Genomic DNA, 128,438 nt, shown 5'->3' on the forward strand with positions numbered 1-128,438 from the left:
GCAGTTGGGCTTTTTCCAGAACCCTGCAATCGTGGATCAAGATCTAGCCACTAGGTGTCACCTTTGCACAATTAACCATGTGTCTCTCCTTTACCTCCCAGGTGCTGTGAATATTACTTCTAGCATATTCCTCCCCCCCCATGTTGTGAATACCACCTCTAAGTCAAGGGTGGGGAATGCGGGTGGAAGAAATGAGCCAGGAAGCAAACAGTCCTTTACACACAGTGCACAGCACTGCTGCCGAGGCACTGTGCTGGTTCATCTACGTCTCTAACCTCCTCTCCTTATTCTGTCTGCCTCTGCAATTTTCCAACTTTTGCCGACAGCCCCTAATGCTGCACAAGCAATAATTAAATTCCTCAGGGACGTGTGGTCTGCTGTCCGGGATAACTCCCACAGCACAAGGCTGCGAGTTTTGAAAAACACTCTCATACTTAAATGAAACAAAACTGGCATCCCAAATGTTTTTCTTTTAAATTATACCTGTACCAGTTGCCCTTCTCCCAGATGCATTTCCAACCTATATTTCTTCAGTGTGGTCTAAGATTATAAAATGCATTACCTTTCCGGGCTCTGGTGTCTCAGTGGAAAAAAATAAAACATCGTTCTACCCTTCTCTTCTTGACTGGGTTTCCTTAAAAAGCACCAACTGTTCTGTAAGGAAGCCTACCATGACCTTTTCACATAACACTTCCCTGTACAATCAGTGCTCTGTCCCTCGTGGAACGCCAGACATTTCATATGATGAAGAAGCAGAAACAACTGATGAGAAGATGATAAATTTATCACGTTCTTTTTTTTTCTCAAATGTTTACAAAAATGCATATTTCACGTGATCCAAGCAGAATTTAAAAAGTATACAGTGAAATCAGAACATGGTTTAAAGGGCTGTACAGAAACAGACTAACCCAGTTAACATCATACATGTACAGGCTGTAGTCCAGTGGTCTCAAACTCGTGGCCCAGGGTACCGCCAGGTACTATTTTGAGGCCCTCGGTCTGTTTATCATAATCACAAAAGTAAAATAAAACAGTTTCTTGAGCATATGTCTCTCTAGCTATAAATGACAATATTATTATTAAGACTTAGCCAAAAGGAAAGATTTAAGAACTAGAAAGAGTTTTACCTCATGCAAAATTGTCATTTCTTTAATAAGACATGAACCATTTTTTTTCTGAGGCCCTCCAAGGACCCACAAATCCAAAATGTGGCCCTGCAAAGGGTTGGAGTTGGAGACCACTGCTGTAGTCTGATCAGGTTTTTGGAACAAACAGAAAGTATAGACTTAGGGCTCCTTTTACTAAGGTGTGCATTTTTAGCGCATGCACAAAATTACCACGCACTACACCGTGCGGTACGCTTCTAGAATAATGCCAGCTCAATGCTGGTGTTAAAGTCTAGTTTGTAAAAGGAGCCCTTAGTGGTGAGAAATATAAAACTCTTAAAGGTCAATTGACACTAAGCCAGGTCAGATGAAGTATCCAGTTAAGATGCCAGAAACATGATTATGAAACCAAAACATAAATATCTGCTATATTACTTTACTATTCATCTCAGAAAGATAGAAAATTCACAACATTATGGCTACATTTTTTAAAAAAAGGTTAAGTGCATAAAAAAGAAATCAACTTGCACTCTAATATCTATAATCAGAGGACCCAACAAGATTAGAGAAGTAGAAACAAATTTCAAAGTTATACATTTTTTAAGTCATCGATGGCATTTAACACAAGTCATTTTTCTTGCCAGAATGAACCACCGTTTTTGCATAGTTACCCTGATTTTGTACTCGTTTAAGCCGCCCTCCAGCAGATTCTCCATGTCTGCCAGGCCTCCTCACTCCCCTCCCAGAGTCTACAGAAAGTTTTGCATTAAAACAAGGCAATAGCAGAGTACAAAGTCTTTAGTTAGAAAATCCTCTTATTGCTCCGTGTGCCGTCCCCTTTCCCTGCCAACTGGAGCATCTAAAAAAACACATTTTACACCATTTGATAAAATAAGGCACTTTTTGCATCCTGCATAGTTCTAATTTATTCTTACATTTGCTGCTTCTCAACATGGGTTTGAAACCATTACAAGAATGGTTCCAAATCAAGGCTTTTAATATGTAGAAGGCTAGACAATCTTATCTGTCTGATCTTTACAATTGCGATACTCGTATTTAAGATTTTGCTGGACAGTACACACTTCCTTCCTACATCATGCTGGGAAATAATGGCTGCTCAACAGGGATCTTCTTTACTCAAGTCCCGCATAGCTCAAAATGATTACATGGTGGCCTTGGTAGCCAGCTTCTCGCTTATCTGACCTTCTGAAGTTGTGCGGCTCCTTCCTCATCGCCTCCATCTCTTATAATGGCTGACAGTAAGCAGGTCAAAAAATGAAATCTTTCGGAGCCCTTTTGCAGCTAGACAAGGTCACTTGTATTGCACACCGTTCGCACTTTTTAAAACCCGTTTGCGGACGGGACATGGATGGAAAAATGGCCTCAGCAAAATCAAAAGTCGAGGCTTGGGGCGTGGAACAGGCCCCGCTGGGCTGTGACCGCGAAAGGGAAAAAGTTTAAAAAAAAAAAAAAAGTTATTTTTTTTTTTTTTTTTTTACTTAAAACAAAAGGAAAAAGAAAACTGACAGAAAAGTCAGGAAAAAAGCCCCGTGAGCGGGAAGGCAGCAAAAAAATATCAACGGCCGTTGATAAGCGACTTCTTAGCTCTGCGGAAACTAAAGAACGTCGGGCGGGAAGGCCCTTCCGCATGCGCAGTGCGGGCTATCGTGAACTTTCTAAACTCTTAAAGTGGCGATACACTTTTAAAGTGGTCCGGACCGGGACTCCATCAGTAAGAATATGCTGCCTGCTTGTCCTGGGATAATGTATATTCTTGCAGCTTCTTTATCCATTCTCAAGATCTGTTTCAACATACTAATCTTGTCCCATTCCAAAAATTCCTCAGCCAGCTCACAGCCTCCCCCCCCCCCCCAACCAGGTCTTACTCTCAGTTTTGTTCAGCTAAATTTTCAGCTATCTGGTGTCTGGACCACAAGGCTCCTTAAGTCCTATTACTAAACCTGGTCCGTCCGCCAACATTCAACAAGTTTAACATGTGAAGGTGGTGCAAAGAGGACCAAATATACTTAGGACATTATCCTAACCCTTCTCGTGCTCCTTTCAAGGATTAACAGCTGTGTTTGTCCTCACTTACTCACATCACAAACTAAAAAAGCAAAATGCTCGGAAGGAATACCTGGAGATTTCAGCTCCATCAGGCTTCACAGCTGCAGGTGATCCTAATTTCAGCTCTCCTAGGAGCTTATGCTCTGGGCCTCAGCTTGGCATCAAAAATGGAAAATTATTTTTACCTGGTTCAGAGAAGAGCGAAAAAGCCTGAAGTAGGAACCAGTTAGGCTAAAGATGTCCGATTACTCCCAGAGACAAGCAGTGCAGACTGGATCTTATTCAGATGCACACAATCTGTGTACTCATGAGAAATAGTGTGCATATGCCAACTAATCTTCAAATCTGGACATCTGACACTTCTAGATTGCGCTATTTTCTGGAATGTATTAGATACATATAAAGAACATTATCAAAATATTTTCAAAGTTATATAAAAGTCATAAAATAGAAAAAAGTAGCCAACTAGCTATAAAAAAGGCCTGGTGGCCTGGCCTTGGCACACAGTAGCTGTAAGTGTACATCCCAGAGTTACAGGGTGAAAAAGGATGGTTGGCCACCATTTTTGTCGCTGACCACTTCCACACCCACCAGGCAAAGAGTATGAGAAACATCTCTCTGTATGTAAGTGATATGTATATATTCATACAACGATTAATCATATTTTAAGCCCATTCCTACAACTACTACAGTGCTCGTGAAGCTCCGTCACTTCACGTGTATTCTGCATAAATTCAATAGTTAATCTAAAAAGTCTTTCCCTATCTATATGGACCAACACAAAGTAGCCCATTCTTTCATTTCACTTGTGGGAGGGAAATAATTGATTTCCATATTATCAGAATCAAAGTTTTTGATTGGTTCCTTATTAACTCGTGCACTGAATATTCCATTTGCAAGAATAGACAAGCCCAACGCATTTCCTATGGAATGAGTTCTTGCCTCATTAAATATGCTATTTTTTCAACACACACACCTGGTCCCCCTCCCCCCCCCCAAAAAAAAAGTATTGTGAAAAGATAAACCCTCAGAACTATGACAAAAAAGATAGCTGCTAACCAACTACCATAGTGCATGACAAGTTACATTTAATGCTAGAAATGCATTTCTTCCAGACATCTTCAAGAGGGTTTGATTTGGGGGGGAATAAAATCTTTTTCATGACGGAAAAGGCAAGAGGAATTTCCAGAATGCTAAGGAAACAAGTAGTCTTTGGGGCCTCACCATAATACAGCCAGACCAGGAAGTGAAAAACATGAGGATAAGACTTCTGAAGCTTCTACACAGGGATTCTTGCTAACACACTGGTGTATCCTTGGAGGTAAGTATGACAAGAGCCAAGGGGTGCTCTTTCCCTGGAATTCAGCATAACCGTGCTTAAACCTATTTCTCTATCTGCACAAGTAGAATCAAAGCTAGGAACCCCTGCTCCTAATGTGCTTCCTATGTTCGTCTGCTTTTAAGACAGTGTCCTGTGCAGGGCACTGGAGCATACAGGCAGCTGACAAAGGACGGTGTGTAACCGTGCAATGTATTGGCTCTGAGGAGAATACCAATCAATAAAATATCCCATAACAGCAACATAAAAATCAGGTTAGAACAATCCTTTTAATAGCCAGTCGCTAAATTCTTGATTCCAGGACCGCATAATGGGTAGGGGAGAATGTGCTCTAATGTGCAGCGAGGAATCTAAAGAAACCCCTCTGCAGCCCTGGCGTGTCTTCCTCTTTTCAGAGCCACACCAAGCTTTGGCACTTGGCAAGGGGAACAGAAAAACAGGGATTGGTTGCACGTAGGGCCAGTATCGGAACGCACACCTTTGCTTATCTTCCAGTGCTGATCTCTAGAGGCCAGGATATAAGAAGCAGAACAGAATTGGCTATAATATGGGATGTCCCTGAAAAAAAATCAACATTGAAGATTGTGCTTACATATGAACTGCATAGATAGCTGAAGCACATGGCAAACGATTTGCAATTTCCTTGAATCTTCCTGTGCAAACTTATTCATCCGCTGATTCTAGAGTGTGTTAGGGGAATTAGCACCTACATTATGAACGTACAAGCTTTCATCAATAATCAGTAAGGTTATAGCTGTTATGCAGTTCCTCTATCTCCCTTTCCCTCACTTCCCCAATCACATAGAACCAGCCAGTCCCATCCGCATTTAAGGGTATGTACAAAGAGCTCTCCTGAGTGAAACGCCCCAAATCTCTTCTCCTCTCAAAGCCACCTTGGGAATCTATTGGAGGTCACTAGTAAACCTTTGCTCTGTGGAGCAGTTTTGGCAATGAAAACGATTAGTTGAATCTTCCAAAAGAGGTTAGTTAGGAGATTAATCAGACCAGTCATCTTCGTCAAACTCAGAGGAGTCGTCTTCCGAGTCGCTGTACTCCACAGCAATGCGACGAGAGAGGATGGTCGCCACATCGTTTCCCCCAACGTCCCTTTTCTCATGCTCCAGCTGCTCCTCCACTTTTCGCAACTGGAATCCTGTCAAGAAAAGAGAATGGCAATAGTCACCTGAGGGAGTGAAAATGTGGAGGAGGGCAAGAAGTAGGAATTTCTCCTAAAGCAGGATTCACATTATCAGCATAATAAGCTACAAAAGTTAGCAGGTGCTAGAATCACCATCTCAGAACTGCAGTGTCATGGGTCCAAATTGTTCACAACCTAAATTTTGCACATTAAGAAGATTAACTGGTTAGAGCAAAGTGCTGAGAACTCAGGAAACCAGTACTGAAATCTCACATATGTTTGCATACCACAAATCAGTCAATTTTCATGTCGATCTAGTTAGAGGCAGGATACCCTGCAGAGAATCCAGTTTTCTCTAGGACCAATATGGCTGCCAACTTGAGCTACAAGTTGCAGTAACACTAGATTAAGACGCAAGAATCAAACAAATCATGTTATGGGCACAGATGCCATGGCAAAAAATGAAAATGGTACATATAATATGGAAATAGGAACTAAGGTAAAACTGAAAAGCAAATAATGGACAGCAAATACTAAAGCTGGTTTGAAACCCATGGCCCAAAAAGTTCAGGGAGCACCAAGAACAGGCTCCGTAGAGCACAGTCATTCAATGTTTCTCTGGAAGTTTTGAGCTTTAGAGTCCCTGGAGGATGACAACACTCCCAAGATGGGATTAGTGACAAATAGAATACAAAAAGCAGTACAGTATTCCCCCGCAAATTCACAGATTCAGTTATTTGTGGTATTTTCGGACTGCCTCTTCTGGTCAGAAAATATAGGGAATGAGTCCGCCAATCAGCCTTCTGCACAGCCGATTCCTCCTCCTCTCCCCCCCCTGGTCAGCCAATCAGCCTTCTGCACTAGCGATTCCTCCTCTCCCCCCCCTGGTCAGCCAATCAGCCTTCTGCACTAGCGATTCCTCCTCTCCCCCCCCCTGGTCAGCCAATCAGCCTTCTGCACTAGCGATTCCTCCTCTCCCCCCCCTGGTCAGCCAATCAGCCTTCTGCACAGCCGATTCCTCCTCCTCTCCCCCCCTGGTCAGCCAATCAGCCTTCTGCACTAGCGATTCCTCCTCTCCCCCCCCTGGTCAGCCAATCAGCCTTCTGCACTAGCGATTCCTCCTCTCCCCCCCCCTGGTCAGCCAATCAGCCTTCTGCACTAGCGATTCCTCCTCCCCCCCCCCTGGTCAGCCAATCAGCCTTCTGCACTAGCGATTCCTCCTCTCCCCCCCCTGGTCAGCCAATCAGCCTTCTGCACAGCCGATTCCTCCTCCTCTCCCCCCCTGGTCAGCCAATCAGCCTTCTGCACTAGCGATTCCTCCTCTCCCCCCCCTGGTCAGCCAATCAGCCTTCTGCACTAGCGATTCCTCCTCTCCCCCCCCTGGTCAGCCAATCAGCCTTCTGCACAGCCGATTCCTCCTCCTCTCCCCCCCTGGTCAGCCAATCAGCCTTCTGCACTAGCGATTCCTCCTCCCCCCCCCCTGGTCAGTCAATCAGCCTTCTGCACAGCCGATTCCTCCTCCTCTCCCCTCCCTGGTCAGCCAATCAGCCTTCTGCACTAGCGATTCCTCCTCTCCCCCCCCTGGTCAGCCAATCAGCCTTCTGCACTAGCGATTCCTCCTCTCCCCCCCCTGGTCAGCCAATCAGCCTTCTGCACTAGCGATTCCTCCTCTCCCCCCCCTGGTCAGCCAATCAGCCTTCTGCACTAGCGATTCCTCCTCTCCCCCCCCTGGTCAGCCAATCAGCCTTCTGCACTAGCGATTCCTCCTCTCCCCCCCCTGGTCAGCCAATCAGCCTTCTGCACAGCCGATTCCTCCTCCTCTCCCCCCCTGGTCAGCCAATCAGCCTTCTGCACTAGCGATTCCTCCTCTCCCCCCCCTGGTCAGCCAATCAGCCTTCTGCACAGCCGATTCCTCCTCTCCCCCCCCTGGTCAGCCAATCAGCCTTCTGCACTAGCGATTCCTCCTCTCCCCCCCCTGGTCAGCCAATCAGCCTTCTGCACAGCCGATTCCTCCTCCTCTCCCCCCCTGGTCAGCCAATCAGCCTTCTGCACTAGCGATTCCTCCTCTCCCCCCCCTGGTCAGTCAATCAGCCTTCTGCACAGCCGATTCCTCCTCCTCTCCCCTCCCTGGTCAGCCAATCAGCCTTCTGCACTAGCGATTCCTCCTCTCCCCCCCCTGGTCAGCCAATCAGCCTTCTGCACTAGCGATTCCTCCTCTCCCCCCCCTGGTCAGCCAATCAGCCTTCTGCACTAGCGATTCCTCCTCTCCCCCCCCTGGTCAGCCAATCAGCCTTCTGCACTAGCGATTCCTCCTCTCCCCCCCCTGGTCAGCCAATCAGCCTTCTGCACTAGCGATTCCTCCTCTCCCCCCCCTGGTCAGCCAATCAGCCTTCTGCACAGCCGATTCCTCCTCCTCCCCCCCCCTGGTCAGCCAATCAGCCTTCTGCACTAGCGATTCCTCCTCTCCCCCCCCTGGTCAGCCAATCAGCCTTCTGCACTAGCGATTCCTCCTCTCCCCCCCCTGGTCAGCCAATCAGCCTTCTGCACTAGCGATTCCTCCTCTCCCCCCCCTGGTCAGCCAATCAGCCTTCTGCACAGCCGATTCCTCCTCCTCTCCCCCCCTGGTCAGCCAATCAGCCTTCTGCACTAGCGATTCCTCCTCTCCCCCCCCTGGTCAGTCAATCAGCCTTCTGCACAGCCGATTCCTCCTCCTCTCCCCCCACCCGGAGAATACCAGGTATGATTTACTGCACCTGCCGGCGCCCCAGCTGTCCTCTCCTGCCTTTTTACAGACTCAAAACTCTAAATTCACGGGTGTTCCTGGAACAGAACCCCCGTGAATTTGAGGAGAGGGGGGGTAGTATATCCCAAAACATGGCAGTTAAGGAGAGGGAACCAGGAGCCGAAAACAGCAAAGCAGCCCCTACCCTGGACAACCGGCTCACTGGGATACAGGAATTTGCCGCTTACTGCATGGTGATCTAACACTGAAAGGATTCATGCACTTGTGCAGGAAGAGCACCGAGCAGCAGCAGCAGATTAGGGCTAACTCCACAGGCTCTTGTGGCATCATTAAAATGTAAGAAAGTGAGGCAGGTGGGAGAGAGGATCTGAAAGCAGACCGTCATAATGCCAGTCCCTCTGCTGCCCTGAGCAAGGAACAGAGCAGAGAAAAGGGTTCACTGGTTACTATGGCAACACACACCGGCTTCAGTGGGAAGAAGAGCAATACCAAGTTGAATTGGGGAGAGAAAATAATACAAGATAAAAGGGATTTTTACCTTGACGAATAGCAGACAGCAGATCACATCTGGCATCACTAACAGGAGGCAGCGAGGACTTTGGCTTTGCAGCGGAGTCTGATGGTGGAAAGGGCAGTGGCGGAGGACCATCCGTGTCCTGAAAAGCTAAAGGAGGGGGACCAGGTGGCGGAGGGGGAGGGGGGGCACCACCTGGCTGAGGGAAAGAAGATGGTGGCAGGGTGGAAAATTCCGGTGCGGGCGGAGGCAGCGGAGGAGGAGGAGGGGCCATAAACCCAGGGTGAGGAGGGAAGGCTGGAGGTGAGGGAGGGGGTGGAGTGGAAGGGGCCGGAAAACCCAGAGCGGGTGGAGGAGGAATAGTTCCACTAAATGGGGGCGGTGGGGGCGGAGCAGGGGGCGGAGAAAAGCCAGGTCTGGCCCCTGGTGATGCAATCGGTGGGGCAGGTGGAGGGTGGCTGGGGCTGACCAGACTCGAGCGTTTCTGGCCTCCAGGAAGAGATCCGCTTTGGCCGTCTATGGAGAAACTGGAGGGAAAACAAGAAGTTATAAGAAATGGAATCTTATGAACAAAAACTGCAGGATGGTGACTCAAGGCAATAGGGAACCCCCCCCCCAAACAAACCAACCCCCCCATAACATTCAGCCTTGTACAAAGAGAAGCTTGCTTTTAATCCCAGCATGCCATCACTTGAGTTTAATCATTTCCATTTGTGTGTTGGTTGCAATTTTGAGTCTGGTTTTCTAAACCAGCTGGAGACCAGGTATAGCTGCTGTCGGCCAGTGCTGCTAACTTTCCCGGCTTACACTACACAGGGTATTTAAATGTCTCTCTCACCTCTCTTCCATAGTAAATATGTACACTTTGAAAGAGGTGAGAGAGAGATACATTTTTAAACATCTTTGTATAAAGAGATCTTTGTCTAGCCCACAGAAGCCAATTTTCAAAATTATTGGTGGGGGGGGGGGGGTTAAACCCTATAGAATTTGCTTCTTCTTGGACATAGCCAACACGTTTGTTCAATATTGGGGGTGCTCTAACACCCTCCCCCCCCAGAGCTGGCTCCTATGGTCTATCTCCACATGCTTTATTTTGGGGCCATTCTAGCGGCTGTCCTCTAGACCAACTCCATCCTGTTTCTATCTTTTTAAAGATACGATCTCCAGAGATGTCTCCGACTTATACAGAGGCACTATCACCTCCTTTTTGCCTGCAGCTATTTCCTCTCTCTATATACCTAAGCATCCTTCTGGTTTTTGCTGTCACATTTTCTACTCGTTTGGTCGACCTTAAGATCAGAAAAGGTTACCCCCCTAAGTTTCACTTATTTTGTGCATGTATTGCTCCCAATGGTTTCTGGCTGTCAAGCATTCACAAACTGCTGTGAGAAAGTCTCTCTTTATCCTTGCTCTGCCTTCTGCCCATGTCTCAGGTAGGTGTGGTCTAGTGGTTTGCCTCAGTTTGCCCAGATGTCTCTCATTAGCAGAACCACCAACACTGCTCCCTCCCCCAATCATCCTGGTAGATGCTAATATGCAGTTTAGCCACCAGAAATGTAATGCCCCACCCCATGCGTCTCTCTATAGTACTATTCTGCATAAATATGGAGGCCACATTTGCAAAAGGATGTGGACAGATGCAGAGAAAGGATACTAAATCTATGCCAAGTCTGCACCAATGCTGGCTGAAGTATACCCAGGCTTTAAACATGCCTATGCCAAGAGGAACGAGGGGGGAAAAAGGGGTATACTCATGAGGTACTTGAATCAAAGAAAACAAGCCCAATAGTTAATTCATTTTTAGATGAGAAACTTCTAAACTAGATAGACACAGAAACAGAGAAAATTTGAAGACAGATAAAGGCCAAATAGCCCATCCAGTCTTCCCATCCACTATCTCCAACTCTTCTGTCACTATACATGAAAATCCTCTTACACTACCAAAGCTGGTGAAGAAAGGCATTAGTTGTATCTGCTCAAAAACTACAATACTTTTCAATAGTTAAGAGCAGATGCATCAAAGTCATTTTAGGGTGGGAAAGAAATATCTGAAATGTTCAGACAATGTCCCTTTACATCCTGAAGTGAGGCTGAACTAGTGAGGAATAACCCGGCGTGGAAGCTTACCTGAAATCCGCAGGAGGTGGTGGCAGAGAGTCATCCAAGAATAAGGGAGAAGATGGCAAAGCAGAGTCATACTGTGGTGGTGGTGGATAGTGTTGGATGTCCATATTCTCACCAGAGCTTATAGAACCATTTTGGTACACCATGTTGGAAGGATGGCTAAAGAAAAAAGGCTTTTCAAGAAAAAGGAAAAACACAGCCACACGTATACTGATAGAAAGCAAAAGAAGAAGTGGGGAAGGGATACAGTCACCCAACTTAAAGGACAATCAATTTACTGGCAACATATAAACAGCCAACACATATACAAAAGATGATGCAAGCTTAACAGAGAGTCTTTCCTTTTAGTATTAGACCCCAACACGGTCCGTGTTTCGGCTTAGAAAGCCTTCCTCAGGGGTGTATAAAAGAAAGCCAGTAGATGGCGACAGAGTACTGGATAAAATACCAAAAAAAGGAAAGCTCTCAATGTGTGATCAAAACGCCTGCAAATCAACGTGGTCCCACTCTAAAAATTGTTGCGAGCTATCACATGAGCCGAATGGGTGACTGTGTCCCTTCCCCACTCCTCCATTTATAAAACATAACGCAATAAGAGATTATAATCAGTGGCGTGCGGAGGAACGTGAACTCAGTTTTAGGGTTAAAAAACTAAAGTTCTATAACCTAGGTTACCATCAGTATTTTCCATGGTGTAGGTGTTTGAACAAGCATCTCTGGTCAAAACTTTCTCCTTTAATCTCACAGCTATTTTTATGGAGGTTTGGGATCCTTATATTCAGAATCTTTCCCCAAAAATAGGAAGTATGGTTATCAATGATTTATTATGAAAATTAGGTTTACTAATTACATTCTAGTTTTTTATTTTAATTCTTTATTTTTGTCAACTTTCATCCAGGGTGAGGGATTTCATTTAGGGGAAGATAGTGGGTAGGGGATGGAATTAAGGGGGGATGTAGATAAGATTGAATTAATTCATATAGAAATTAAATTTGAAAGAATGATTTCAATTTGTATGAAATATTATTGCGATTCTTACTGTATTGGCTGTATTTTTGTATTATCCTATTGCACTGATTATTTGATTCTTTCAATAAAATTTGTTATACATATATAATCTCACAGCTATTCAACTCGCCTATTAGTCTCAGCCCTGGTTATGTCAACTGCTTTGTAAAAAAAAGCAAGAGAGATGGGAACAATGGTAGCAGTTCAACAGGTACAAATGAGAAAAAGAACCACTTGGTCTACCCCAGGGCTAGGCAATTCCTGTCCTCGAGAGCCAAGAGCCAGGTCAGGTTTTCAGGATCTCCACAATGAATATGTATGAGATGGATTTGCATACACTGCCTCCTTGAGATGCAAATCTATCTCATGCATATTTATTGTGGCTATCCTGAAAACCTGGCCTGGCTCCGGCTCTCGAGGACCAGAATTGCCTACCCCTGGTCTACCCCAACACTCAATGCTCCCAAAATATATTTGCCAGAAAACAGAATGAACATTGGTTTCTCATCTCCCACAGTATCACCTGAGGGGAGATATGATTGAAATCTGCAAAATCCTGATTGATGTAGAACAGGTACAAGTGGATCGATTTTTCACTCCGTCAAAAATTACAAGGACTAGGGGACACTCGAAGTTACACGGAAATAAAACCAGTAGGAAGAAATATTTTTTCACTCAGAGAATAGTTAAGCTCTGGAACACGTTGCCAGAGGTTGTAGTAAGAGTGGATAGTGCGATCCAAGATGGCGATCTGAGAGCAGGATGCGCTGAGCTGCGTGTCCCAGGATCGTGTTTGGAAATTTTCTAGTGGTATTCACTTACCGCGATGCCGAAGAGACGGGGCCGGAGTGCCGCTTCTGCCTCGCGGCGTCCTGGAGCCCCGGGTCTCGGGAATATACATGATTTATTGCGGCGCATGCAGGAGGTCACAGCGACGTCGGACGGCGGCCCGCAGAGGACACAGGGAGGCGAACCCGTCGTGGATACTCTTGGGGCCGACACCACCCTCAGCCCCGACGTTAGGGCACCGCCCCCGCAGCCCCAGACGACCAGCTCTCCCAGGGGCGGGGAAACCCCGGATACACCGGTTTTCTCCTCTCCAGAGGCGAGGAAAGACTCGTTGGAGAGCATGGAGGTTGGGGCCCACCTTTCCAGGGCCCCCTTGGAGGTATCTGGAGGAATACCATCTCAATATGAGGGGGAAGGGCTGAAGACACCCCTCGAAGGACTCCAGGACGGTGAGCACTTTACATTTACACAAATTCCAATTGAACTGACTAAACCTGCAGAAGTGACTTTAGATTCTATTTGGGACTTAATGGCTGGTTTTGTTAAAAATATTACTCCTACATTTCAACAAATTCAAGGGAAAATTAAGGAACATGATAAGGAATTGAAGAACTTAAGAGAAGAAACGAATACTTCTAACTCATCTATTCAAAAAATAGAAAAAGAAATTGTATCATTGAAACAAATTCAAGAGACCCTAGTTAAAGACAATACTAACCTAAGGAAGAAGATTGAAATGCTTGAGAACTCACGTAGTAATAATTTAAGGTTAATTAATTTTCCAAGACTTGAGTTAGTAACACCTAGAGATATGCTTAAGAGATATCTAGTGGAGAATTTAGAGATACCCGAAGATTCATTACCACCTTTTTCAAGGGTTTATTATTTGCCTGATAAAGAACAAAATCAACAACCAAAAGTAAAATCTTCAGATCAAGAACCCTTAAACATTTCACAGATCTTAGAAACATCTGAGAAGGATTTGGCATCACCAGCCACTATGATTATTACTTTAGCTTTGACAATTGATAAAAAACATGGTTGTAAAAACTTTTCTTTAAAAATAGACAAAAAAGCTTTCTTGGTTATAAAATACAAATGTTCCCAGATTTAGCACGGGAGACGCAAAGACGCCGCCGTGAATTTCTTCTTTTGAAACCTGGGGTTTTATCTTTGGGGGCAACTTTTTATTTGAGACACCCTTGTAAATGTATTGTGTATTACCGTACTCTCAAATATGTGTTTTTTGAACCATCACAACTGACAAATTTCGTGGCTATGTCTCGCCTGAAGGTTAACAATCTCTGAGCCCTATAATTTGGATATTGTGACCCTATCTCATTGCTATAGCTCTCAGTTTCTTAATATTATTATTGTCTTTTTTATAATTTCGCCAATTTTCTTTAATTCTTGGATCTTAATTTGTGGACTTGAGCATAAATAGTATATTTGTTAACTTAGGAATTATATTACTATTGTACTTGATATCTATTCTATCCTTGCTTTCTGTACAAGTGTAATACTTGAAATTTAAGTTGAAAATAATAAAAAATTAAAAAAAATTAAAAAAAAGAGTGGATAGCGCAGCTGGTTTAATTATAATTTTGTAAACACATAATTGTCTTCTTGTATTAATAATTGGGAGGAGGGGGGAGAAAATGATTGTTTATGTATAAATTGTGTATTTAATAGTGCGCTTTGTGAAATATTTATGTTCAAGTAATTGTATTGCACTGTCAAAGTTTAAAAATCAATATTTATATTAAAAAAAAAGAAAGGTTTGGACAAGTTCCTGGAGGAAAAGTCCATAGTCTGTTATTGAGAAAGACACGGGGGAAGCCACTGCTTGCCCTGCATGGGTAGCATGGAATGTTGACACTTGTTGAGGATTCCGCAAGGAATGTTGCTCCTATTTGGGTTTCCGGAATCTTGCTTACGCCTTGAGATTCTGGAATGTTGCTACTCTTTGGGTTTTGACCTGGATTGGCCACCGTGAGAACGGGCTACTTGACATTCAAAAGCACTCCACATTGGTCATCCCCCTACTTTTTTCATATAACACCCTAGTTACTATCTAGAAATGTCCATTCCTCTAACCACAATTTGCTAATCATTCCTTCATTTCGACACATTTGCTCTGACATCATTTGTTCAAAGACTTTTACTGTGAATATACTCACACTTTGGAATTCATTACCATTTCATCTTTGTTTAGAAAACAATCGTGAAATATTTAAGATAGCGTTAGAGAAATTTTTGTTTAAAGATGGGGTTTTTTTTGGCCCAAGCTTGCCTACCCTCCTTGGTCCCTCTATGACATGGCAGAGCGAGTGCAATAGTCTGGTTCTTTTGCTGGCTTCCCCCCCCCCCCCCCCCCCCCCAATTACATCAGCTTGCATAGAGAAGTCGCTGATTCCAAGCATTTACAGAGAAAATCGCTGATTCCCGGCACTTTATTTCACCGTGTTTTGCCTCTCCTTCAGGAACAGGCCAGGTCTGCTACCATGTTATTCGCGGTTTCACCATATTCTTGATGGTTTTTAATAGAAAACAACGAATAAGATATGAAAAAAGTTATTCGCGGTTTTTCTGTATTCACGGGTCTGTTAATCCCCTATCACAGCGAATACGGTGGGAGAAGTGTAATATTAAAAAGTAAAGGAATCCACCCAGTATATCAAATGAAAATTAAACTTGAAATTTTTGATTTTGCAACTGTATAAAAACATTCAGCTGATAATGTAAATAGCACACAAATTCTAGCCAACTAATGAAGGGACCCAAGAGTGAATTCTAACAAGAGGCTATTTTTCCCCAGGATGGCTATAGCTGGAGCCTTCAGTCCATAAGGACGTCGCAAGCATTTGGGGGGAGGAGGAGGTTGCAATGGCAAACAAATGCATAACAAAAAAGTCAGTGTAGCTCCCGTTTAAATCACTTCTTCAAAAAGCCTCAAGGTATATTTAGTCATTTTAATTACAATTAATGAGGCCCAACATTCTACACCAGTGTCTCGCAAACGTTTTCGAGCCGGGGCACACTAAACCTAGTGTCCCTGGCTCGAGACAACCGGAAGTGCGCTGGCGTCAGCATGATGATGTCACACCGTCAGTGCATACACATAGGCCCTTCAAACGGGTCTTGCGCTGGAGAGACGGTCCGGCAGAGAGAAGAGATGCTGGTGTCAGGAGATTGCTTACAGGACGTGCCTCTCTTCACGAAAGGCACGTCCTGTAGACAGTCAGCCAGTGCCGGCTTCTCTAAATCTCAGGAGGCACAGTTTGCGATACACTGTTCTGCACTATAGCGTGTGGTACTTTCAACTTTCCGCTACTATGATTAACTTGCCTTTTTCTCATTTACTTTGCTTTTCTGTGTAGTATGCAGATGTGAGCATCTTGCTCTAGACAGGCAATTTTAAATTATGACAGCATATGTCCAGTTACAATTCCTGTATACTGCTTTGGGTGAATCTCTCTCAAAAGGCAGTAAATAAATCTTAATTAAAAAAAATGGCAAAAGCAAGCTTGGGAAAAAAAAAAACCACCCAGAGCAGCAGGCTCAAAGCTTCCATCGTGCATACAGCTGTCCATTCAGAGAAGGTGGAAGGAGGGGTGAGCTCGGGTGCACCTCCTTGCTGTCAGTATCAGAAAATGAGGGTAGTAAAGATAAGAGAGATGAAGTCACCTTGCCCTACAGCTCATATTACTTTCAGTACATGTCTCTGAAGTTCGAGTGCGTGCTCCAGCCTGAACTCACATTCCTCTGGGAAACAAGAGGAATAATGAGCAGACATCCGAGTCCCTTCGAGAAGACCAGAAAGCACCAAGCCTAGAGAAATCTCATACCTTTGGGGCAAGTTCTTGTCCTTCTGTTCCACAAACTCCTGCCCCATCTTTCGCTTCTCCCATTCCTCCTTTCGTGTCCGGATCTTGCGAGGATTCACATACTCACGGTTTGGATTATCTTTCTTTTCTTTCTAAATAGCATAAGGGGGGGGGGGGGGGAAGGTGGTTATTTTCAGAAACTGGAGATCTTTTTGGAGTATCTGTTATGTGCCATTTCTCACAGTTGATTTATTGAGATATTTCCCTTAAGTTTTATAATTCAATTTCACCGCCACTGATTTTGTTTCTTTCCCCACCTTTTGCATTTGTCGATACGCTAACGCTCAAGGATTGCGGTTTAATAGGATACACGGAACGCCTTTTTTATTCAGTGTTGCAGAAATTAAGATGACAAAAAAAGTTGCTAAAAATAAATAAATCCCTATAGCCCTGTAGATTTACGCCTGATCAGTCCCCGAATGGGGCCAACGAGAGGTGTGCTGGGAGGTACACTGGTGTTTCCTAAAGGCCATACCCAAAACACTGTACCCGCATATCAATACATTGAAGGACACGGTTTACTTCAGGCAACACATTAAGTCCAGGGTTGTTTTTTTTTGCAGGTCAATCCTGAGCTTATCTGGAAGCAGTGTAAGGGTTGAGGGGCTCTTGGCTGGGGTAAAGACCAGTGTCTGCATTCTAATACTCCAAACTGTTTTCCCTTTTGCTGTGAAGCAAACACATTTGTGCAATTCTGAGGAAATCAGTAACCTTTTTATAGACACACACACGCTTGCTGTACTCAAGCGTGTGTAGGAACTAATTTGAGCGCTCTCAAGTACTACAGGGCTCAAAGATGGAGAAAATTAACTGAAAGCCACCTTCATCTCCTTCACAGGCATTAACTCCTGTGGCTCTCTCCAAGCTGCTTCCTGCTTTGATCTCAATCTCCACACGGAAGGTCGTACAGGTGCTGTAACTCTGCAATGCTCAAGAATTTTCTATCCAGCAGCTTTTGGATATTAACCAGCCACCTTTATGCTTTACAGCTGGACCTACTAGAGCAACTTTTCTAAGTGAATTAAGAGAAGTAACTACCGTGTTTCCCCAAAAATAAGCCCTAGCATGATTTTTGGGGTAGGTCTTAATATAAGCCCTAGTTGCTGGCAGCAGCAGCGCTCTCCCCCCCAGCTCTCCCTCCCATCCAAACTGCGAGACTAAATATACCTTATAACAAACCGGCAGCAATCTAGACAGGCTCCTTCACGGCCTGGGCCATTCTTCTGCCGCATCACTGATGACATCATCAGCAATGCGGCAGAGAAACGGCCCAGGCCGCGAAGGAGCCTGTCTACATTGCTGCCCACGCTGCCAGTTTGTTATAAGGTACATTTAGTCTCGTGGTTCGGATGGGAGAGATGGGTCATCAGGGCGGGGTGGGGGTGCGCAGCGGTGGCGGGGATAGAAAGATGCTACACGGGAGATGGGAGGAAGGGATAGAAGTTGCAAGAGATGGAGGGAGGGATACAAACTGCAAGTGTTCTGCTGCACAAGGGATGGGAGGGAGGGATAGAAAAATACTGCACAAGGGGATGGGTGAGGAAAGATGCTGCACAAGTGGGGTGGGGGTGGGGAGAAAATTAATAGGAAGAATTGGGGTGGAGGAGAGGAAGGGAGAGATGATCATTGTACACACAAAAAAATAAGATATCCCTGAAAATAAGAACTAGTGCCTTTTTTGGGCCCAAAATTAAATATATATAAGACAGTGTCTTCTTTTTGGGGAAGTCCGGTATTTGCCAGGATGTTTGTCTTCCCTCTCACTCCTCCTGCTTGCCATGTCCCTCTCTTCATTTCTCATTTAAGAAATTCGTATGCTTTTTAGCTCGCCACCCCAGCTGTTTCTTCCTTCACATCAGTTCTATGGCATTTTCCCATGATCTTTCATAAACTTTTCTCTTTCATATGCTTAGTCGTCGCTTCTCCACAAGATTCCCCAGAACCATTTTGCAAAATCCCTGCATCCTTCCACCTCACTTACCCTGTGTTTCCTTTTCTCCTTCATGATATCCTTTGTATCCTGAAGCATCTGCTCCTTCCACAGGTCAAAGAAATATGAAGGGTCAGTATAAAACTTGAGTGCTTCTTTGCCATCCTCCCTGACAAGAGGACAGAACATGTGATTAAAGTCAGTCTTCATAAGAAACAAGCCAGCTCCAAAATGTTAAAACTCCATATTTCCTGCCCTTTGTTCTTTCACAGACAGGTATCAAATATTTCCTCCTGTATCTGTAAGCATATAGGAACAATTCTGTGACATAATAAAATCCTAACTACTAGTTCAATGCTCAGCAATCATTCTGAGGACACAACTTCAATTCACACAGCTACAGAAAGTGCACAGCCTCTGGACAGCGCTGGACAATGTCCTATGGAAAGCCTACCCAGGTTGCAACCCCAAATGCAGATTTCATAATCCCATTTAGGAAGCTCTGCTCTAGTACCAGGTTGTAAAAACTCACCTGATTCACCCAGGAACTCCCTCTAATGCAGTGTCTTGCTAACTTTCCAGCCGGCGGCATACTAAATTCAGTGCCCCGGCCGGAAGGCACCTGGAAGTGCGCGGATGTTGACATGATGTTGTCATTTGGATGCGCGAAGGCCCATCTGGCAGCACCCACTTTGGTGAAAGGATCTGGGAGGTGCGGGGATAGGAGAGACGTCCGTGCCGGCTGACTTCCTACAGGACGTGCCTCTCGCCGCAAGAGGCATGTCCTGTAGGCAGTCAGCCAATGTAGACGACTCTCCTCCTCACCAGTATGTCACAGCACACTTGAAATCTCAGGAGTCACAGTTTGCGATACACTGTTCTAATATATAGTTTTGCTCTGCAAACTGATACCTTACAGCACAGGTGTCAAACTCAAGGTCCACGGGCCAATCCAGCCCACCTGGTCATTTTATGCGGCCCGCGGTCCGATACCCCATGTGTTACCTTGTGGCTGGCTCCCTCCTCCTCACAGCCATAATGTGCATGTAGCCACGTGCAGCGGCTCCTCGCGCATCCTGCACCTCATCCAGAAGCATTCCCTCCAACGTTGCGACGTCAGAGAGAAGGCTTCCGGTTCAGGTGCAGGACGCATGCACGCGGCTTCGTGCACACTGCGGCTGTGAGAAGGGAGCCAGTCACAAGATAACACCAGGAGGGGGGGCATCAGACCGCGGGCTGCATAAAACGGCCAGGTTGGAGCCGGACAGAAGGTTAGACACCCGCCAGAGGGAGGCACAGCATGGAGGGAGGGAGATAACAAAGGTAGGGGGAATGGTTTTATTTTCAAGTTAGTGATTGAGTTGTGTCCATTTTGAGCATTTTAATCTGCTATCTTTTGCACTGCTCAGGAAGAAATACATTTGTTTCTTTTTCTCTGGGGGTTGGGGTTGTACTGCATGCAGAATCTTGAATCTTAGAGAGTTTTTGGTCCCATATTTGCATAGGGGTTATCTGTGTTTTGGTAAGAATGAATGTTGAGAAGCATACAGTGTGCTCTGTGTAGTTTAATTTTGTGGTTAACCATTACCATTATGTGTTAATAAGATTATATTGGGTGTGAATATATGAAAAATGAATTGAAAAAATGGTGTTATAATTAGTATTATTATGGGGGCGGGGTTTGGGGTGGACATTGGGTTGGGGTTTGGCCCACGTCTTAGCCTGTGTTTTGGATTTCGGCCCCTTAATGTGTTTGAGTTTGACAACCCTGTCTTACAGAGTGTTCACTCCTTCCTGCTCTGAAATGGTAAAATCTTGCTTCTACCTGTGCAAGAATATATGGCAGTCTCTAACTGGTATGTTCTATACTGATGTATGTAATATTGTAACCCATTCTGGGCTCTTTTGGGAGGATGGGCTAAAAAAAAAAAAAAAAAAAAAAATATTACATGTGGCAGCTCCATTTTTGCCCCTTCCCCTGTTTGCAGAAGTCGTTCTAAGAAAATGGCACAGTTTCAAGGGAGCCTGAACAGAAAGGGGCAGCTTTTGCCTCTCGTCGGAACCTATGGTTGGCTTTAACTTTCGCTAAACACTTTAGCATGGTCCTGCGTGGTAGGGTTGGATCCCATGCAAAATGACTGAACAAAACAGCTCTGTCCTTTCACGCACTCCCCCATTTTGGTTTTCTGCCATCTTCCCTTTCTTTCTCTAGAGAATCTCATCAGATGTGACTCCTGCTGACACAGGAAAACACCAAGGCTGTTCGGTGTATCTGAGCATGCTCACTAGCAGCAGGTAGCAGCATACTGGTCAATGCCTTCTGCATGCAGAGCGCAGACCACCGAACACCCAGAATCCTGCCATTCCCTTTGGAAAAGGCAGAAAGAGGCAAATATTTCAGCGTGACCAACTGGGACCTTACTGTAATTTTTTTTTTCCTTGGCAGGAAATGGTAACTTCTGGTCACAAGGGCCCTAAATCAGACTCCCGTCCTTGGGTTTCAGAAAGACTAACTATTCTCTTTTACCGTTAAAAAAAAAAAAAAAAAAAAGCAGATAGATGCCTCTAGCAACCTGAAATTACTTTGTTAAAAACCTTCCACAAAAGACATTTATGGACATTTAGAGGGAGGCAGAGCAACGTGAGATATTCTTATACTACTTCGGTTTCATTCGCGCTTGTGAGATTATAAAAAGCATCTCCCAAGAAGGAACTAATCAGCAGTTTGATTTTGCATCTTTTGCCCTGCTTGAGGTCAGGAACGAGCAAAGAAACGCCAATAAGGACCAGACTGCCCCAGACAGCATCTTGTATGTTCTAAGCCAGCTCTTTAGCTAGTAGTCATGAAGGAGGGCTAGCAAGCGCTGTCATTAATAAGTGACGTGGTCTTCTCTGAAAGAGATAGAAAATGCAGCGTATGTAATCAGACTGAGGCTTGAAGATTATTAAGAGCAGCTTAGCTCTTTGAATCTGGACAGTAGCAATGGTGGGAGGCGCTGGTTGGGGTTACGGATTCTCCCAGGACACATGGGTGGATTATTTTCTGTGTTAATGGAGAAACAAAATAAGCAAAGGACATGTCATTATAGGAGCTTGAAGCCACAGTCACATGGCTTCCATCAAAGAAGCCAAACAGAATAAAAGGCAGCTCGATATTAAAGGATGCGCAAGTGGTACCTATGGTATACATTTCGACTAGTTATTGGGATAAGAACCACACACACATGAACCAAAATATTAGCTGTCCTTTAAAAATGAAAAATACTATGTTTCCAAGTTTATTATTTCTTTGACATACAGTCTATCAAAAAAAGTATCTATGATTTAAAAAAAGTTTACAATGATTAAAAAAACAAAACACAAAAACCCATAAAAATAAATATCCACACGTGACATTTAAAATTTGTAGAGGGGAGGGGAATACGAGACCCCGAAGGTCTATCATGACAGGAAGGAAGGAACTAGAGGTGGAAAAAAATACATTGAGATAAAAAAAATTTTAAATATCAGAGGTGGAAAGGAAGAAACAATTTGGGAGAGTTTCGCTATATTTAACACGGGGGGGGGGGGGGAGGGGGGAACCCCCATTGTGTGTGCCAGCTAACTATTTAAGAAGAGAAATATTAAGATACTGCTTTCAGTAGTGCTATAGTCCATGGATAATCAGTCTGTATAATCAGAGTGTAGGAAGATCACTCCTGCCCCACGTCACCTCTAGACCACCAGGTAAGATCCGTGCTCCCGGGGCAGCTGCTCGCCTCCTCTGCCTCCAATGGCCCCTTCCGCCTCCCTCCTTGCCCTGATCCAAGTCCCGGGGCCATTTTTTTTTATGCGGGCTGCCAACGAGCATCTCTCCGGGGGGTGGGGGGGGGCTGGGGGAAAAACACGAATAATCGAAACCGCGAATAGGGAGGGGGAAGTGTACCTGATTGTAAACCGACTAGATAACCTTTACAAGCAGTATATAAATACCTAACTAAATAAATAAATAAATGCTGAATCTTAAAGCTCTAGCAAAACACAGACTAGTTGTACCTTACAGAATAACCCATTCAACGCAGAAGTTTCTAAGGACAACAGATACAGGTGGCAAAGTAAATTCTAGTCCTTGAAGGTCTCTCAAAGAGCCAGCAGCCTGTCAATTTTGCTACTCCAGACTAGATTTCCCTCAAGGTTCACAGCTCCACAAAATGTGGAAATACAAACCAAATGGATCGCACCCTTTGTACACCCAATGGAATAGTCCGAGGCTGGTGCTCAAAGACAGCAGAACTGACCAACAAGTACAGACATGAGGAAGCTTTTTAAATCTAAGCCGAGAAAGTCACACTGCTGACTTGAATGACTATTTCTGAATGACCTAGTCAATCTCATCTTGCCTAGTAGCGAGTATTTTGTTTATATTTATTAAAACTTGATATACCGTCGAAGCTTGAGACAGTTCTCGGCAGTTTACAAAATTGTGATACATTTCAGGAATAAAGGAACGCCATAAAATATAGAACAGGCCTAGCAAGTGCAGTCTCACAGACAGGTATGTGTTGCTGTAACACAAGTCCTCAGGTAAAAGGTACAACTGGCAGGACCGTGATAAATTAGTGCTAATATAAAACGAATGAAGCATTCTACAAGTCACCAGTGGATATTCCACGCCCATGGGCTGAAAATACAAGGAGCCTTGCTTACCTGTAGGGGGAAAGGATGTTGAGAGGTGGAGGAGTATTGCATGTGCCGTAGGTTTCAAGAACTGGAACTGGCAGGGAGTCCCGGACAAAGAGCTGCTGGTCCTGGGCTGTGGAGCTCTTGAAGGCCTTCCTTGTGTTAATGCCTTGAAGGGACACTGAGGGAGGAAAAGGTGTATTAGTGTAAACAAGTCACCTTCCCTGTATGCTCTTCTAGAGTCATAAAAGACCCTTCAAAAGGTTTTGAAGCCAATTCTGAACTTTCAGGTACTGTGTTCGTCTACTCTCGACACTACCCATTGGCATGCTTCTGGTTAAAATGACTATATCAAATACAGTCGCTGTACACAAGAAAAAAAATGTGAAATTGAAGATGCCTCCTGAATGCATTCTGAGTGGGCTGTAAAGTTCAAATCCTGCTCCTCACTTCTCCCTTCACTGTCTCAGATAGCTTTCACTCTAAATGCTCGGAGGCAGAGGAAAAAAAAACCTACTGTACCACAAATGTAACTTACCTTTGAGTCTGGATTCTGAAAGGTAAGTAGTGATTTAAACAAACCAACAAAAAAAAATCATGTTTAGCAACCAAGTGGTAGCACGAGCGTATGTTTACAGTTTTATTAAGGCGACTTAAAATAAGAGACCGAAATATCAAGCATTATGAAATGTTCAGGAACAGAATGAGTTTTGCTCCAGTAAAGGGAGAGACCAGTCTGGTTTCCTAATCTCTTTCTCTCTCTCCCAGAAGCACCTCTACTTAAGCACTACTTAAACATTTCTCCAGCAGTGAGATGTACTTTGCACTGTACATAAACAAAAATAAGAGTCCTTGCCCTATGAGACTTCTGAGATGCATGCAAGACCATTTCCAATCTAATCTTCATTTTATATACCGAATCTACTCCCTAAGGAGCTCGACTTGGTTTACAGTTGGTTAAAAAATGAAACCAACAAGTAAAAACTGTGGGATAAAAACAGAAATTGGCTAGATTGGATGGATGGAAAAAGTTAGAAAAAAGTTGAATTGCTTAAAATTACTATACGATAGCTAAAATCAAATTAACTATTGTGAAAACAACCAGGTTTTTAAACTTTTTCGAAATTGAAATAATTGGTCTACCAGTCTTAGAGAATTCTCACCAATTTAAAAGTAAAAGATTTACTAAGCTTCCCAGGGCATTTCTAATAATCAAAGTAGATTAAACATACTTAAAGCAAGAGGGCCAGATCAAAAAGTGAGCATTTTTGGGCTTAGAGAGGACCACACACTTTCTTCTTACCTTCTTCTTCTTTGGGATCCAGCTGGGTGACTTTCACTTGTAGACGGTCAATCCTTTCTCCTAATGAAGTCACTCGCACAGCAAACTTGCTTGCCTCTGTAAACAGCTCACCAAAGATATCTTCAGCATATTTACCTGGAATTATCAGAAATGAGTGAATGACAAGTCTTCATCTTCACAAAAACAGAAAGCGTATAAGTTTTCTGATGGACTTAACTCTAAAATCTGGCCAGGCAGCAACCAAAAAGGTCTGTTCACGCAGACCCAGTAGAGATCTCAAGCATACATAACCACCTCACTTCATGGAGGCCATGGGTATTTCTAAACCTCAGTTGGATGGAGGACAAATAACATAGCCTAAATCAAATATACTGAGAAAGAGTAACAAATACATTTCTCACACATCCGATGGCTCTTCCACAGTGCTGTTTTATGCATCTATAATTATCACAAAAAAGCAATTATAAGGCTTTAAGCAACATTAAACCACCACCTCAGATACAGTCCTATCAAGTCAGTCCAAAGGACCACCCCGAGTCCTCTTCAGGAGTTAGTCCAACAAGTTAACGTTCAATACTACAACCTTTGTACGGGCAGCAGCCCAGTACATCGCACCATCATCGATTCTTCCTTTGTGTGATACAAATTCAGTGAAAAAAGTGCAATAACACTCAAAATAATAATCACAAATATATATATATTCACAATGCTGCATACCACAATTTGTGAGACAAAAAGTACTGCACAGCCCTGAAAACAATAAAGAAAAAACAGGACTACTTGTCTCAGTAGGGAGTCCAGAATCCAGGATAGCGGCCCTCAAGGAGGGACTTTGAGACCCCTGTTCTATAATAACTCGGGGTTTTTCTAACTCCGAGCACAACAGGAATTTATTCTCACATATGGGTAACGTCAGTGGTGTAGCGAGGATGAGCGGTGCACCTCCCCCACCAGCTTCTCCACCCTCCACCCCCTTCTGCGCGTTTCCTCGCACCTCTTTAAAGTTCCCGACGCGTGCAACAACCCCAGTCTGCTTTTCCTCTGATGTCACTAGGTGGAGGTCCGGGAAGTGACATCAGAGGAAGAGCCGACGTTGGCACGAGCAGCAGGTTGGTATGGGGGAAAGGAAGGGCGTGCGCACACAGTACTGTAGGGGGGGGCGGGGAATGAGGACAGGTGCCAATGCCCCACCAAAACAGCGCCTGGGGCGGGGTGCCCCCTCTGTCCCCCCTTACTATGTCAATGGTGACATCATCCACCCGCGCTACACAGCTAGAACTAATGTCAGCTCAATGCTGGCGTTCGCATCTAACTCACGCTTTTAACGCATGCTGTTCCGCGCGTTAATGCCCTAACGCAGCTTAGTAAAAAGAGCCCTAAGACTTAAAAAAAAATAAAAAATCTAAACTTTCTGAAGTAATTGCTGCTTTTTATGGGGACAGGTAACTTTTAGGGGGGGACGGGCAGGGATTTCTGTCCCCGTGCAACTCTCTACTGCATATGCCTTTCAGTGCTAAAGAAATGATAGTAACTGATCCTACTGTTTTCTCCAATGTGCTGATTAACATGTGCCAAAATAAAGCTTGATCTGAAATTTAAAAAAAAAAACAACAACAAAGTACACACAGCAAGAGATAACACTGGTCTCTGCGAAATCTCAGCTGGTCTCTTGCAAAAGCAGCTATAGTCAGCAAGGTATTGCAAAGAAGTTGGTTTTAACAGGTCATGCTGACCATGGGATCAATGTCACAACTGAGGCTGAGCCAAGTCACATTCAATGAAGGGAAGAAATCTGGACTCTTCTGAAGACTGCTATGAAGTGCTCAGGAGCACGGATAAAAGATTCTACAAAAATCATGACCAATGGTGACATGTTTTAAAGCTATGATTACTGTTGGCCTGAAAGCTAGCTTTGTGGATGCTAGTGGGTGCTGAGAAACCCTCCCCTTCCCCCCCAATATTGAGAAAGCTAGAGTGGGGTAATTTGTACTGTGTTTGGCACTGCAAATTAATTTTGAAACTATGGAATGTTATATATTTTGGAAATGCTGCACAGTTATCACCTCAGAATTACACTTCCCCCTCCGTATTCGCAGGGGTTAGGGGCAGAGCCGGCCCACGAATAATATTCGGGATGATTGTGCTCCTAACCCCAGACTATTATAAGCCCTGAAAGCCCCCCCCCTTAAGCCTTACCTGGGGGTCTAGCGGGTTTTCAGGCAGGAGCGATCTTCCCACGCTCCTGCCCCGTGCAGATCGCTCACAGGAAATGGCTGCCTTGAGCTCCCGTAGTCTCTCGAGCCATTTCCTGTGAGCGATCTGCACAGGGCAAGAGCGTGGGAAGATCACTCCTGCCCCGAAAACCCGCTAGACCACCAGGTAAGGCTTAAGGGGGGGGCTTACAGGGCTTAAAATAGCCTGAAAAATGAAAATGAATTTTTTGGTTTAAAACCGCGAATAAGCAAATCCGTAGATGCGGAATTCACGAATACGGAGGGGGGGGAAGTGTAAAAGGTTCTATGTACTTACGGTTCTGCCTGCTTTACCTTCAATTTCATCAATTACAAGACTAAATTTTGTTTTTTAAAATAGTCCCTGTATGTATCAACTCCTATTTAGTCTCTCATTTTAACACACTTTGTATATTAAATGACACCTGGTGAGCTAGACTTTGCAAAAGCTGCAAAGATGCCATGGTTAACGGGAAAAGAAAAGCAAGCAAGAGTTTTATTTGCACTGGACTAGGAAAAGCAGATGGGGGAGTCCGAGCAGCACCAGCAGAGACCTGAGCTAAATAAAGATGAAACAGCACCAGAGCGGCTCCGCAGGGGAAAGCAGAGCAGAGCCTCTCGGCGGCACTCACTCAAGCTTGCCAGCTGTCGGATGACATTTGCCAGGGTGATGTTGGTCATACATTCCAGCTCGCTTCGAACACTGGGCAATGTCTGACGGCACAGGTGCCTTGGCTCGATGCTCCTCGTTACTAACGGCATGGTGCCCCAGCTTCAGGCAATGTTCTGGAAAGATCAAAACAACCTAAGGAACAAATGAGAGAAACTTCATGCACTTGGTTGGCTCGTCTCATGCTGAAATTTGTGCCTTTTTGAGCTTACCCACAATTACAAAACTGAACGCTGCAAAGATCAAGCTGCTGACCTGAGACCTAGTTTATCTAGCAGGCAGCAGCTGAGTGCATCTGCCAAAGTATGGACTGGCTGTGTTTATGGAAAACCAACAGAATGAGGTGTCTGCTCCAGCACAACAAACCAGCAACCTGCAGCCCCCCCCCCCCCCCACACACACGGTTCATAGACAACGGCGCGAAAGACAAAAGCACGTGCCGACAATTGAGCGCAGCGCGCGCCACCGCACCGCTCTAAATTACAGTTTTTAGGTTTTTAGGTTTTAGTTAAGTCGGGTTTTCAGGATTTCCCCAATGAATATGCATTGAAAGCAGTGCATGTACATAGATCACTGTTTTTAGGGAAAAAGCTCAGTTTACAGTAAAATGAGGAGGGTTACAACCCCCCAAACCCCCCAGTTTACTTAATAGACATCGCGCTGTCATTATGGGGGGTTTGGGGGGTTGTAACCCTCCTCATTTTACTGTAAACTGAGCTTTTTCCCTAAAAACAGTGATCTATGTACATGCACTGCTTTCAATGCATATTCATTGGGGAAATCCTGAAAACCCGACTGGATTGCGGCCCTCAAGGAGGGACTTTGAGACCCCTGGCTAGGGAATGTGGCACATACCAAGGAAGTTAAGTCACATCATAATAAAGTTGAAGGATAAATCATAAAAACCAGGACATGTTGAGGTTATCTACCTTTGCATGAAAGTTTCAATTTTCTAGTACCTTTGGAATTTTCTCTAAGTCTTTATTTTTCCATTTTTTGTGTCTATACCAGGGATGTCAAAGTCCCCCCTCGAGGGTCGCAATCCAGTCGGGTTTTCAGGATTTCCCCAATGAATATGCATTGAAAGCAGTGCATGCACATAGATCTCATGCATAGTCATTGGGGAAATCATGAAAACCCGACTGGATTGCGGCCCTCGAGGAGGGACTTTGAGACCCCTGGCTAGGGAATGTGGCACATACCAAGGAAGTTAAATCACATCATAACAAAGTTGAAGGATAAATCATAAAAACCAGGACATGTTGAGGTTATCTACCTTTGCATGAAAGTTTCAATTTTCTAGTACCTTTGGAATTTTCTCTAAGTCTTTATTTTTCCATTTTTTGTGTCTATACCAGGGATGTCAAAGTCCCTCCTCGAGGGCCGCAATCCAGTCAGGTTTTCAGGATTTCCCCAATGAATATGTAAGAGATCTATTAGCATACAATGAAAGCAGTGCATGCAAATAGATCTCATGCATATTCATTGGGGAAATCCTGAAAATCCGACTGGATTGCGGCCCTCGAGGAGGGACTTTGACATCCCATTATTTTAAACATTCCTACAAATGGGTCTTGATGGTTCTGATGGCAGAGAAGAGGTGGCAGGAGTTAAGTGCTACCTGCCAGGTTTTCCTGCTGACACAATGCACAGGATGTAGGTAAACTAGACATTTCACTGGGTAGTAGCTATAGGCCGAACCTACCTCCACTCTCTTCTGGCAGCATCTGACTTGCCAATGTGAAACATTTTTAAGGAGCCATTGAATTAGCATATCTGAGCAGACCCCTCCTAATCATTTGGGCCCTAGGCATAGGCCTGGTTTGCCTATGCCTTAATCCTGCCCTGCTTAAACATTTCTACGAACCCACGAGTCTTCTCAATGTATCCTAGACCAAAATTCATAACTCAAATCATGAAACTTACAATATACACTGGATTTCAAGTCAATTTCAAATGAGGTCTTACCCAGAAAAAAAGAAAGATAATTGAGAGACATCATGATAAAATTTTTAAATGATGAGTGGAAGAATAGTTAAATAGGAAATAGTTTAACCTTTCAGATACCAGAAAATCAAGATGGCACTTCTTTACACTAATGACCAGCAGACTGAATGCAAACATATTGTAATAAGTTATTTCCACACAATGCATAATTAAGCTGTGGAATCTGTTGGTGGAGAATGCAGTCAAGAGAGGCTTGAATAAGTTTCTGGGAAAAAAAAGTCAAACAAATCAGCAGCCCGGTAGATTTAGGAAAGCCATTAATTATTCTTGGAAATGAGCTATGAGAAAAAAAACCCCCAACCCAAAAAGCATATGCAGTAGCAGTCCAATAGAGCGGCAGAAATTGATCGTTGAAAGCCCTTGGGGGGATAGAAAATTATCTCCCTTACCCAAGTGTAACTTGCTTTGGGGTACAAGTAAAAACAAGGCTTAAACCAAACAAAAATCTACCGCCTCACCCCTTCCCCTCTGGGATCTACCAGGTACATACAATGTGACAGACTACTGTCAACTTGGCATGACTTTTCTTAAGTTCTGATAGCTCACGTCAGTCAAAATCTTTCATCAGTTAAGTGATCCAAATCTACTATCCCCCCTTCCTCCACCACACAATGGGGGAAAATACCTCAACTCAGGCCCTAAGCTTGAGAAAGCTCCCTGCAATTGATGCAGCGAAGTAGGAAAAATAATGGTGAACCACGAGAGGGAGTATGATGATACCATGTCCTACAAGAAACAGGCCCTAAGAAAACACATGGGGAATAGCCTAGTGGAAGAGTTGCGGGATTGAAACCTAGTGCTGCTCCTTGTGACCCTGGGCAAGTCACTTAAATCCTTCATTGTCCCAGGAACAAAATAAGTACCTGTATATATGTAAACCGCTTTGAATGTATAACCACAGAACATAAGAACATATGAATTACTGCTCCTGGGTCAGTCCATGGTGCCCAGCAGTCCGCTCATGTGGTGGCCCCCAGGTCAAAGACCAGTGCTCCCCTATAACAGACTCCAGTTTTCCCCTATAACAGCCTCCGGAAGAGCGTTCCAGCTTTCTACCACTCTCTGGGTGAAGAAGAACTTCCTTACGTTTGTACGGAATCTATCCCCTTTCAACTTTAGAGAGTGCCCTCTCGTTCTCCCTACCTTGGAGGTGGTATACAAGTCCCATGCCCTTTCCCTTATAAAACAGACAGTTAGCAATGACTTTCAAATGTGTTCTCCCCACCTATCCACACACACATCCAGAAGTGTTAGGAAAACATGGTGCTATCTAGCACCTCCTGACAGCTACACTATAACAAGAACAGGGTACACACAAAACTGAGGTCTTTAGGAAGGCTCTTCTAGTTCCCTGAAGGTTTCCAAAAACATACTTGGGAGTCTCAGGATAATTATAAATACTTAAGAATTTCCTTGGAATAACCAACATTTTCCTGCCTGGTTTTCCAAAGGATGATCAGGAAGGAAAACAAGAGGCATCCACAGTCCTTCTACCTACCAGCCTGTCCCCCTTCATCCCCTTGACTGCTTGGATAGTGTACATAAAGATCAGATACCCTGGCACCTTAAAATCCTCTCTGAATGTCCACATACTATGCAAACTGTTCTTAGATTTTGGCCATAGTGGGCTCAAAGTATGTACCACAGAAAGGTAGTATATTAAATCCATTACCCCTCCCTCCTGGGCTTTGGTCTGTCCCAGTATAGCAATTCTTATGTTCTTACGGTCTTTTGATTCCACGGAGTGGAGTGGAAAGGGTAGATGTGAATCGCCTACTCGCTCTTTCCAAAAATACTAGGGCTAGGGGGCACACAATGAAGCTACTAGGTAGTAGATTTAATATTTCTTCACACAACGTGTAATTAAACTCTGGAATTTGTTGACAGAAAAAGTGGTGAAATCAGTTAGCTTAGCGGGGTTTTAAAAAGGCTTGGGTAATTTCCTAAAAGAGAAGTCCATAGACCATTATTGAGATGGCTTGGGGAAATCTACTGCTTATTCCTAGGATAAGCAGCATAAAATCTGTTTTATTACTTGGGATCTAGCTAGGTACTTGGGATATTTGTTGGCCACCTTTGGAAACAGGATACTAGGCTTGATGTACCTTCGGTCTGTCCCAGTATGGCAATCCCTTTTCCACCCCATACCTATTGTTGCAAATATTACAGCAGCAAAGGAGTAATACAAGCATACACGAGTTCAACAGATTTACAATGCCAAATCTAAGCACAGCAGAATCTATCTCCCACCACCACAAATGGCAATACGTCAAAAGCAGCTTATATTCTATATGGCAACAAACATTAAGAGGCAAATTCTATAAACAGTGTCCTACTGCTGTCTAACCAGCTAATTGGGATGCATGTTTAAAAAAAAAAAAAACCCCAAAAAAAACACACACCCAGAGGCAGGCAGCCTACATTGTAGGCATTTTCGCAAGCCTAGGGAGATATGCAAGGCCGCCTAAGCTCGCCCAAGGCTAGGCGTGGTTTTGTCCGGAAGTGGCCTTAGGCGTCTCCCTAGGGCCGTAATAGGTGCCTGAAATGTAGGCTAGCAAAATGCTGGTCTACATTTCAAATAGAAGCAACTGCTAAGCAGATTGAAGCAAAGAAATCTCTCTGCCGCGATCAGTTTAACAGCTGCGGCAGGGAATCTTTCCTCCCTGCAAAGTTGGCCGACAGGAAGGATGCCCACTCCCTCCTGCCGGAACCCCCCGAAGCCCCCCCCTCCCGAATGTCCATGACAGGAGGAGTGCTTAATTCCTCCTGCCGCCACACAGACAGAAGGGATGCCCACTCCCTCCTGTCTCTGGCCCCATCATTCCCCCCCCAACAAGATCCCTCCTGCCTGCCCCCAAACACCCCCAAGATCCCCCCTTACAGCCCCGCCTCCCCGAACGCCCTCTGTACCTTTCTCTGATGGCCGGCAAAAGGGATACCCATTCCTCCTGCCGGCAGGCCCACCTCCACAGAATGGTGAGCCTTCCCCTTCCCAGTGCATCCTGGGTTGCAGTAGGGAGGGTCCTAAGGCCCTGATTCCTAAGACCCCTCCCATAGGAATTTAATGAGGAATTCAACTTCCTTCCTGCTAAAGCTGCCACTCAACGCAACAAGAAGTCAGCTATTTGCTATTAAGCTATTAGCTTGGCAGTCTTCTACTCTAATGTCACTCTGTCAGAAATCACTTTTTCTGCTATCTGAATGAGTGCCTGATAGTGAAGACTCAGGCTTAGCTTAATATTTGCAGGTTAGAAACCACAAATTTCTCCATGCAGTCTGTCTAAAGGTTTATGCTTAATATATACAATTATACAATGAAGATCCTTTTTCAAATATCACATATCAAGTTTGTAAGTTGCAGTATAAGGAAAAAGCCCCTGACTGGGTGAGGTGATAAAGCTTTAAAAACCCACAACCTCATCCACCCAGCTTGAAACATAAAATACTAAAAGGGACATCTATAATAATAAAACGCTAAGTGCGCATGCGCACTCGCGCCGCGTGTTCCCTGAGATCTGATCTGTCGGGATGTGGCCGGCGAGAGTGCGCATGTGCACTTACTTCGTAGGACTCCAGGACGCGCGGAGTGGCGGCTGCCCGGAGGAGGGTTGTCGGCAGAGGGCAGACGCCGAAAAGGGCTAAGAAGCCGGTGGGAGCACAGAAAGCATGTAAGGCATCAGGCCCCTCTACTCTCCACCTCGCGCCGCTCTCCCTCAGCCTGGATATAGACAAAGTTTATTTCTTAGATCAAAGCCGCCGCCGTGGCTCCTCTCTCAATCCCTGCCTGCATCGGAAGCCTTCTCCGACGCAGGTGCGGCTTGAGAGAGGAGCCGCACCAGCGGCTTTGAAATAAAAAATAAACTTTGTCCTTCAGCAAAAAACTTCCGTTGAGAGAGATGCAAGTCTTGAAAGCCTGGAGGGTGTTTTCCCCTACAACAGACTCCGAAAGAGCGTTCCAGCTCTCCACCACTCTCTGGCTGAAGAAGAACTTCCTTACGTTTGAACCAGTGGTCTCAAACTCGAGGCCCGGGGTCCACAGGCGGCCCGCCAGGTACTATTTTGAGACCCTCAGTATGCTTATCATAATCACAAATGTAAAATAAAATAGTTTCTTGATCATATGTCTCTTTAGCTATAAATGACAATATTATTATTGGAGACTTGGCCAAAAGGAAAGATTTATAAACTATGAAGAGTTTTACCTCATGCAAAATTGTCATTTCTTTAATAAGACATGAACTATTTTTTTCTGCGGCCCTCCAAGCACCTACAAATCCAAAATGTGGCCCTGCAAAGGTTTTGAGTTTGATACCACACTTTGAACGGAATCTATCCCCTTTCAACTTTAGAGAGTGCCCTCTCATTCTCCCTACCTTGGAGAGTGTGAACAGTCTGTCTTTATCTATTTGAGCAGAGTAGCGATGGGCAGCCAAAAAACATTTTTTTCTGGCTATTTTTTCCGTTCTAGATTGAATGTCGTCATCGTCGTCATCGTCATCGTCAAGCGTGCACAATGTGAAAGAGGATATTTTCCTTAAAGGGTGCATACACTCTTGACAGCGTACACTATTATCAGCAAACAACATTTCTTCACAAACAATCCAACCCTAGCAGAAAGGCTGGGTCCAATTCCACATACGCTTCAGTTATGACCACTGAATGGACCTGTTCTTGCGATTCCTTATCCTACCTGGTTTCAAAAACATCTATAATGAATACGCATGAGAGGAACTGAACGCACTGCAGATCAGTAAATGCAATTTTGTTTTACTTACTGTGGCTATTCTGAAAGCCTGACTGACCATAGGGGTCCACCAGGACAGGTTGAGAAGTCTATTTAATAATAATAATAATAATAACTTTATTTTTATATACCGCCAGCTATCTTGCGACTTCTAGGCGGTTTACAGTAAAAGAGATTGTAATACTTCTATACCCAACTGCTTTTTTGGTCTTCTAAACATTTTTTTATTCAAGGAAGAACAGTCTAAGTGCTCACCACTTGTACAGTAATTTGCACACTGGGTAGGGAGATAATTTGTAAGGAAACCAGAATGAAAACCAGCAAAGCTGGGTTAAAAACCTGCTGGTGGTCCTTGTGGTCTTGGGGAAATCTCTTAAATCTCCACTGCCTCAGATTCAAACTAGAGAGGGTAAGCACTATTTTAAGTTCTTGTAAACCGTGTCGAGCTCCATTCTCATGGAGATGATGCGGTATATAAACTTAAGGTTTAGATTAGATTAGATTAGTGGTTCCCAACCCTGTCCTGGAGGACCACCAGGCCAATCGGGTTTTCAGGCTAGCCCTCATGAATATGCATGAGAGAGATTTGCATATAATGAAAGTGAAAGGCATGCAAATCTGCTCCATGCATATTCATGAGGGCAATCCTGAAAACCCAATTGGCTTGGTGGTCCTCCAGGACAGGGTTGGGACCCACTGCTCTCGAGACAGTCACAGGTCAATACTTCATGTGCCTGACCGTAATTCTCCCTGAGCTACTGCTAAATTCAAAATCTTAAATAATTCTTTCCTCATATTTTCCATATCCATAGTATACTATAGTAAATGACAGCAGATAAAGCACAGTTACTTACCGTAACAGGTGTTATCCAGGGACAGCAGGCATATATTCTCACATGTGGGTGACGTCATCTACGGAGCCCCAGCGCGGACAGCTTTTCAAGCAAACTTGCTAGAAGTTTCAAGTTTGCACACTGCACCACGCATGTGTCTGCTTCCTCGCCCACTAGAGGGCGCGTTCCACCTCGTGGTCCTCAGTTCCATCACTAGCAAAGAAGCCATCCCCGGGGAGGCGGGTGGGTTGTGAGAATATATGCCTGCTGTCCCTGGATAACACCTGTTACGGTAAGTAACTGTGCTTTATCCCAGGACAAGCAGGCATGATATTCTCACATGTGGGTGACCTCCAAGCCAACCAAAAAAGGGTAGGTGGGAGGATGGCAAGTTATGAAAACAGATTACGTAACACCGACTGGCCAAACCGGCCATCGCTTCTGGACAAAGTGTCCAGGCAATAGTGGGAGGTGAACGTATGAACCGAAGACCAAGTGGCAGCTTTACAAATGTCCTCCATGGGAGTAGATCGAAGGAAAGCAACCGAAGCTGCCATCGCTCGGACCTTATGCCCCGTGACACGCCCCGAGAGCGGGAGACCAGCCTGAGCGTAGCAAAAAGAAATGCAAGCAGCCAACCAGTTGGACAAGGTGCGCTTGGAAACCGGATGTCCTAGACGATTAGGATCAAAGGACAAAAACAATTGAGGAACCTTCCGATGAGACTTGGTACGTTGGAGATAAAATGCCAACGCCCTCTTACAGTCAAGAGAATGGAGCGCCGTCTCGCCAGGATGGGAGTGGGGCTTAGGAAAAAACACAGGAAGGACAACGGACTGATTCAAGTGGAAATCCGATACAATCTTTGGCAAAAATTTCGGATGTGTGCGCAAAACCACCTTGTCATGATGGAACACCGTGAAAGGTGGATCCGCAACCAAAGCTTGCAACTCACTAACTCTTCGAGCCGATGTGAGAGCAATCAGAAAAACCACCTTCCAAGTAAGGAATTTGAGAAGGGATACGTCCATAGGCTCAAAAGGAGGTTTCATCAGTTGAGCCAGGACAACATTCAAATCCCAAACAACAGGAGGAGGCTTCAGAGGGGGACAAACATTGATTAGCCCCTTCATGAACCGTTGCACCATAGGGTGAAGCGAAAGAGCACGACCATCTAAGTGCCGGTGAAAAGCTGAAATGGCACTGAGATGTACTCGGACAGATGTCGTCTTCAGGCCTGATTTAGACAAATGTAACAAGTAGTCTAAAACCGAAGCCACTGGGACAGAATCAGGATTCAGATGACGCGAGGAACACCAAGATGAAAATCTGGTCCACTTCTGTGAATAACAAAGCCTGGTCGAGACCTTGCGTGAGGCTTCCAAAACCTCCCTCACTGACTGGGAAACCTGGATGGAAGTGAAGGGGAAAGGAACCAAGCAGTCAGGTGCAAAGACTGAAGATTGGGATGCAACAGCGAACCCCGACTCTGCGATAGTAGAGAGGGAAACACAGGCAGCAGCAGAGGTTCCCTGACTCTTAGTTGAAGAAGCAGGGAGAACCAATGCTGACGAGGCCACCGAGGCGCAATGAGAATCATCGTGGCCGTGGATGACTTGAGACGTACCAACGTTCTCATGATCAAGGGAAAAGGAGGAAACGCATACAGGAACCTCCCCTCCCAGTCCAGAAGGAAGGCATCCGCCTCCAGACGGTCCGGGGAGTACATCCTCGAACAATATAGGGGCAGTTTGCGAGTCTCCGAGGAAGCAAACAGGTCCACTTGCGGAGTCCCCCAGCGGTCGAAGACCTCGCGCAGGACTCTGGAGTGGAGAGACCACTCGTGCGGCTGAAGGAGCCGACTGAGCTTGTCTGCCAAGCAGTTTTGGTCTCCCTGAATATAGACCGCCTGTAGGAAGATGTTTCGGGAGATTGCCCACTCCCAAAGGCGAAGCGCCTCCCTGCAGAGGGGCCAAGAGCCCGTCCCACCTTGCTTGTTGACATAGTACATCGCTACCTGGTTGTCCGTGCGAACTAGGACTACCTGATCGCGAAGAAGGTGGTCGAACGCACGAACCGCCATGTAAATGGCTCGAAGTTCCAGCACATTGATGTGACATCGACGGTCCTCCGACGACCACAGACCCTGGGTCCGCAGCCCGTCTAGATGGGCCCCCCACGCATACTCCGAAGAGTCCGTGGTCAGGACCCTGCGAAAGGGAGGGGCCAGGAACAGCAACCCCCCGGAAAAATTGGAACAGTCGGTCCACCAACGGAGCGACCGTTTCAAAGAAGGAGTGACCGTAATGAGACGGGACACCGGATCGCAATCCTGACGCCACTGGGAGGCCAGGGTCCACTGAGAGATTCTCAGGTGCAGTCTGGCAAATGGGGTGACGTGGACCGTCGATGCCATGTGGCCCAGAAGCATCATCATGCGCTGGGCCGATACCACCTGCAGCTGCGAGACCCACCGCCCCAGCCGAACCAAGGCCGCCAAGCGAGGCTGCGGGAGGTAGGCACGTCGGCGCACAGTGTCCAGCACTGCGCCTATAAATTGAAGGGACTGGGCCGGCTGCAACTGCGACTTGGGGAAATTCACCTCGAACCCCAGTTGTTGAAGGAAGGCGATAGACTGTCGGGTCGCTGAGATAACCCCCTCCCTGGACGTGCTTTTGATCAGCCAATCGTCCAGGTAGGGGAAAACCTGAAGGCCCCGATTTCTCAGGGCCGCCGCGACCACGACCATGCACTTCGTGAAGACCCGAGGGGATGAAGCTAGGCCAAAAGGCAGGACCCTGTACTGAAGGTGCAAGTCCCCCACCTGGAACCTCAAGAACTTCCGGAAGGCAGGATGCACCGGAACATGAGTATATGCCTCCTTCAGATCGAGGGAGCACATCCAGTCCCCTTCCTCCAAGAGAGGGTATAGAACCGGGAGAGACAGCATTCGAAACTTCTCCCGGACCAGGAATTTGTTGAGCTTCCTGAGGTCCAGTATAAGGCGCAGGTCCCCGGTCTTTTTCGGGACCAGAAAGTAGCGGGAGTAAAACCCGGTCCCCCGTTGATCTGCGGGAACCGGTTCGACCGCCCGAAGCTTCAACAGGGCCCGGGCCTCGGCCAGCAAGATGGGAAGCTGGCTCCGATTGAAAGTGGAAGGTCCCGGAGGCATATCCGGTGGCACAGACAAGAAATTGAGAGAGTAGCCCTCGGAGACGGTCCGGAGCACCCAGGCGTCTGATGTAATTTCGGTCCAGGCTGGGTAAAAGGACCGAAGACGCCCCCCTATAGGCAGGGATTTCTGAGCGGTCGCGGAGGGGAGCCTGCCCCATCCGCTCAGCCCGTCAAAAAGAAGGCGCGGGCTTGGAAGGGCCCTGCGCCGGGGCTTGCGTTTGTCCCCCTCTGCCCCTCTGAGCCTGGCGTCTAGGTGGCGGTCTGGAAAAGGCGGGAGTAGATTTTTGGGGGTACCGCCTTGGGGGAGGGCGGAAGGGTTTCTGCGGCGGGGGTCTAGGCTTGGGCCGGACCAAGGAGGCCAACGAGCGCTCCTGCTCCGACAACCTCTTGGTCGCCGCCTCTAATGACTCGTCAAACAGTTCGGACCCCACACAAGGCAAATCTGCCAGGCGATCCTGCAGGTTTGGGTCCATGTCGAGGGTGCGAAGCCAGGCCAGACGGCGCATGGCCACCGCGAAGGCCGACACCCTCGAAACCAGCTCAAAAGCGTCGTACAAGGCGTGAAACAGGTACAACCGCAGTTGAGACAGGTTGGACATGAATGTATCAAAACCTGCCTTCTGGGAGTCCGGTAGGGAGTCACGAAACTGAGGGAGGTCCTTCACCATACCTCGAAGATAGGAGGAAAAAGTGAAGGCATAATTTAGCACCCTGGTGGCCATCAGGGAATTGGAATAAAGGCGACGGCCAAACTTGTCCAGGGTTCGGCCCTCCCTACCAGGTGGCACCGCCGCAGAAACCCGGGAAGGCTGAGACTTCTTAAGGGCAGATTCCACCAGCAAAGACTGGTGGGAGAGCTGCGCCCTGTCGAACCCCTTAGCCGGCACCGTCCTGTATTTGCCCTCCATCTTGGACGGGACTGACGTGACCGTAAGAGGGTTTGACAAATTTTTTAACCAAGTCTGCAGGAGGACCTTATTGTATGGGAGCCGAGGAGCCTCCCTAGGTGGAGTTGGAAGGTCCTGCTCCTCAAGGAACTCCTTAGAATATTGGGATCCGACCGAGAGGTCCAGCCCGAGGGCCTTGGCCATGTCCTGCACAAAAACCGAAAATGAGGACGGTTTAGCAGGCGGGGAAGGAGATCTCGACTTTTTCGCCGAGGAAACCGGAGAGGCCTCGTGCGAATAATACAAGGGATCTCTCCCTGACCCCGAGCCCCACGATGTCCTCTCCACAGGCCTCGAGGGGGTAGGAGAGTGAGTCCGCCTCGACGAGGCCCGGGGCGAGGACCCCGGGGTCCGGGGGACGAGAGCCCCCTCCCGCTTCCTCGGCGAGGAAGAACGGGACACCCGACGCGCCGGGGAGCGGAGAAGCTTCGGATTGTCAATGCGCAACTCCGACACCCGCAACGCCTCGCCCCCGATCGGGGAAGACCGACCGCGCCCTCGAGGCGAACCCCGTGAGCGCTTCGGCTTCCTCGGCCGGCGCCTCGACCGAGTCCGAGGCGAGGGCGAAGACCCCCGGGAGGACCTCGAGGACGACGAGGAGGAAATGCGGCGGACCCGACGCACCTTGTCCCGGGGCCGCACGCTACGCTCCGGCTGATCCCCCGCGGTCGATGGTAAGACCGAAACCGAGGCCGAGGCGGGCGGAGCCTCGACAGCCGAGACCGAAGTCGGAGGAGCCCCGGTCTCCGAGGTCGAGGGAGCCCCGGCACCCGAGGCCGAGGCCACCGAGGCCGAGGCCACCGAGGCAACAGCCGCCGGGGTCGAAGCCTGTTGCATCTGTTCCAGGGCCCCCGACAGCTCCGTTGATATGAGCGCTCTGAGGAGCTCCTGGAAAGCCGGGATCCCGACGAAGGTCGGGAGGTCCGAATCCGGGGCAAGCTCCCTGGAGGGCGACCTCGGTCTCGAGTGTTCCCTCGGGGCTTGCACGGGCGGGGCCCGAGGCGGGGCCGAGGACGACCCACCCGCCTTGGTCGAAGCAGAGGACGGCTTCTTTGCAGACCCTGTAGGGGATGGAAAGGAGGACTTACCCGAGGTAGTCTTCGTTCCCGAGGTCGACTTGGAAGTCGAAGGGCGAGGAGAGGCCGAGGGCCCCGAGGACGTCGAGGCCGAGGTCGAGGCCGGGGCCGAAGCCGAGGCCGACGTCGAGGCCTTCACCACGGGGTCCGCCTTAAACAACTCCGCCATTCTGGCCCTCCTGCGACGGAGAGCCCTGGGCTGAAATGTGGAACAGCGATCGCATGAGGTGGTAGGGTGTTCCGGGCCCAGACAAACGATGCACCACCGGTGGGGGTCTGTAATAGAGAGCAGCCTCTCGCACCGGCTGCACTTTTTGAAACCCGTTACAGGACGGGACATCAACGACGAAACTGGCCGGGAACGATCGACGTCCCGCGGCCACGGCTGCCGGGAGCCCCCGGAGCCCAACGAGAAGACAAAAATATTTTTTTTTTTTTGACAAGAAAAGAACAGAAAAGAACAGAAAATCGAAAAGCACAGCGACCGAAAAAATCAGACGCGGTGTCAGGAAGCAGCGACACAAAAAAGATTAGGAGCTCACAATCCACAGGGCTTACTGGCTCCGCGGAAAAAAATGAACTGAGGACCACGAGGTGGAACGCGCCCTCTAGTGGGCGAGGAAGCAGACACATGCGTGGTGCAGTGTGCAAACTTGAAACTTCTAGCAAGTTTGCTTGAAAAGCTGTCCGCGCTGGGGCTCCGTAGATGACGTCACCCACATGTGAGAATATCATGCCTGCTTGTCCTGGGATAAAGACCTGAACTGTCGCACACATTTTTTCAATTCAGATTAAAATTGTCTCTCTTTGACATTTCTGGAGCATAGACAATATGGGCCTGATTCTGTATAGGACGCCCGGTCTCAACAATCGCACACGGGCGTCCTATACAGAATCACCTAACCACCACGATTGTCTAACCAGCATCCATGTCACAGGCGCCGTTTAGAAAATCGCGCTGGAGGGATGCCCGCTCCCTCCTGCCAGAACCCCCCAAAACAATCCCCAGCTATCGATTTTCTTTGGAAAGGAAAGCGTCAGCCACAGAGCATTTCCACTGTGTAACATCTTCCCTGTTTTACAAAAGTTAGGAGCTACTTCATTCTCTCAAAAGCAGAAGCTGTCCACTCAAAATGTCTTCAGAGTTCTATTTTTGAAAAAAAAAAGAACAAAAGCCCCTTTTATTTTCCGCAAGCCAGAGAATCTTGGAAAAAATGACAAGTGGTTTACAGAATGCAGAAAAATTCCCCTACTCCTCTTGCAGTAAGGAGGACCGCAAACTGGCTCAATGCTGATGGAAGTGTGTCAAAAAATAAAGCAGAACAGATTTCAGCAAGTGACCAAGTGGCAACCAAGACTCCTCGAAGCCGCAGCTGCCTCCTCGCCCCATTTAGTTCAGCAAGCTTGGGCTTTCAGTTTTGCCAGCTGAGAATTTCAGTCATTTTATGACATTCAAGGCCCACCTAGTGGGAAGAGAGGGCAATATGAGGTCATCCGAGTCCAATTCCCAACCCCGTTTTCAGAGTTCCTTATCTGGCTTTCCAATTCCATTGCATCAGTACATATTTTTTTAAAAAAATCCTAACTGAAGTCAATCCAGAAATAGTTTTAATCTACATAGGAGGGAAGGAGTAGCCAATGACTAAAGCAATGGGCTGAGAACCAGGGAAAGCTAGGGTTGAAAAGCAATTGCTGCTCCTTGTGATCTTGGCCAAATCACTTAACTCTCCACGACCTTGTCTTAGAAACAGCAACAAGCCCTATGAGGACAGGAATATACACCTACAGTACCCAAATGTAAATTGCATTGAACTGCAACAGGATTTCAAACTTTTTTTTTTAGCTCCGGCACACTAAACGGAGCAGATGTTTTTTGCGGCACATTATAACTGAAAAGATAAAATTGCAAAACCAACAAAAAAAAAATTTAAATTTGAGAGTTATTTATTTAAAAGTTCTTTAAGCTATGTAGGGGGGTAAGTATAACAATGGTGAAACTAAAGTAGATAGACTAGAATTGCTAATCAATGCGATGGAAGTGCTTGCTACATTACAATGTCAACACAATATGCAATAAAACATTTTAATAGACAGCACAGGGTGATACAGCATACAGAGAAAGAAGACAGAAAATAAGGGAGGGGGTTAATTTGAGTAAAGTTGCATTTGAGGTCAGAATGGTGTTTGAAAATATCTCAGAGTGGGAGTTTGAATAAACACGCCCTCCTATTCCTCTGCCCTTTCCATTATGGGCTTCTTCTAATTATAAACCAGAAAAAAATGCACTGAATTTAGTAAAGACAACTGACAAAGCTTGGCCAAGTCAGAATTGCAGCCACAAACCTTCTTTAGGTCAGAGGCAAAAAGGGCAGCTGCCCTGGGCTCCACAACTTCAGAGAGCCCCATGCTCCGGGTATCTCCCTCCCTTCCCCTCACCTTCACAGGCACTTTTCAAAATCACTTTTCTCTCTCAGAGGGGCTATGATGCAGCAGTCATTCTCGAGTTGCATGTGGCTGCCCCAAAGCTTCTCCCCTTTGACGCAACTTCCTGTTTCCGCCAGGGCAGATTACGTCTGAGGAGAAGCTTAGGGGCAGCCACTTGCAACTTGAGAGAAAAACTTAGTTTTTTTAAAAAGCACTGCGAAGGTGAGGGGAAGGAAGGGAGATAGCCTGATCAAGTTTCAAGTTTTATTAGGATTTTATATACCGTCTATCAAGGTTATCTAAGCAGTTTTTACAATCAGGTACTTAAGCATTTTCCCTATCTGTCCCGGTGGGCTCACAATCTATCTAACATACCCGGGGTTATGGAGGACTGAGTGACTTGCCCAGGGTCACAAGGAGCAGCACGGGGTTTGAACCCACAACTCCAGGGTACTGAGGCTGTAGATCCAACCACTGTGCCACACACTCCTCCTAAGGGGAAGAGGTTGAGTGGCGCTTCAGGTTTATAGTGTGGAGGAGGGGGGGGACAGATGCTGGATGGAAATGAGGAGAGAGGGGGAAGAAGACACTGGATGGAAGTGAGGAGAGAGGGGGGATAAGATGATGGATGGAAGTGAAGAGAGAGGGGGGAGCAGACGCTGGATAGAAGTGAGGAGAGAGGGGGGAGCAGATGCTGGATGGAAGTGAGGAGAGAGGGGGGAGAAGATGCTGGATGGAAGTGAGGAGAGAGTGGGAGCAGACGCTGGATGGAAGTGAGGAGAGAGTGGGAGCAGACACTGGATGGAAGAGGGGAGTAGATGCTGAATGAAGTGGAGATAGGGTGAGCAGAAGCTGGAAGGAAGTGGGGAGGAGAGTGTTGGACTCATGGAAAGAGAGACAGAGAGATGTTGGATGAGGAAGGCAGAAAGGAGAGGAGAATGTCACACTCAGGGGATGGGAGAGAGGGGCAGAGGGTGAAAAGTTGGAATTATGGAGAGAGAGAGAGATGTTGGTTGGGGGAGAGAAGAGGAAGCATGCAAGAGGCAGAGGAAAAGAAATGTTGAACTAGTGGAGGGAAAGGAGGGAGAAATGTTACAATGGAGAGGGGAGAGATGCCAGACTGCGGGAAGGAAGGGAGAGATGCCAGACCATGGGAGAGGAAAGAGATAGATAGAAAGGAAAGTTAATGCCAAAGATGGATGCAGGGCAGAAAGTGAAGGAAAGAAAAACAGTCAATGGATAAGAAGGCCCTGGAAACACAGTTAAGAGCACAGACAGAAGAAGTGCAACCAGAGATTGGTGGAAAAATGATTAGAAAAATAAAATCACCAGATCACAAAGGTAGAGAAAATGATTTTAGTTTCAATTTTGAAATGCGTCAGTTTTGAAAATTTATAACTGCTGTGTATATTGTGTGTTTATGAAAAATGAATGGAGGAAATTGCATTACAATTAGTAATGGGGGGAGGGGAATACTTGGCTTGAAGACAACGTTGAGAAACACTGCCTTAGGATATCCAAATCAAAAATTCCCTCTAACAGCGCTTCAGCTTATAACACAGTCATGAGACTGCCACTGGCAACTTCTCTAAGTTCCAATCCCAACCCTAAAACCAGTTAGTTAATGGCAAGTTTAGCAAAGTATAAGTGTCAGAATTTGAAATATCATCACATGACCAAAGAAGCCATTTTTTTTTATACTAGTGCCATCGACGTGCTCCTTTTAAAACCCACTCAAACCCTTTTAAAACCCACTCAAAGCAGAATGACAACACGAAAAGGACATCTGCTGCCCTTTGAAAAACGAGATCTTACACTGTGTATTATTTTATTACAAAGAGAATAAGTGATTTTTTTTTAAATTAATTTCTACAGCACAACTATCCCTAGATTCACCACACAAGCAGGGAAAAGTGAGAGTCAAGAGAAATACTGGAACAATTTGTGAACCCAGGGAACCAGCACAGCAGAAGTGTCTTAATTAGCAATCAGTGCCACATCAGAAAAGCTCTGAAGCAATAGGGAGTGTAATTATTCAGCAAAGCTGCCATGCAATGGCTCCATCAAGTATTCCGTTCTTCCGGCTGCAGAAATGTTATTTGTTCCAGAAAGCGTCTCGCATGCCCTTCTGCAATCATGACCAAGTGCGCCAGTGGCTGAACAGGTCACAGGATGGGGTACAGCCTGGCTAAATCATCAGGCACCTTGTCAGATGTCAATTACGCTACACTTTCTCCCCCCCAGCCCCCAACTCCTCCCAATGCCTCTTCCCTGTAGGTTTACCACATAAGAACTGTATGCAGCTGCTTAAAAACATACCAGCTCCATTTAGCTAAAAGGCTAGTATGCAAAGTCCAGACATTTATCTGGGGAGGGAGGTAAAGAGAAAGAATCTGGTTTAGTACTGCAGCCTACAAGTGCTTTTAAAACAAAACCAGAAAAAGTGCAACTCTCTCAGGACTAAAGCAAAAATCATTCATAAATGAGAAAACTGCTTATTTGGGAGAAAAAAATGTTGAGGCACGCTTCTGCAGGCTAGACCAGCAAGAAGTAAGTTACAGAATTCAACCTTATTTCCATTCTGTAACCACCAAGGTATATTCATTATTTTAATGAAAGATATCTTAAATGTTTTAAAATACTAAAAAGAAAGATTAGATATACTTATGAAGGCCTTTATTATTCCAATTCATAGTTTATTGTCAACGGATAAGAAGGCCCTGGAAACACAGTTAAGAGCACAGACAGAAGAAGTGCAACCAGAGATTGAGGGAAAAATGATTAGACCAGTCGGGTTTTTGGGATAGCCCTAATGAATATGCATGGAGCAGATTTGTCACCTCCATTATATGCAAATCTCTCTCATGCATATTCATCAGGGCTATCCCAAAAACCCAACTGGCCTGGTGGTCCTCCGGGACAGGGTTGGCTTCCATCACTGAATGCTAGAACAAATAAACGATTCCCACGCCAAACCCCCCCAGCCTCTTGACACAAGGTTTGAAGAGACTAAAAGCGATCACCAAACTCCAGTAAAGAAAACTTAGAGGCAGAAACAAATGCCAAACACACACAGGTACTTCACAAGTGCTTTTGACTCCTAACTCCTCTCACCTTGGGTTCTGCATCCACAGCCCCATATGTCATGTCTGTCTAAGTTAGACTGTAAGCTCTTCCGAGCAGGGACAGTCTATAAATGTCAAAATGTACAGCACTGCATATGCCTTTCAGCGCTGTATAAGTGATAAGTATTAGTAGTACCAGATTCAGGGCTCCAATGCCATAAAGCAAAGATACTTACTCATAGCAGGTGCTCTCCAGTTCTCCAAGGACAGCAGGGATATTATTCTCACATGTGAGACTCCCAAGCTGCCAGGATTATGACATAAGAACATAAAAAGAGCCATAGTCCAGTATCCTGTTTCCACAGTGGAAAATCAAGGTCACAGTACCTGGGGAAAAAACACCCGAATAGTAGCAACATTCTATGCTGCTGACCCCAGGGCAAGTAGTGGCTTCCCCTCGTCTGTAAAAATAGCAGACGATGGTCCTCCAGAAACTTGTCCAACCCTTTTCTAAAACCAGTTACGTTAACCATATAACTATTCGATGACTGAAAAAATATTTCTTCTTCCTATTGGTTTTAGAAGTATTTCCCTGTAACTTCGAGTGTCCCCGAGTCTTTGTAATTTTTGATGGAGTAAAACAAAAAGCGATTTATATACCACTCAGAATTTAGTAGACTTCAATCATATCGCCCCCTCAGCCATCTCTTTTCCAAGCTGAAAAGCCCCAACCTCTTTAGTCTTTCCTCTTATGACAGGAGTTCCATCCCTTTTGTCATCTTAGTTGCTCTTCTTTGAACCTTTCCTAATTCCGCTATAGTATCCCAAAACAACTGATGCTCCCAGGTAAGAAAAAAAGACTTGATTTGGCCTGAAGGCCAAAACACGAAAAGTTGATAAAAATTAAACCAAAGTTGGGAGAAATACTGAAACACAAAAATAAAGAATTATGCCAAAAAACCATGAAAAATTAGGAAGGGAAGGAACAAAAACAGCTGAAAAGATCTGACGCACTGAAGAGAAAACTGAAGACACAGCTTCTCAGCTCCAAGGAGAACAAAGACCTGCTGTTCCCACAAGTCGGATGGGAAGGCATCAGTCGCAAAGCGGGCAGGAAGGCATCAGCATGCGCATGGTATAGGCATTGCTTAAAAAGTGTAAAGCGACGGTGTACTTGGTAGTTCCGTGCCAGGTTCCGTGGATGACAATCACCCACATGTGAGAATATTATGCCTGCTTGTCCTCTGAAAATTCTCCAGTTTTCTACAAACAACTTGCTGGCTCCGAGAACTTCAGACACAAGATCCTAGCGTTCAGGACCATTAGACACCTTGAACTAAAACTTGAAAGACATGAGGGTAATTTACATGTCAACTGGTCCAATTTCAAGGAAAGCCCCCACTCTCCATCTTCCGCAGATACAAAAAGTGGCCCCTAACTCTGGACTTAGTTGAGATCAAGTCCCAAAACTTTAGATATCTTTATTAGAGGGCCCAAAATATCCCCTGAAAATATTTTATCAATTGCTTTGTCGAGTGGGGAGCTAAATACTAAAATTAAAATAGGCACATATATCCAAAGAAAACATTTATTATTTATTTTTAGTATTTATATACCCCTTATAATTCTATTTTATTGTACACCACTCAGAAGTCTGATTGAGCGGTATAAACATTTTTTTTTAATAAACTTGGAACTTACTCAAGCATTTTTCCTATCTGTCCTGGCAGGCTCACACACTGTACCTGGGGCAATGGCGGATGACTTGCAAGTAAATTGCAAGAAGTGTCTGTTGAATTTTAAAAGAAAAAGCTGTATTTAATCGAAAGATTGAACAATTAAAGAACTATAACTGCAGATTGAATTTGAGATTTCTGAATTTCCCCAAATCTCTGACTGTGACTCCTATAGAGTTACTTAGAAAATATTTGAATGAAGTCTTAAGTTTTCCATTTGAAAATATTCCTCCTGTTATTCGTATCTATTATTTTCCAGTAAAAAAAAAAAGAACAGGAGCCACTTCGGAGAATGTACAGAAGAACTCAGATGAATCACTATTAAATATTACAGACATACTGGAATCATCTATTATAGAAAACTCGGAAAGAGCAACCTTATTGGTGTCCTTTGTATTCGAACAAGATGTTAACAATATTTTTAGGTTCTTTCGGAACTCCTTGAACATAAGAAGTTGCCTCCACTGGGTCAGACCAGAGGTCCATTGCGCCCAGCAGTCCGCACCTGCGGTGGCCCATCAGGTCCATGACCTGTCAAGTGGTCCATGACGCTACCTATAACCTATCTCAACTTCTATCCGTACCCCTCAATCCCCTTATCCTTCAGGAATTTATCCAAACCTTCTTTGAATCCCTGTAGCGTGCTCTGCCCTATCACAACCTCCGGGAGTGCGTTCCATGTGTCCACCACTCTCTGGGTGAAGAATTTCCTGGCATTGGTTCTAAACCTGTCCCCTTTCAGTTTCTCCGAGTGCCCCCTTGTACTTGTGGTTCCCCACAGTCTGAAGAATCTGTCCCTGTCTACCTTATCTATGCCTTTCAGGATTTTGAAGGTTTCTATCATGTCTCCTCTAAGTCTCCGCTTTTCCAGAGAAAACAGCCCCAGCTTTTCCAACCTGTCAGCGTATGAGAAGTTTTCCATACCTCTTATCATTTTTGTCGCTCTTCTCTGGACCCCTTCAAGTATTGCCATGTCCTTCTTGAGGTACGGCGACCAATACTGGACACAGTACTCCAGATGCGGGCGAACCATTGCATGATGACTTCCTTCGTCCTGGTCGTGATACCCTTCTTGATGATACCCAGCATTCTGTTTGCTTTCTTTGAGGCTGTCGCACACTGTGCCGAAGCTTTCATTGTTGTATCCACCAGCACACCCAGGTCTCTTTCAAGTTTACTTACTCCCAGCAATGATCCCCCCATTGTGTAGCTGAACATCAGATTCTTTTTCCCAACATGCATGACCTTGCATTTCTCTATATTAAAACGCATCTGCCACTTTTTTGCCCACTCTTCCAGTTTTGTTAGGTCCCTTTGCAGGTCTTCACAGTCTTCCATGGCTCTAACCCTGCTGCAGAGTTTGGTGTCATCTGCAAATTTGATAACCTCACATTTTGTTCCCGTCTGCAGATCGTTTATAAATATATTGAACAGGAGTGGTCCCAACACCGACCCCTGCGGGACTCTGCTCGTGACCCACAGCCAGTCTGAATATTGGCCCTTCACTCCAACCCTCTGTTTTCTGGTACAGAAAAATTTGGATTTTTCCAGAAGTGACTAGACAAACCCAAGATCGAAGAAAATTATTTCTTGCAATGAGACCAGATGCGATATCTTACCCCATATAATTCTTCTAAGACTCTAAAATCGACAGCCAATAACCTTTTCTCTATTTCGTCACTGAAGTATATAAATACAATGAGGTCTACTATCTTCTCTGTTACTGCCCCCTCTCTTTAGAATAGTATCCCAAATTACTTACGCAAAGAATCAATTCTTAATAATTTTAAGACGAAGCTAAAGACATTTCTCTTTCTTGATGCCTTCGAGACCTAACTGTCCTTTTAAAGGCAACTGAGTTCAACATTATTTATAGCAGTCCCTTTTATTGTTTTTTCCTTAATTGTTCTCTTTTACTTTGACTATTGTAGTTCTTGCCTTTTTACCTTTTGTTCCTGTTTGTCTTTGTTTTTAAAAAGTCTTCGAAAGTTATTGTTACTGTTTGGTGATGCAATGTCAGCTTAAACTTGTATTTTAGCTAAAGTATGTTTGTAGATTTTTATGATTTTGTACACTGCCTAGAAGGTTTGATTGGGCAGTATATGAAATTTTAAATAAACTTGAAACTTGGGGACTTCTTTCCTATTGTCCTATCCTTGCAAGTCTTTGGTAAAATACCTAGGTTTAAATATGTATTCTTTGCCCCAGAACAGTTTTTTGGGGGTCTAAGGAAGATGTGATGTTTTTTCATGTTGTTTTTATTCTTCTTATGATTTACTTCTGTATTTCCTTAACAGTTACTCTTGCAATTAAATTCAAAATGTTATAAATAAAGAAAAAAAAAAAAAAGTGGCTTGCCCAGGGTCACAAGGAGCAGTGTGGGATTTGAACCCACAACCTCAGGATACTGAGACTGTAGCTCTAACCACACACTCCCCATACTGCTGCAGAGACCAGATGGGCCTTTCTGATCTTCAGTTTCCATCATGAACTGTGTTAATGAAAGATTATGCCTAAGAATTACAGTTATAAACCATTAAGATTCAATTTTTTTGGTCGATTCATATTACATTAAAATATTAATGTTTCTGAAAACTCCTATTCAAACCCACTAGGACAAATTGGCATTTGGAGCCCTATAATCTTGATCCCAGTCACAATCATAGGGCTCCTTTTACAAAGCAGCGCTACCGATTAGCATGCACTGAATGCAAAGAGCACCATGGGAATTGAATGGGCTTCTGCTAATTGCTAGCGCTGCTTTTGTAAGAGGAGCTCACAGGCAGGAAGCACCAACGGAAAGCAGGACTTGCCACAGATACTGGTACAGAAAAGGGAGAATTTGTACATAAGAACATAAGAACATAAGCAATGCCTCTGCTGGGTCAGACCTGAGGTCCATCATGCCCAGCAGTCCGCTCACGCGGCGGCCCAACAGGTCCAGGACCTGTGCAGTAATCCTCTATTTATACCCCTCTATCCCCTTTTCCAGCAGGAAATTGTCCAATCCTTTCTTAAACCCCTGTACTGTACTCTGCCCTATTACTCCCTCTGGAAGCGCATTCCAGGTGTCCACCACTCGTTGGGTAAAGAAGAACTTCCTAGCATTCGTTTTAAATCTGTCCCCTTTCAACTTTTCCAAGTGTCCTCTTGTTCTTTTATTTTTTGAAAGTTTGAAGAATCTGTCCTTCTCTACTCTCTCTATGCCCTTCATGATCTTATAAGTCTCTATCATATCCCCTCTAAGTCTCCTCTTCTCCAGGGAAAAGAGACCCAGTTTCTCCAATCTCTCAGCGTATGAGAGGTTTTCCATCCCTTTTATCAAGCGTGTCGCTCTCCTCTGAACCCTCTCGAGTAACGCCATATCCTTCCTAAGGTACGGAGACCAATATTGGACGCAGTATTCCAGATGCGGGCGCACCATCGCCCGATACAATGGCAGGATAACTTCTTTTGTCCTTGTTGTAATACCCTTCTTGATTATGCCTAGCATTCTATTTGCTTTCTTAGCGGCTGTTGCGCACTGTGCCGTCGGCTTCATTGTCATGTCCACCATTACCCCCAAGTCCCTTTCTTGGTTGCTCTCATTCAATAATATCCCTCCCATCGTATAGTCACAATATAGAAATGACTGGGGTGCCGTCGAGTGAGCGGACTGCTGGTCTGACCCAGTAGTGGCAATTCTTATGTTCTTACTTAGGGAGAAAAGGGCCCCAAAAAACCTGCTGACTAAAGCTAGCAGCAAACATCTACATTGACGATTGTGGGTTTCAGCAGAGCTAATTGTGTTTCCAAAAATGGTTTCAGTTATTTTACGTAGGAAGGGGAAATCTTTGAACCTCAAAAGTCTCTAGATACTGCAAAACGAATTTCTAAGAATCTGAATAGTCGGACAAGGGCCCTCTTAAAATCTTAATAAACATCCTTCTCAGGCCTGCCCATGCTGCAACCTGAACCACACAAAAAGATTTTCTAAAAACCAATCGGTGGTAGCTGGAGTCAGCAAAGACGACACTTAAGGAGCCGCAGCCTAACAGAAGGTTGGTGGTTTGTTTGTTTTGGCTTTTTTTAATTCTCATTCAGTGGCAGAAGCATATGAAAGAAACAATGCAATTCTAACACACTTCCTACTTTAAAAGGCCTTCTATTTTTCAGCTTAAAAACAGTGGCAGTACCATCTACGTCATCCAAGGTATCAAGAAGTCTTTTTGCTTTCTTTCCTCATTCCTTTGTACCACGTCATCTACTAGTCCACCAGAAATACAGAAAGTGGGCAGGCTCTGAAGAACCTCCTCAGGCATAAGCTCGTTCACTCTTGGTTCTGGCAGCAGAAAGTTTCAAGCTTCCGTAATAGGCCACTCAAGAAGAAGCAGAAACAGCAAAGAGCTGACTTAGGTTTCCAGGTAAGCGCAAAACCAACCCATTCAGGAGACGCTACTTCTACAAAACAGATTTTCAGTTCTCAAAAGCCACTTTCCATACGACTATTCATACATTTACATATAAGTAGTCAAGAAGCATCTTAATGAGCATATTATGGATATGATAAATAAAACAAGATTTGCTATTAGCCCTAAAGGACAAACTGAGAGCCCCTGACCTAGATCCAAAATCAACAAGAGCAGCCCAAACCTGTGCTAGTGGCCCTACAACAATGGCTCCAAGCCAGTAGGGTTTTTAGACTATCCCTTGAATGTACTGCCTCCTCAAGGCTCCTTTTAGGGCTTTAACACGCGGAATAGCGCAACTGTCACCCGCGCTAGGGTTAGTTCTAGCCGCGTAGTGCGGGTTTAGCAGGTGCTAAAATGCTGCAGGTACTAAAAGCGCTAACGCGGCTTAGTAAAAGGGGCCCTTAGTAAGCAGCTGTTTCATATGCATAATCATTGTGGATATTCTGAAAACCTGGCTGGCTGGGGATCCCCTATGACAGCTTTGGGAACCACTGCTTATAGAAATCAAAACCTGCTGTAATTAGAGTTAATTGGCACATAATTGTGTGCACAGTAAACAATTAAGAATTTTGTGTGGATATCTTTAATTTTATTTGTGTTGTAGTTGACATGTGCGCACGTGTGTGTGTGTACATACGAGTGTACACGCGAGTCTGTATGTGCGTGTGTGTACATGTGAGTGTACACGCGAGTCTGTATGTGCGTGTGTGTGTACATGTGAGTGTACACGCGAGTGTGTATGTGCGTGTGTAAGTACATGTGAGTGTACAAGCGAGTGTATGTGCGTGTGTGTACATGTGTACATGTGAGTGTACATGCAAGTGTGTATGTGCTTGTGTACGTGTGTATATATGAGTGTACACACGAGTGCATATGTGCATGTGTACACGTGTGTGTGTACATGTGAGTGTACACGCGAGTGCGTATGTACACGTGAGTGTGTATGTGCGTGTGTACACGTGTGTTTGTGCGTGTGTACATGTGTGTAAGTGTAATATACACAATCTATATTCACAGCCAGTTGTTTTTTCCAGATGTCCACAGTGCATTTGCATATTATTGATTGGCATCCAGTATATCCAGATTTCTTACAGACAGTTATCGCTAGTTAGAAACATGATGGCAGATAAATGCCAAATGGCCCATCCAATCTACCCATCTACAACATCCACTCTCTCCTCTCCCTAAGCGATCCTACGCACCTGTCCCATGCTTTCTTGAATTCAGACAAAGTCTGTGTTTCTATCTCCACCACCTGTTCCATGTATCTACCACCCTTTCTGTAAAAAAGTATTTCCTTAGATTACTCCCAAGTCCATCACCACTACACCTCATTCTAGGCCCTCTCACTCTGGAATTTTCTTTCAATTGAAAGACTTGACTCCATGTGCATTTATGCCAGGGATCTCAAAGTCCCTCCTTGAGGGCCGCAATCCAGTCGGGTTTTCAGGATTTCCCCAATGAATATGCATTGAAAGCAGTGCAAACACATAGATCTCATGCATATTCATTGGGGAAATCCTGAAAACCCGACTGGATTACGGCCCTCAAGGAGGGACTTTGAGATCCCTGATTTATGCCATGCAGGTATTTAAATGTCTCTTATCTTATCTCCCTCCTCCAGCCTGTCCTCCAAAGTATACATTCGAGATCTTTAAGTCTGTCCCCATATGCCTTATGATGAAAGCTACCAACCATTTTAGTAGCCTTTCTCTGGACCGGCTTCATCTTGTTTTATTTTTTTGAATTTACAGTCTCTAGAATTGTACACAATATTCTAAACGACATCTCAACAGAGTCTTATATAGGGGCATCAATACCTCCTTTTTCCTACTGGCCATTCCTCTCCCTATGTACCCAAGCATCCTTCTAGCTTCTGCTGTCGCATTTTCAATCTGTTTTAAACCAGACGAATCCAACGTCTGCCCTTGTCCAGTCAGGTTTCATAATTTCCACAATTAATTTGCAGGAGATCTATTTGCATACAATCTGAAAACCTGACTGCGGAAGGGCCAACATTTCACACCTCTGGTTTAAACACTAATATCCAAGAAAGAGAGATGCGATATTTTTCATACAGTAGGGATTTATATTTTCTGCCTTTGTCACATTGGAGTCTTATTTGTTTGTAAACCACTGACTGGTTGCTCCAGAAAAGCAGGATAAAAACTTTTGTAAATAAATACACCTTCATTGCATCACAGTACTTACTGTGAAATGGGATCTTTGTTTCTCAATATGTCAACTCACCATAAGTCATGATTGTATTCATAACATCACAATTTTTAGAACCAATTAGCAAATCCCATGAGAAACCCTTCCAAAACCTAGACAGAGGCTTTGATATCAAAGCTTCTAAACCAAGTACGGTAGATAGAATTTCAAATGAAAACACTCTAAGCTAACCTGAAAAGTTTCTTAAGGGCATATTATATAAAAGTTACTTAAGGCAGATTATAAAACTTAAGATATTTTGCCTATAGTTTAGTAGAGAATATCAAAACTCAGTAATAAATTAGATTATGGCAGAAAAAATACCAGCTGTCTCATGCTAACTGCTCAGCACCTCTAGTTCACACTGCCAGGAACGTACTCTAGAGCTGTCCGAAAATGTCATCTTCCAAAGATTGTCATACTTTATTCAAAAACTAGTCTTTAAGCCCGTTACATTAATGGTTGCTAGAATAGATGTGTGTGTCTGTCTTTCTTTCTTTCTCTCTCTCCTTGGCCGCTGTCGGTCTTTCTTTCTGTCTCTCTCTTGCCTCGGCTGTCCACCACCATCCCTTCCCTGCTCCCCCTGTCCAGCAGTAGCCCTTCTCCCTTCCTTTTACCACCCCTTGTCCAGCAGCACCCCTTCCCTGCTCCCCCTGTCCAGCAGTAGCTCTTCTCCCTTCCTTTTACCTCCCCCTTGTCCAGCAGCACCCCTTCGCTGCTCCCCCTGTCCAGCAGCAGCCACCCTTCTCCCTTCGTTTTACCTCCCCCTATCCAGCAGTAGGCTTTCTCCCTTCCTTTTACCTCCCCCTCTGTCCAGTAGTACCCCTTCTCCTTTCCCTGCTCCCTCTGTCCAGCATCCACTAGCCCGGGCAGCCTCAGGGCTTTTGCTGGGCCGGCCCACCTCGCATTAGCGAAATGCCCCGGCCTAGGAAATGCCCCGCGGTAGCAAGATGAAACCGCAGCTGCTGCATTTGATGATCCGGGGGTGAGAAGAGGCATCCCAGCAGCACAGGAAGTCAGCTGGAATCAGAGATCGGGGCACAAGGCAGGCAGTGCACATGTGTGGCACGGAAGCACACATCATGGCAACAGGGATCACGGCATCGTAAGTACGCATGCGTGCTTAGGGTTTTATTATAGAGGATGTGTCATCTTCCACTAGGATAGCTAGATAACCAAGGTTGTCTTTTTTACCATTCACACCTCTGCTCCACGTTCCCCCAATAATCCAGATATCAACACCAGTACTGCTGTAAGCCAAACAGCCTCCTCGGCCTTTCCAAAAGGCTCTTCCACCACTAACAAACCACCTATCACACTCATCCAGTCAATAAGAGAAGCACCTAGCCTATCATACGGTCCCAGCAACTTGACCATCTGCATTTCCGTTAAGACTTCTAGCTATTCCTAGAAGCCAAAAACTTATAACCCACCTGCTTACTAATTAAATTCTCTCGCTGCTGCTTCTCTTTCTTGCAGCCAAGAATCAAGTTTTATTAAAATTTTGATTCAATCGCCAGTATCAGAATTCAAAGTGATATGTACAAATAAAAATGTAGGTCCACCATATTTGAATACATTGAAGACAGAGACACTAACAAACCTACACAAGAGGAGAGGGGGAGGAACTATACTAAGTATAGAAAAGGCAGACAAAGAAGGTCAAAACATAAAGGAGGGGTAAAAAATTGTTTATTTTAAAAAGAGTTAGATAGCCTCGTGCAAGTCATGTCTCAAAAGCGTCCTTATATAACCAGTTTCCACCACCCACTCCAGGATGTGAATCCACATCTTTCTCTGAAAAAGAAATTCTGAGACAAGGTGTAATGTGAGGGTCCAAGGAGCAATTTCAGAGGGGGGGGGAGGTTCCATAGAAATGGTGGGGAATGCCTAGTTCTTGTGTACTGTTAATTTCATGTACTATTATACAGTATTAATGTCTTATTTTCTCCCCAGTCTCATTTCTCCTTATGGTATATATTAAATTCCTCAGGGGTAGGCAATTCTGGTCCTCGAGAGCCGGAGCCAGGTCAGGTTTTCAGGATATCTACAATAAATATGCATGAGATAGATTTGCATCTCAAGGAGGCAGTGCATGCAAATCCATCTCACGCATATTCATTGTGGATATCCTGAAAACCTGACCTGGCTCCGGCTCTTGGGGACCGGAATTGCCTACCCCTGCCCTAGGTCATTCCAAATAACCACTAGTACAGACTTTGCAGTAGCTAGTAACCTCTCTAGGATGTATGAATATATATCCTTTTAGAGGCTGGCTTGCAAAACTAGCAACATTACTCAAGACAAGGCTTACTGCCAAAAGCATAATACTTGTTCTACTAGTTATGTCTTACCCGGTGTACCTTAGCATCTCTCTGGCTACCACCCTGAACTATTTCAATACCTTAATTGGATACCTAAAATCCCTCCCCTATTCTCTGGACTTCAGTAACTCAAATTCCATCCCCTGTTATCTTGCACTCCTTTAGATCTGTGCACCCAAAATACAGAAATAGAGAAGGTCTCCAAGGCCAAACTTTACCACATGATCCATATCATCCTGTCTCCTTCCTCAGAGAACCTCTGTGCTTGCTCAGGGATTTCTGAATTTTTCTCCATTCCATGCTTCCTGCATCTTTTATTTATTTATTTATGCAATTTTCTATACTGTTCTGCCAGGGGAGCTCAGAACGGTTTACATTAATTTATTCAGGTACTCAAGCATTTTCCATCTGTCCTGGTGGGCTCACAATCTATCTAATGTACCTGGGGCAAGGAGGGGATTAAATGACTTGCCCAGAGTCACAAGAAGCAGCGTGGGTTTGAACTCACAACCTCAGGGTGCTAAGGCTGTAGCTTTAACCACTGTGCCACACTCTTGTCAATGAAGAAACATTTCTCCTCTTACCCCATCATCCCATGATACATTGCTCTACAGCAATTCCACTCTATTGCTCTACCATTCCACTCAGAGGGGCATGCCTCCTCTATCTTTACTCCTTGGAATAATTTTACTTTCTCTATTATAGCTCACATGTCCCTTGAGGGTATATATTTTACATTTTTAAGCTTCCCATATGCTTTAAGATAGATAAACTGATTGACTGGTAATCTTATCTTTCTGATGAGCCACTCTCCAGAATGGTCTTGCCAATGATTTATACCAGTGGTTCCCAAACCTGTCCTTGGGGACCCCCAGCCAGTCAGGTTTTCAAGATATCCCTAATGAAAATGCATGAGAAAGATTTGCATATAATGGAAGTGATATATATGCAAATCTCTCTCATGCATATTCATTAGGGATATCTTGAAAACCTGACTGGCTGGGGGGTCCCCCAGGACAGGTTTGGGAACCACTGATTTATACAATGTCACATGTCAGTTATTCCTCTACCCTACCCATATACCCCAGCACCATCCTGGCTTTTGCCATTATATATTCAACTTGCTATGTATCGAATATGGTCACACCCAGATCCATTTTGCTTTGTGCACATAACTGGGATCTGGGTGTGACCACACTGGATGATCTTAAAACATGGCCAAGCATGTTGAAAAGGCAGCAGTAATAGACACTTCGTGCTGTTTAGCAAGTTGATAGCTAAATTTCAGTTCTACAAAATTGAGTCAAGTAGTGGATAGCTGCTTTGATTATCTTGGATTGCTTCTCATACTGCCTACCTCCTTGGTTTACACTCCTAGTCCTCAAAGGCCACTAACATGTCAGGTTTTCAAGATGCTCCTCAAATATACATAACCGATATGCATATAATGAAGGTTGTAGGCATAAAAAGTCTCATGTATGTTCATTACAGTTATACTGAAAATCTGATCTGTTGGTGGCCCTGAGGGACTGAAAATGAAGACCAAGGATCTACTTTCTCAGCTCTGTTCACTCTCTTTGCAGACCTTAGTTGTCATCTGCACCTTCCCTTTCATTACCACAGTCTGTAGACACCAGTGCAAATAGAAGTGGCATCTCCTCACTTCAAATTGATCCATTACATCTCCTCTCATTATTTATTTCTGAGCAAAGAAAAAAAAAAAAAAAGAAGAGCACACTCCTTTCCCTTTACTGCCAGCCCCGTCCTTCGTAAACAGATTATAGCTTGATATGGGCCACATCCCATTCACGGCAGGCACTGAACCATGTCTCCATCACAGCTATTAGAACTTGCAAATCTGGGATTTTATTGCCTAGACTATGGCCATTTGTGTTCACAGCCATCCAAATTTCTCTCTTTGGCTTTTTTACACTCTGTATAGACTCATCCCGGCATCCTATGCTATGGCTCAAGGGCAGCCTCATTTTCCTAGTTCTCCCCACAATTGTCATCTGTTAATGACAGCCTGAAATCGGCCAGCTTCCACCCCCACCCCTTTATCCTGTAATTTAAATACCTATCATTGAGAAAGTAAAAGAACTCCCATTCCCTGCCAAACATCACTCAAACCATGGCTTGCTGCAAGACGTGCATTTTGCCTCAGCACTGCAACACACTCTGACAGATCCAGAGCAACCAGCAATTTAAAAAAAAAAACAAAAAAACATCTAAACCACAGGAAATAAGTTTTAGTGAAAAACGTGTTGAAAAAGTGCACTGTTTATGAAGTACTTTGGCTTCAACTTTTGTGTAAGATACATTTATGTAGGGCTGACTATTAGGATTAATGGGAGGTAGGTTGTCATTTTATAAAACAATTTTCTTATTTTTGAATTTTAAATTGGTAATTTAACTATAAATTTCAGGCAGGTCCTCATTTCATATAAAACCCAAAAGGATCTGGAACTGGAATTCTCATATGAGTTTGTTTCAAAACAATGACCTAAATTTCCAGATGTCCATCATTGAAGAAGACTTCATGTTTGGAAAGATCAAAGGATCCAGGCAAAGAGGGCAACCTACAACCAGATGGCTGGACACATTGAAGACAACCATGAGTATGATGCACAAAAATGATTTCATTTTAGATCTGTAATTCATCAAGTCGCTAGGACTTGAACACAAGTCAATGGTACCTAACTAAATGATAGACGTATCTCAGGCTTCTCCATAGGCTAGTGGGCTTCATGGACCTGTAAGGCAATTCTTATGTTCTTATGTAATAAACCCATGTGATTAAATTGCACATATCTGATAGCAGATAAAGATGATACAGGCTATCCAGTTAAAGATCCTTTGTGTTTCTCCATGCTTTCTTGAATTTAGACTCAGTCTCTTGTCTCCACCACCTCTTCCGAGATTGTCCCATGCATCTACCACCCTTTCTGTAAAAGAATACTTCCTTAGATTACTCCTGAGCCTATCACCTCTTAACTTCATCTTATGCTCTCTCATTCCAGAGCTTCCTTTCAAACGAAAGAGACTCGACTCATGCACATTTATACCACATAGATATTTAAAAGTCTCTATCATAGCTCCCCTCTCCCACTTTTCTTCCATACCATCATAAGTGTCTACCCTATTGCAGATTTTGGTATCATCTGCAAATAGGCAGACCTTGTCAGACAGCCCTTCCATAATAAAACTTTTATAAAAGTAATACCCCTTCCCTCAGGGAGAATTCCATTTACCAGTTTCCTTTGTCATCTTCCACTCAACCAGTTTCGAACCCAGTCACATTAATATAAGTTGACTGTGCAGGCTTGGCTAAAATCCAAAATATCATCTCTAGTACTCTCTCTTGATCCAACAGTTTGGTCACTGTCAGATATTAATAAGATTTAGCAGACAAAGCCTATCTCTAGTAATACCATGCTGCCTCAGATCCTGCAGACCATTTGGTTTCAGAAAATACATGGTACATTTATATGTCTTAAATCAGAGTGCCACATTTGGATTATTCCCGAACTAAGATAAAATGGAAAGCAAGATAACTATAATAGTCTTATTGAGAAGGGCCACCATACATAGTGTTAACTGTGCAGGATTCTTACTGTGATAACATTGTCTTTTAGAAACTTTTCTAAGACCACCAGCTTACTTCACACAAACCAATCAACAACTTTCAAATACTAATGAATTTTGACCACTTCAACCTGAGTTATACTATGGCAGTGACCTAGAATGGAAAGGCTTCATATCCCTTTGCCAATCCACTAAGCCATCAAATCCTTGAAAGGACTCTTTTTCAGAGTGTTAAGTTAAAATACTATGGGAACAATTCCAGGAATAAAAATTAGGGTTTCCAGGAAACTTCCCACAGGACCTTTCAGATTAAAAACTAGAACAAACAACTCAACATTAGGCAGGTTATTCTGCCTCTCTCTTTTCTTGAACAGACTACAGACTCTAGGCACAAACAGGGAAGAACTCAAGTGTACACATTAGGTCTACATGCAGAGTTCACAATTTTTGTTTCTTCCTCAAAGTAACTCTCTCAGGCATCACTTCTGCACAAACCTGACATTTGATTTGATAAGCAAGCTGAGAAATTTTTAATTAGCAAATAGAAAGTAATCACCAAAATGAACTGTTTTTCAATTTTTGTGAGCCTAGATTGATGTACTCTGTTCTGCTTGTTCCTTCTCTTATGACACTCAATATTTTACCAAATTTCTAAAAATTGAATGTGTCACTTGATAGGTGTCTACTCGTATTCGACTTGATGAATGAACATCAAGTTTTCATGGTAGAATATAGGAGTCGATTGCCATGCCTTTCTTCTGTGCAGTAAAAATTTGATGTCGCCATTGTCACATCAAACGCCTCCAACACTGCCCATCTGCTACTGCAGCCCAGATGGGTGCTACATCGTTAATCTGACATTGCCACTGAAACCTGTCCACCTTGGGAGGCCCTGCTGGTAGTGACACTACCAACGGCATAACTTTCAGCTTTTCAGATACGCACAAGCCCAAAACAAAATATCTATTTCATTTTCTCTCTAGTCCAGGGCTGCTCAAGTCAGGTCTTCGAGATCTACTGGCAGGCTAGGTTTTCATGATATTCACAAATAATATGCATGAGAAAGAGATTTGCATACCAAGAAGGTAGTGCAGGCAAATCTCTCTCATTCATATTCATTGTGGATATCCTGAAACCTGGCCTACCAGTAGATCTTGAGGACCGGACTTGGGCAGCCCTGCTCTAGTTAAATATCTCAACTTCCTTTTATTCACATACCTTTCTTCTCTTTCCATGTTTAGCTTGTCTTGCCTCCTCTCTCCTCTTACTCAGAACAGTCCTTTCCAGAGTAAGCAGCAGAAAGTACTAGGGAGGGCAACAAAATGATAATTCGGACTACATTATACTATATGTAAACTGGAGGGAAGGGGATGGGAAGGCATTTTCAAATCTGATTGTGGAGAAAAAAAGTAGCCTTAACATGCCCTTACATGGGTCTTTCCCACATACTAAAGCCATTTTTTAATGCACTAATCTGCACTAGGCAGACCTCGCCAGACAGCCCTTCCTTTCGCGGGAGCCAGTCAGGAAGCTGCTCAACCCCAAGCCAGCTGCGTCAAAGTGCGCTCCTGCTCGGTGCCACTCAGCGGCTGAAGAAAAAGAACTCGCGGCAGCCACCGATAAACCGGGTTAGCAGCAGGGTAGGAGCACGGAAAGCTCGCTCCTACTTGCTGCACCTCAGGACCACCAGGGATTGGCAGAAGAGGTACAACGGACAGGGCAGGGAGGAGGGGATAGGGTGCAGAGCCTGGGAGAGAGAGGGACTGGGTGCAGAGTCTTGACAGGGGAGGGAGGGAAGGAAGGGGGCAGGGTGCAGAGCCTGACAGGGGGAATGGGGGCCGGGTGCAAGGGAGGGAGGGGGCTGGGTGCAGAGCCTGGCAGGGGAAGGAAGGGGGCAGATGCAGAGTCTGACAGAGGAGGGAGGGAAAAAAAGAAGGGGGCTAGTGCAGAGCCTGACCGGGGGGGAGAGAAGGGGGCTGGGTGCAGAGCCTGGCAGGGCACTTGAATATTAAGCCGCACGACTTATATTCGAGTCAACCTTTTTTTTTTTTTTTTTTTTCTCATCCTTTTTGAGGGGAAATAGGGGTCTCGACTTATATTTGAGTATATACAGTTACTAAAATCTTACTTAATATACCGGTGCCTACCTCTAGGACACCTAGCAATGTCAAAGAACGCCTAGGCGCTGCTAGGTGGAATTCAATAAGCATCACCTAGTCCTAGTGGTTGATTGACAACCACACCAAGTAGAGTCTAAAATGTAGGTGCATTTAAGTGCCATTTATAGAATCTGGCCCTTAATGCCTCTTTATTTTTCCTCTGAGCATTAACAGTACCCACAACTTTTTAAAAGATAAAGAAGAGGTGACTCTGCACACAGGTCTTAGCAGGAAAAACAAATTGCATCTGTACATATGCTGGAATGTTATTCTGTACATAAATGTCAGCATCACAAAAAGGTCAAGCACAAAATCTTTGTGATGCCAATATCATGCTCAGATATGCCAATACCTTTCTTTTTTTTCTGCTCAGACGTGAACAAAGCTCTAGGTGCCCCCCAGTGAAAAACCTTATGTGCACACATCCTGTGTGCATTCCTCGATTAACAGTTTAAGTTTGGAGCACATGAAACTTGCATTAGCCTTCTGCACCAATGAGCAACTATCATTAGAAGCTATGCGTTTAGCCACCAGCACACAGCTCTAATGAGCAGCTTCCTGCATCGGCCCCAGAGGTAGGAGATTGGAGCTGGTGCAACAGCAGTTATTCTGTGTTGCCCAAGAAGTAGGGCTGAAGTTTGTTTTTGGTTTTTTTACAAAATATAAATTTTATTATTTACAAAAGTGCAAAGAATACTAAACAGAAAGAACATACATGGTTCTCAACCAAGATGTTTTACTTAAAGCATCACCAATATCCTTGACAGCAAAGCCCCTCACGCCCTAGTGTAAAAATTAGCTGGTTACGCAGAGGTGGCAGATCAGGGTGGCAGAAAAGGAGGCAATACAAGCCAGGAGGATGCTTGAATGTATAGGGAGAGGAATGGGTAGTAGGAAAAAGATGGCGATAGTACCATTGTATAAGTCTCTGGTGAGGCCCCATTTGGAATGCTGTGTGCAATTCTGGAGACCATACCTTCAAAAAGATATAAATAGGATAGAATTGGTCCAGAGGGCTGCTACAAAATTGGTTAGTGATCTTTGTTATAAAGCATATGGGGACAGACTTTGACACCTCAATATGTATAGTCTGAAAGAAAGGCGAGAGAGGGGGGGGATATGATAGAAACATTTAAATATCTCTATGGCATTAATAAACAGGAGGCAGTGTTTTTCAGTGAAGAAAAATTCTGGAAGGAGAGGATGCAGGATGAAGTTCAGAGGCCAGAGGCTCAGGAGCAGTGGCGTAGCAAGGGTGGGAGGCACCCAGGCCAGTGGCACCCCCAGCCCTCTTCTCCACTCCCCAGTGTGAGCAGCATCTCCAACTTGCTGACCATGCAGGCTTTCACTTTCCCTCTGACATCACTTCATGGACCTGTGACCAGAAAGTGACACCAGAGAGCAAGCCAAGGCCAGTGTGAGCAGCAGGTTGGAGCTACTGCTTGTACCAGGGGGGTGAGGGCGAGGAGCAAGGAGAGCTTGCTGGCGTCCAGGGGAGTCCACCCCAACCTTATTATGCCGCTGCTCCAGAGTAATCTAAGGAAATACTATTTTACAGAAAGCGTGGTAGATATGTGGAACAGTCTTCCCAGCAGAGGTGGTGTTGACACAGACTTTGTCTGGATTCAAGAAAGTGTGGGACAGGCACAAGGAATCTCTTAGGGCAGGAGTAGGCAATTCCGGTCCTCAAGAGCTGGAGCCAGGTCAGGAGATGGATTTGCATGCATCGTCTCCTTGAGATGCAAATCTATCTTGTGCATATTCATTGTGGATATCCTGAAAACCTGACCTGGCTCCGGCTCTCCAGGACCGGAATTGCCTACCCCTGTCTTAGGAAGAGGAGATAGTGGATAGACTATTTGGCCTTAATCTGCCATCATGTTTCTATGTCCCCACTCCCTTACCATCAACAAAGGTGGAGGTGCAGAGGGAGGGCTTTGAAAAACTTCCAAAACCCCCATCCCTTCCTCCTCTAGGGCAGGGGTCTCAAAGTCCCTCCTCGAGGGCCGCAATCCAGTCGGGTTTTCAGGATTTCCCCAACGAATATGCATGAGAACTATGTGCATGCACTGCTTTCAATGCATATTCATTGGGGAAATCCTGAAAACCCGACTGGATTGCGACCCTCGAGGGGGGACTTTGACATCCCTGGTATAGACACAAAAAATGGAAAAATAAAGACTTAGCGAAAATTCCAAAGGTACTAGAAAATTGAAACTTTCATGCAAAGGTAGATAACCTCAACATGTCCTGGTTTTTATGATTTATCCTTCAACTTTATTATGATGTGACTTAACTTCCTTGGTATGTGCCACATTCCCTAGCCAGGGGTCTCAAAGTCCCTCCTCGAGGGCCGCAATCCAGTCGGGTTTTCAGGATTTCCCCAATGAATATGCATGAGATCTATGTGCATGCACTGCTTTCAATGCATATTCATTGGGGAAATCCTGAAAACCCGACTGGATTGCGGCCCTCAAGGGGGGACTTTGACATCCCTGGTATAGACACAAAAAATGGAAAAATAAAGACTTAGCGAAAATTCCAAAGGTACTAGAAAATTGAAACTTTCATGCAAAGGTAGATAACCTCAACATGTCCTGGTTTTTATGATTTATCCTTCAACTTTATTATGATGTGACTTAACTTCCTTGGTATGTGCCACATTCCCTAGCCAGGGGTCTCAAAGTCCCTCCTCGAGGGCCGCAATCCAGTCGGGTTTTCAGGATTTCCCCAACGAATATGCATGAGATCTATGTGCATGCACTGCTTTCAATGCATATTCATTGGGGAAATCCTGAAAACCCGACTGGATTGCGACCCTCGAGGGGGGACTTTGACATCCCTGGTATAGACACAAAAAATGGAAAAATAAAGACTTAGCGAAAATTCCAAAGGTACTAGAAAATTGAAACTTTCATGCAAAGGTAGATAACCTCAACATGTCCTGGTTTTTATGATTTATCCTTCAACTTTATTATGATGTGACTTAACTTCCTTGGTATGTGCCACATTCCCTAGCCAGGGGTCTCAAAGTCCCTCCTCGAGGGCCGCAATCCAGTCGGGTTTTCAGGATTTCCCCAATGAATATGCATGAGATCTATGTGCATGCACTGCTTTCAATGCATATTCATTGGGGAAATCCTGAAAACCCGACTGGATTGCGGCCCTCGAGGGGGGACTTTGACATCCCTGGTATAGACACAAAAAATGGAAAAATAAAGACTTAGCGAAAATTCCAAAGGTACTAGAAAATTGAAACTTTCATGCAAAGGTAGATAACCTCAACATGTCCTGGTTTTTATGATTTATCCTTCAACTTTATTATGATGTGACTTAACTTCCTTGGTATGTGCCACATTCCCTAGCCAGGGGTCTCAAAGTCCCTCCTCGAGGGCCGCAATCCAGTCGGGTTTTCAGGATTTCCCCAATGAATATGCATGAGATCTATGTGCATGCACTGCTTTCAATGCATATTCATTGGGGAAATCCTGAAAACCCGACTGGATTGCGGCCCTCGAGGGGGGACTTTGACATCCCTGGTATAGACACAAAAAATGGAAAAATAAAGACTTAGCGAAAATTCCAAAGGTACTAGAAAATTGAAACTTTCATGCAAAGGTAGATAACCTCAACATGTCCTGGTTTTTATGATTTATCCTTCAACTTTATTATGATGTGACTTAACTTCCTTGGTATGTGCCACATTCCCTAGCCAGGGGTCTCAAAGTCCCTCCTCGAGGGCCGCAATCCAGTCGGGTTTTCAGGATTTCCCCAACGAATATGCATGAGATCTATGTGCATGCACTGCTTTCAATGCATATTCATTGGGGAAATCCTGAAAACCCGACTGGATTGCGACCCTCGAGGGGGGACTTTGACATCCCTGGTATAGACACAAAAAATGGAAAAATAAAGACTTAGCGAAAATTCCAAAGGTACTAGAAAATTGAAACTTTCATGCAAAGGTAGATAACCTCAACATGTCCTGGTTTTTATGATTTATCCTTCAACTTTATTATGATGTGACTTAACTTCCTTGGTATGTGCCACATTCCCTAGCCAGGGGTCTCAAAGTCCCTCCTCGAGGGCCGCAATCCAGTCGGGTTTTCAGGATTTCCCCAACGAATATGCATGAGATCTATGTGCATGCACTGCTTTCAATGCATATTCATTGGGGAAATCCTGAAAACCCGACTGGATTGCGGCCCTCGAGGGGGGACTTTGACATCCCTGGTATAGACACAAAAAATGGAAAAATAAAGACTTAGCGAAAATTCCAAAGGTACTAGAAAATTGAAACTTTCATGCAAAGGTAGATAACCTCAACATGTCCTGGTTTTTATGATTTATCCTTCAACTTTATTATGATGTGACTTAACTTCCTTGGTATGTGCCACATTCCCTAGCCAGGGGTCTCAAAGTCCCTCCTCGAGGGCCGCAATCCAGTCGGGTTTTCAGGATTTCCCCAATGAATATGCATGAGATCTATGTGCATGCACTGCTTTCAATGCATATTCATTGGGGAAATCCTGAAAACCCGACTGGATTGCGGCCCTCGAGGGGGGACTTTGACATCCCTGGTATAGACACAAAAAATGGAAAAATAAAGACTTAGCGAAAATTCCAAAGGTACTAGAAAATTGAAACTTTCATGCAAAGGTAGATAACCTCAACATGTCCTGGTTTTTATGATTTATCCTTCAACTTTATTATGATGTGACTTAACTTCCTTGGTATGTGCCACATTCCCTAGCCAGGGGTCTCAAAGTCCCTCCTCGAGGGCCGCAATCCAGTCGGGTTTTCAGGATTTCCCCAATGAATATGCATGAGATCTATGTGCATGCACTGCTTTCAATGCATATTCATTGGGGAAATCCTGAAAACCCGACTGGATTGCGGCCCTCGAGGGGGGACTTTGCCATCCCTGGTATAGACACAAAAAATGGAAAAATAAAGACTTAGCGAAAATTCCAAAGGTACTAGAAAATTGAAACTTTCATGCAAAGGTAGATAACCTCAACATGTCCTGGTTTTTATGATTTATCCTTCAACTTTATTATGATGTGACTTAACTTCCTTGGTATGTGCCACATTCCCTAGCCAGGGGTCTCAAAGTCCCTCCTCGAGGGCCGCAATCCAGTCGGGTTTTCAGGATTTCCCCAATGAATATGCATGAGATCTATGTGCATGCACTGCTTTCAATGCATATTCATTGGGGAAATCCTGAAAACCCGACTGGATTGCGGCCCTCGAGGGGGGACTTTGACATCCCTGGTATAGACACAAAAAATGGAAAAATAAAGACTTAGCGAAAATTCCAAAGGTACTAGAAAATTGAAACTTTCATGCAAAGGTAGATAACCTCAACATGTCCTGGTTTTTATGATTTATCCTTCAACTTTATTATGATGTGACTTAACTTCCTTGGTATGTGCCACATTCCCTAGCCAGGGGTCTCAAAGTCCCTCCTCGAGGGCCGCAATCCAGTCGGGTTTTCAGGATTTCCCCAATGAATATGCATGAGATCTATGTGCATGCACTGCTTTCAATGCATATTCATTGGGGAAATCCTGAAAACCCGACTGGATTGCGGCCCTCGAGGAAGGACTTTGACACCCCCTGCTCTAAAGCCCCCTCCCCCCCACGCTAAATCCTTATTATTGCCTTCAAAAACCTAGCCTCTCTTCCTGCCCAGCTCCAGCACTAGACCAGGCTGCCCCCACCAGCGGCCACCCAGCTCAGCTGAAAAAAAACTTAAAAGTTCTCTGTCGCGAGCGCCTCCTCCTCCTCCCCGGAAATGCGGGGCTCGCGCTGAGATTCTAAGCAGGAAGTTGTTCTGAGAACGTTCTAAAGAGGCCGTTTCTGGGCCCGAGGCCGACGGGCACCTTCTGCGTGGCAGGGGACCGTTCCCTCCTTACCGGCAGCTGCTCCGGGACCTCCGTCTGCGCTTCGCTCCCCGCCCGGGGGACCGCTGCTCCGGCCCTCTCACCGGCCACAACGACCCACCCAACCCCAGTCGACCGCCATCCACACCGGAAACCCCGCCCTGCCCGTTCTCCCTCGACTAAGAAACTTAGTTGGCCCGAGGCAAGTCCCGCCGCTCCCTGGTTGCAGCGTCTGAAAGCCGGTTGGGCAGCTGCCGGCTCCTGCCTCCTGCTGATTGGTTCTGCCGAGCTGCCTCTCAAACCGCACGCAAGGCGCGTACGCTCGGAAGCGCAAAATGCGAAGCCGCAGCTACAGAGAGCTCCGTAAAAGGAGTAAACAATGTGGAGCTTACCAAGAGGGACAGGGGTAGAGGGGAAAGTTTTAAAAAGTTAACAAAAGCGAAAGCTTCAGAAGAACATGTTATTCCGTGAAGAAAAGCCTACTAAGAAGAGTTGCTGAGGTATGGGCTATGGTTTTTAACCCCATCTTTTCAGCGTCTGTCTCGGAATATTGTGCTCTCTCTTATGAAGAGCCCCCAGAATAGGGGTTGGTCCTGTCCTCTGATCTTGCCGGGAACCCGCAGAGACTGCGCCTTCCTTGCTCTTGCACTGGGGTCACGCCCGAGATGCACCACTTTATTGCATGCGATCCTTCATTGTGTCTACATTAGAAGGTGGTGCTTTGTATTGAATTAATATCCCAACCCCAATCATTAAAAAAAAAGTTATTTATTTCACTTATGACCATTGTTTTAAAGTGATTTCTGTGTAAATTACATATTGATACAAGCTGATTGCATTTATTCTCTTTTTTACTTGATATAAGATTAATTCATTTTTTTCTGTCATATTCAGTGTTAATTTAGTAAACCAGTGGTTCCCAACCCTATCCTGGAGGACCACCAGCCAGTCAGGTTTTCAGGATAGCCCCAATGAATATGAATGGAGGAGATTTGCATGCCTTTCACCTCCATTATATGCAAATCTCTCTCATGCATATTCATTAGGATTATCCCAAAAACCCGACTGGCTGGTGGTCCTCCAGGACAGGATTGGGAACCACTGTTGTAAACCCCTTGGATAATATCATTTGAGAAGCACTATATCATACAAATTTGAAACAACAGGAAAGGGATCACACTAAAACACAAAAAAAGTTGTACAGGTCCAACATCCACCTGCCCCCCCCCCCCCCCGCTCCCCCCCTCAAAAAAAGTAAGCTCCCATGGGGGAGGGATGATAACTGTGGCCTAAGCGTGACTCAAAGAGCTTGAAAGAGAGGGGGGATTTACCAGATCACAGGTGGTGAGGAGGGGGTGGGAGAGAGAAGACAGATTGCAGGGGTGGGGGACACAGTCCCTCTAGCTGGCCCTGAGCCAGTTACATTCTGGTTACACTGGGCTTACAATCCAAGTTTGTGTCTGAGGTTGCCCTGACTTTGCCAAGATTCACAAAGAGAAATCAGTGGGATTTGAACCCTGGCATCCTTGGCTGCAGCAGTAAGGATGACTTTGTTTTAGCCCCATAATTCCTTGTCATAGGTGCCAGCTCTGTAGGTGCCCGAGCACCCCCAATATTTTTGGGACCTCACATGACCAGTGCCGACGTGCGGTCCAGGCATCTCTTCCCCTTCTGTCCCTCTCCCTCACCTTTCCGGTCTCCTTTCAATTTTCTTTTTCAGAGGGGCCACTGCATGGCAGCCATTCTCACAAGCTGCTGGCGATGCCCCAAAGCTTTCCTTCTGCTGAAATCTGCCTCCACCTTCCCCGGACGCAACTTCCTATTTCCACCTGGGCAGATCTCAGTAGAGGTAGGGAATATAATTTTATTTTTAATTTTGTGATTGAAAATGTGTCAGTTTTTGAGAACTTATATCTGCTGTCTATATTTTGCTGTATTCAAAAAAATTAATTTCTATTTCTCTGGTATTGTACTGCATGTAGAGTTTGGCATCTTAGGGTTTTGTTTGTGTATATTAGTACTTTTAGTTTGTGTTCCTGTATTTGCATAGGGTTTATCAGTGCTCTGCATGTGTGACCAAGGCAAGGTGTTCTGGTAGGAATGAATGTTGAGAAGCATACAGTGTAGTTTAATTTTATGGTTAACCATTATGTCTTGTTAATAAGATTATATAGTGTGTATTTATGAAAAAATGAATGGAAAAAATTGCATTACAATTTGGGGGAGGTTGGGTCTGAGCACCCCTAATCATTTTGAAAAGTTGGCTCCTATGCTTGTGGATATATTCATCAAACCCACTTCTTCCTGCAAAGCTCTCAAACAACATGATTTCTGGAGGAATTATTCTCTTTTTACATCCTTAAGTATTTAGGTAAAATGGTCCCTATTATACCCGAACTATTCATCTACCTTTGAAGATTTTAAATATTTTCCCTTATTCTCCCCAATATGATTTGTGTCTGTCCTGACTAGAATAGAAATTTTATAGAGCTGCAATCACTTCCACGAGTCTTTACAGCACTGCATACAGCTGGTGGTATATAAATGTTTAATAATAATTTTAATTACATACACTTCACTTCCACAAATTCAAAGCAACAGTAGAAGCCTTTAGGCTACACTTTATTCTAATATTTATCTGTTCCCGTCACCCCCCCCCCCCCCCTGCATCTTGGTAACTGCAATGATGACAGCTAAAAGGAACAGACCACAAACAGTAATGATTTTCTGCCCAGTCAAGCCAATCAGGAACGTTTTTTACTCCGGCAGTTAACAACTGCAGGGGCGTGAAGGTTGGGTGGTGGAGCTCATCCTTAAAGCTACCAAGGAGCAGAATTCAGTGGCATGACAGGCCTGTGGCAGCTGGCGAGCTCATACTACCACCTGAAGAAGGGAGAGAGAATGAGACTTTTCTACCACCTTTTTGTGGTTATACTTTCAAAGCGGTTTACATATACCCCCCCACCCACCCCTTTTTACAAAAGCGTAGCTCAGTTTTTAGCGCCGGCTGGGGCGGTAACAGCTTCGATGCTCATAGAATTCCTATGAGCGTAGGAGCTGTTACCGCCGTGGCCAGCGCTAAAAAACACGCTACGCTTTTGTAAAAAGGGGATATTTAGGTACTTATTTAGTACCTGGGGCAAAAGAAATGCCTCCTTTCCCTTTGGAAGATAGAAGGGAATGGCTGGAGGTGGGGGCGACGAGATAAAAGGTCCACACAGGCTCCCGCCCCCATCTGATTGTTTTCAGCGTAATAACTGACTACAAGTCCCATCATGCATTGAGAATGTCAGTTCAAAAACAAGGAATGGCCCAAACTCCCTTTGTAAAAACAAGCATCAGCTCTGATAACAAAATATCCACTGGCAGAGGGCAGCAAGTCTGAAGATCTATTCCTGCTGGCCTCTGATTCAAATTGATATTGTTCCTCAGGGTTGCAAGTTGCTATTCAGAGCCTTTGATTACAAAGCGAAGAGAACATGGCTCTAGTATAGATCCTTTGCCACTTCTTGTGTGTGTGACCTTGGCTGTCTCATTTCATTGTCCTCCATCTTCATTTCCTAGGTGCATTGTAGTAATAATACTGCTGCTAAACTGTTGCCTGCTTCCATGCGTTGCAGCTTTCATTTTCCTGGTTGAATGACCACAGTACTGCTGCATTGGCCTCACGTGACCCCTTTTCTCGACGTTTTATAGGACCCACAAGTGCATTGAGGCCCAGACTCTGAATCGCTGCTACTGAAGTGTCTTAGATTTTAGTAAATTAGTCCTTGAGTAGGCTCTGGTGGACAGAGGTATTTTTCTCAAAGACTAACACTGTCTACCCCAGCACACAGAGGAAGAAGAAAGGCTTTCTAAATGGGCCAGAGAGACTGGAGAATTGTATTTCAGGGCTGACGGTATAAACTGTTGTTGTTAACCTATCTTTGTCTCCGTGAAATGGCGCCAAAATATCTGATTGAATGTATATCTGTACACATACCATCTTAAAGTCTACGCTCAGTTCAATTAAGGGAGCTGATTGCTCCTACTCTTAAGAAGGCGAGGTTACATGCAACTAGAGTGGGAGCATTTTCTTGTGCCAGTCCGGGCGCTTGGAATCATATTTCCTTATATATTGGAAAGCAAAAGGATGTAACTGTTTTAAAGAAATTTTTGAAGAGACATCTGTTTTGCAAAATGAAATATGGAGGCTGCTTATTGTGTATGATATGTGGATTAAATTTATGTGTGTCTGTATTTATGGTTGTTTTGTAATACAGTAAAACCTTGGATTGCAAGTAACTTGGCATGCAAGTGTTTTGCAAGATGAGCAAAATATTTTATTAAATTTTAACTTGATAAACAAGCAAGGTCTCGCAATACGAGTACATACAGTATACATGCGTCGATGTTTCTTCTCTCTCTGACGCTGCAGGAGTATAGTGATTGTTCTAAATGAGCAAGGTTTTGCAATACAAATACGTATAGTATTTTGTATTAAAGTTTTTAGGCTGTGAAACAAATCATTTGAGTTTCCATTATTTCTTATGGAGAAATTCACTTTGATATATATAAGTGTTTGGGATTACAAGCATGTTTTCAGAACGAATTATGCTCGCAAACCAAGGTTTTACTGTACTTGCTGTGGGTGTTTTGCTGTAACCCCATCTTGTTAAAGGGGGACTATAACCGAATAAACTGGAAAATGCCATGGGACAAGCGCACAAAAATAGTTTCCCAATGCTCAACGTTAACAGCATGCAAATTATATGTCCACTATGCAAGGCAGAGGAATGTGTCTGGTGCATGCGCAAAAGAGTTTTGAGGTAAAGCGAAACTCTTCTGTGCATGCCCATTCAAACCAAGAAATACAAGCGCACATCAACGCCATTCTCCTGCTCCTTAAATATAAGATTTTCAGAATTTTTCCCACTTGAAAAACTTCTATTTAAGTGCAGAAAACAGGCGTCAATCTGTGGTTCCACTTTCAGTTTTGCTTGGACTTGCACACGTGTGTTCCTCGCCACCGGCGCTCAGAGGCTTACACGGGCTTCCTTCCTCATTCAGATCAAATCAAAACTGGCAGATTTTAAAAGGAAACTCGTGAGAAATCCTCTCTTCTAACTCCTCGAAGAGGGCAGAAGGTTCCCAGCATTAAGCTACGTTTTTTGGGGGGGTTTTGGGTGTGCTGTTTCTCTGTCTACATTGAAAGCAATTTGTGCTGATCTGCGGGCACGTTAACTCACACACTGGAGTGCTTTGTGCACATTTAATATGCATGGGGTTTCCAGAAGTCCGGATTTCCCCGGACATGTCCTCATTTCGGCACTTTGTCCGGGTTTTGAAAAGCTTCTCCGACTAGAAAACTCTCTAAAAAATTTAAATCTTAACTCAAGACTTTTCTTTTCAAGAATGCCTACAACCTCTAATCCAGTGGTCTCAAACTCGTGGCCCGGGGGCCACATGCGGCCCACAAGGTACTATTTTGAGGCCCTCGGTATGTTTATCATAATCACAAAAGTCAAATAAAACAGTTTCTCGATCATATGTCTCTTTAGCTATAAATGACAATATTATTATTAAGACTTAGCCAAAAGCAAAGATTTATAAACTATAAAGAATTTTACCTCATGCAAAATTATCATTTCTTTAATAAGACATTAACTATTTTTTTCTGAGGCCCTCCAAGAACCTACAAATCCAAAATGTGGCCCTGCAAAGGGTTTGAGTTTGAGACCACTGCTCTAATCCCAGCTCTCTCTAATAATCCTCATTTAATTCACTGAAGTATTTTTGAACAAATAAAACGCTCTTAGATCAGAAGAAAAATCCCTGCTGGTAACTCCCTCACCAAAAATTATTTATTCAAGGAGGGATTCGATCTTTTCTGTTACAGCTCCCCAAATTTGGAACTCTCTTCCTCTCAATATAAGAGAAGAAAAATTTCCTACTAAATTTAAAGGCCTACTAAAAAGCTGGCTGTTTAAGGACGCCTTTAACTGACCCTTTTCATATTATCTCATTTCCTGGAATTTATCTGGACAAGGAACACTGTTAAGTAGAAATTAAGTGGGTACCGTTCTCCAACTTTTTGTTTCCTTACCCTTCCTTTTTATTTATTTTCAAATTGTATTTAATCCATTCCCCCCACCCTCCTCATCAGTGTTTTTACATCATAATTGTCTTTAGTGTCCTGTTTGTTGGAAATTTTTTATTTTTTCTATTTTTAATTTTGTAAATCGCATTGGATTTGGATACTGCGATTATAATCAGGGATCTCAAAGTCCCTCCTTGAGGGCCGCAATCCAGTCGGGTTTTCAGGATTTCCCCAATGAATATGCATTGAAAGCAATGCATGCACATAGATCTCATGCATATTCATTGGGGAAATCCAGAAAACCCGACTGGATTGCGGCCCTCAAGGAGGGACTTTGAGATCCCTGGCGTATATACAGTTTTATGCCTCCCTTGAATTTATGCACTAAGGCAGGGGTAGGTAATTCCGGTCCTCGAGAGCCGGACCCAGATCAGGTGTTCAGGTTATCCACAATGAATATGTATGAGATGGATTTGCATGCACTGCTTTCATTGTGTGCTAATAGATCTCATGCATATTCATTGGGGAAATCCTGAAAACCTGACTGGATTGTGGCCCTCGAGGAGGGACTTTGAGACCCCTGGATTATATCAAACATTTTAAATAAACTTGAAATTTCTTTTGAAGCGAGCCCTACCCTAATGTATCCCCCCCTCCCAATTACCTCCCTTTTATTTTTCTCGATGTACTGTATTTACTAACTTATCTTTTCTCTCCTCCCCCTCGTTTCATGTCTGTCAGTCTGTTCATACTCCCATTTACTTAATGTATTTTAACATGACATATGAGATATCATATATTTTATATTTTTAATTTTTTTTTTATTGTAAACCATTTAGATACCTGACTGATAAATGGTATATCAAAAATAAAGAAACTTGAGACGTCGGGATGGGCATTTGCACATGTGCAACGCAGTGACATCACACGCATACGCATGATGTCATCACATCACACCAGCGCATGCGCAGATGCCTTCTTGACAATCGAACAGGGTGAGGGGTCAGGGCTGGTGGGCGGAGGGCAGAACTGGGCGGGGCCATGGGTCCGGATTTTCATTCCGGAAAATCTGCTAACCCCACTTTAGTACTGTTATGGTTTTAAGCATTGGTCTGTACTGGCTCTGCAGGCTTCCCCGTGCCATGTCCCATCCTTGCTGACATCACTTCCTGTTTCCTCACAGGTGAGATCCAGCAAAGGGAAGCCTGCAGGGCTGGTATAGGCAGCAAAGATAAATTGCTGCAGCCATCACGGACGCCTCTAAGGTACATTGGGGAGGGAGAGGGGGTTCAAAGAGAGAGGGGCCATTGCCAGTCTCTGAAGAAGATTGGGAAGAAAGGGAGAGATGTTGGATACACAAGGTGGGGGGGGGGGGTTAAGCTGTTAATGCATCATTTGGAAAGAAGCTCTTACTGTTCCATTGCTGCCAAAGCACCCATTTCCAGGAGGGAGACTTTTTGGTCAGTCCTGGTTTTGAACTTACAGTATGCTATTTGTAATGCCTGCATCTAGTTTCAAGTTTATTAAAAAAAATTTTAGACCGCTTATTCGAGTTTCTAAGCGGTTGACTGTGTAAAATTACATAAAAACGAGTTATAAAATAACAATAAAACACGAAATGGGGGATACAGACTAACATCCTAACATACAGACCGCTTTGATCAAAAACATACGAAATGAAACAATAGGATAGTGGGAGAGAACTACAATTGATATAGGAAAGGAGAAACATTAAAGGATAAAACAATAGGTTAGGACAGAAATGACAATTGATTCAAATTTTTAAAAAACAATTTTTTTTTTAAACTTTGCCCTTAAAAGGACAGTTATTAACCAAAGGCGTCTTAGAACAAAAATGTCTTTAGTTTTGATTTAAATTGTTTTATATCGGATTCATAGCGCAGGTGGTTAGGCAGCGAAGTCCATAGAGTGGGAGCAGTGACCGCAAAGTTATTGGAACGCAGTGTATTTATCACAGGGTATGACTAAAAGATTCTGAGAAGTTGAGCGGAGAGATCTTGATGTATTATGCGGAATTAGAAGTCTGTTAATAAAATCCGGTTGATTATTTATTTTTGTTGTAAATGTTAAAAGTAAAATTTTATAGCTAATTCTATGTTCCACTGGTAACCAGTGAGCATTGAACAGAAGGGGAGAGACGTGATTGTATTTTTTTGCGCCGCAGATGATCTTGATAGCCGAATTTTGCACGATTTGAAGCCGTCTAATTTCTTTTTTTGTGATGCCCTTGTAAAGGGCGTTGCAGTAATCTATACAGGAAATTACCAAAGAGTGAATTAGTGTGTTAAGGGAAGCCGGTTCAAGTAACTTAGTGAGAGAATGAATCGTTTTTAATCGATAGAAACATTTCTGAACAACTGAGCTAATGTGAGAATGATAAGAAAACTTATTATCAAAAGTAACTCCTAATAGTTTTAAGGTTGGAACTATTTTAATGGGAAGTGATTCAAGCTTCAAAGGAGCATGTAGTGTTGTTCCTTCTTTAAAAGGGAAAATCATGAGTTTTGATTTGTTAATATTAAGAGACAATTTATTTGAGTCTAGCCAGGGTTTAATTTCCCCTAATTTGTGATTGATAGAGACTACTTCCTCCTTATTGTTAAGATTGATGGGATGTATTAGTTGAACGTCATCCACATAAGCAAATGTGGAAAAACCAATAGATTGGGCGACTGTTACAGGTCCCATAATGCAGTGTTTCTCAAGTCGGTCCAGGAGTAGCCCCTTGCTCCTTAGGTCTTCACTGAATGTAGATAGCTTTCATGCATTTTCATTGTGGATATCCTGAAAACTAGACTTAGCCAATAGGAAATTTCAGCAGAAAAAATATTCCAATAACCTTATACACTACCCCCCCCCCCCAACTCTTTGATCTGAGCACCCAAATACAATATAAGTGCCATTTGCACGCTACGATTAGAGAACACTTCAAAGGCTGCATCCTGAAGAGTTTTTGAGGCTGCTTTTAACTGAGCTGCATTTTGATTAAAATGTTTAATTGCAATTAATCACATAATTAAAGGTATTTTATTTATTTCCCATTGCAGCTCCTTGTGACTCTGGGCAAGTCACTTAACCCTTCATTGCCCCAGGTACAAAACAAGCACCTGTATACTGTATACTATGTAAACCACTTTGATTAAAACCACAGAAAGGCAATTTCCCTTCTTTCCTTTTCACTGTTGAACAGGGACTGTCTCTTACATGTTGTTTTTATATATCTAGTTGCACTGTAAAACAGTGGCATAGTCAGACTTAGTATTTCGTCTGGTCACATCATTAACTTGGATGGCCCTCCTTCCCCACCCCTATATAAAATACTGGGGTTTTGTTTACTTTCCATTAAGTAACCCCCCCCCTTGTGTATCCAACATCTCTCTCTTTCTTCCCAATCTTCTTCAGAGACTGGCAATGACCCCTCTCTCTTTCAACCTCGTCTCCCTCCCCAATGTACCTTAGAGGCGTCCGTGATGGCTGCAGCAATTTATTTTTGCTGCCTATACCAGCCCTGCAGGCTTCCCTCTGCTGGATCTCACCTGTGAGGAAACAGGAAGTGATGTCAGCGAGGGTGGGACATGGCACGGGGAAGCCTGCAGAGCCAGTACAGACAGCAAAACAAATCACTGTGATCACCGGGGGCTCCTCTAAAGTACACCTGGTAGGGAGTTCAGTGGCAGATATGGGCTACCAGCAGAGGAGAAGGCAGGGTTACCATATGGCTCCAGAAAAAGGAGGACGGATTGAGACATCCGGGTTTTATTTCCATTTGTTTCAATAGAAGTAAAGCCCAGATGTCTCAATCTGTCCTCCTTTTTCTGGAGCCATATGGTAACCCTAAGAGAAGGGAGTGTGGTGCTAATGCTGGGTGGGCCTGAGCAAAGAATGGGTGGATCTGTGCCCACCCAGGCCCATGTGTAGCTACTCCTCTGCTTTAGAAATAAGTAGTAGTGAGGTTATCAGATGTCTGGGAAAACCCAGCATGGGGCCTGAATGGATTTTTTTTTAATGGGGGAGTCTGTCCAGGTTTAGCTGGCTCTCTTGACTCCCCTACCTACCTCCTCCCAGACCTGGCCTCTATAATACAGTAGAATCTTTGGGCAGCCGGTAGCAGCATCGAGGTAAACCTGCTACTGCCCTGGACACCGCCTCTCTGCAAGTTCCACCTATGCGGAAACAGGAAGTAGCTGCAAAGGGGTGGCATCTGAGGCAGGCTGGTGGTAGCAGGCTTACCTCATTGCTGCTTCCCGAAGATTCAGTTACAGTGGCTGGGTGGGGAGGAGGTAGATGGAGTCGGGAGTTAGAGAGATTGTGAGGGGAGAAACAGCATGGAGGGAGGGAGGAAGCTGAGAAACAGCATGGAGGGAGAGAAGGAAGACTGGAAAAACAGCATGGATGAAGGGAAGGAGGGAGGAGGGATGGCTGGAGAAGCATAATGGAAAAGAGAGAGTGCTGGAGAAAAGAGCATGGAGTAGGGTAGTACTAGATGAGACAAGAGATAGAAACAGCAGGAGAGGAGGTTGGAAGCAGAGAGAGAAGCACCTGGTGGGGGGTTGAGGGTTGGAAGGAGAGAAAAAAAGAAAGAATGAAAGAAGCATCCACAGGAGATGGGGGTTGGAAGGAGAAAGAGAGAGGGAGAAGCACCCATGTAGCTTTAACCACTGCACCACACTCTTCCCTTTTAACCACTCATTGGTACTAAAAGCAAAGTATACCGTCTGTAACTGTTCATTATCCTAAATCCTGCTCTAGAGAGAGTTCTACCTTTAAAGTGTGTGGGTGGGAGAAGAGGGAATTGGGAGCCGTCGGATAACTTCCATCCCCTATGTTTTCCATCACTGCCAAAACTGGTAACTGGGTGATGATGGCAATATAGCGCTCTTAGTTATGTAGACATTTGCCCATGCGGAACTGAATTAGGATCATCAACTCATTTCCCATCCGGCGCCACATAAATTAGATGATCTGCTTTTCTGGATGGCCAGACTCATTCTTGTAACATTCTGTGCAGGCGAAATAAATGTTTCTTACTCCATTGCTCGGTGCCAACTCACATCTTTATAATTAAATTTAAAAAAAGCACCCACCCACCCACCCAAAAAGAGCCATACCCTGTTCTGTGGTTTGGTTTAATGCCATTATCACAATATTAGAGCTAGAAGATCCAGCAGAATCTACAGGCTTTGCTTTTTTGGATGCGCTTAGGGCTTTCCAAAACAGCGCTGAGTCATTCTCTCGTAGACAGAACAATGATCCTCTACAGGTCTGAGTGCTCCTGCTTTTTCCTCTTGCACATCCCTCCCAGATCTTTCTACATAGGGGCCGCCTCTGTCTCTTTTTATTGACTGCTTGTGTGAGAGAGCGTTTCCATTTCTAATTACTGTTTTATTTCATAGAGAGGAACAAGAAGTTGGCACGTGTTTCTGAAAAAGCAGGGATTTTATGTGCTGAATGGCTTTTTCTGCTTTTGTCTGCTTCCTACTTATTAGGGTTAAGAACATAAGAAGTTGCCCCCGCTGAGTCAGACCAGAGGTCCATTTTGCTCAGCGGTCCGCTCCCGCGGCGGCCCATCAAGCCTAGTGCCTGAACAGTGATCCCTGATTAATTTTGTAACTTACCTCTAATCCCATCCCTATAATCTACCTCTACTCTTATCTGTACCCCTCAATCCCTTTGTCTTCGAAGTACCTATCCAAAGCTTCTTTGAACCCCTGAAGCGTGCTCCTGTTTATCACATCCTCCGATAGCGCGTTCCATGTTTCCACCACCCTCTGTGTGAAAAAGAACTTCTTGGCGTTTGTTCTAAACTTCTCCCCTTTCAATTTCTCTGAGTGCCCCCTTGTACTTGTTGATCCCCTTAATTTGAAAAATCTGTCCCTTACCAGATGTTCGGATTTAACCGGACGTGTTCTCTTTTTAGAGGACTGTCCAGGCGTCCGGATGGCTTTTCAAAACCCGGCACTTTGTTCTAGGGCTCCGGATTTTACGATAGCAAAAATCTGGTAACCCTAACCCAACACGAGCCTTGTTTCAGCATAGTTTCAAGTGTCTTTATTTTTGATATACCGTCTATCAAAACAAGTGTCTAAATGGGGTACAATATAAAAAGATTGCAGAAAACAATCAAAATAGGTAAATAAAAGCAATATTTTATCAAATATTAAAAATACTAGACGAATTCACATTGACGTACATGGAACAAAAGGGAAGTTGGGGAGGGAAAGGTTGCTTAAAATACATCAAAGTAAAATTAATTTTAAAAAAAGAAGGTAAATGGGGAGTGGCAAAACATTAGGATGGGGATCGCTTCAGAAGAAGTGTTTGATGTTTCAAGGCTTCACAAGAATTAAAGGTTTGAGAAGCGGAAGCTGGTACTAAAGAGTGAAGGCATACAACACCTGCATCAGGTGGCATTAAAAACACCTAGGGCCGGATTCTGGAAACGGCGCCATCAGAGTGTCAATCCCATATAGGCGCCGTTACCAGAATTGCGGCTAGTATTAAACATAGGCACCGGTAATGCAGGCCAAGGTTTTGAAGGCCTGCGTTAACTGCGCCTGTGTTTGGCGTGAATTGCATCTACAGTGGCATTTAGCAGCTGAAACCACGCCTATTTTAACTTTAGGCACTGCCAGGCACCTCTGTAGATGCGATTCCGGTGCCCTTTTTAACATAAACATAGCATAAAACTTTATTTATGAATCGCAGATACCTCGCGGTCCTATACGATTTTAAAAAACATGAAACCAGCACATTAACTGTTGAATTTATAATCGATTAAAACCATACAATAATAATTTTCTGAATTTACTAAACAAATAAGTTTCCATCTATCTAAAATGCATATAAGAGAATTCTAGTGAAATTAATGGTCAAATTATAGACCCCCATTTGGGGATGCCTACATTTTTTTTAATGAGGTTTGAATTGTTTTTAAACATTGTGGTCAATTACCGCACCAATTAAAGCCAATTAAACCAATTAAGATAGGCGGCATTAGGCACCTACCACCACCTTACAGCCCCCAGAATCAGTCCCCTCAAGAAAGAGTGCACCACAAAATAATGTACAGTAAAATTTTGGTTTGCGAGCATAATTTGTTCCGAAAACATGCTTGCACTCCAAAACACTCGGATATCAAAACGAATTTCCCCATAAGAAATAATGGAAACTCCACAACCCCAAAACTTTAATACAAAATACTGTATGTACTCATATTGCAAGACCGTGCTTGTATATCAAGTTAAAATTTAATAAAATGTTTTGCTTGCCTTGCAAAACACTTGCATACCAAGTTACTTGCAATCCAAGGTTTTACTGTACTTGACAACTGGTCTGCAGATATTGTACCGGAGCACTAACTTGCTAGATTAAAGTGCGCCGGACACTGGCGTCCCAACAATCATGCCCTGACATTTGCACGCAGGAGAAATGCGCGCTAGGGAGTCAATTCAGAATGGTTTACATGAGCTTCTGTAATGGTGTTACAATACATGAGCTTCTGTAAAGGTGTTACAAAACAGTTTGTGTTTTCTGAGATGGTTTTCAGTGCAGACACATTTATGCCACACAGGTTCTACCTCCAGTTTCTCTCCAATCTTTTGTCCAAACCTTTGTATCCATATCCAGGACACTTTCTTCACAGGGAGCAGAGAAACGTTGGACTTGTTTGTGTATGCATATGTATAGTTCCTGCCTGATTCTAAAGAGGGACACGTTTATTCTCAGTACTCCCTAGAGAAGAGGAGGGACAGGGAAGATATGAAACAGATGTTTAAATACATAAAAAGCATTAATGCAAAAGAAATGTATAGGTTCCTTTTCTTTGGAAAGGGTTCGGCTTGGGGACATGATTTGAAGCTGCCGAAGGAAATCATTTTCACAGAAAGGGTGGTGGATGCCTCAGAACGGGACATCTACTAATTTTTAGGTAATAACATTGTAGATATCTGTCTTTCTATCTTTCTCTCTCCCTGCCCCCTCCCCTTCCTTCTCTCTCTCTCTCTCTCTGCCCCACATACACCCCCCACCGCTGCCAATTTCTCCAAGCCACCGCCACTGATTTCTTCCTGCTCCCCTGACGCCAACACAACAACAGGCCAGGTGCGTGCAGCGACTTAACAAGTGGCAGGCCTACAAGCCTCCCCCCGATGTCAATTCTGACATCAGAGAGGAAGTTTTGGGCCAATCCCGGGGGGAAGCTTTGTGGGCCTGCCGCTTGTAAAGTTGCATCCCATTACGGCATCCCAAAGCTGTGCTTGGGGACAATGGGATGGTCCCATTCAAAACAGGACTTATGGTCACACTATGGATGCCTGAAATATCCTCACGAAGGAGGTGGTGGACACAAAACCAGAGATGGAATTTACAAAGGTGTGCGTTAAAGAAGTCCTTCAGCATACAACACAGTGAAAAGACATATTTATGGAGGGGGTGGGGTGAGAAATCTGCAGAAAGAGAGAGAGAGGCATTTATATCACTAATCACCTTGCTGACCAGACTAGATGGGCCATTTTCATCATTTCCTATAAGGCTTTAAGCCTCTTAAGCATTTTCTCGCAAGTGAAGCATGTGTTATCAGAAATGGGCTGATGTTCAGAACGCCTTTGCTATAGGAAACAGCACACAAAAAGAATTTCCCAACATTAATGGCATGCTAATTATATGTGCAACTGTGCACTATGCAAATGAGAAAGAAAGCTTTTGTGCATATGCCCATTCAAACCCAGAAGTGCAGGCGCGCATCAGCACCGTTCTTCTGCTCTTTATGCAAATTAACGCTACGGCTAGTCCGGAGCAAACCGCCTCTAGCACCAGCATTAGCTTTTCCAAGTTTATAACATTTTTGCAGTGGTGTAGCCAGACCCCCAATTCTGGGCAATCCTGAGCCCAAAGTGGGTGGGCCTCTCTCTTTATCCCCACAGCCTGTGCAGGCTCTCTCTTTCCCTCCCTGCCCCCCCCCCCCCACCTCACAGCCTGTGCAACAGCCTCTCTCTTTCCTCACCTTCCAACCCCACCCATGCAGCATTTCTGTTTCTTTTCAGGTCACCAGGAAGTGACATCAGAAGACAGCCGAGGCTGGTGAGAGCGCATGCGGAAGATGTTGCTTGTGCTGGTGAACATTTAAAGAGGTACGCGGGGAAGCAGAGAGGAGGAGAGGTGCCAAGCTCCCCTCCCCCATGTGAAGATGGTGCCCTGTGCAGTCCGTCCTTCCCCCCTTTACTATGTCAGTGGGTTAGGGGGCATATCGTAGGCATGTTTTTCATGTAGGTGCCTGTTTTGGACTTAGGAGCCCTCATTTAGGCCAAGAAAACCCTGACATAAATAGAGTGTACTTAAGGTCAGGACACCTTTTGACGCCCAAGTCCACTTTAGGCGCCATTGAGTGTGATGCTATAAAGTGCGCCTAGGCTAGGGTTACCATATTTAACGACGGACAAACCCAGACACATGGCTTCACCCCCCAGCCCCACCTTGTTCTGCCTCCAACCCTTCCCCAGCTTTAGAACATCTTTTAGGGTTCTGGTTTTGCAATCATTTCGTGCCATGCCAATGTTTTGCTGACTTTTGTTCTTGATGTTGCTGATATGCTTGTGCAGTGACTGTTGTTTCAAGTTGACCTAAATAAAGTTTTTTTTAAAATGCAACTCTGGATATAATGGACTGTTTTTCCAGGTCCCTTGAAGTCCGTTATAATGAGATTATACTGTAGAAGGGCCCCTATGTTAGGATGCGACAAAATGAACCTGAAAGTCCCAAGGAAACAGAATCTGTATGCAGTGCAACACTTGTGAAATAGAAACTGAAATACATTTCCTCTTGAACTGTGGAAATTAAGATGCACGTTTCCCAGAGCTTAGGGAGAAAAATCAGACTTCCCACACAAGAATGAGTTGGAAAAACTCATAAAACCCTGGGGGGAGATAGAAAAATACAGCAGGCTGCAAAACAGGGGGAAAAAATTAAATCTGTCCAAGGACCGATGGACTAGCAGCAGAAACTGGCAATTCTTCTTGTAATTTGACTGTTATTAGCATTCTCTTTTTCTTTGCAATTTTCTCTTTAAGCATTACAATGTATGCACATGTGGAATCGTAATATCAATAAAGTTATCTACATCTGATTGTGTTTGCAGAAGCTGAGGGGGCCATGTTTGTTGAGGGCAGGGACTGTGAAAGTTGAAAGGGCAACAGCAAACTGATCTGATTCTGATGGGACACCAACTGATGTATCTATAATTACTCAAACTTAGTTTAGAGCATTATTGGAGGACACTCAAGGAGGCATGACCTTCTGAAAGGTGAGCGCCTTCCCCTGGCCATTTCCCCCCACTCCGTTGACAGCAAGCAGCTGTGAAATTTGAGCATGAACAGTCTCTCTTTAATTCCTCTGCATTCCCTGAAGCTGCACTGGCTCTCTCATTCTACCAAAGTAATTGCATCTCACAAAGGCCAGTGCCAGGCTTTGAACAGAAATGCCCGCAGGAGAAGGTGGCACGCTGTGTTTATCCTGGGCATGCCTAATTAAATGATTCTGAGAAAGGATTTTGAACACCTTCTCCTCCTCTGCCTTCTTCCCCTGCAGCGGCACTTCAGCCGGCTTCCTTTTGATATCTGCTTGTGGCTTTCTTTTGCAGGCAGTTACTTGAGTCAGATGAAGCCTTGGCTGGGAGAAGAGACTGCTGTGGAAAGATAACACAAGTCACATGACCTGGCACCAGACGCCTGCTATTCCTCAACATGCCCGGCCTCGGTGCCCAAGGGCGCTCACAGAAACAGGACTTGCGGCTTATTCCATGTTTATCTTCTGGCCTCCTGTTGTTTTTCTCCTAATGGAGCCCCAGAGGATGCCAGTGGAGGGCACATATGAGACCCCAGATGGTCCATCTCCCTCTCTTCCCTCCCCCCCTCCTCCGCTCTCACTGTGACATTTTTCAATCAGTCAGACTCTAAAGCAAGAGCGCAGCACTCTTCTCTGGTCTCCATGGAGACTCATCAGCCCTGCTCGCTAATGCCCATGACATCTCAACCAGCAGAACTCCTGAGAAAATAAAAAGCTGGCATCTCTGGTCAGGATCCTCCCTACCAGAGCGAAGGCAGGAGGAGAGCTCATCAGTCATTTCCGGGAGAGGAGACCCAAACAGCCTTTGTACGCCCAGTGCGGGATAGGAAAGGGAAGAAGGATCGTTGATGGAGGTGAAAACCAGTGAGCTTCATATCATCCCCTCTTCCCCGCCTTCCGTCCTCCCCCAGGCAAACATCCTTCTTTGCCAACAGTGATGCACCCCAGTGCGACCACATCATTCTCAGTCACACCTCTTCTGTGTGCACTTTTCAGCATATATTGTTATTGTGGGGCCCCTCACTGAATCAAACAACCAATTAGGATGTGGCTGCTGCAGGCCACTCCCATGATGCACTAGGCCTCAGATTGCTTCCCCAACCATCACCATGTGATGTCATTGTCTTCTGCAAACAGAATGTATTTTGGAAGAAAATGAACAGATGCTTTGTTCTGCCTCCATCCATTATATACCTTGGTCTACCCTCACATAGCAAAAACTTGCATACGGTCCCGTACAGCTTTTAACCATGATGGCCATGACTTAAATACATCCTAACTCTTGCTGTCGAGGGGCGAGCTGTTTCTTGGGAGCAAGGCTTTAATTCAGGGAAGCATCAAGATCTACAACAGGCATCGTGAACTAAAAGGGCTATTAGGAGCTACAGGGTGCAGGGAGGGTGGACAACAAACTGGTCATGCCATCCCAGTTAACATCAGGACTGTATTACATGCCTGGCTATCGGTCCTGCCATGTAATGCAGTGGCCAGTGTTGTCTGCCTTGTATGGTAAAAAAAAAAAAGTGCAGATACAGGGCACACCCCCTGCATTTACTGCCCAGCCTTTGCACTTACCCATCTCCATGTCATTCTTTAAGGAGAGAGGGTAGAATCAGAGTATGAATGGGCTTAACCACTGACCCTCAAGCTTTGCATTGAAGAATGTTGCTGTAGAAGGACTGAGGTTGAGATACACTAAAGAATGGGACCTGGGTTGGCCACTGTTGGAAACAGGATACTGGGCTTGATGGATCTTTGTTCTGTCCCAGTACAGCAATTTTTATGTAGTTATGTGAGCCAAGTATAGGACAATCAAGCCATTGTGACATCACTTATGAGGTTGGCTCTTAGGCATTGGTGGAATGAGGTATTATGACATCACAATGTCAGTTCTGGAATGTTGCTGCTATGTGGGTTTCTGCCAGGTAGAGAATGACATGGGGACAGAATTTGTCCCCGTCTCTGCAGTTAACTGTGGGAAACCATCCCCATATCATTCTTTAAGGAGAGTGGGAGAAATCAGAGTCTGAATGGGCCCAGCCACTGACCCTCAAGCCTTGCATTGAAGAATGCTGATGTAGAAGGACCGAGGTTGAGATAGACACTAAAGAATGACACGAGATGGTTAGAACATAAGACCATAAGTGTTGCCATACTGGGACAGACCGAAGGTCCATTGAGCCCAGTATCCTGTTTTCAAGTACCCGGCAGAAACCCAAAAAGTAGCAACATTCCAGAGCTGAGATTGTGATGTCATAATACCTCATTCCACCAATTCCTATGAGCCAAACTCATCAGTGATGTCACAATGGCTTCATTATGAATGGCACTCAAGCCTGGTATTGAAGAATGCTGGTATAGAAGGACTGAGGTTGAGATAGACACTAAAGAATGACACGGGATTCTTTCCTATGGTTATCCGCAGGGACAGTGATTAATTTTGTCAACGTATCATTCTCTAATAGTTTTGGCATTAATCATGCAGTATGTGCAAAATTTAGGATGGTTTAGCAATCTCTGTTTGCTTGTGAGCAAGAAGGTCTCATTCATGAAAGCTCTCACCTTAAATCGATTTCATTTTAGTTTCTGACCGAGTCTGTGTCCTGGGGACAGAACTGACCCCAGAAGGGTGTTAGGGCCCAGGACAATGTAGTCCCAGCTGTTGCCTTTCCAAAGATACTGAAGGGGGCAGGATAAATCACTGCGAAAGGGGAAAAAAGGAGCACTGGACTGGTGCAGATGTTTCTGTAATGGTAGATTACCACATTTTCCCATTTGGAAAATCTGGACCCCCCCTAGACACACCCCCCCCCCCAAGTGCCCATCCAGTTCCACCCATCCCTGCCCCATTACACCCCAGTCCCGCCCCCCAATCCCACCCTAGCTCCGCTCCCCGCTCTCATCGGGCAGGAGAGCATCCACTCATGCGTGGATGTGACATGATGGCGTGTTTGCGTGGCATCCGGGCATGCTCTCCTGCTCAACAATGATTTGTTCCAAGCTGAACAAAGTGCCATTTTTTTTTTTTTTTTTAAAGCTGTCCAGACCCCCAGACATATCCTCAAAAGGAGGATATGTCCAGGGAAATCTGAATGTATTGGAGCTCCCAAGAAGCATCAAGTGTCGGGTCAGATAGAATTGGCAAGAAAATGTGGGGACCACAAAACTTCAAATGTCCATCAGAAAGGCCATCTCATGTTTCCCAATCATAGTTCATAGAAACAAAGAAGATGACGGCAGAAAAGGGCTACAGCCCATCAAGTCTACCCACTCTGCTTACCCACCCCCTGTCTATGCCCTAATGACCCAATTTCCTTATCTTGACCCTCGTAGGGATCCCACATGGGTATCCCATTTATTCTTAAAGTCTGGCACGCTGTCTGCCTCGATCACCTGCACTGGAAGCTTGTTCCAATGATCAACCGCTCTCTCTGTGAAGAAATACTTTCTGGTGTCGCCATGAAATTTTCCGCCCCTGAGTTTGAGCGGGTGCCCTCTTGTGGCCGAGGGTCCCTTGAGAAAGAAAATATCATCTTCCACTTCGACACGTCCCGTGAGGTACTTAAATGCTTTGATCATGTCTCCCCTCTCCCTACGTTCCTCGAGAGTGTAGAGCTGCAATTTGTTCAGTCTCTCTTCGTACGAGAGACCCTTGAGCCCCGAGATTATCCTGGTGGCCGTCCGCTCATGCAATTGTTCTGCAGTTCTTTTCCCCTTCAGTTTTTCATTCAGATATCACTTCGGTCTTGTTTCCTCCCCCAATAAGTCCTTCCAGGGCGAGTGAGTTTGGAAAGCCACCAGCTGCCCTATTCTGCCCCCTCAGCTTATGAAAACAGAGAAACACACTGTCCTTACAAGATCCCTACCCCCCTCCCCCCCTTTTAATGCTGTAAAGTATGTGAAAGTGATTGTGAAAAAAGAAAAAATAAAGCTGAGAAACTTCCCATGAACTGTATGAAATTAAAATTCTTCCCAAAACCTTTCCTCTCATTATCCTGGCATGTCCTTGATAGCTTGCGAAAATATGAGGTTTTCATCAACCAGGGTCGCAGTGCAGAGTTTTTCATCATGGTCGCTCGCATGGTTGATAAATAGTTGGTTAAAATATTAAAGGCTAAAGTGGTTCAGAACATGAAAAGTGAAAAATAAAACCCCGTCTTTCTTTATCTTGCTTTTTCTACCTAGATATAGTAGGTCCTTGAGAGCTGTGCTTTCATACTAGAATTGCAGCCTGAAGGTTAGCATGCAGGAGGCCAGAACTCATTCATCTCCAGCCCTGATCTCTGCAGAGCCGAGTGAGTAATCCAAGGACTGCATGAACAGTAAAACACTTCCAGCTAGTCCTGCTATTGAACAGAAATAGGCCTCCTTTTTCATCAGACTACAACACCAAAAGTTTTAAAAATTTTCATTTGTAAGGCTGTAAGAAAAAAAAGCTGAGCTAAGAAACGGGCTTAGCGTGACCTTATGAGGGCCTTTTCCACTTCTAGCACAGCCATAAAAAAATACTTTTTTTTTCTATTTGTTTCATTTTTGGACGTGCGCTGTTAGCGCACGGCCATTATGAAAAAGTTGCATGTGCAAACCTATTGTCTCCCATTTAGGAAGATTTAAGGGGTTCCCATATCATGGCCAGGCTAACCAAAGCCATTCTCCATCCCAACACATCACCTCCCAAAAATGATTTTGACTTCCTCTAGGTTTTGAGGTTACTTTAAGGGGGGTAGAAACATAGAAATAGACAGCAGATAAGGGCCACGGCCCATCCAGTCTGCCCACCTTAATGACCCTCCCCTACCTTTCTCTGTGAAGAGAACCCACGTGACGATCCCATTTTGTCTTAAAATCAGGCACGCTGCTGGCCTCAATCACCTGAAGTGGAAGACTATTCCAGCGATCTACCACTCTCTCGGTGAAAAAGTACTTTCTGGTGTCACCGTGCAGCTTCCCTCCCCTGATTTTCCACGGATGCACTCTTGTAGCCGTGGGACCTTTGAAAAAGAAGATATCTTCTTCCACCTTGATACAGCCCGTGAGATATTTGAACGTCTCGATCATGTCTCCCCTCTCTCTGCGTTCCTCGAGTGAGTGTTAGCATGTGATTTTATTGTAATTGATGGTGGAATCCATGTATGCTGTCTTGACTATTGTGAATGTTTTATGGTTAACCGCATAGGTGTGTAGGCGGTCTAGAAATTTTTAGAAATAAATAAATAATCGTTCGAGTTTCTAGCCCGTCCTCCCAGAAGGGCCCAGAACCGGTTACAAGTTACGGTGTGCATAGCACAGTGTTTTTCAACCGCTGTTCCGCGGCACACTATATGCAAATCTCTCTCATGCATATTCATTAGGGATATCTTGAAAACCTGACTGGCTGGGGGTCCCCCAGGACAGGTTTGGGAACCACTGATCTAGATGGTCAGGATTTGGACCTGAGCTGGGCCCAGAATTGAAAGACTCTGAAACGAACCAGGCTAGAACCCAGCTGAGTATGACAGAAAATGAATATTAAATAGGGAATTTCACCAGGAAATGGAAACAAAGGTTTCTTCACCAAATCTGTTCCTGACTAACCTGAAGGAAAAAAAGGAGTAGGAGAAAGCAGATACATAAAATGAAAATACAACTCATCTGGTGTTCAGGATAACCACTGAGCATATGCAAAAGATGCTTTTGCACACACTGGGTTTTAATGGATACAAATATATTCAGGCACATTTCATACAGAAACCCTGAACACCAGACCAGTTAGGTGTCCTAGCAGAACAGGGTTAGGAACAATCGAGGTAAGCCAGAGCCTGCATCTGAATTTGTTTAAGCCAACCCTGAGGGATAATAATGAGGTTTGCTATTAGCACTTACATTCCTGTCCTCTCTAGAAATGCATCTGTCTAACACAAGGCTGAATCTGTAGAACAAAAGGAAGTGGAACTGTGGGGACGGTTCATAGACAACAACGCGGAAGACAAAGGCGCGTGCCGACAACTGAGCGCAAGACGGAGGTGCACGCCGAAGAAAATTACTGTTTTTAGGGGCTCCGACGGGGGGTTTTGTTGGGGAGCACCCCCAGTTTACTTAATACAAATTGCGCAGGCGTTGTGGGGGGTTTGGAGGGTTGTAACCCCCCACATTTTACTGTAAGCTTAACTTTTTCCCTAAAAACAAGGAAAAAGTGAAGTTTTCAGTAAAATGTGGGGGGTTACAACCCCCCACAACGCGACACGATCTGTATTAAGTAAACTGGGGGGTTCCCCCCCCACAACCCCCCGTTGGAGCCCTAAAAACAGTAATTTTCTTCGGCGCGCGCCTCCACACTGCGCTCAATTGTCTGCTCGCGCCTTTGTCCCGGCGCGCTTTTGACCTGACACTGTGGGGACAGAGAGAAGGGAAGAAGAACTGGATTAAGGAGCAGAAATTCTCGCTCAGCAACTCCCCCCCCTCACCTTCTTCTCTGCTAGCTGCTTAGAAAGGAGGGTCTGGAACAGAACATCCCCGCTGCTCTGGAGTAGGATCACCCATGGCCACGCCCTCAGGCCCGCCTCTTTCCACCTGTCATGCCCCATTCTGCCCCCCCCAGCCCCGCTCTCAAACGGCATCCACGCATGCGAGGATGCCCCTTCCTGACACAATTTTGATGGGAGGTTTGTCAAAATCTGAAAAGGAGGACCTGTCTGGGAAAAATCCGGACGTCTGCTAACCCTATGTACATTGGTTAGGCACCCCGACGTATGCGCCTAACCTTAGGTGCACTTTATAGAATTTGTGGGTTTATTCCTAATTTTGCATGTGGCAGCTGGGTGCACAATTAGTATTACAAGTACACTGTGCCCCCTGCCCCGCCCCACCCCACCCTGCGCCCAGACAGAAACAGGAAGCGGCGTCAAGAGGGAAGCTTTGGGTAAGCAGCACCGCTTGCACAATTATAGTTCCCGTTGCCTTTCTTACCCGCGTTGCTTGCTTGTCTTATTTTATGTCGATGGGGGAGGGCTGCGTTGCCGATCGGGGGGCCCACATTGCCGATCGATGCTGGAGGGGCCCATTGCCGTTTGGAAAAAACAATGTTGATGCCCTCCTTCAGCAGGCCCCCCTGACCATTTCGGGCCCTAGGCACGTGCCTACTTGACCTATTGGTTAATCCTGCCCTGCTCACGCCCCTTTAGAACAATGAACTTTAGGCCTGCATTTTGTAACATAGCACACAGGGCAGATGTGCACATAGCTCCAAATTATTGCAAAGTATTAGTATCACCAATTATTGATTGTTGACCCCTTTATCTAATCACTTTGTCTGCGATCAGCGCCCAAATTTGCACAACCTATATAGAATCTGGAGGATTACACGTTTCAGATCTTTGCCATACATAGTCATTAAAGGTGGCTTGAAAACATCGCCTGTTCACAGCCCTCGATGACTTCTCTTCTTATACAAGGTCATTGGGGGGAGAGGGTCAAATGGTGCTAAAACCTGGACTGGTTCATTCTGTCCCCAGTGACCTGGGAAGCCTAATTTCACAGCAGTACAAAAGTGGGGTAAAGGAAGAGAACCAATGAAGTCTTCCAGTCAGGACTACGTATTTCTTCACCTCACCAAAGGATCCATATGGCACAAAAGTGAAGACTATGGGCTCGTTTTACTAAGGTGCGCTAGCGTTTTTAGCATACGCTAGCCGAAAAACTACCGCCTGCTTAAATAGAGGCGGTAGCGGTTAGCGCAAGCGGCATTGTAGCGTGCGTTAAGGGTGCGCTAAAACCGCTAGCGTGCCTTTGTAAAAGGAGCCCTATGTTTCATGGAAATATGCGCGAGGACTTGACACAGCTGTGTTTCAGCAAAAGAACGCCTGCATCAGGAGTCCAAACTAGAGAATGACATGGGGACAAATTTTCCCCCCCTCCCCGCAGGAACTCAATGTCTTGTCGTTGTCTCTGACCCTGCACCATTCCTGTAAGCTCTTAACTGCACAAGCTTCGAAGGCTTATGATTTTAAAGTGTTTGAGGCTTGTGCGGATGAGGACAGAGCTTGTAGGAATGGGGCAGAGACAGGAAATGAACTCATGGGGACGGGAAAATGAGTTCCCGCAGGGGCAGGGAAAAATTTGTCTCTGTGTCATTCTCTAGTTCAGTCAATTTGTACTATCTTTTAATCTTTGTAAACCGCATAGAACTTCACGATCCTGCGGTATATAAACTGTTATTATTATTATTACTTGGGAGAACAATATAGCATGAAAAGTTTCTGCCTCCGATAACCAGAGCTGGTATTGTGACATCATAATACCTCATTCCTCCAATAAGAGCCAACCTCATCAGTGATGTCATAATGGCTTCATTGTTTTATACTTGGCTCACTTTTACTACGTTTCGATTTCTAGAGCGGTACAGGGTTCATAGACAGTAACGTGGAAGACAAAGGCGCGCACCGACAACTGAGCGCAAGACGGAGGCGCGCACCGAAGAAAAACACTTTTTAGGGGCTGCGATGGGGGTTTTTGTTGGGGAGCCCCACCCACTTTACTTAATACAGATCGCGGCGGCGTTGTGGAGGGTTTGGGGGGTTGTAACCCCCCACATTTTAGTAAAAACGTAACTTTTTCCCTAAAAACAGGGAAAAAGTTAAGTTTTCAGTAAAATGTGGGGGGTTACAACCCCCCAAACCCCCCACAACACCCCCACAACGCGGCGCGATCTGTATAAAGTAAAATGGGGGGGTTCCCCCCCACACCCCCGTCGTAGCCCCTAAAAACAGTCTTTTCTTCGGCGCGCGCCTCCGCACTGCACTCAGTTGTCTACTCGCGCCTTTGTCCCGGCGCGCTTTTGACCTGACACCGTGGTGCAGTGTAGAGAATGACACGAGGATTCCCCATAGGAACTCAATTTCCCCGTCCCCGTGAGTTTTGTTGCTGTCCCTGTCCCATTCCTGTAAGCTCTGCCTTCACTGAACCAACCCCGATCACTTATGATTTGAAAGTGTTTGAGGCTTGTGCAGATGAGGATTGAGCTTTCAGGAATGGGGCAGGGACAGGAAAAGAATTTGCAGGGATGGGGGAAATATTTGTCCCCATGTCATTCTCTAGTCCAAACTCTAAAAACCATATAATACAAAATTGAAAAAATGATTTTATATAAAAATAGATAATATCTAAAAAAATGACTTAACATCATAAAAAACTATAATAACTAGGCAATCTTAAAAACAGACAAAACCAAAAGACTTCACTGGTTCTCTTCCTTTGTCCCACTTTTGTACTGCTGTGTTGTGATTTTCTCTCTTTTTGTTTTTCTGAAGCCTAATTTCAGGCCTGCATCATTTGTGCTACAAGCATGGATTTCTTTAGTGGTTGTACAAAGACTTTCCTCAGACCTTTGAACAGATTTTCTTTCTACAGTAGAGGCGGCATCTAAGCCCCATGGGCCAGATTCAAAAGCTGGAGACAAAAAAAAAAAAACCCCAGCACGAGATGCACCAAATCGTTAATGATTGCATACAGAATTCATTTTCTGTCTGTACCATACTAAAGGTTTGGCAATTAAAACATACAATTTCACCCATCAAAAGATAATAGTTTTTATATTTTTCACAGTCGACAATAATGCCGCAAACCCTTTTCGTGTAACAGGAACGTGTTGCGAATTTTGTTCAGGACATAAATTTTGCACCAGTCAACAACTTGCACCAACTCCTCCCCTGCCCCACTTCCACCCCAAAATTTGTACCTTCTTGCTAAAGAGAGGTATTAAAACCATGTTTTGTGCCTAAAATATAGTTTTCAAAGTGTAAAAGGGCTCTTAGGTAATTAGATCAAGCCTGAAAGTGCGCTCAGTACAAGCTGGTGCATATTTTTCCAGTAGACTTACTCAGAGATCCAGTCATGATTTATGCGCTTAGTTACGTGCTATCTATCCCCTGAATTCTATAAATGGCGTTCAAATTTCGCTGCCCAAAATTAGATACACAAATAAATTAGTTATGAGCAGTTAACAATCGATACACCTCTCCTTTCAAATTTGCAACTTCAGAACTCGCAATTTTGGTTTTTCACGGTTTTTGTCTTGATGGCTCTGACCCCCCCAAATGACGTCACCCTGGAGTGCCGAGAAAGTTCAGTGTATTTTTTTTTTTTTTTGGCAACATGGTCAGGCAAATGGCAGCATCAGAGAAAAGTGTGCAGAGAGAAAATTTTAGCACCGGCTTCAGGATGGTCTGGTAACGCCGCTCCTTCAGGAACAAGTCAGGTCTCGCTCCATAGTCGCAGTATGGCTACAAAGCATAAGGATCCTAGTGCTACCACAAGTGCTCCCAAGAGGGAAAAGAAAGTGAAGATCGTGCCAGAAAAGGTGGAATTATTGGATATGCTTCGTAAAGTCAGCCTCCGCTATTGCTCGGCATTATGGCATTAATGAATCTACCGTTAGGTAGATAAAGAAGAAGGAAAAGCCAATCCATGAAGCCGTTGCGGGTGTGGAAAAAATGACATGTGCGAGATAGCAATATCTCTCGTATGGAAACGGCAACATTTATGTGGGTGCAGGATTACTATAAGAACAGACTCTGGGCTCCTTTTACTAAGGTGCGCTAGTGTTTTTGGAACCCGCCGTGCTTCTATTTTCTCCGTTACGGCGCCAATGTTATGGAACTCCCTTCCTTTGTATTTAAGATTAGAACAAGATTTACAAATATTTAAAAAGAACCTTAAATGTCTTCTTTTTAAAGAAGCCTTTAATTGACAGATTATAAATACTCATGTTTTTTTTTTTTTTTTTTGACCTTTTTTCGGTCTCTCATTTTATCCCATTACCTCCCTAATATGTTTCCCTTCAATGTAATCTTTTAACAAATATTGTATTTCCTCCCCACCTTCCCATTGTTATCAGTTGTCATCATGTCTAATGTTGTTACCCAGTTCGTTTAGAAGAATAGTAATTGTATAAGTGAGTCCATTTTATCTCTATTTTATTTATGTAAAACGCTTTGAAATTGGAAAAGCGTTTAATCAAACAATATAATAAACTTGAAACTTGAAACTTTTTAGCGCACGCAGGATTTTAGCATGCGCTAAATCCACGCTACACTTCTAGAACTAATGCTGGCGTTAAGGTCCAGCGCGTGCGGCAATTTGGCACGCGTTAAGGCCCTAACGCACCTTTGTAAAAGGAGCCCCCTGCGTTGATAAGAGGAAAGGCAAAGGCCTTTGTATGATAACGTGAAGAAAAGGGAAGGTGAATTGTCACAATCTACAGACTTTCAGGCCAGTAAAGGGTGGTTTGATAAATTCCAGCACAGGCATGGCCTACGTAATGTGAAAGTGATGGGAGAAGCAGCGTCTGCCAACCAAGCGGCAGCTAGAGAAATGATTGAAGAGAAGGGATATGAACCTGAGCAGGCATTCAATGCTGATGAAACCGCTCTATTTTGAAAGAGAATGCCACAGAGGACTTTCATTAGTAAAGAGGATACGTGAGCACCAAGCTTCAAGGCTGCAATGCTGCTTTGTGCAAACATAGTAAGCCATACGATAAAGTCTACACTGATTTATAAAGCCACGGGCAAAGGCTTGGACAACGAGAGCACTGTTTCTCGAGTGTTTTGTGCCTGAAGTAAGAAAATACCTTGCCAGTAAGGGAAAGGAATTCAAGGTTCTGCTGGTATTGAACAATGCTCCCGGACACCCAGAACCACATGAATTCCACAGAGGGTGTTCAGGTCGTCTACATGCCCCCTCCATCCCCCCCCCCTCCACACACACAACATCTCTCATCAGCCTCTAGACCAGGGAGTATTAAGGACATTCAAGGCACACTATGCACGTATTCAATGGAGAGGATTCTCCATGCAAAGGAAGAAGACACCAATGTGGAAGGACTTCACTAACGCCAACGCCATCAATGTTATTCAAAGAGTGCTGAAAGCTGTCAAGCCAGAAACAGGAAACTTGTGCTGAAAGAATCTTTGGTATGAATGTGTAAAAAATGGAGTATCTAAATACTAACAAACATATATGCTTGTATCTTCATGGTCATGATTCGCTCTATTCGTACTTACATAAGTCTCTCATTTATGCCCTAGTAACATCCGAATTAGATTATTGTAACATTGTTTATATTGGATTACCATCAGTATCTCTTAAGAAATTCAAAATACTGCTATCAGAGTGTTAACGCTCAGAGATACAATCATGTTTCATAGAAACACAGAAAGATGACGGCAGAAAAGGGCTATAGCCCATCAAGTCTGCCCACTCTACTGTCCCACCCCATTAAGTCAGAGTGCTGCTCGACCCACGTAGAGATCCCACTGGATGTTCCATTTATTCTTAAAGTCGAGCACGCTAGTAGCCTTGATCACCTGCACCGGTAGTTTGTTCCAGTGATCCACCACCCTTTCTGTAAAGAAATACTTCCTGGTGTCACCACCAAATCTCCCTCCTCTGAGTTTGAGCGGGTGCCCCCTTGTGACTGAAGGTCCCTTAGGAAAGAATATGTCGTTTTCCACCTCGACACGACCCGTGACGTACTTAAATGTCTCAATCATGTCACCCCTCTCCCTGTGGTCCTCTAGAGAGTAGAGCTGCAACTTGCCCAGTCTTTCCTCGTATGAGAGACCCTTGAGTCCGGAGACCATCCTAGTGGCCATTCGCTGGACCGACTCAACTCGAAGTACCTCTTTACGGTAATGTGGCCTCCAGAATTGCACACAGTACTCCAGATGAGGTCTCACCATGGTTCTGTGAGACCTCATCTGGAGTACTGTGTGCAATTCTGGAGGCCACATTACCGTAAAGATGTACTTCGAGTTGAGTCGGTCCAGCGAATGGCCATTTGCTTCCCGTTAAATTTTGCCTTATGCATAAGGCCTTAAGCCTTGTGTATAAAGCATTACAATCGGGTCAACCAGACTACTTAGGAAAATTATTAGTTCTCTATAAGCCTTCTCGTAGCCTACTTTCATTGACTGCTCATCAATTGACTTGGCTTGCCATTCATCTGGTACGTTTGGCATCAACACAAAGGTCTGCCTTTTTTGCAGCAGTTCCTCGCCTGTGGAATTCTCTTCCAGTTACGGTTCGTTCAGAACTGTCTTATATAAAATTTAGATCATTGGTTAAGGCGCATCTTTTTGGTTTAGCATTTCTGGGAGAATGTTTTGTAAATTATAAACATTATCCTATTTTCTGGCAACTAGGGGGTCCTTTTATCAAGCCGCGCTAGCGGGGTTAGCGGGTCGGACATTTCATCACGCGCTAACCCCCGCAGCAAGCAAAAAAACTAATGCCTGGTCAACGGAGGTGTTAGCGACTAGCGTGGCAGGCGGTTTAACACACGGTATTCCGGGTGTTAAACCCCTTGATAAAAGGACATCTAAATTAATTAAATCTCAAAGAAAAAGAAATGTTTAAATCTTGTTTAAATAATTGAAACATTTATTTTTCTTTGAGATTTGATTATTTAGATTGTATAAATTTTTTATATTTAATTTGTCTTCTGTTCTTTCTTTACTATTCTTCTTTTGCGTTCCTATTTTTTATGGCGTTCTTTTAATTTCCTGTTATAAAATTGGGCCCTCTGCTCAGTGGTGTAGCAGGGGTGAGCAGCGCCATGGTGGTGGCGCCCCTCTCCCGCCCTCTTCCCCATATTTTTTAATCTTCGGTACGAACAGCCATGAACTTGTTGCTCGCATCAACTTCAATGCTCTCTGTGACATCACTACCTAGGCGCGGGTCCTGGAAGTGGCGTCAGAGAGAGTGCCGAAGCCAACGCAAACAGTAAGTTCGTGGCTGCTTGCGCTTAAGTTAAAAAGGTATGGGGGGAGGGGCGGGGCACGCATGCAGCAGGGGGAGGAGTGGGAAGGGGAGTGGAGAGCAGGAGGGGTGTCAGCGCTCTGAGGAAGACCACCTCCCACCTCCTTACTACGCCACTGCTTTCAGAGTCTCTGCCCTGTGCTTGATTTTCCGTCAACTAGAGGCTTCTTGCACAGCCCAGAAACTCAAATGGTAAGTATAGCACTACATGGAAAATTCCTAAGCTAGAATTTCCACTCCCTGAGTTAGCTAGGGCTAGAGCAGCCTTCACAGCCTTTGGAAGGTGGAATAAGTTGTGGTCATTGTATGGGAGTGATACCTAGATGGTCACTCCGAAGTAGTGACTATGATTGTAAGGTTCCAGAGGGAGCCAAGTCACTTAGCTCTCAATGCTATGCTTCAATGACTCAACGGAGTGTGTTCAGTAGGGTAGGAGAACATAAAAAAGCAGGAAAACAACACCAGACAGTGCAAAGGCTCATTCCCAGACTGGTTTGGAAGGCAAAGAACCAAGCAAGATCTGCCCAGTTTAAAAAAAAAATTAAAAATCCAGAGCCTTCTTTAGGAGATTCAGAAATGTGTGTAAGCCAATACCTTTTAGTGGAAAAATGAGGCGGGTCTAGTGCATCTAAGAAAAAAAAAAATCTCTTTCATCAGAAATTGGAGCCAATCAGCAACAATCACTGTGTCATGTGACCTGCACATGTGATACAAGACTCATCCTATTTAAAGTGCAGTTCTGGGAAAGCCACATGGTCAAGTCCTGTTTTGACTCGAAATCAGGTCCAAGAAGCACTTATTCTGTCCTTAACTTGATGGATCATGTGGCAAATGTTTCTTCTGTCAAAACATCCACCTAGTGTTGACCCAGCCCAAGGTGTAGGAGCTGCTGGTGTTCAAGTGAGATTTGTGCAGAAACAGCTGTGGTCTGTGAGGGTCCTGGTAGCTGTGGAACAACAGGAATCCTCTGGTTTCCAATTCTTTCAAGAGGCTGTACCAATACCTTACCACAGTGGTGTCGTTCCCAGCCACCTCATAGCCGGGCCAGTGCAAGTGGATGGTCAGAATGAGCTGGTGCACAGCTTCCAGCGTTCCATCCAGCAGCATGCTTTCCAGAACCTTCCATTCTGCGCTGGCAAGGTCGGCTTCCAGCACATCAATCTGTTCCAAGGAAAGATGCAAATGGCCGTGTGAAAAACTTCATTCAGTCTAGAAAATTACAGATTTAGGCATAGGGTTACTACCGACTACTGGTACAATCGTACATCCTAAGCCTACTCGACTACTGCAACATTATCTACCTGGGGTCCTTCAAAAAAACCATTCAAAAATTCCGTATCATCCAAAATTCGGCAATCCGACTGATCTTTGGGCTGAAAAAATAGGAACACATATCTCCCTACTACCAAAAACTCCACTGGCTACCCATGGAAGCAAGAATCCAGTTCAAGTCTGCCTGTATCTGTTTCAAATCCATTCTTGGTATGGCCCCCTTATACCTGGTTCCCCATTTCTCCTTAAACTGCCCTTCCAGGCCCACCCGCAGAGCCCACCTCTTCAACCACCCAACTCTAAAGGCCTGCCGATACAAAAGTCACCTAAACAGAACACTTGCCTTCTAAATGACTGGCTGAGCAGAATTATCTTGCACTCCTCATCCTACCTAAACTTCAGGAAATTATTAAAAAGTAGCCTATTCAGCCGAACTATAACCTAGCCCTCTCTCCCTGCCCCTGCTCCCCAAGTTCTCTTTCCCTACCCTTCGCCCTGCCCACCTTACTTTTGTCCCTCATATTTTACCCGTTCCCCGCACACGCTTATTTATTGTAACTGTAACTATTCACTGATTGCCCTGCCCTTCTCTGTTGTAAACCGTATTCGCTGATTCTTTGTTGTATCTGTATTCACTGATTGTAACTATTCGCTGATTGTCCAGCCCTTCTTTATTGTGAACCGCCTCGAATTACTACGGCTTTGGCGGTATATAAGAAATAAAATAATAATAATAATATGGCTCCAGAAAAAGGAGAACAGATTGAGACATCCGGGTTTTTATTTCCATTGTGGAAGTACAACACAGATGTCACAATCTGACCTCCGTACATCCATTGCTTTCAATGGAAGTAAAATCCGGATGGTTCAACCTGTCATCTTTTTTCCGGAGCCATATGGTAACCCTATGTATATTGTATACCAGTGTCTCAAACTTGTAAAAATTTTTTGGAACCTCTTTAAACTGTATATTGACTAAAAGCCAGCACGCGACTGATTTATGCAACATACAGTGGCCAATGTTCGTTCTATGGAGCTTCTCCATTACCGGTGTGCACTTGAAGTTTTTTCCTCCCTTCACTGAGATTATCAGCAATAGCGGAGAATAATTTCATATATTTGCACCTCAGCGAGTGGTTGGTGAAGCTGCACATGGCGCAAGAGAGACGGGGCACCTAATTTGTACCCCTGCTTGGCCGCAATGCAGTGGGAGGGGTGGAAGCACTGGGGGTGGTGTACACAGGGTGTGTTTCCGGCTCAGGACAGTCTGGCCTCATTTGACATATTTTGGGAGGGGGCAGTAGGAATGCTTGTCCACTGGAAGGAAGGAAGAAGAGCAGTCTTTAAACTTAGCTCTTAACAGTGTCGCGTCACCTCCCCCCCCCCCCCCCCTCTTGTTTTTCCATCACCCCATTCAGCCTGGCACCAGGAGCAACACTTAAGAGCATAAGAGCTGCAAGATCTCGGCTCATGCCATGACACCAGCCCTTTGGGAGCAGGAGATAACATGCTCTTAAGTGCTTTCCCTGCTGCCAGGTCAGGTGGAGGGATTAACAAATGGTGCCATGGCACCGTTGGCGGTAAGTCCGGTACCTGTCACGCTCACCTGCTCCCAGTTCCACAAACTGATAACAGGCTGTATCTGCATTTTTTTTTTGGTGGGGGAGGGGATACAGAAATACTTCTTTGACCCTTCCACTGCATCTTTTCTCAAACATCCCTCTTTACCCTAAATACTGTCTTCTGATAAGAGCCCCACCCCATATCATACCCCCTCCCCGCCTCAGAGAGATCCACTGTGTTTCTGATCTCGCACATATATTCCATCTCAATTTGACACACTATAATCCTGATGTACACAGTCCCTTCTCCCCCCCCCAGACATCACACCCACAGCAGGAAGTCTGAGCAGGCACCCATAGTATCCTCTATATACCCTCATGTACCCCCTCATCCTACCGACACATTCCTGCCCCATATACCCACACACATACCACTCGCATGCCCAATATCCAGCCCCAGGCTGCAGGCATCCCTCCATTCTAATGAGACCCCCCACACACACGAGAGACACCATGCATATATGGAAAAAAGCACAAATATTGGAAGGAGGGAGAGAGGTCATGCTGCAGCTCCTTTTGAAAGTGAAAATAGGTATAATAAATAGATCAGAAACAGCTTTCAGCATCTCCAGTGTGACAACTCCGACAACCACCCTGATAAAAAAAACGAGATGCCCCCCATCATGAAATGGGTTAAGCGGGTTAAAAATGTTATCAATAACTAATGTTAGCACAGTGCAAGGGCCTGTAAAGAAATATCTGTAGGGTGCAAATACGCCAAGAGATCTGACAGCTGTACTAGTTATTTCATTTGAAGAATGGAAGACTGAAAAACAAATTGTAAATAGGATTCACCATTTCCCAGTCTGATCATAACTAAATTATGCTGCCAAAAACCCCCCCCCAAAAAAACACTTGCCCCCAGGGCTGGGTTTGGGGTGTTTAACAAGTCATCCCAATCTGTCCGTGAAAGTTCCAGCGCTGGCTTCTGCAACTGAAGTCCAGATTCTCAGGAGACAACCGGACATTATGTTACCCTATGAGCGAGAGGCCACAGTCTGTTTGCAATAACTTCAGCAGGAAGCAGGAATCCCATGGTAAGAATTGCCAAGCTGGACCAGAAGTTGAACAAACCCAGATCTAGTGAAATGGCTCCTAAATTCTTTAAGAGGGGAGGAGCGGCCTAGTGGTTAGAAGATGCTTACTCAGCACCCTGAGGTTGTGAGTTCAATCCCGACCTGCTCTTTGGGACTCCACAAGTCGCTTAACCCTCCACCGCCCCAGATACCACAGTTATTTATTTATTTTAAAATTTATATACCGCATACAACTATGTGGTTTCCATATGACACGTAGAATCTTGTTTCCCTCCAATTATCACATATAACATAGACATATCAAGACAACATCGTTAATCATCCCTGTTATAATAGGGATAGAGCACAAATTTGATCAATTTAGAAATACAAACAAGTTTTAAATCATACTTCAAAAAAAAAAAAAAATTCTAGAAGGCGATTATCAACTAAAATATGTCTTAGCATAAGAAGGCATTAGCAAACAATTGACTTATTACCATTTGCTTAAAATTCATCCTCCCCATACAAAACTGCAGAACACCAGGCAAGGCATTCCATAGTCGGATGCCAGCCACATATATCATCGATGCCTAGTCAACATTTTACCCTCCAAACATAATTTACGTCTCTAAGCTCTCTTCCTGGTTTATAGATCTGGAAGAATTCTTGTAAGACCTTTGGGGAAGCATAATACGATGTCTTAAACTACACTCTTTGTTGCATAGGTAACCAGTGTAGTTTCTTCAACACAGGCGATTGTGAATCTACCAGAACAGATAGGGAAAATATTTATGGGTACTTGATTACTGTTCAACATATTGTAAACCACTTTGGGTGACTCTCTTCATAAAAGGTCAGTTAATAAATCCCAATAAGTAAATAAGATGTGTTAATGGAACTCAGTGCCAGTGGCGTACCTAGCATATGTGACACCCGGGGCCCATCATTTTTTGGCACACCCCTCCCCCCCATCTGTACGAAAAACATGATTTTTAGTAACAAGCCACACGTCACACATGAGTACCTAGGAAAAGGCAGCATCTTACATATGCAGTGAGCAGTACAACATCAATACACCCATTGTAAAACTAAACAAGCCAGACTAGTACACATCAATCCTAACAGAAAACCATGTCTTTCGAACACACAGAACACAGAAAACACCTTCGCCTAGTATGGAATATGTAATCACAAATTAACCCCTCCCCCTTTTACAAAACTGTAGTGTGGATTTTAGCCACAGTGATAACAGCTCTGACGCTCATAGAATTTTGCGCATCAGAGCTGCTACCATCACGGCTGGTGTAAAAAACGCTCCACAGTTTTGTAAAAGCTGGACTCTGCCTACAATGCAACACCACAGAAACAGTGACACATGTCTCCTAAAGCAATAAATAAATAGAAACATTTTTCTACCTTTGTCTTCTCTGGTTTCTGCTTTCCTCATCTTCTTGTTACTCTCTTCCTTCCATCCACTGTCTACCATCTCTCTGCCCCTATATGGCATCTTCTGTCCTTCAATGCCTCTTCCAGAAACTGTATGCCTCCCCCTTCCATCTCTCCTTTCACCCCCATTGGTCTGGCATCTCTCTCCTCTCCTTCCCTCTCCCACACCTCTTCTGCAATCCCTTTCTTCCCTCATTTTCCTTTTCAATTTATTTTCTGCATCCATCTAGATTATGTTCTTACTACCCTCTCATCAATTTCCTTTTTTACTGTCTACCTACAGCTCGCCACCTCTTTCCCTCACCCCCTCCAGTATTTCCCTAACTCAATCCTTTTCCTCCATCATGTGCCTTCCTTTTATTTATCCCCTCCTTCCATCATCTGCCCTCTTCTCCCTCCCCACTTCCATCATCTGCCCCTTCTCTCTCTTTCCCCCCTCCTTCCATCATCTGCCCTCTTCTCTCTCCCCAGTTCCATCATCTGCCTCTTCTCCCCACTTCCATCATCTGCCCCTTCTCTCTCTTTCCCCCCACTTCCATCAGCATCTGCCCCCTTTCGCTCTCTACAACCCAATTCCATGCAGTATTGTTCCCCCTTATGTCTCTTTCCCTGCAATTCCTTTAGCATCTGCCCCTTTCTCTCCCTCCACCATGCATCCATATCACCCTGACCCCCTTTGTCACCCTTCAGCGTGATTCCATATCACCCTGACCCCCCTTTGTCACCCTTTACCATGTTTCCATAGCACCCTGACCCCTTTTTGTCACCCTTTACCATGTTTCCATTGCACCCTGACCCCCCTTTGTCACCCTTTACCATGTTTCCATAGCACCCTGACCCCCCATTGTCACCCTTTACCATGTTTCCATAGCACCCTGACCCCCCTTTGTCACCCTTTACCATGTTTCCATAGCACCCTGACCCCCTTTTGTTACCCTTTACCATGTTTCCATAGCACCCTGACCCCCCCTTTGTCACTCTCCACACCCTTTCATGCCACCCTGACCGCCTTTCTTTCTCCATCCCAAAGATCCCGCGACGACTGCTTCTGCTCCGATGGAAGAGGTAAGTGATGTCGGAAGGGGCTGGGCCGGCAGACGCAGTTAGTTGCGGCAAAATCCCACAATGACTGCGGCTGCCGGTTCCCCCTCCCCTCCCCGCCATCACTTACCTCTTCCCAGTCATCGCGGGACCTTCTTCACTTCAGTGCGGCTGCCGACTCTGCTCTAAGTACGGCAACCATGCTGAAGTGCCGATTGAAGCAGTGCAGGAGGTTTTGGATCCGGCCGGCTGTGCACCCCCTTGGAGCGTGCACCTGGTGCCACCCTCCCCCCCCCTTAATACGCCACTGCTCAGTGCACCTTCCTGATATTTTGCAAACATATTTGAGTGGTTTCTTTCTCAAAATGAGCATTCACATTCTTTGCTGCTCTGAAGACTATCTGGAACATGTTTCCTATATTCTTATGGAGTATCTTTCACCCAAGCATGACCCCCAATAATACTGAACTACTTCCTTTAGTCAAGTTGTGGACAGCCCAGCAGAAAATTTCTGCATGTAAGCTTTCTGTGTAAGTGGCTGTAATTGGCCCCAAATCATGTCCAGTGTGTCACGTTACCTTTGCATGGCCCAGTTCCTGCAGAATCTGCCGTAGCTTCCTGGAAGAGCTTTTCTGCCCCTGTGGCAAAGCAATCAATCTGTGCTCACGCCAGTCCAGCCACAGGCGTGGGTGATGCACTACTTGATGATTTTTCTGTCTCAGATTATCCTCCTTCTGGGGGGTCAGACCAAAAGTATGTACTTCACATCCCACATTGCTCATCTTCTCCTCAAAATCTGTTGCTCTCTTCACCACACTACGGAAAGAAGGAGGATATGGGGGAAAGAGGCTGTGAAAACATTGATGGCCCCAGATCAGACAGAAGAGTCAAGGAACGGGGTGAAGGCACTAGGCATTCTGCATCAAGTTTACGAAGAGTGAGTACGCCACTTTCCATGGCTTTCACACAGAATATATAGAGGGGCTTCAGCACAGGTCAATGTTGATGCAGTGCTGGTGTTTCTTTTTGTTTTTTGCTCGGTCTGAGAAAGGTGGGGGATAGGGTTAGAGACAGTAGTGAGAAGCAAAGCAGGGAAAGGATCTTGTACAGGCCAGGGCTCTGTCACTCTAAGCCAGGGGTAGGCAATTCCAGTCCTCGAAAGCCGAAGCCAGGTCAGGTTTTCAGGATATCCACAATTAATATGTATGAGATGGATTTGCATGCACTGCCTCCTTGAGATGCAACTCTTATCTCATGCATATTTATTGTGGATATCCTGAAAACCTGACCTGGCTCGGGCTCTCGAGGACCGGAATTGCCTACCCCTCTGTCTGTGTAAGAGTAGGCTGCCATGTTCCTCAAGGGCCACAATCCAGTCGGGTTTTCGAGATTTCCACAACGAACGGAAACCGTACGTGCAAATATCAGCCTCAGGTATTTTCATGTCGAAATCACGACAACCCTCACTGGTTTGTGGATCTTGAGGACCATAGTTGCCCACCCCTGCTCTAGTGGCTGGGCTGGTTTTGTCCGTAGCCTCAATATCCCCAAGCCACTCTTGATGTGTGTGTGGCGAGGAGGCGGCGGGCGGGGGGGGGGGGGGGTAAATTCTAATCCTGTCATGCTTAGCTTTGGCTATAAAAACCATAACCCTAAAAACTGAGACAACAGAACCAGCCAACTCACCCTGACAATTGCAACATTGGAAATCTCAGTTTACAGAACTACCATCCTCCCCACCTAAAATCATGTTTCCCGGTGAAAAGTAACTTCTGAAGAGTGTGACTGTGCCGCATTCTGACTCTTGATATAATGTGGTGTCAAAAGTAGGGCTACCATATGGCTCCAGAAAAAGGAGGACGGATCAAGAAGCCCAGGTTTTACTTCCATTGCTTTCAATGGACGTAAAGCCCAGAGTCTCCATCTGTCCTCCAGCTGGTGGATTCAAACTAGGTGATGCAATGAGCCCAGTGTCTTGCCCTCCCCCCACCCCATTCTCTACATTTTGCCCTTTCCTGTCGTTTGGCCCCTCCCCCTACATTATCATCTTTTTGCATTTGGTCTCTCAATTTAGTGCTTCTCACACCCTCTCCTGGAGACAAACCTAGCCAGTATGGTTTTCAGGATTGCCACATTGAATATGCATGAGATAAGCTCTCATGCATATTCATTGTGGTGAGTGGCATAGTAAGGGGGGAGGAGGCGGTCCACTCCGGGCACCGTCTTGCTGATGGCGCGGGCACACGTCCTCCTCTCTGCCCCCCTGGTCCTTCCCCGCCCCTCAATACCATGCATGCACACTGCTCCCCCTTCCCCTGTGCCTCGGTAAACATTCCTGGTGTGAACAGCAACTCCCAACCTGCAGCCGCGCTGGCATCAGCTCTTCCTCTGACATCACTTCCTGGACCCACCCCTAGGAAGTGATGTCATAAGAAGAGCTAACACTGGCGAGACAGCAGCTTGGGGGTTGCTGCTCACGGCAGGAGCGTTACAGAGGTATGGGGGAAGGGAAGCGGCACGTGCATGGCAGGAGGGGGTGGGGAAGAAGCGTGTGAAGGTGGGGGGGAAGAGGGTGGGGATGATAATCCTGAAAACCCCTCCTGCCTCCGCTCTAGGATGGGTCGTCGGGGGGGGGGGAAGGGCAAGACTTTTTTTTATGGGACAGATATTGTGTGTGGAAAAATGAAAAATAAAACCAGGCAGACCTGTCGTTAATACAGCTAGACCTGTCATTTTTGGGGGTCAGTGGAGGTGATCGCTACTTTTTGTGCATTGCATCAAGTTGGCTCGTTTGCATGGCATTTACCTAATTTGCATGGCCGAGTCGGAGAATGAGCGATTGTGCGGAATACCACATGGTGAGCTGTTTTATGCATTGGGTTAGCAAATACGATCCATCGCTAAACCACTCAGACCGGTTTTGCGACAATCGTTAGGCGATCACAGAGACTTTAGTGCATCTAGCCCAGGGGTGTCAAAGTCCCTCCTTGAGGGCCGCAATCCAATCGGGTTTTCAGGATTTCCCCAATGAATATGCACGAGATCTATTTGCATGCACTGCTTTTATTGTATGCTAATAGATCTCATGCATATTCATTGGGGAAATCCTGGAAACCTGACTGGATTGCGGCCTTCGAGGAGGGACTTTGACACCCCTGATCTAGCCCTAAGTGTGTCTCCAGGAGAGGGTTGAGAAGCACAGATGCAAGGTATAAGGTGCGTGTCAGGACACATCTAGCTAGTCAGGTTTTTAGGATATCTGCAATTAAATTTGTGTGGAAATCTCTCACCCTCATTCATTCATTGTGAAGAATCCCAGATTTAAAGGGAAGCAAAATAATATTAGCCTGACTCTTTTGTGGAGAATGAAATGGAACTGAGGCAGATGCTACCAGGTGCCCCACTAAATCCCCATCGTGTGGGATTAGCCAGAGGAATGCAGTTGTGAGCCCATCAGTGATTAGAGGCTGAGTCACTGGAAACAGCTCAGCTGCCAGGTGTGAATTCCCCTCCTGGAACTACCTGTGCCAGTCATGTCTGGAAAAGAAAGAACAGACAGGCAAACCCAAGAAATGAACAGAGTAAAAGGCTGCCAAGTGCATCCAGATATACTCGACAAGGTTGATCTAGTTCTGAGTGTACCCCATTGCATGCAGGGACTTGTAGTTTTGCTTTTCTTAGGAAATGCAATGAGGAAATCAAAACAATGGATAAATCCCTGAATGCAATGGGGTAAAAAAATCCAACCCAGGAATGGATCAACCCTGCCAGGTGAATCTGGATTCAGCTGGCAACTCTCTCAGAAGTATAATGCTGAATCGGTACTGGGGGGAGGGGTGGGGTGCAAGAGTGCCGCAAGTCCCACATGGAGGATACTGATAATTTCCTGGAAATGGCTAAAGATGATGTCTCTGCATTTCTTTTCCAGGGAAAAGCTGTTTCTCACCTGAACGTGTAAACGAGACACTTCTCCTGCTTTGGAGACAGAGTTGTCATGTGGTCCAAACACACTTCCCAGGCCCCCTCCACGCCATCTAGACGACCCCTCTGCAGGGCCTGGCTTAGAGCCACAGAGCAGTGCAGCTGGAGATTGAGAAGAGGAAAAAGCACGGGCTGGCTTGGGTGAATGAATTCTTCTGAACAGCAGACACAGGAAGCACAGAGAGATCCTTTTTCCAGAAGGATAAAATAACTGGTTTTAAAAGGGTAATATCCTCCTCCATCTACCCCACTGCAAAACCTGTGACCTCTTCCTGCCTCCAGCAAGGTTAAGAATTAACAGATGGTCTCTGAAAGTCACATGCATTGCATCTCGCCTGCGAAAGCTCTGGTGCTTTGCCTTAGGTCAGGCTTGTCAAAAGCCCATGAGACACTTTTTTTTTTTATTGCACCATTGAAAAGCTATACTTTTGCTCTTAAAGTAGATTTCATTTAAACCGACATTTCAAACTCCAGGAGGGAGGCTTTTTGGACAGTCCTGGTTCTGAACTTGTATCTTGAAGCCCGGTGGGGTTCCCAATTCAACCCGATAAAAATCAGTGTTGCAGGTGCCAGAGTACATCAGGATAGAGTTGTTGGAAATCAAGGCCTAGTTTAATATCTCCCTCTTGGAACCAGATCACGTGGCAACTCTGTCTGCAGAATTTGCAGAAGTATAATTTAAAAGTCACTTTAGCAATACCCTTAACAGAGTCACCAAGTCACAGTTCCATGGAAGGTGATGTTATGGCTAGTCCCAATTTTGAACTTGCGTCCCAAGGAATTGTGGTATTTGTAGTCCCGGATTCTGCCTATTGCCATCAGCCCTCCAGGTAACAGAATACATCAGGATGAGGGTTGTCAGAAATCCAGGACTGGCCTAAAGCTCTCCCTGAAACTGGATAACTTTTCAGGCTATGAGCAATTAAGCATTCATTCCTGGAGTGTGGAAAGACAGAGGGATGATACTGTCCCTTTAACTCACAGCTCATCATTTTAGTATTTGTATAATGCATTGGGCAGTTGAATACAATACTATACAGAGAACCCCCCCCCCCCAGTGTACAAATTTGCACATGCATAGGGTTACCAGATTTTGAACGTAAAAAAAAGAGGACCGCCTGCAGTAAGGTGCGAATATTTACGCCAGTCACTGAGTGAGCACGAGTGCTCGCACCTAAAGTTAGGCATCGAACTGCAAATGTACACTAGATTTCTATAAAAGCAGTCCCATGCATAATTGCAGTTACAGAATTTGCGCTGTGCGCCCATCATCCCGGTACCTGATTTTAGACGACCGTTTGAGAATTATCCCTGTAGTGGACAGGGCCTATAATTTTAAGATTGTTCCATTCCATAAGATATAAACTACAGGTAACAAAATTATATTATTTGAGATGTGATTTCAAAGCACCACGGAAGCAGCTGTTGTTTCGACAAGCCTCTCAGAAGCGCTTTGGGTAATCTTCAGTGAGGCTTACAACAGAGCAGAACATTCAGTGCTCTGTATGAGAACGCTTGTCCTGTTTAACTCATTCTGGTCTGCTTCACATTGCAACCAATATCGTTTTCTCTTTAAAGAGTCTCAACCCTGCTTTGGAGGGCAGAGAGAGTGCACCATTTTGGACAACTGAGGGCTCCAAGCACGTCTCTGCTCTTTGACATGCCAAGTTACCCAGTTCCAGCAGAGTTTTTGGCCAGTGCTGGTTTTTAATTTACGTCTTAAAGCAGTGTGGCATTCGTAGTCCCTGATAAGACCTTTGGAAATTGGTGTTGCAGACCCCTTAATGCACTAGGAAGGACCTATCAGAAACCCAGGACTGGCCTAAAATCTCCCTCTGGGAACCGGGGAACTTGAAACGGCTCTGTTCTCTTGTCTCACGTCATCATCGGCAAACATCTGTTCCAAAGCCAAACACATCCTGAGCTGAGCTTTGCAAGTCTTTTTAAATCTGAGCAGTTGCTGGTTGCAATGCTTCTAATGTGGAGGATTCATCGAGTTTTCCAAGGTGAATCAAGCAGTGCAAATGCTGATTCTGTTCTCTGACTCAACTTGATGGTTTTAATTAAATTGCTTTGGGTCCTAGAGCTCTGTTCTAAGTGGAAACCCACCTACCAGAGACAAAACTGGGAATGCATCCATGAAGTTAAATAAAGCAGACTGGTAATTAGTAGCACACACAGACCTAGATTTGCTTTGATCTTTATATATATATATATATATATATATAAATGGTAGCATTTTAACATTTGGAGTGGGGAGAGACAGGAGATGGAAGAACCCACCTGGAGTGTTCCGATATAATTGAGAAAACGATAGGCCTCACTTTGGAAAGATTCACTCAGGTCTGCCCAGGGCTGCAAGTCCAGCGGCCGTGGAAGCTTCTGCAGATAAAAATGTCACTGGTCCTGTGATCTGAAATCACTGCAACAACTTTAAAATCAGATGAAAGGAGAGGAGGGGGAAAGGAGGGAGAGGGAGAGTTTTAGATCTTGGACCAGCTCCTCATCAGAAGTAGGATGTATGGTTCTAGATGGAAATCATGAAAGTTTTTCAGGTGGTTTAGGGAAACAACCACAGTGGAAATATTTCTCTAAAATCTACATATGGGTTCTATTGTAACCGTTCTAGGCAGGACTGGATGGCGGTGTCCTACGGGAGATAACTGTGATTAATCTGCTTAATGGCTTGGCCAGCGCCGAGTATTATTTTTTGTGACGCCAACATACAATCTGCAGCCCAGTGATGAAAGAACAGGAAGATCCAGAGGTAGGGAAAGAGGGAAGATTGACCAGGGTCTGTGGAGAATCAGTCGGTAATCTTGCCGAGGAGACAATACTTGGCTTAGCGAGGAGTTAAGCTCTCCTGGTGAAAGAAAAAGGCAGCAAAGGCATTTCTTTTAATCTCACAGACTACAGAACAGGGGTAGGTGGAGGACGGAACCACTGACACCACCACCAAATGAACCATGAATTTTCTTGTTACATAGAGCATGTTGGACTCCGGTTAGATTACAGAAATTAGATAGTTCCAAGTCTAATAGATGCTGGCACTGTCATCTTGAACCTGGGACGTTAGATCATCTTTATACTATTGTCCCTTGATACTTCAATTTTGGAGATCCATTTGGGATCAGGTAAACAAAGTAATGGAAAATCCAGTGGCACTAACATATGACACTGTGCTATTTGGCACTATGATGAGAGCTAAAAGCCAAATATCATCCCATAATAATAAACTTCTATTTATTATGACAGGGGTTGCCATACAGCTTATTCTAAGGAATTGGAAAAACTGGGATAGACTGAACTATTCCTTTTGGTGGGAGTCTCTCTCATGTTTTTAAGATGGAACGTATTATGGTTATAAGAAGTTTTTGAAGATTTGGGAATCATTGACAAAGTTTTGCAAAGAGTGAGTGTTGATTTTGCTCTTTGGTCATACACGTCCAGGGCAGGCTGGAACAAATTTTTAATTTCTTAATTTGAGTGTACTTTTTGAATATAATTACGGGGGGGGGGGATGGGGTGATATATCTATTTGTCATAGATTACAATTTTAATTGTATTTAAGTGCTTTTATAGTGTAATATGATTGTATTATATGTTGCACTTACGTATGGCTTCAAAATGAATAAAGATATATTTTTTTTTAAAGTATTTCAGAACATATGGCCCAGTTCCTCACTTTGGACATGTTATCCCCATCTCCCCACAAGATCCTCAGGGAAATTCTTGCTTGTGAATTACCTCAGCAGGACCGCTAAGTGGGCAGTGGTGTTTTTAAAGATACAAAATGATGATACATTTAGATTGTATCATGAACTGGCAGGAGGTTTTTTATGTGATTTATAATCATTTGTAATTATTGGAGTGTCAGGCATTGTACAAGTGTAAACGAGATGAACATATGGATAGGTTTGAACCTAGGGAGAAAAAAAGAAAAGAATTTACACCGAGTCACACAGAGAGATACGGTGGTCAGCAGGAAGGGGGGGTGCATTCAGGCTCTCTGCTCTGATCACCCCACGTGCAGAAACCAAGATCTTTTCTAGTTCAGGCAGCCCTGCAAGTTTGTTTTTTTTTAAAGTTATCGGGTCAATATTCAAAAGCACTGTTTGGACAGGCGCTGCAGAGGTTCAGAGGCGCTCTCTGGATACCGCTTCTCGATATCCTCACAGACCGCCACTACTGTGTGGGGTGGAGCTTGGATGGAGCCAGAGGGCAAAGGCCACCTGCTATGGGAATCATTTAGGAGAGAGAGAAGGCTATCCTAAATCATCCAAATAAGTTATCCGGATAGCAGCTCAGACGTTGCTGCTATCTAAGTTCTGCTACTGACCACCTTAGCCGGACATTCAGGGCCAGCTACCATCCACTTCAGCTCCTCACATGCATCACTTTGCACTCGCCTACATTAAACGCCATCTGCCATTTTGATGCCCAGTCTCGCAAGGTCCTCTTGCAATTTTTTTACAATCCTCTTGAGATTCAACAACTTTGAACAATTTTGTCTCATCATTAAATTGAACTTTCTCACTAGTTATTCCCATCTATAGATCAGTGATACATATATTAAAGAGCAGTGGTCTCAGCACAGATCCCTGGGGAACCCCACTATTTAATCACTTGGAAAAAAAAAGCCCTTTACACAGCCAAAAAATTGTGTCCAAATATATACAAGCTGTGAATAAATTATGTAACTCCAACAACCAACTACATCAACAATGAGTCGAGAGGAGGAAAGGCCTCAGAACCCCGTTAGGGAAGAGCCCTTCTCTAACTCGAAAGGGTAAGGCTATCATCATTTGCTCAAAAATTTTCTCTATGCTATGCTAACGCTAATGTCATAAACAAGATAGTTGGTGTTGAAACAAGATTAGTTGTCTAAAATATAAGTGAGGGACATGCCCGAAGGAGCCACAGATAAGTCTTTTTTGTTTAAAATTTATTTTTTGCCTTAACTGGGATAGCAGCTAACAACGACTAATCTTGTTTCAGCACGGAGGAGGTTTTTGAGCCAATGACGTTAGCCTTACCTTCTCAAGTTAGAGAAGGTGTCTTCCCTAACGGGGTTCTGAGGCTTTTCCTCCTCTAGACTCATCGCTGATGTGGCTGGTTGTTGGATTTACATAATTTATTCACGGCTTGTTTATATTTGATCCCCACTATTTACCCTTCTCCATTGAGAATATTGACCATAGTGTAGGGCAGGGGTAGGGAACTCCGGTCCTCGAGAGCCGTATTCCAGTCGGGTTTTCAGGATTTCCTTAATAAATATGCAAGAGATCTATTTTCATGCACTGCTTTCAATGCATATTCATTGGGGAAATCCTGAAAACCCGACTGGAATACGGCTCTCGAGGACTGGAGTTCCCTACCCCTGGTGTAGGGCAAGAGAGATTAGGATGGGCTAGAGAGGGCTTTAAGAGCAACTCCAGTAGCTGGACATAAAGACAACACTTCTATGGTCTGTGTCCCATATATGACAAGATGGATCAGGATAGGCCAGAGTGGACATTGACAGAAAATCTAATAGTTTGGACATAAGGACAGTACCAGGCGGCCTTCTATGATGTGTGTCCCAAAAATTACATTACATTACATTAGGGACTTCTATTCCGCCTATACCTTGCAGTTCAAGGCGGATTACAAAAGAGCTAACTGGACATTTCCAGTGAAGTTACAACAGTTTTGGGGTTTTGTTGTTTTGTTGTTTTTTTTTTTACAAGGGAGGAGAGGTACCTGGATTAATTCTGGAAGAACTTGCAAATTGGATATTAAATTGACTGTACGTTACTGTGTGATAGAACAAATAGATTACAGTTAGAGTACAAATAAGATTACGTTACATTTCAGGGATCTGAATACTTGGTTGGTGTTTTGGGGAGGAAGAGATTATTTAAGTGGAGGTTTTGAGGGGAGAATTTATCTAGGTGGAGGGGGAAGGGTTGGGTTAAGATATCTGGATACATTTTTTGAAAAGTAGGGTTTTGATTTCTTTTTGAAAAATTTTGAAGTCGCCCGTTGCCGTCAACAGGTTGGAGATGGAGTGGTTAAGTTTTGCTGCTTGTGTCGCCAGAAGGTTATCAAACATCTTTTTGCGCTGAGTGCCCTTGAGGGTTCGGAGTTCTTCTTTGTCTTGAGGTGAGGATCTGGTTTAGGCGGTTGTTTAGATGGGGGGGGCGGAGCCGTTTAATGCTTTGAATAATAAACAGTAGAATTTGAATTGAATTCGAGCTTGCATAGGTAGCCAGTGAGAGTCTAGGAAGGCAGTTGTAATATGATCATATTTTCTCAGGGAGTAGATCAGTCTGAGGGCAGTGTTTTCTATAGTCTGAAGTTGTTGGAAAATAAAAAGATCAGGAACAAGTATAGATATTTTACACCACATTCACTGTTGGTTTAATCATGAATTGATAACGAGTCTGACTGTTGGGCAAACTGTTCATGTCTTTACCTGCTGTTATTTACTAGGATACTATGGAAAGTATATGGCAAGCGATAGCTTCATTGCATAAATTAATTACTTCGGCTACTACTGTTACCTTGGCTTTTCATACCAGGATACAAGCTACAGAGGGGGAAGATGAACTATTGGCACATTGGGTTAAAGCCCTGGAGGAGGATTTTAGAGGTTTAGGGCAACTTAAGCTCTTTTGTTGCAAGGTAAAGGGGTCATCACAAGGAACTTGGAGAATGCCTCTAGATCTCTATGTAGGAGATTGTTACATTTTGCAAAAACATATCTTTCATCACTAACTTTTATCCTTCAAAGGACAGGATGGAAGTTTTGAAACTTCCACAGAGCATCTCGTAAGAAGATAATCAGATGGAGAAGAAAGAAGAGAAGAGGAAAAGGTACGACCCGGCTTGGACCTGCCTAGATCTTTCAGATTTTTTGAAGAGATCAAGGGTGAATGGCTTGAACAGAAGGACTTTATTAGTGACTTGTTTACCCCCCCAAAACTGTAAGTGTATCCCTCAGTTATATTTTAGACATAGGAATGTTATGTTCATGGAAAGAAAAGTTTGAATTTATCTGGACCTCTTTAAAATCGCTCAGACCTAGAGGAAGACAGTTTCTTTCTGTGTGTCCTGAGGCCTTAGATCTTGGTTTTTATTAAAACGAAAGTCAAATGAAGGGCCTCACTCAAATCTCCACACCTGGTGTGGTGATCAGGGGCTTAAAGCAGACATGGGCAACTCTGGGCCTCGAGGGCCGGAATCCAATCAGGTTTTCAGGATTTCCCCATTGAATATGCATTGAAAGCAGTTCATGCAAATAAATCTCATGCATATTCATTGGGGAAATCCTGAAAACCCGATTGGATTCCGGCCCTCGTGGACCAGAGTTGCCCATGTCTGGCTTAAAGAATGTATTTAGAGCAGGGGTGTCAAAGTCCCTCCTCGAGGGCTGCAATCCAGTCAGGTTTTCAGGATTTCCCCAATGAATATGCATGAGATCTATTTGCATCACTGCTTTCATTGTACGCTAATAGATCTCATGCATATTCATTGGGGAAATCCTGAAAACCCGACTGGATTGCGGCCCTCAAGAAGGGACTTTGACACCCCTTATTTAGAGTTTGTCCGTGTGTTTGAATGTGATGCAGTTCCAGTACATGGTGGGCCTCAACTTTTGTTGGTGATGTAGGATGATCTTGTCCCCTGATGCAGCATAGCGAAACGGAGAATTCCCCGTCAGGTACGACTGGCTGCAGGGCCGGGCAGACAGCTTGGATACCATCTGCAACTAAGGCAGTGGTTCTCAACCCTGTCCTGGGGACCACCCAGCCAGTTGGGTTTTCAAGATATCCCTAATGAATATGCATGAGAGAGATTTGCATACCTGTCACTTCCATTATATGCAAATCTCAAATATATAATTGTATACCCAGCTGGAGGCTATAATTAGGTGTAGAGATAAACTAATGCAATCTCAAGAGCTTGGATTGCATGTCAGAAGCCATGACAGTAAAGCTGATCCTCTAACCTTCCTGTACCCCCAGGCTACTGCTTGCTGACCCTTGTCCATCCTGCTAGGGAGGTAGGAAGAGCTGGTTCTTTGTCTCTATATCTTGAGGCTGTTTGCAGAACAGGGATTTAATTCAGTGGAAGACGGTGGGGGTGGAAAAGACTTGCAGGCTCGCTACATTTAAGAGTTGACTATTTAGAAAGCAGCAAGGCCTTGCTCAATACAACGCTTTTCCCGTAGGTGGAAAATAGGGAAGAGTTTCATTAGAAAAAAACAGAAAGATGGGCTAAGAAAGATAATTAGGTGAGACAGGAGAAGCAACAGAGAAAAGAAAGACAGGGCAGGATAAAACTTTCCCTTAAACTTCCCGCCAGGGAGATGGTCTTACCCCTTCTCCTGGGGGGTCTCCTTGCTGCTCACCTGACTGTGGGCGAGCTGCTCTCTCTCATCCTGGTAGTGTTGGCTGGCACTTAGCCTCGATCGCAGACGCTGCCTGGCCAGGACTTGAGGGGCCTGGTACCCCTGGTGGATGGTGAGAATGGTGTAGGACAGCGGTGGTTCTCTGGGATCCCCAGTGGTCCCAGGCCATGCCCAGGGGTTCAGCAGGAGGTGGAGTACAGTCAGAGCCCAGCAGCCAAGGAGCAGCAGTCGGACAAAAGCCCAGGAGGACAAACCCCGACGACCCATAGTCCTAAGGCAGGAGGAAATGCAAAACATCTTAACACCTGGCCGTAACCGTCTCCCCTCAACACACAAAGTAACACACTGCCAACACTTACCAGGCCTCCACACCCACACCCTCACAGGCAGACAGGGAGCAAAAAAAGAGTCCAGAGCAATGCACCTTCTACTCCCAAAAGTTGTCCAACTTTCACTCTGCAAAAGCATCTCTTATCTTACCGGCTCCCCCCTGCCTCTCCAGTGGCTGCTGCAGACACCCTCTCATCCCGAGGCCCCTCCCATGGGGACTTCACTGATGAAATTCCAGTTCTCTTATTATGTTCAGCCCTGTCATCTCACAAGTCAAATTACTTCTCTCTTCCTTTATTTTTCTTCCTTTTAAGAAAAGCAGTAACATCCCTGGCAGGCTCCAGGAAACAGACTAATCCTGCCCTGCCCTTTCCACACCAGCTAAGTAGCTAAATGGGACCGGCCAAGCTGGCAAACGGCATGGAACAGAGAGGCAAGGTCAGATGGTTGTCTCTGCTCTCTAAATAGCTCTGTCATTCATACACAAAGCACCTTTGTCCAAAATGCTTTCCAGATAAAACCCCCAGTTAGGGGTGGGGTGAGGGAAGAGGAGGAAGGAATTGGGGGGGGGGGGGGGGGGTAATCCTTTGCGGATAAGTAGGTGGAAAGAGCTGAGCCCAGACCCTCTGAAAGCGATCGGTTAAAGTTATTAACTGCTCAGTTCCGGCTGATGCACAAAGGGAGCAGAGTAAAAAGCCTAGAAAGCCCTGAAGCGTGCACATTTTGGGTTAGAGTAGGAAGGAGACTTTAAATCAGTGGTCTCCAACTCAAACCTTTGCAGGGCCACATTTTGGATTTGTAGGTACTTGAAGGGCCTCGGAAAAAATAGTTAATGTCTTATTACAGAAATGACAATTTTGCAGGAGGTAAAACTCTTTATAGCTTATAAATCTTTCCTTTTGGCTAAGTCTTAATAATAATATTGTAATTTTTAACTAGAGAGGCATTTGATCAAGAAACTGTTTTATTTTACTTTTGCGATTATGATAAACATACCGAGGGCCTCAAAATAGTACCTGGTGGGCCGCGAGTTTGAGACCACTGACCTTTGGTCTGTCCCACTATGGCAGCTCTTATGTTCTCATGTGAACCAAGTAAAGAAATAATCAAGCCATTGTGACATCATTGATGAGGTGTCTGTTATGCATTGGTGGAATGAGGCATTATGACATCACAATCTCAGCTCTGGAATGTTGCTACTCTTTGGGCTTCTGCCAGGTACTTGGGACCTGGGTTGGCCACTATTGGAAACAGGATCCTGGGCTTGATGGACCTTTGGCAGTGGTCTCCAACTCAAACCCTTTGCAGGGCCACATTTGGGATTTGTCGGTACTTGGAGGGCCTCAGAAAAAAATAGTTAATGTCTTATTAAAGAAATGACAATTTTGCATGAGGTAAAACTCTTTATAGTTTATAAATCTTCCCCCCCCCCCCTTAAGACCTGCATGTTCCCCCCTTCTTTGCAGTGTCCTCCAGCTTCCCCCTGGCCTCCTGATCTTAGTTTTAGCTAATTACCGCAGCCTGCAGAGAGGATCGCCGGTGTTGTAGGCCTCCGAAGCACATTCCCTCTGCCGCGGTCCCACCCCCTCCTCTGACATCAGGGGCAAGATCACGGCAGAGGGAACGTGCTGCTGAGGACAACAGAAGCCTGCAAGAATCACTACAGCACTGGCAATCCTCTCTGCAGGCTGCGGTGATTATCTGAAGGTAAGAGCGGGATGCCAGGGGGGAAGCCAGAGGATGCTGCAAAGAGCGGGCAGCGCTAGTACAGACCGTGGGTCGCAAAATAGCACCTGGCGGGCCGCATGTGGCCCCCGGGCCGCAAGTTTGAGACTACTGCTTTAAATGTACCCCATCCTAGTGGAGAAGGGCGATATGCTCAATATCACAGGGCCCAGCTCAAGAGCCAATGCAAGAACTTGGGAGATCGACCCTCTTTCTCCCGGCGTATTTCATTCTGTGTCTCTTCCAACCTAAAAATGACATTTAAAAAACAAAACAACACAACACAATTAAATTGTGTTAAATGAAATAATTCAACATGCAAATCGCCAGCTGTAGCAGGCACCAGCGATATTAAAAGATCGCATCCGGATAACCATCCCGGAGAGGTGAAAGGCTCGACAGATCGCCGGGATGCTGTGCCAGACACAAATCCTAGAGCAGCAATTGTGTGTCCGTTGCCAGTGTAGAATATTGGCACAAGCCTTGCCCAGGTTTAGGCACGAATTCCAGTTCAATGGCTGGTGCAAACTAACTGCTAATATTTGATAAGTTTCATTCGACTTTGATGAATCGCTTATTTCGTTTTACTGAGCGACATACAAGAATTGATCAAATATAAAGATATATTTTTACACACAATTTAAAATTTAAAAATAGTTGTTCTGTAGGTCCAACTGTCTACCCTATTAATACAAAAGGTGAGAGGGAGTAGAACTACAATTAATAATAATAATAATAATAATAACAGTTTATATACTGCAGGACCGTGAAGTTCTATGCGGTTTACAATGATTAGATTAAGTGATTTTAAAGTTCAGAGGAGAGACATATATGGTAAAAAAAAAAAAAAAACCACCCCAAAACCCAACCCCCCCCACCACAATAGGACGGGGAAAAAGAAAGAAAAAGCAACCTATACGCATAAGTGCTAGGCACGCCCCTGACCCCGCCCACGCCCCTCCCAGGTCCACACCCTTTCCAACTGCACCTATGAATTCTGCATGCACAACTGGCAGTATTCTGGAATTTGCACGCTCAACTTTGCGCACCAAGCATAAAAATGGATATAATTAGGGGGTTAGCTGGTTAGGACTGAATATTGCTGCTAATTGGGTAACTCCTGGCTCCACCCAGACTGTGTCACCGGATCACCCCAGCATGGCCTGGATTTCAGGTAAGTGCTTTTAAAAATCTGGGTACCACCCAGACCCCAAGACAGGGGTGTTAAAGTCCCTCCTCGGGTTTTCAGGATTTCACCCAATGAATATGCATGAGATCTATTTGCATGCACTGCTTTCATTGTATGCTAATAGATCTCATGCATATTCATGGGGGAAATCCCGAAAACTCGAGGAGGGACTTTGACACCCCTGACCTAGATGATGAAGGCAACATTTTACAATATTGGGCTGGTCTCATATGCCCAGGACACTCCTTCTGGTGTTGTGGGATTCATAACCTTTGAACAGAGACTGTAATAACCAAAGTATTTTTGATAATTGAACAATGGATGGTCAAATTCCAATTAAAACTTAACCCAGGAAAGACTAAATTTTTTAATGCATCCACAAGTCAAAATTGTACTGAGACATCGATGACAATGAATGTTATAACCTATCCCGTTCAATCTACAATTAAGATTCTAGGAGTAATTTTGGACCAGAATTTGACCGTGAAGAACCAGGTCAATGCCCTGGGAAGGAAATTGAGTACTATTGGAGCATATTTTGATGTTTCATCATTTAGATTGTTGGTACAATCTCTGGTCTTGAGTCAATTGGACTATTGTAATATTTTGCTGGTACTCAAAAGAATCTTTACAGATTGCGCATTAATGCGAGCAGTCGGATTGATTTTTAATTTGAAAAAGTCAGATCATATCACTCCATTCCTTTGCAAACTGCATTGGCTGCCGGTTGAAACCTGTGTGAAGTTTAAGTTCGATTGTTTATGCTTCAAGGTATCATCTGGTGGATTCGTTCATATTTGTTAATTTAAAATATTCTTGATGCTCAGATGCTGTTTTTACTTTTCCATCTGTTAAAGGATGCAAATTTTTAAAATATCAGCAACTTCTTCTGTCCTACCAGGCAGCATTCTGGGATAAGGATTTGAACTGTTTAATTGCGACCTCTAGTAGTTATTAACATAAGAACATAAGAATTGCCACTGCTGGGTCAGACTAGTGGTCCATCAGGTCCAGCAGTCCGCTCAAGCAGTAGCCCTTAGGTCAAAGACCAGTGCCCTACTGAGACTAGCTTTACCTGTGTATGTTCTGGTTCAGCAGGAACTTGTCTAACTTTATCTTGAATCCCTGGAGGGTGTTTTCTCCTATAACAGCCTCCGGAAGAGCGTTTCAGTTTTCCACCACTCTCTGGGTGAAGAAGAACTTCCTTACGTTTCTACGGAATCTGTCCCCTTTTAACTTTAGAAAGTGCCTTCTCGTTCTCTCTACTTTGGACAGGGTGAACAACCTGTGTTTATCTACTAAGTCTATTCCCTTCATTATCATGAATGTTTCAATCATGTCCCCTCGCAGTCTCCTCTTTTCAAGGGAGAAGAGGCCCAGTTTCTCTAATCTCTCACTGTACGCCCATCTTTAAAAAGGGATCAAAAGGTGACCCAGGAAATTACAGACCGGTGAGTCTGACCTCGGTACCGGGGAAAATGGCAGAAACACTGATAAAAGAAAAAATTGATGAACATTTTGAAAAAAACGAATTGCTGATGACCAGCCAACACGGGTTCTGCAAGGGAAGATCATGCCTAACTAACTTATTGCACTTCTTCGAAGGAATTAACAAACGGATGGACAACGGAGACCCCATAGACATCATATATCTTGATTTCCAAAAAGCCTTTGACAAGGTGCCCCATGAACGCCTACTCCGGAAACTGAAGAACCATGGGGTGGAAGGAGATGTACATAAATGGATCAGAAGCTGGTTGGCGGGTAGGAGACAGAGGGTGGGAGTGAAGGGCCACTACTCGGACTGGAAAAAGGTCACGAGTGGGGTCCCACAGGGCTCAGTACTAGGGCCGCTGCTATTTAATGTATTCATAAATGATCTAGAAACAGGGACGAAGTGTGAGATAATAAAATTTGCAGATGACACTAAACTATTTAGTAGAGCTCGGACTAAAGAAGACTGTGAAAAACTGCAAAGGGACTTGAACAAACTAGAGGAATGGGCAACGAGATGGCAGATGAAGTTCAATGTCGAGAAATGTAAAGTATTACATGTGGGAAACAGAAACCCGAGGTACAACTATACGATGGGAGGGATGTTTTTAAATGAGAGTACTCAAGAAAGGGACCTGGGGGTGATAGTGGACTTGACAATGAAGCCGTCGGCACAGTGCGCAGCGGCTGCTAAGAAGGCAAATAGAATGCTAGGCATCATCAAAAAGGGTATTACAACCAGAACGAAAGAAGTTATCTTGCCATTGTATCGAGCGATGGTGCGTCCGCATCTGGAGTACTGCGTCCAATATTGGTTGCCGTACCTTAGGAAGGATATGGCGATACTCGAAAGGGTTCAGAGGAGAGCGACACGTCTGATAAAAGGGATGGAAAACCTTTCATACGCTGAGAGATTGGAAAAACTGGGACTTTTTACCCTGGAGAAGAGAAGACTTAGAGGGGATATGATAGAGACTTACAAGATCATGAAGGGCATAGAGAGAGTAGAGAGGGACAGATTCTTCACACTTTCAAAAAATAAAAGAACAAGAGGGCATTCAGAAAAGTTGAAAGGAGACAGATTCAGAATGAATGCTAGGAAGTTCTTCTTTACCCAGCGTGTGGTGGACACCTGGAATGCGCTTCCAGAGGGCGTGATAGGGCAGAGTACGGTACTGGGGTTCAAGAGGGAATTGGACAGCTTTCTCCTGGAAAAGGGAATAGAGGGGTATAGATAGAGGATTACTGCACAGGTCCTATACCTGTTGGGCCACCGCGTGAGCGGACTGCTGGGCACGATGGACCTCAGGTCTGACCCAGTAGAGGCATTTCTTATGTTCTTATGTTCTTATGTTCCTCCAGTCTCTTAACCATTTTAGTCGCTCTTCTCTGGACCCTTTCTAGTAGTACCGTGTCCTTCTTCATGTACAGTGACCAGTGCTGGATGCAATATTCCAGGTGAGGGCGTACCATGGCCCGGTACAGCAGCATGATAACCTTCTCCGATCTGCTCGTGATCCCCTTCTTAATCATTTCTAGCATTCTGTTTGCCCTTTTCGCAACCACCCTTCATTGCGCGGACGGCTTCATCGACTTATCGATCAGTACTTCCAAGTCTCTTTCCTGGGGAGTCTCTCCAGACATCCTGTATCGTGTGTAAGATTTTTGTTACCGACATGCATCACCTTACACTTATCCATGTTAAACCTCATTTGCCATGTCGTGGCCCATTTCTTGAGTGTGTTTATGTCACGTTGCAGGTCTTCGCAATCCTTCTGCGTCTTCATTTAAAAACATATTTGTTCACTAGATTTTTAGGTGATTGAAGCATCTCATCTAACTGTTACTTTTTTTTCTTTTCTAAAGCGCATCTATGCTCCTAAGGGTCTTTCATGTCAATAATATCTTTTAAAAAAAGGGGCTGCCTCGAAGTGGTACAAAATATTGCAGGCAAATACTTTTTCCCATCCCAAAGGAACGAAATCCACATAGCAATTTGACATAAAGAAGGATGTTTCAGAGGAATGTTGGGAACAAGTTTGGAATTCCATTCATAAATCATTACGATCAGCGTCAGTTAAACAATCCATATTTTTTGTGTTTCACAAAGCTATTTGGACTCCTTATAAATTGTCAAAAATTAATAGTGTTCAATCAAACAAATATTGGTCATGTTTAAAATATGTGGGTACCTTAGTCCACTCACTATACTACTGTGACAATATACGGGATTATTGGATAAAAGTATGGGATACAATCTGCAATTTGTTGAAAATGAATGAACCGTTTGCATTAGAAGTTATGGCGCTGGGGCATCTTGGACTTAGACAACCAATATCTGAAGATCCAGCAAAACTACTAAGGATATTGCTTAATTTGGCCATTAAAACAATCTTAAAACACTGGAAGGATGTATCAAGGATTGAATATATAATTGGTGGAACGCTGTGTGCATAACTGCTAAGTTTGAGCGTGTTGCTCCTGAAAGATTGAATGCGTTTAATAAAGCTTGGGAGCCTTTGGATTATTATAGTTTTGCACCTGCTAAAATAGGAGATTAGTTTTGCAAGGTGTACATCTGCACGGTTTTTACTATAGTAGTTATGATAGCATTAATGAGTATTATTTGTAATATATTGTTTCTTTATTATCTTTTATATTTATCTATGAAATTCAATTTTTTATGCATTGTATTGTATTTTATGGAAATTTTACTAAAAATTATTGAACTAAGAAAAGCATCTGAACCAATGGCAGTCTTAGGCCCCTCCCAAAGCATCCCAGGATGCACCGGAAAGGTGGCCTAAGGCCCTGTTGGCCCAGGTGTCTAAAGTCTCTCCAGTCAATCAGTCTTAAGCCCCTCCTCAATGCATTCCAGGATGCGAAGTGTACGGGTGGGGGGTTGGGAGTGTAGTGGGGTTCAGGAGCATAGGAGTATGGGTTTCAGAGGAAGGAGGGAGTGGGAATCCCGCCTGCTTCTCTTTTTTTTTTGGGGGGGGCTGTCATTCAGATGCAACTGTCATCAGGGGGGAGAGGCATGAATTTTTTAAAATTGGGGACAGGTATTGTGCTTATGTAAGACAAGCACAACATCTGTGCTATAAAAAAAAAAAGAAAAGAAAAGTCTTCCTGCGCCAAACAGCTGAGTGGCAGGAGGCTGCTTTGGGGCTTCCCCTCCCGCTCAGCTGTTCAGGCTTCCCCTGCTGGCTCTGCGCTTGGGTGAGAGTCGCTTTCTCAATGCCCAATTGGATGGGATTAAGCAAACCTCTGCAAAACTCATTTGCATGCAAACATTGATCGCTGTTTTAAAATTGGCCCAAAGCGACCCAAACGGTCTTAATGACTATTTTTAGTGCATCTAGGCCTCAGTGCTGATCTTGACTCCAGCATCTTCCTCAGTAACGATTCAGACAAATAATTAATTTAGAATTTCTATTATTAACCCTCCGCTATGCTTATTAGCGTTCCTAATCTCTGTTCTTTGTAAACAAAGAAGCAACTCTGCAGAATAGCACTTGGTCACTCTTTAATGAAGTATTCAAAGGCAAGGAGGTAACACTCCAAATGAAGACCAGAATTGTCCATGCACACATTTTCTCAGTGGTCAGTTATGGATGCGAAAGCTGGACACTACGGAAACAAGACAGAAAGAAGATTGACTCATTTGAGCTTTGGTGCTGGAGAAGGATTTCAGGTGTGCCGGAAGAACTAACAAATTGATTCTGCAAGAGATGTCACTCGAAGCCCAAGTGATGACGTTACGACTGTCTTATTGTGGTCACACCATCAGATGAGAGAGATCACTGGAGAAGGGCATCACGTTTGGGAAGATCGAAGGGACCAGGCGAAGAGGGCGACCTGCAATCAGATGGCTGGACACGATGAAAACAACCACGGGGATGACGCTGGAGGACCTTTCCGGACTAGCACAAAACTGATTTCTTTTTAGATCCGCAATTTATTGAGTCGCTAGGACTTCATTTATAGTCAGGCAGGAGGTAGTAGACCCTACTATTGTACTCTTTCTTCTCACCTTTGGAATTTTTAGCCATAAAGATTCCAGAGTACAGTCTGGTTTTTGCAGAACGTTTTCATGCTCAAAGATAGCCTGTCCTTAAAATACAGTGCCACCATTTCACCAATTGATCTATATCCTGTCATGCTTTTCATTAGTTATTCTTCTATTGTTTCTCTGAGATACCTATTATGTCTTTATCATCCTTTGGTGCCATATTTTCTAATTCTTCAATCTTATTTTTGGACTCCTGGCATTCACATACAGACATTTTAAAGCTGGTTTTATTTGTACTACTGTTATTATTTGTATGCGCAAACTGCTTATTAGCAGATGATACAGGCAGTTTGGAGTCATTCGTGTCTGAATGCTCTTTCTTTAAACCCATCTGTGCTATTTTAGCCTTTGCACAATCTGTCTTTGGGATATTCTGACTTCCTTATTTCGCAAATATGCTTTGAAGACACCTTCCATGGAATCGGGGACCTATAAGATCTCCCCCCTGTTCTAGTTTAAAAGTTTTAACACCAGCAAATGGGTCCAGACCTGGTCTAGATGGAGCCCATCTGATCATAGGAGGCTCCTTCTTCCCTGGAATGTTTCTCAGTTCCCAACACAGGCTACTGGGCTTGATGGACCATTGGTCTAACCCAGTAAGGCCATTCTTATGCTCTTATGACCTCTTTCCTCATCCCATGCACTGAAACTCCAGAGTAGAGAATGGCACGGGGACAAATTTTTCTCCGTCCCATTCCCGCGAGTTTTGTCACTGTCCCTGTCCTTGCCCCATTCCTACAAGCTCCGTCCTCATCTGCACAAGCCTCAAACATTTTAAAATAATACATTTACATGAATTTATTCAGCTACTCAAGCATTTTCCCCTGTCTGTCCCAGTGGACTCACAATCTATCTAATGTGCCTGGGGTAATGGGGGGGATTAAGCGACTTGCCCAAGGTCACAAGGAGCAGTGTAGGTATGAAACCCACGACCTTAGGGTGCTGAGGCTTCAGCTTTAACCACTGCACCACTCTAGAAATCAAAATGTAGTAAAAGTGAGCCAAGTAGAGGACAATCAAGCCTTTATGACATCACTGATGAAGCTGGCTCTTAGGCATTGGCAGAATGAGGCATTATGATGTCAGAATACCAGCTCTGGCTATCAGAGGCTGGAATTTTTCACACTTTTATTCACTTTTCTAGACTGTTCTCCCAAGGGAGCTCAGAACGGTTTACATGAATATATTCAAGTACTCAAGCATTTTCTTCTGTCTGTCCCAGTGGATTCACAATCTATCTAATGTGCCTGGGGCAATGAGGGGGAATAAGTGACTTGCCCAAGGTCACAGGGAGCATCTTGGGTTTGAAGCCACAACCCCAGGGTGCTGAGGCTGCAGCTTTAACTACTTTGCATCAGGACACAGAGAATGCTTTCTGTGCTCTGATCCCTGAGTTAATTGCGTTTTGTTCTTTGGCTGACCCCTGATGCAGGCATTGTATGCCGAAACAAGGCTCGTGCTGGGTCAATAATGACAAGCCCTTGTTCACTGAGGCCCTTTCTGCTTTTTGTTTTGCTATATTGTGTTTGCGTACTCTGTTCCTCTCTGCGCTGCTCAAGTCATTTAATCTTCCGCAGGCACAAAATACCTGTATACACTGTATATGTAAACCACTTTGAATGTATAACCACAAAAAGGCAGTACAGTACTCCCCCAAAATTTGTGGGGGTTCCATTCCAGGAACCCCCATGAATTAAAAAAACCCCCGCGAATACGGTTTTTCGCCTGTCAAAAGTCAAGGGAGGAGAGGGCAGCTCGAGAGGCAGGAGAGCGCCGGCGGGTGAAGAAAATCACTGGCGGTCTGCTCCGACCGCCTCTTCCTGTAGTAAAGTCGGGCTAAACTAAACCAAACTAAAGCTTAACTTTATATACCGGGTCATCAACCAAGGAAGCTTGACTCAGTTTACAACAATTAGATAAAACAAAAGAAAGTAATAGCAAAAGTTTCAAAGAGATTAGTTGTCAAAATGTTTGGCAAAAAGAAAAGTTTTTGGAAGTTTGCGGAAAGATTGGAAAAAAAAACTCGGGCTCCTCAGAATTAAGCAAAAAACAAAAGGAATTGACCCCAAAATATCCACAAAGAAGAAAATCCAGAGAAAACCAAAAAAACTCTGTGGAGTGACGATGTTCCTAAATGGACTTTATTTGAAAGTATCAAAGTTCCAAAGGTCCACTGAAATCATCCACATAAGAGCCTTAAAAGACCTAGTCCGCTAGGGTTACAGGACCCAACACGGTCCGCGTTTCGACAAAAAGTCTTCTTCAGGCTCTTATGTGGATGATTTACTTTTATGTGGATGGAATTATTTTATGTGGATGATTTTAGTGTACCTTTGGAACTTTGATACTTTCAAATAAAGTCCATTTGGGAACATCGTCACTCCACAGAGTTTTTTTTGGTTTCCTCAGAATTAAGAGCAGAATTCCATAGTTGAGAAAGTTTAAAAGCCAGAGATTGACTGGAGATCTTAACTCCTGATTGGTGTAG

General features: G+C 44.7%; 2 protein-coding genes and 1 long non-coding RNA gene across 4 annotated transcripts; 1 reads left to right on the forward strand and 2 right to left on the reverse strand.

Moving 5' to 3' along the window:
* Positions 1–1,526: 1,526 nt before the first annotated feature.
* On the reverse strand, positions 1,527–68,291 carry WASF2 (WASP family member 2). The gene is made up of 9 exons (XM_033954147.1): positions 68,166–68,291; positions 27,471–27,643; positions 24,608–24,742; positions 23,332–23,485; positions 18,697–18,814; positions 16,677–16,807; positions 11,035–11,190; positions 8,932–9,434; positions 1,527–5,665 (listed from the first exon to the last, which is right to left on the reverse strand). The coding sequence occupies exons 2-9, from the start codon at positions 27,598–27,600 to the stop codon at positions 5,508–5,510; spliced, it is 1,485 nt and encodes a 494-aa protein (XP_033810038.1). The 5' UTR covers positions 27,601–27,643; positions 68,166–68,291; the 3' UTR covers positions 1,527–5,507.
* LOC117364679 lies at positions 67,979–110,968 on the forward strand. The gene is made up of 4 exons (XR_004540295.1): positions 67,979–68,632; positions 69,853–69,981; positions 83,274–83,360; positions 108,693–110,968. It is a non-coding gene; the product is annotated as an uncharacterized LOC117364679 (long non-coding RNA).
* LOC117364678 (methyltransferase-like protein 24) lies at positions 97,365–117,795 on the reverse strand. Of its 2 annotated transcripts, none has more exons than XM_033954148.1 (6): positions 117,500–117,795; positions 117,141–117,411; positions 111,029–111,127; positions 108,711–108,847; positions 105,343–105,580; positions 97,365–99,525 (listed from the first exon to the last, which is right to left on the reverse strand). In XM_033954148.1, exons 2-6 carry the CDS (start codon positions 117,405–117,407, stop codon positions 99,208–99,210), a joined length of 1,059 nt encoding a protein of 352 aa, XP_033810039.1. In that variant the 5' UTR covers positions 117,408–117,411; positions 117,500–117,795; the 3' UTR covers positions 97,365–99,207. The 2 variants fall into 2 exon arrangements, with proteins under 2 accessions (XP_033810039.1, XP_033810040.1); XM_033954149.1 differs by having other exon boundaries at positions 99,439–99,573.
* Positions 117,796–128,438: the final 10,643 nt, after the last annotated feature.

This window comes from Geotrypetes seraphini, chromosome 8 (genome assembly GCF_902459505.1).
Source record: "Geotrypetes seraphini chromosome 8, aGeoSer1.1, whole genome shotgun sequence".
NCBI classification, from domain to species: Eukaryota; Metazoa; Chordata; class Amphibia; order Gymnophiona; family Dermophiidae; genus Geotrypetes; species Geotrypetes seraphini.

Coding starts and splice junctions, on each gene's coding strand:
- WASF2 (XM_033954147.1), bottom strand. CDS start 27,600: ATGCCGTTAGTAACGAGGAGCATCGAGCCAAGGCACCTGTGCCGTCAG. Junction 24,743..27,470: donor CCGACAGCTGGCAAGCTTGA/GTGAGTGCCGCC, acceptor TGATAATTCCAG/GTAAATATGCTGAAGATATC. Junction 18,815..23,331: donor AACATCCTTTCCCCCTACAG/GTAAGCAAGGCT, acceptor TCCTCTTGTCAG/GGAGGATGGCAAAGAAGCAC.
- LOC117364678 (XM_033954148.1), bottom strand. CDS start 117,407: ATGGGTCGTCGGGGTTTGTCCTCCTGGGCTTTTGTCCGACTGCTGCTC. Junction 111,128..117,140: donor AGCAGCTCGCCCACAGTCAG/GTGAGCAGCAAG, acceptor TTTTATCTGCAG/AAGCTTCCACGGCCGCTGGA. Junction 99,526..105,342: donor AGGAACTGGGCCATGCAAAG/GTAACGTGACAC, acceptor TCCTTGGAACAG/ATTGATGTGCTGGAAGCCGA.